This window comes from Hyaena hyaena, unplaced genomic scaffold, assembly GCF_003009895.1.
Source record: "Hyaena hyaena isolate Hyena2069 unplaced genomic scaffold, ASM300989v1 scaffold_441, whole genome shotgun sequence".
NCBI lineage: Eukaryota > Metazoa > Chordata > Mammalia > Carnivora > Hyaenidae > Hyaena > Hyaena hyaena.
Genome location: NW_024081074.1, coordinates 231,854 through 357,202, shown reverse-complemented (window position 1 = coordinate 357,202; position 125,349 = coordinate 231,854). Strand labels below are relative to the sequence as shown.

The following is a 125,349-nucleotide window of genomic DNA, read 5'->3' as shown; positions in this document are numbered from 1 at the left end:
CCGTGACTGCTCTGCAGCCAGTTCTCTGCCCTTGGCCCCTGGGAACCACTGATCACTATAGTCTTGCTTTCCTAGACTTTATTTCATTCATTCAATTATTTGAGAGAGAGAGAAAAAGAGACAGTGGGGGAGAGGGATGGGGAAGGAGGGAGAGGGAGAGAAAGAGAGATGGAGAGAGGGGGAAAGAGAGGGAGAAGGAGAGAGAGAATCTTAAGCAGTCTCCATGCTCAGCATGGAGACCGAGTCAGGGCTTGATCCCAGCACCCTGAGATCATGACCTGAGCCAAAATCAAGAGTCAGGTGCTCAACCAACCAGACAAGCAGGTGCCCCTCTTAGGCTTTCATTTACACAGAATAATAGAACGTGTAGTCCTTTGGTGAAAGTCTTCTTTCAGTGAGCCTTACACTTTTGAAATGTTACAATTGTTCTGTTCCTTACTCTGCTAATCAGTTAATGAGTATTTGGGCTGTTTCTATTTTGGAGCTATTATGAAAAAAGCAACAAGGAACATATATGTACAAGACTTTGTGTGGACATATGTTTTCATTTCTCTCAGAGTGATACTGCTGGTGAAAGATTGAACAGATGAAAGATTGAAGCTCAGAGAGTTTAAGAGACTTGCTTGAGCTCATGAACCTTGGAGAAACTCACAGCCAAGGGCGGGTGGTCACCCATAGGAAATAGGCTTTTTTTTTTTTTTTTTTTAAGTTAGTTGAAAGTACTTCTTTGGCCAGTAAGTACCATAGTAGTATGACCTTGGGCTTGATTCAGCCGTATTCAGGTCCTTGGCATAATTAGGCTGACACTGAGCACAAGTTGCTGAGTGCACAGGGGCATAGGACATTCTTTGAAGGCATTTCAGCAGGTGAATTCCAGAAGCCTAAGTGGCAGGGCTGCTGGGTTTTTGTTTTGTAAAGGTGTTTGCCAGGCTTCTCCACTGTAAATTTACTATTTTCTCTTTCTTTGTTTTTCCTTTTCCTTTTCTTTTTAATTTGTATTTAATTATTTTTTTAAAATTTACATCCACGTGAGTTAGCATATAGTGCAACAATGATTTCAGGAGTAGATTCCTATGTTCCTTACCCACTTAGCCCATCCCTCCCCACACCCCCTCCAGTAATCTTCTGTTTGTTCTCCATATTTAAGAGTCTCTTATGTTTTGTCCCCCTCCCTGTTTTTATATCATTTTTGTTTCCCTTCCCTATGTTCATCTGTTTTGTATCTTAAAGTCCTCATATGAGTGAAGTCATATATTTGTCTTTCTCTAATTTCACTTGGCAAAAATCCCTCTAGGTCCATCCATGTAGTTGCAAATGGCTAGATTTCATTCTTTTTGATTGCTGAGTAATGCTCCATTGTGTGTGTATATATATCACCACTTCTTTATACATTCACCTGTCAATAGACATTTGGGCTCATTCCATACTTTGGCTACTGTTGATAGTGCTGCTATAAACACTGGGGTGCACGTGCCCCTTCGAAACAGCATAACTGTATCCTTTGGATAGATACCTAGTAGAGCAATTGCTGGTTCATAGGGGTGTTCTATTTTTAATTCTTTTCTCTTCCGAATTAATTACTTGAGAGGGAAGACTCTGAGAGGAAGCATCCTGCTCCTCATCAAGCTTTCATCCATTGATTCCAACATTCATTATGAATTTCCTGACTCCTCCTTCCCATTTACATTTGTTAGTCATCGGCATTTTCCTGTTAGGGAGAGCCTTCCCTTCTTCCCCATGTATGTTTAGATCAGGATGCCTCATGGATTATTTTATGGGAGATAATCCATAATTATCATTGTTTTAATGTTTCACGTGTCCCAGGTTTGATCAAATTTAGCCCCTTGAAGCCGACTCCTGTGTCTCTTTAACACATGTACAGTGTCACAGGCTTTCATACTTCTGTGGCAGCCCCGGTCCCTTTGAGTGCAGAATGGCCTCAGAAACCAAGGATGGGCTGCTAGAGATACTCGTTCTTGCTGGGCTGTCCCCCTTACAGGCCTCCTCAGGCTACAGGGTTCAAGGCAGTAGGGCTGGGTCAAAGGCAGGGCCATGAGACTGGACTTGTAAGTGAGGGCTCAGCAAAATTGGACATCAGCCCAAAACGGAATCAACAGTAGGTGCCAGGCTCACTGGGTGGGGCAACCCAGCCAAACCAACTGGGGAGTACAGTTTCTCTGCTCAGAAATCTCTTGACAAAATTCATAAATTTAAAAACTCCTGGTGGGGAGCAGTAACACCTTTCAGCCTTTCTTCCTTTGGTGTGAATAACTTCCAGGGCAAAGGCCATGAGAAACTGGTGCTTAAGGAAGGTGGTGGAGGGCAGAGGAAATGAGAGCAAGGGGGAGGGTGGTCTCTGGGACTCCAGATGGCACACTGTGTCTCCAGTGGCGACAGAAAATGGCCCAAGTTCTCCTGCCATAGACCCTGTGCTGTGCCCAAGGCTGATGGACCGGCTGGCTCACGAAAGCCTGATCCTTGAAGGGTGGACCCTAGACTTAGAGGTGGGGACTCATAACGTGGGATGGCCATCTCAGAATCGGTCTCCCTGAAAATAGCTGCCCTCTGGTTGTGTTTGGCAGCCTCCACTTTGAAGGGGCTGCTGGCCCTGCTGTGGCGGGTGCTCTGCTAGGCCTCTCATGGTGAGCAGGTGGGGGCAAGATGGTCTGCTTGCAATGGCTGTTTTCTTTTTTAAATTTGAGACTGAGTGAGCACTCGCATGGGCACACATGCGAAGTGGGAGAGGGTCAGAGAGAGAGGGAGAGAGAGAATCCTGAACAAGCCCAACGTGGGAGTCGATCTCACAACTGTGAGATCATGCCCTGAGCCAAATCTAAGAGTCGGACTCCTAACCGACTCCAGTGGTTTTCACATGCCTCGTCCCACTGGTGTCCTTCATGGTCCTCGGGAAGGATGCTCTTTTCTGTCTTCCAGATGAGGACACTGAGCAAGCCAGGCGGAGGCGAGCAGGCACCAGTCCCTGCCAACTCTAGTGTTCGTAGTTTAGCCTGGCCAGAGCGGGGTGGCCCCTGTGTGAGGGCACAGGGAACCCCACTGAGGCGGGTCTGAGCAGCCTTAGCAGTCTGGAGGGACCGAGGGGTGAAGGGCACTGCTGCCTTTCAGAACACTGAACCTTCTCCAGTGTAGCTTCAGACAGGCTGGCCTGTGTGAAGAACCAGGCCTTCAGACGAAGGACGACAACACTTTGAGTAGACTTGCGGGAACAGCTGTGGAAGGAGCTATATCACACTGGATTGATGGGCGTGATGAGCCAGAAGGGTGAAGATGACTAATTCTTCCCTGGTATCTGCTGGCCTTAATACCACAATGAGGTACCTGGGGCGAGGGGCAGGGGAGGTCCCAAAGACCAGCTCTGAGAGGGACTGGAAGGCCTGCAGGGAAGGAAGCCTGTGGTTTCACCAGTCAGGCTGAACCTGGAGGGCAGAGCCCCAGGTGCTGGGAGGGGCAGCTGAGAGAAGGACAGGGAGTGGTGCCCTGTGGCATTAGGCAATCAGGGAGGGGCTCTGGGACCCGGCACCGGGAGGAACCCTGACACACCAGGCACTTGCAGGCGCTCGGCAGGGCTGGCTGGATGAACCGCACTCAGGGCTGCTCCATGAGGAGCCCCAGCAGCTTGGGGACCTGGGGATGGCAACCCCACCTTCCTCTGCTGCTTTTCCCTTACGTGCAAATGAGAATAATAATTCTGCTGACGAGTCTTTCTCGGGATGTTTGTGAAAAACACCTAATAAAACATGGTAAAGAGAGTGGGGAAGAGGCAGAGAGACAAGGAAAACAAGGAACAGGAAGGGAAGAAGACAATATAAATAGGAGAAAGGGAGGAAACAAGACACAAAGATGAGAAGCAAAGATGGGCCATTAGGGGTGTTGCGGGGGTAGAGGCCACCAGGAGGCCTCAAGCAAATGGCCGACTTCTAAAAAACTGATTATTGTTAATAATTTGCTGTTTTAAAGGCGGATCTTTTACTATAGTCTTAGAATGCATTAATGCAGAAAGCCCATGTGATTTAAGCATCTCTGGGTCTTTTTCCAAAACAGGAAGTTCTCCCCCAATGACAACCCATAATTTCCCTTTGCACTATATCATGAAAGTGAGTTGGGACAGGGGCTAAGGGATTGTGAAAGGAAGGAGCTTCGCTTCTCAGACTTCACTTAACCTCGGTTTCTCAAGTGGTCCCTCATCTTGCCATAAATACCAAGGGCAAACAGAGATCCGTGCTGTGTTCTTTTGCAGCCAAGAAGCTGTCCTTAGCTCTGTAGCCATTATGTGAACATCATTCCCTGAAGAAAAAAAAATTAGAAGGGCGTCTGGGTACCTCAATGCGTTGTGTCTGATTCTTGATTTCAGCTCAGGTCATGATCTCATGGTTTATGAGATCGAGCCCTGTGTTCAGCTCTGTGCTGACCACACAGAGCCTGCTTGGGATTCTTTCTCTCCCTGCCCCTCCCCTGGTCATGCTCTCTCTCTCTCTCAGAAATAAATAAACTTTAAAAAGTTAGAATAGGGGCACCTGGGTGGCTCAGTTGGTTGGGCGTCTAGCTTCGGCTCAGGTCACGATCTCGCAGTTCGTGGGTTCAAGCCCCACTTTGGGCTCTGTGCTGACAGCTAGCTCGGAGCCTGGAGTCTGCTTCGTATTCTGTGTCTCCCTCTCTCTCTGACCCTTTCCTGCTCATGCTGTCTCTCTCTCTCTCAGGAATAAAACATTAAAAAATTTAAAAAAATTAGAATAAGCAAGTTAAAATTCAGGTATACATAACAGCTATCAAATTTATGTTTGTAATTATAGCAGAAAATAAAGTAAAACGACTTAGGTTGTGTAAGTAAAAAAAGCAGTATGTAAACTTGCACCTATAGGATTGCAACTACCTAAAAACTATCTAAAAACGCACCTAAAAACAAAAAATACCAGCACAACAAAGATCTATGCAGGGAGGAAATACTGGAAACAGATATAGAAGGAAAGAGAGGGTTTTCTTCCTTGTGTTTTCCACATTTCCCATTAATATATGTAACATCATGAGAAAATCTATGACAAACATAATTTTAAAGAAATATACCCAATAGCAAATGGTAAAGGAAAGAATTAGGGATGACCAAATTCACAGAAAATTCAAGACCAACCTCTGTGGGAAATCTGGCCATAGGGCCTCTTTACGAGGCTGTTGGAAAGCTTGCTGGGCAATCCCAAACAGCAGAAATCCCAGAAATGACTTTTCTTTGCTCGCAGAAACACTGTGGATTTTCCTTCTGGAGATTTACTTTACTAATGTTACGTTTTGCTGTTTGGCACAGCAAAGTGAGGATCCACCCTCAACTGCCCTGGGGATAATGATGACAATAATAAAAATTTTTAAAAAATAATAGACTTACCGCGGATCATTTATATAGCACATGGTACAGCTATAGGGTCCTTCTCTGGCTCCCTAAGTCCCAAGTTTTCATGTGCTTCTCAGGGAAGACATGATTAGCTGCTATGCAACAGCCATCCATCCCTCAACTCCCTTGTAACCTCCAGCCTGGGTTTGTGGCCAGATATGGTGTGGCAGTGTGCCCAGCCTCCGGGCACACCTCACGTGGGCTGTACACATCATGATAAAGCTGACTCCTTTGCAGACACAGAAACGGGGCTGGCTCAGCTCTGGCCAGTGAGATGCTTTTACAAGGAGGTTCAGCTACCAGTGACAGTGCCTTACCCCTCTCTTATGTGAAAGTACAGGGTCCTGTGGTTCAGACTGGGATGGGGGTTCTGCTTCCATCACTCCTGGGCATGGCCCCCTTGTTTTCCTTCTGCAAGATGACCTGAAAGGTATTCCAGGATGGAGAAAGGGGATGAAGACAGAGGAGCAAAACATTGGCCTCTTGAGGAAGATTCTTGGAGGGGCGCCTGGATGGCTCAGTCGGTTAAGCGTCTGACTTCGGCTCAGGTCATGATCTCACGGTTTGTGGGTTCCAGCCCCGTGTCGGGTTCTGTGCTGACAGCTAGCTCAGAGCCTGGAGCCTGCTTCAGATTCTGTGTCTCCCTCTCTCTCTCTCACCCTTTCCTGCTCATGCTGTCTCTCTCTCTCTCTCTCAGAAATAAATAAAAACATTTAAAAAAAAAAAAAGAAGGTTCTTGGATGGACGTTTCCACTGGTTTCCCTTTTACTAGTACTTATTTATATGACCACATTTAGTTGCAAGGAAGGTTGGGAAATAAACGCTTTATTATGGGGGTGGTGTCTATTGCTCAGCTAAAATTCAATTGCCATGGGAAGAGGAGAATGAACTTGGGGGCACCATTAACAGATTTTTAGCAAGAACAAAAGGGCTGACGTGAGATTGTCCTTGATGAAGAGAATCCCAAACACACCTAGCCTCAGATTTTGATTTCTAATGTCATTCTCCAACAGAAGGAAAAAGGGCTCCTTGGAGAATGGCTGATTCTAGGACTCGGGCAAGAAACATTCAGGGTGAGTCTGGTACATCTGGTAATGCCAAAAAGTAAGGAAGTGCTCAAAAAGTAAGAAAAAAAAAAAGAAAGAAAAAACTCACAATGATGGAGGTATGTCAGAGGATCACAGAAACCAATGGAAAGAGCTCCTAATGGCCAAATCTGGAACAATTTGAGCAAAAAAATAAATAATGTTATATTGGATTACAACTTAAAGTATAAAATAAATATCTGTGAGACCATATTAATATAAATAAATGATCGCATAAGTAATATCTGAGGGAGAAGAGGCACATTTTCCATGGAGAATTCCAAGGAATTTACGCAGATATTGGGCACTCTAGGAAGTGAAGCATAACTCCCCACTCCTTAGGTGGGAGCACAGTGATTTCCTGTCAAAGAACACAACATGGAAAGGCTAGGGGGGAAGAATGGAGAAACTCAGCAAGTGAGGCTTCAAACAGTCAATCAAGGTCAAACTCAATGGTCATAAATCATGTCGATGATAGGCTGTGACGAGAAGGGCACTTTACTCCTGTGATCTTTATCCCCAAATTCATAACCTTACTTTAATCATCAGAAACACATTAGACAAGCCACCGTGGAGGAATATTCTACAAAATATCTAACCAGTACTTCTCAGAACTGTGAAGCTCATCAAAAACAAGGGACATGGTAGCCAAGTGGAGCCTAAAGAGGCAGGAGGACTACATGTAATGGGGGGTCCTGGATGGCATTCTGCCACAGAAAAGGACATTAGGTAAAAATTATGGAAACCTGAATAAAGTATGGACTTCAGTTAATGATAAGGTATTGATATTGGTTCCCTAATCTAACAAATGTATCAAATATTAATAATTGGGGAAACTGGGTGTGGCAGATCTGGGAGCTCTGTGTACTATCCACTCAATTTGTCTGTAAATCTAAACCTGTTCTAAAATTAAAAGCTGAGAGAGAGAAAGAGGGATAGGGAATATGAGTCCTTTCCCTTTCCTGTATAGGAAGCCAAAATATTTGGAGGTGAGGGAGTTATCTTCTGACTGTAGCAATGACAATTCACAGCCATAACTAATTCTGGACCACTCTGTTGGGTTTTTGTTATATAAGAAAATAAACTTCACTGTTGAAGCTGTTTTGGGCCAGGTGTCTTATTCCTTGCAGCTGAGTGCATCCCAATGGACACTCCTCAGGTCACTTTCACGGCCACTGCTGTGGTTTAGACCTTCATCTCCTTACTCAAGATCGTTAGCCTGCCTGAGCACTCTTCCTTCCTCATCTGGTTACTCTTCCTTCTCCGGATTTACCCCCTGGCTGCATCTCTCCCACACCAGAGGCCAGCATTTCTTGCCCTTTCCAGGACGGGGCTGTTCTCTTTATACTTCCAAGCTTGTGCAGACTTGACTCCTTCTGCCTGGAATGCCCATTCCTCCCTCCATTCCAGCAAATAGCTACCCCAATGCAAGTTTCAACTCACCGTGTGTGATGCGCAGGCTTCTCCTATGTCCCTGAAGATCTACCAGTAAACACGGGCTACATAGTAAGCATGGTCGGTGCTCTGACTATAACGAGCTGTACCCCTGTGATTAGGTTATATTGTACAACACAGTTGATTTTAAGAACAGATTATCTTGCAGGACCTGACTGAATCATATGAACTTTTAAAACAGAATGTTTTCTCTGGTTGGTAACAAAAGAGGAAGTCAGACAGAGATTCAGCATGTGAGGGGGATTTGATTTTCAAGAAATTCTCTGTTGCGGGCTTTGAGGCTGGAGTGGTCCCATGGCAAGGAACGCTGGTGGGCTCTAGAAGCTGACAGCAGGCCGTGGCTGAAAGTCTGGGAGGAAACGGGGGCCTCAGTCGCACAACCACAAGGAACTGAATTCTGACAACAAGAATGAAGATGGAAGTAGATCTTCCTGCAGAGCCTCCAGATAAGAGCTCAGCCCAGCTGATATCCTGATTTCAGCCTCGTGATACCGAACGGAGAACCAGCCATGACACCACGCAAACTCTGACCTGGAGAGCTGTGAACTAATAATAAATAGGTGCCACTAAGTCTGGGGCAGTTTGTTAGGCAAAAGTAGAAAACTACGGCACCACGCTTCCTCTCTGAAGTCCTTCCTCATACACACCTGTGACTTCTTCCCCTCTGCTGCTGGGGCACATCATACACGGCTCTGCTACAGGACAGATCACTAAGTATTGTACTGATCCACTTAGCAGTCTGCCCTCATGACAAGATTCCTGAGTTCCTGAGAAGTGGTGGAAAGTACCATTTGTCACTATAATCTCAGGCACAGAGCAGGAAGGCAAAAAAAAATACTGATAAAATAAGGGTTTCATCAAGAAACAAAACAAAACAACCCCAAGATCCCTAATTTGTAATCATATGCACTAAAATCACCAGAAGATTTAATGTTTAAGCAAGAGAAAGACTCACCAAAGTAAAGAGAGAATGGAGAAAAAAAGTTAATATTCCTGTAGGGTGTTTCTAAGGAACCAGATGTGAATGAAGTCCCCTGGTAAGTGGGTGAGGGAAGCAGTAAGCAGAGGTATGAGGAAAAATCTCTACATTACTTAGTAAACAGGTATTTATTGAATGTCTGCTATGTGGTCAGGCCAGGAACTGTGGAAAACAATACAGGATTTAAATCCTGCTCTCAAAAATACTGAGCCTTTCTGTGGCATACCACGCTTAGAATGTTAGAACCAAAATGATTTTTAAAGACCTTGATTTTATATGTACTTAAGATTAAGAATCTGCTTTTTTTTTTTTTAATGCTTATTTTTGAGACCAGGAGAGGGGCTCAGAGAGAGGGAGACACAGAATTGGAAGCAGGCTCTGGGCTCTGTGCTGACTGCGGGGCTCAAATCCACAAACTGTGAGATCATGACCTGAGCCGAAGTTGGGACGTTTAACTGATTGAGCCACCCAGGTGCCCCCAAATCCTCTACTTTTTAAGCAAGTGGGAGCAAACTGATTTTCTCTTGAGCTCTATATTTTTGAGGTCCTTTGGTATTGGTCCTTCTGGTGCTGGCTGCCTAGTTCTCTGCAGGGCAGCTGTTCATTCTCAGCTCAGCCTGATAAGGATTTAGGTTGTTCTGAGGCTTTCACTCTTACAAACACTTGTCAAATAGCAACTTCGCTCCACCGCCTTTTACATCTCTGTGTAAGGGATCTACAAGTTGAATTCCAGGCAGGGCACACAGACATTTTATGCCACCATACCCTCACCCACGGCCGCAGGCTCCCTTGAGCAGCTAGGGCCTCCTGAGTTGGGGCGGTTGCCTACCTCTGGGCCTGTCGGGTGCAGTTCCCAGCTCTCTCAATTCAATTGCTGGACTGGAAATATGGTCTGGAATACGCAGGAAGGGGGTAGGATCCATAATGTACCCAGAAATCAAGTAGATGCTGAGCGAGGTATATATATATAAAAGGCACAGGAAGTTAAGGGGTACTTGAGCAAAGAAAGGGGCGGAAAAGAGGCTTTCTGGGTCAGAGCGGCGTGGGCTAAAAACAGTCGGAATACAGGTCATTCACTTCGCGGAGGGCCTCCCACGGCAACGCGATTAATTTGTGTTTTCTCCTGTGGGCGATGGGGAGCGAAGGAAGGCTTCCGTGAAACAGATTCAGGTTTCAGATTCTGCCACTAGATCTAGGGGTGGGTGTCAATTCATCTCTCTGGGTTGTTTCCACATCTGTTAAGCTGGGAAAGTAGTATTTGCTGGGCCGACCTAGAATGGTGACAGGAACTAAACAGAGAGCAGCTGTAAAACTTAAAAGGCCGATCTCCGGGGTGGTGGTGGTGGTTTACAGTTCGCTGACAAGCCGACAGTAGTATCTACAGTCCTTCAGAAAACAATTCTGTAATGAAGTCCGAAAATTAAGAGACAGATAGCTTTTCGCCTGCAAACGACATGCCACAGACTCAGAGTCGGTCGCAGCGTCTCCTTGCTCTGCTGCTCCGCGCCTGGCTCAAAGCCCACGCAGGAAACCCTCTCCCCGGCGGGCTTGGAAGTCTCGGGCGCCGAGGACTCCCGAACGAGGACGACGACGAAGGCGCGCGTGCGCGTGCGCGGCGCACCCCTCTCGGAGAAGGCAGCCGCGAGCTGGGGGCGGGGCTGGCGCCGGGGCTGACCCGGACTGGGAATCCCCGCAATGCCTAACGGGTGGGGGCCGCGGAACGTGCGTGGGCGCAGCCGGCCAGTGCGCAGGCGCGGGCACGCTCCCCTTAGCCTCCGCGCGGCGCTGTAGGGTGGGCGCGCGCCCGCGGCTGGTTGTGCGCGCAGGAGCGAGCCGGCCGTGACGTGCGCCGCGCTACGCCGACGTCACGGGTCCGTGTGTAGTGGCGGCCCGGCTGCCCTCAACGGCGGCGCCTGACGAAGGTGGTGCGGTCGCTGGGTGCGGCGTTCAGGGGTCGCGCGGTGCGCGGCGACGACCACGACTAGGACGACGACCGGGAGGCCGGGCACCTCCAGCTGCGGAGTCGCCGCTCGCGCCCCTTCTCCGGCCTCCGGCGGAGCCCGGCCCACGGCTTCCTCCTTTCCTGCCCAGCTTCGCGCGGGCCTCGGGGCCGCGGCGGCGAGAAGTACCTAGGGGCGCCGAGAGGCCCCGGCCGGCCGCGACGTTCCACGCGCCCGCCATCCCGCCCGCCGCGGGCTCCATGTGAAGGAGAGACCCGGCCTGCGCCACACTCCTCGCGCGCCCCTCCGGCCCCCGGGGGCCCGCGGCCTCCCGGGACAGGGGGGCGCGGTGACAGGCCGCGCGGGGGCGGAGGGGCGGGCTCGGAGGCAGCGGCGGCCCCTACTCGGGCCTGCGGCTCCCTGCGTCCCCGCGGAGCGGCCGGTACGTGCCTGTGTCTGTGTGGGGCGGGGGTCGCGGGAAGGGGGCCGCGGCCCGCCTAAGCGCAGCTCCCCAGGCGGGGATTTCGCGAGGTGGTGGTCCCGCTCCAGTTGGGCCGGTCTCGGGGGTCCCTGTAATCCTGTCGCGAATCTCAGGTCTGGGCTGTGTAGCTGTCAGACGTGTACTCTGCAGGGATTTTAGGAGGATTGCAGCTGGTCCCTTGGGAGAATCAGATAGATGCAGTAAGCGAAGAAGTGCTTCTCTGTGCACTGTCACATTGTGGTCCTCTTTTGATTGGGCTTGATTCTTCCTTCTCGCTCTAGCTAGCACTTAACTGCGCCGGGCAGTTGTCTCGCATTGTCTTGACTTTATCTTAGCACAGTGAGGTTGGTAGTGCCTCCCCATTTTACAGATGGAAGAATGGAGTCCCGGGGAGCTAGGGAATTTGTCCAAGGTCATGCAACTGGTAATCTGGGAAGCCTTGATTCCATTATGATGTGTGTGCCATAGGAGTGTATTTTTGTATCTTGAAAAAAAAATAATGTGAGGAAAACGAGAAGAGCTGGAGAGTTTCTTCCTGGGAGTAAATCAGGTAGATGTAGTTTACTTGCCCCTAACGTAAGCTGTCGGATGGGTTTTGCTGCAGCCTAGCCAAATCATGTTACTGGCTTAAAAAAAAATTACTTTTAAAAAGTGGCGCCTGACACCTTTACCTTTTCTTTTCTTTTCTTTTCTTTTCTTTTCTTTCTTTCTTTCTTTTTTTTTTTTGCGATAGGATTGAACAGTAAACATTTCACTTTTCTTAAAAGAAGGAACATAATGAAGACTTTTTGATACATATTAAAAGATGATGATAATTTAAAAAAAGAAATGTAATTGGTAAAGCTGCATACTTCTTGAAAGGTTACAATGTTACTTGTGCAGTTTATGCTTGATAAATACGGGGAACTCGCAGTTGGGTTCTTAGCTTGAGATTTCCTTATTGCAAAACTTGTTGCTGAATTATGTGGCAATGGCTGAACATACTTAGCAATTTGTGCACTTATGCAATATTTCTGAGTTGAGTGTCAAAATTCAGTGTGTGGAATATCGTAGAAACTTACCTTTTAATGGCGTGATTCCCCCCCTTTCATTTGTAGGTGGTGACTATCGATGTTTATATAAACTAACTGAAAATTCTCACTTTAGCATTGGCCTGTATTATTTCTTTGATTATGGTTGGTGACTATGAAAAGAGCCTTTACGTTTCTCTTTACAGACCAAATATTGATAAATTCCTTTGAGTAGTTGAAGCTTCATGCACAGTTGCAAATGTTTGAGAAATGTGCTGATGCCCAATTACAGTACTCTATAATTTTATCCAGTGTATTATCAGGTTTGAGAAAATTTGTAGTTGAATGGTTTTGTATTGTCTGTAGAGAAAAGGTCAGGTTATAGAGTTAACAAGTGGTTGGTTCATAGATTGATTTGTTTTTTTGGTTAAAATGTAAACTATGCTGAGTCCTGTTGAAGTATGTGAGTGTGAAATCATTATAGAATCGCTATCTAGCTGTGATATCCCGGTGTCTCTTTTGAGAGACTGGTTATTAAAGGGTTACTTTTAAAAATTGGATTACATTATAGGCTCCATCTTTTTTTAGGTGGGTCTTTCATATTTTTAGTTCACCTTCGTGCTTCCAAAGTGGTAAAGTGTACTAAATAGATGCTGTATTAGACTGCAGTCATGTTTGGTTCTTGACAGTTGCCACAGCTTGGATTTGAGAGTTGGAGTTACCTGGCTCCTCCCCCAACTTTTTGTTATGAAAGTTTCAAGCATACGGGAAATTGCTAATCGTGAACATCCATATCATGACCCTCTAGATTCAACATTTGTTGACATTTTGTTGTATTTTGTGTATTATTTTTGGCTCAGCCATTTGAAACTAAGCTGTAAACATTATGGCACTTTGCCTCTAAACATGTCAGCATAAGTTTCCAAAGATGGACCTTTCCTTACATAGCCAAAATACTATTATTGTCACTTTTTTTAGTTCATATTTTGTAATCAATAGTTAGTTGATAGTTTCTCATTGGCTATTCCTTAATGTAATCTAACATCATCCATACTTAAATCTATTTATACTGACTGGTCTTTTATGTTTTTTCACACTTAGCCACACCAAATCAAGATCCTATCAAGGTTTATTCACTGCACTTGGTTGTTAAGTCTCTTTGATCTCTTCGAATCTAGAACAGCCTCACCTCTCCCTTTTAAAATGAGGTTGCTTTTTAAAAAGAGATCACGCCAGTTACCTTATAAAATGAGTCACATTTTCTTTGATTTTTTCTCCCTCTGATGGTGTCATTTAGTGTATTCTATTCCCCTGTATTAGTTAACTGTAAGCTAGGTTTAAAGGCTTGATTAGTTTAAAATTAAATATTTTGGGCAAGAGTAACCCGTTGGTGATGCTGTGTACTTCGTATTGCTTCCCATCAGGTCATATACTGTCAGGTCCCACTATCTGTGATGCTGAGTTTGATCACTTGCTTATGGGGGTTAAGGTAAGGCCTGTTTTCCCCACTGCAGTTAGCAGTCTGTGGCATGATCAATCAGCACTATAGTGCTGGCCTGTTCTCCAGTAATCTGTCACCTAATAGTTGCAGCATCTGTTGCTAACCCTCGTCAGGCTGACTTTTGAATTTCATTGTCAACAATCTTTTACTGGTATACAGACAGAAACAGAAATCACAGGATTTGTAAAATACCCTATGTACTATATTAATCAGATTCTAATTCTGTGGGTTTTAAAAATTTTTAATTACAAATTCAGAGTATCTTCTGTTATGAAAAAAAAAAAAACCTGGCTTGAGAAAAGTGGGACAAACTCAATGCTTGTCTTTTCCTGTACTTTCACTCGGGATGTGTTTTAGTTTTTCTCAGCCAATATTTGTTGCACAGAAGTAAGCAGAAATATAATAAAGGATGGATTTATTAAAAAAGCATTTTGAGAAAACGGTCTATTTTCTGACGTAATGCAAGGAGCACTGGATTGAGAGTCTTTTCTAAATTCTAGTCCTAATTTTACCACTATGTGAAATTCAAGAATTATAAGTTATGTGTTTTTTTTTAAAATTTCACTCAGTGTTCTCATTTCATAATCAAGTTGGTACATATTTATGAATTTCTTTTTTAATTGAAGTATAATTGACATATTAATTTCAAGTGTATACCATAGTTATTCGATATTTTTATTCATTACAGAAGGATCCCCACAATAAGTCTAGTTAGCATTTGTAACCTTACAAAGTTATTAGATTGTTGGCTGAACTCTGTGCTGTACATTACATTTCTATGACTTCTTTATCTTAGGGATACTATAATTTCTGATAATAAGGAGTGTTCATTTAGCGGCGAACCTTATTTTGATTAAGTCAGGTAGAAATAAATATGTGTAATATAAAATTGAATTTATTTCCCAAGTAATTAACTGACATTTAGTGGGTTTATTTATTTTTAGGCTGTTGTTTTAAAGGTTTCATAATAGGATTTACTTAAGTAACACATTTTCTCATTAAAAATATGGTTTAATTCGGGGCGCCTGGGTGGCTTAGTCGGTTAAGCGTCCAACTTTCGCTTAGGTCATGATCTCGCGATTCATGGGTTCGAGCCCCACATCGGGCTCTGTGCTGACTGCCAGCTCAGAGCCTGGAGCCTGCTTCAGTCTGTGACTCCCTCTCTCTCTGACCCTCCCCTGCTCACGCTGTCTCTCTCTCTCTCTCTCCTAGAAATAAATAAAACATTAAAAATTAAAAAAAATATATGGCTTAATTCATTAAACAGTTTATGTGAAGTTTTTCCACATGTCTCTTGTGAGTCAGGATGATATGGAAATAAAGAATCCTTTCCTTTATTCTCAGGATGTTGTGTGAGGTATATCGCTGTGTCTACACACACACATACTTTATGAGAAGTGTGCCTGGGGGCGCCTGGGTGGCTCAGTTGGTTGAGTGTCTGATTTCAGCTCAGGTCATGGTCTCAGAGTTTGTGGTTTCGAGCCCCATACAGGGCTTTGTGCTGACCACACAGAGCCTTCTTCAGATTCTGTGTCCCTCTCTCTCTGCCCCTCCCCTGCTCAGTCTCTCTCTCTCTCTCTCTCTCTCGGAAACAAATAAACATTAAAAAAATTTTTTTTAAATGTAGCTGTATAATTTTGTTTTTTTGCCTTGTATATCTCTGGGATTTATTGGGAACATTGGTTGACTGCATTTTTTTATAATGGTTAATCATGTATTTGTTTTGTAACTTATCTTGTCTTTATAGTTACTTAACTCTTAGATTATTGCTTATTTTGTTGTTGTTGTTGTTGTTACACTTTGTCTTCCCAACTAAAAGGTAGAATCTTTGGGAGTCTTTCCTCCAACTAGCACACTGCCTTTCTTAAAAGTGCTCAAGACTGTTTTGCTTGAGACCCATAGTATCATAAATTTTATAAGCAGTGTGGTTTATAAACTTTGGGAGTTTTTTCTAAAAGTAATTTTTCCCATTTGTGCAGTTAGTAATTTGTGTGGACTTTAATAATTAATAATGATAAATTAAAATAATTGTTTAAGATATGATTTTATCAGTATTCTTTGGAGGATAACACCCAAATTAGGCACCCTCATCACTACCTCAGAATGCTCCTCACGGCCCCCTGCATCTGCCTCTACTACCATACTCACCACATTGTGCTAGAATTCCCCCACTAGTAAGTTAGCTCTTCAAGGACAGAGGCAGAGTTTTGTTGATTTTGGTGCACCCAGTGCAATGCCTGGAGCCAAATGTTTATTGAATAGAGAATTGACAGACGGGACCTCCTTTTTCAATGTCCTAAGATTCTTAAAAGGCGGTGCCTACGAAATCACTGATCATATAATGAATGTTTCTTATTAATTTATTGGTTGAGTTTTCTTTGTTCTCTTTTGTGGTATTGTTTATTTATCAAAATTTAAGCCATTTCTATATTCTGTGCACTGATTTAGGTACTACTTTGAAGATACTTAATCCCTATTAACTATTAATGAAATAGTTACTCTTATTAGACCCATCTTACAGGTTAGGGAACTGAATCACAGAGATGATAAGTAACTTGCCCATGTTCACATTTTTTGTGCATGGTTGAGCTGGAACTTGAATGCAGGCAGTCTGACTCCACAGTCTGTGCTCTTAAGAATCGCACGATGCTGCCTCTCTGCTTTATCAGGGCAACCAGAAAATTGGATATGCTTTACCAGGGTACTGTCGTTACCATTCATGGAGTGCCTACTGTGTATCAGGATGGGGAAGGCACTTCAGAAAGCTTTGAAGAGGGGGTAGTACTTGAACTAAGTTAACAAAATTAGTATACTTTACAGATTAACTGATTGTGATTATAATGTTTATTGAAAAAATAGAAAAGATAAAAAAAATTAGTAATCAGTTATGTACTTGTGAGTCAGACCTGATTAGGGGCCCCAGGTATGCTGTTCATCCTCTCTGTAGCTTCACTTATCTGTAAAATAGTGGTAATAGTATGTAACTCATTGGTTTGTCATTAGGTTTAAATGAAATAATATGTTTAGTATAGTGCTTCGCATATAAAAAGTGTTCAGTAGGGGCGCCTGGGTGGCTCAGTCAGCTGAGTGTCTGACTTTGGCCCAGGTCATGATCTCGAGGTTCGTGGGTTCAGGCCCTGTTTCGAGCTCTGTATTGACAACTCAGAGCCTGGAACCTGCTTCAGATTCTGTGTCTGTCTCTCTCTCTGTCCCTCCCCCACTCACGCTCTCTTTCTGTCTCTCAAAAATGAATAAACGTTAAAAAAAATTAAAAAAAAGTTTTGAGTATTGCCAGGTGTTGTAAAAATTTCCCATAGTTCACTTAGATTATGCCTATTTTAATGTTATAGAAGCCTTTCTATTTAATGTGATTAAGACTGGTGGTGTTCAGTTTAATTTTTAAAATATTAATATAAGGGGAATTAAGAATGACACATTTTTACTTTAAATATTTTATGTTTTTAAAAAAACATAGAGATGTAAACCAGTCTGAGTTAATGTGATCAGTCTGGAGTTATAGGATTATTTCTCTGAGTCTTTTACAGCCTATTCACCTGTGCTGACTTTAAAACACTTTTTAAAGAAAAACATTTTTTTAAACATTTATTTATTTTTGAGAGACAGAGACAGAGCACAAGGTGGGGAGGGGCGGAGAGAGAACAAGACACAGAATCAAAAGCTGACTCCAGGCTCTGAGCCATCAGCACAGAGCCTGATGCTGGGCTGGAACTCACAAACTGTGAGATCATGACTTGAGCCGAAGTTGGATGCTTAACCTACTGAGCCACCCATGCGCCTCCCCTCCCCCATTTTTTTTTTAAACTAGGCTTTGAGTCTTTCTAAACACTCAACTTCATTATCGTAGAAACAGTTCTTTTTTCATACTTACAAGTTCATTGGTTTATAAAATATTTAAATTATATAAGTACATAGACATTTGATTCTTGGTAAATTGATGGGAGCAGAAATGTACTGGTTTGGTAAAAAATAAGCTTAATATTCCATGTTCAACATTTTATCTGAAGGCTTTATGTATTTATTTTTTGAGTGAGAGAAATCCCAAGCAGGTTCTGTGTTGTCAGCACAGAGCCCAACATGGAAGCTTGAACTCACACTGTGAGATCATGACCTGGGCTGAAACCAAGAGTTGGATGCTTAACCAATGGAGCCACCCAGGTGCCCCTTATCAAAAGGTTCTATAGGGAGAATGGAGAGTGTTGGTTAATTTGCCAAGTTGGTTTGTTAAGGAGGTTAGATAAGAGAAATTATTGATACCTTGTCTTCTGAGTTTATGGATGTATGTATTATGCAGATATTTAAACAAATAGCAAATGTAGATTGAAAGCTAATAGTCATAATACCTCACTTTTATTTCAGATCATTCTTTTTTTTCATCTGTCCTTTGGTTTTTCTTTGTATTATGGTTCCTTGGCAATGTGTATAGTTTTTAGATTTCCATTCTCCGTCTTATGTATTTGTCATCATCTCAATATTTTCATCTCTGTTATTTTACTTTGTGTTCTAGGAGAGCTTCTTGTGTTAGACCTCCATAGCCACATTGACAGTTCTGCTCTTTTGCTCTCCACTGTGTATTAAAAAATATTTTTCATTTCATGAATATTTTAATTCTGCAGTTGAATTTCTGTTATTTTGGTAATCCTTGGTCTCTCCCATTTATTTTTTTCTTCTTATCCTTGTTTCGCATTTCTGCTGGGTCTCCTTTAGTATTCTGTTTTTGTTTCTTAAAGGTGTATCTTCTTGCGTTGAGGATATCACACAATTACTGTATTTTGAAGGGAAGAAGTAATATTTGAATCTTTGTTACATGCTAGAAGCTTTACACACATTAATTTTACATAGACCATATTATCCTGATTTTGAGCCAGGAAATTGAGGCTTAGAGGTGTTAAGAGTCTTGCTCATACTCACATAGTAGAGTTGGGGATTTTAAATGGCTCTTCTAGAGCAAGAGTTCCTTAGCCTTCTCTCTGTCTCCACATTGTTTACGTGAAGCATTCTCTTTGGAAATATGTGCACTGGAATCTTCTGGGGGTAGGGCCAATATGATTTTTGGAAAATACACTCAAATATAGATATTTTTTTACATCTCATTCTTTGTAATTGCTAAGTCAGAGAGTTGATAAATATTTGGGTAAATCCGAAGGATTTCCGTGTTTGTAGTAAATACACTTTTCAGTGGAATGAGAATAACCTGGTCTATTTTAAGTAAATGGTGTGGGAAGAATGTTAATTTTTCTGATATCTAGGAGAAGTGATATGAGTGATTTTAATGTACTTGGTCAGAGAATGGATAAAATTTCTTGAAATGAGCAGAATGCACATGAGGAATTTTCAGGGTGATTTTTTAAATTAAATTTTAGACTATCTGAATAGGCTATGAACAGTAACCCTCAAACTCAGAGCCTTAAAACAACAAAGATTTAGTTTTTGTTCATGCTGTGTGTTCTTTGAGGGTCAGTTGGGGTGCTTCTGCTTAACATTGTCATCCTTACTTTGAATCCCACTTTTGGACCTTACTTGGGAGCAGCCATCATCTGGAACATTACTGGTTGTCACAGGTAAAAGAAAAAAACCACTCTAGGTTTTTCCTTTATATTGTGCTTTCTGGGAAGGAAAATTTTTTCTTTACCCTTCTTGGTTCTTTGGTAAAGTGACTTAAGATTGATAAACTGGAGAAAAACAAATTTAATTATATATGTATGGAAATCCCTTAAGGATAGAAGCTCCACAGGCAGTCTGGCCATTGGGGTTTATATGCCATCCTGAGCAGAGGAGAAGGGGTAGGGGTCTGGGACTTCAAAGGGAGGGGGGGAAGACAGTTTATGGGAAGATGGGAAGAATAAATGTTTGGTAAACAAATGTTTGCCATGTTTTGGGAGATGGTGGGACACTGAGGAATTTGATCTCCAGGCCCTGTTAGCTTCCCCCACCCAGTTTACTGTGCTTACCCCATATTCTTTGTAGTTATTTCTGGTGATAGTTCAGATAGACCACACCTATCTAAATTCTTTAAAAAAAATTTTTTTTAATGTTTATTTTTGAGAGATAGAACGCAAGTTGGGGAGGGCCAGAGAGAGAGGGAGACACCGAATCTGAAGCAGGCTCCAGGCTCTGAGGTGTCAGCAAAGAGCCCAACGTGGGGCTTGAACTCACAAGCTGTGAGATCATGACCTGAGCTGAAGATGGAGGCTTAACCAACTGAGCCACCCAGGAGCCCCAATTTTATTTTTTAATGTTTATTTTAAAACATTTAGAGAGACAGAGCAGAAGTGGGGGAGGAGCACAGAGAGAGGGAGACACAGTATCCAAAGCAGGCTCCAGGCTGTGAGCTGTCAGCACAGAGCAGGACACAGGGCTTTGAGATCTCAGGAGCCTTGAGATCATGACCTGAGCTGAAGTTGGATGCTTAAGCCACTGAGCTACCTAGGTGCCCCCCACTCCTCCATCTAAATTCTTTTAGGCAGTTAAAGGGGAGGTAAAAAGCTCTTCCTGAATCTTTTGGGCTTTGACTGACTTCAGTTCAAAGTAATCTACAAGCCAAAGTAGCATATTTGGAGGAAGCTCATTCTGAACCTCTTCATATTCAATACTTTTGACACTTCTCGTCACCAAATATGTATGTGTGGGAGGTGTTTCCATACCTTAAACAATTTTGTAATAGCAGCCAGAGATAAGGTCAGATCCCACAGGTTAAGGGCTCATTTTCATGGACTGTGAACCCTTCAGACTCAGTGGCACGGTTAGGTAGTCGCCTGTGCTTCAAACCAGTTGGCTGTAAATCTGAATTCTTCAGGAATTTTTGGATTCAATTAATTTGTTAGAGCAACTCAGAATTCTGGAAAACACTTTATTTACTAGATTGCCGGTTTGTTATAAAAGGACATAACCCAGGAACAGGCAGGCGGAAGAGCTGCATGGGGCAGGGTTTGGGGAGAGGAAGTGGCTGTGGAGTTTCCATGCTCTCCCAGTTTGCCACTCTCCCAACACCTCCAGGTGTCTGCCATCCCAGAAGCTCCCTGGAACCCATCTTCTTGGGTTTTAAATGGAGGTTTCTTACCTAGGTGCGACTGATTAGATGATTGGCCATTGAGGTTAATCTCCAGCCTTTCTCCCCACCCTAGAAGCTATGGGAAGGAGCTCAAAGTTCCAACCCTCAAATCACGTTGTTCCCCTGGCAACCAGCTTCCAGTTTGTAGGTACTTTTCAAAAGTCATCTCATTAATATAAACTGAGGTGTGGCTTAAAGAGATTTCTTAATGAATAACAAAAGACACCTACTTGTCCTTCTAGCTACACCTGTGATGAGCATATCATAAAGTATAAACTTGTTGAATCACTATATTGTACACCTGAAACCAAGGTAACATTCTGTGTCAACTATACTTCTATTAAAAAAAGAAAAAAGACACCTGGTTTTTCTAAGCTTTTTGCCAGAAATGAGGACAAAGACCAGACATGTATTTATTATAAATCATAATCTCACACCTGGATAGAAGGTAAATAGAATGTGTGAAAGTAAACTTGGGCTCTTAAAGCTTTTACTTGGAAGAAAAATTCACCACTTCCACATGTATTGGTCAGAGGAAATCTCATGGCTGTACCTAAATTGAACAGGGTGAGGAAGTTCAGTTTTTCCAAATACCCTGAAGGAGAACACCAAGTATTTGTGAAAAGCCCTATCACAGAAGCAATGCTCTGGAAGACTCTTTGAAAGTTAATTTTGAAAATTAATAGGAGCCAATGAGAAAAATGTGAATTGATACTTTATAAGCTGTTGGGAACAGATCTATAGCCTAAAGAAGTCAGTTTGTAATTGTTTTTGTGCTGTTACTTAATAATCTCTAAATGTTTTCGAGTCATATTTTAGATTTGACTTAAAGATGCTTCTCATTATTTGATAAGTTTGTGATTATTTTAATTAAGTTTGACTGACTTGCTACATTCTAATGGTATTTGTGGAGCTTTAATACAAAATGTTTTTGTTTTTTGTTTTAATACAGTAAGGTAATGAGAGTAATGTCTCTGATTTAACTTAAGGAGACATTAATACTATGATTTATGTGATGGCTTTAATGTATTTTAAATCAGTTTAGGCATTGTAAAATAGCCTGTTGATTCCTTTTTAAAATTACTAATGTATAATACGACTTGCTATAATGTATAAGAACAGTATGTCAAACTACATATAAAACTTCTGAGTTGCTTAGACACTATAAGGAAACAAAAGAAATAGAAGTAGCTCTGCCTTACTGTTGATGAAAATCTAGTTTGAGAGATGGTATGATGTTAACCATCCAGTCTGTACATGTACATGACTGCATTCTAACGACTTTGCCTCCAAACCACCATGTCTCTGCTTATATAATCTTGTCTCACGATTTTGGAAAGGGTAGATTAGTGGTTGGTCTGAGATCATGTAATGCATATTATTAATCAGCATTGCAGAGGGCGTCCTGTAGCCATGAACTGTTGCATACTTCTTACTGTTGAGAGGTTTACTTGGGGATGTGCCAGCGGGGTATCTTGCCTAGCGTTTTCCTGAAGAGAGTACCACAGACTATATTCCATTCTGTGTGTTGAATACTGGTGGTAGGTAGGCAAGTCTGAGTTCAGTCTTAAATCTGATATTAATTAGAAATAGACTGTGACAGAGGGACTTCAACATTTCTGAATTTGAAAAAGATGCCCTAGGTGATTTCTTAAGGACCTGTCTAGCCTGTGATTCTGTGAGATCCACAACATAATAGAAAATAGTAAAGACTCAAAAGAAATAGAAGTTTTCCTGCTTGGGAGGTTGAGATGACAATAGTCCAGGGAAGAGTTGTTATAGGGCATTTGGAAGATAAACAGCTCTGTTTAAGTGTGATTCATTTGTCAGAATGAGATCTCTTAAAGGTATTTCATAGCCAGATACCTTGCATTGGGCTTGACATATAGTAGGCTTTCAGTAAAGTGCTTGTCGAAAGAGTGAATGAATGAGTAACTTCAGAATTAATGTGATGGAAATCAGAATCATCTGTGGACAGTTTAGTGATAAAATTCAGGATAGTAAACATTGAGTCCTAGAAAATAACAACTGAATTATTCTCACGTTATGAATGGGGAACCAAGACTAGTGGAATGCATTTTTGGAAATACTTTCGCCAAAAAGAGAGGGAAGATCTTTTTGGAAAAGGGTGAAAAGTGTTGGAAAAACTGTACATGCAGTCTTTTGTGTCCACTAGAAATTTTTAAATAATTTAGGGATATATTTGGATAAGCCCAAAATGATTACATAAAAAAAATGAAGATTCTGGGACACCTGGGTGGCTCAGTAGGTTAAGCATCCAACTCTTGATTTCAGTGTGGGGTCATAATCTCGCAGTCATGAGATCGAGCCTCGCATCAGGTTCCACACTGAGCATGGCACCCGCTTGAGATTCTTTCTCTCCCCCTGTCTCTCCTTCCTCCATTCAGTCTCCCCCAACTCCCTCAAAATAAATAAACTTTAAAAAAATGAAGCTACTCTATTTCCCTTTGGGAAAAACATTTGGTACAAACCACACTTCAACAAATATTTTTCTTCTTAGAATCCTCTGTACCCTTGTTTTTTGTTTTTCCATCTTCACATCTCGAAACAGAACATAGAAGTACTCAAAGTGTTCTTAGCTCACTATGTTCTTAGTTAATAAATTAATATTGACATGTTAATCTGATGCCCACTGGAGTGTATTCTGCAGTCAAATGCTCTACCCCTGAGCTATACCCCCCACTCTAGTGTATTCTGTCATTTAAATTGTCTTTTTCTGGGAAATGGGAGGATCAAGTAGGGAGACACGGTTTCTTTAGAATAAGGGACACTTCAGCCTGTTTGAAAGCAAGGATAGCCTGTGCAGAACTATAAAAGAAGGCTTGATTGGAGGCTTTGAAAGGACCAAGTGGCCTAGATTTGGTTTTGGAGAAAGGTCTCAGAAGGAAGGTTTGCAGAGATTTATTGGTCATTAGATTGGGTGGAGGCTTGAGTAGTTACATTAGGTAGGGTTCAATCAGGGAAGGAGAAGTGCTGTGATATTATGGGATAAGGAATTTATGAAAAGTGTAAGAGCTTATACAATTGTGGGAGAAACTCAGAAATCAGAGTCTGTAAGGAGGAATTGGCAGATCAAAGTCAGTAATCAGCCTTCCTGAAACAGTGAACAGTGAGTCAGTCAAAGTTGGTAAATAAATGTGAGGAGTCTGGTATGCCCAGCTGCTGGAGTAGAACCACACAGTAGAGCTGGTAGAAGGTCTGTGGAAAGCTGTTGCCCCTGCATAGCCTCTGCTGTGGTTTTCAGTCAGGCTTTTGGTGGTAGACCTGAGGTTGCACCTGTTGCAAGGTGCAATCAGGAAAAGCTGTATGTGGAAGGAGAGAGCAGAGACCTGGAATTTGCTGGCAACTGCACTTGTTTATCTAACCCTGATCTTCAGAGTAATTTCCTCCTTTGGCCAACCCTAACCTGGAACCATATGGGAAGAGGAGTGTGGGAAATGTAGCTTAGACTTAAGTTGCCAATACAAACTGGCACAGTAGGTGAGTGTGGGGTGGGTGGGGAACAGCAGATGTGATCGTGGCGGGAATAATATTTTATACATCTAGGTTCATTCTGTGGGAGAGCAAGTCTTTAAATTCAGGGCTTTTCCCACCTCTCTGAAATGGGGAGATAATATCTTTCCTATGGGAGTGTTCTGAAAATTAAATGAAATGTTTATAAAGCATTTAGCAGAGTGTAAGCACAATGCAAGCTATTATAAATAGTAGCTTTATTTAGTAGTAATTAGTAGTAATGAGATGGGAAGAGTATGTATTTTGAAAGGGGAGGGGAGAAGTGCACGGAAGAGAGATGGATGAGAAGAACAAAGTAGAAGGCATGGTTCCTATATGGGAGAATGTTGTAGTCTACCTGCAGGGAACACATGTAAACATAGAATAGGAAGCTACCATAGGAGGTAATATCTTTTGAGAAAGATGATTCTTTGTCATGGGTAGTGGAGAGACGGCATGTGTAGTCATTCCCGTGTGGTTAAGGTTAAGTGGTAGTGTATGTGAGATGCCGAGCACACTGTCAGTGCACAGAGGATTCTGTCAAGTCCCCTCATGACCAGGTGAGGGGAATAGGGAAGGCTTAAGCCAAGTCCTTAAAAGATGGTTTGGACGAGTAAGAAAAAGAGAGGAAGCGTTTCAGACGTAGAGAAGAAATCAAAAGTAGGTATCAGCAAGACACATAGCACTTGATTAGCACAGCTCAGTACCTGTTGATTCCTACTCTTTGCTTTTAGTAATCTATTTGTAATTTCTAGAGATTGTCTGTGTTTGCTCCTATTCATCAGTATGGTGAGGGGAGTGTGACCACACTGTGGTAGCTTGATGATATTCAGTAATCAAGTGAGTGGTTGGAGGTGGGGATGGTCAAAGAGACATATTTCCAGAAGAAAGCCACTATGAGTGAATAGCTTCAATCACTCCCTTTGTTATAGTTGTTGAGTATTGTAATTCTCCCTTGTTCTTTTCAGTTCCTCGAATTAAGCATTTTAAAAAAAAAACATTTATTTTTGAGAGACAGAGACAGGGAACGAGCAGAGGAGGGGCAAGAGAGAGAGACACACACACACACAGAAACTGGCTCCATGCTCCGAGTTGTTGGCCCTGAGCCCGATGTGGGGCTCGAATCCATGAACCATGAGATCGTGACCTAAGCCGAAGTCAGATGCTTAACCAATTGAATCACCCAGGCGCCCCTCAAATTAAGCACTTTAATCTTATTTTATACAATTAATACTTGTTTAGGTTTATCATGCTTGCCAGGTTTTTGCTAACATTTGTTCTCCTGGAATCACTTTCTTTTTTCTCTTTTTTTGAGAGAGTTTGCAAGTAAGTGAGGGGCAGAGAGAGAGAGTGAATTCCACAAGGGGCAGGGGGGTGGTGGAGGAGGGGGACAGAGAACTGAGTTCACCTGATGCGAGTCTTGAACCCACAAACCGTGAGATCGTAACCTGAGCCAAGGAGAGATGTTTAACTGACTGAGCCATTCAGGAACCCCTCCCACTTTCCTTTTTCTTGAAGTATATCTTTTAGAAGTTCCTCAATTAAGGGTCTTTGGTGATAAATTATAATTTTTATTTGTTGGAAATCTTTAGTTCTTTTTATTTTTTTAAGTTTATTTAGAGAGAGAGGGAGAGACAGAGAATCCCAGGCAGACTTCTCACTGTCTCTGCAGAGCCTGACTTGGGTCTTTAACCCATAAACCTTGAGACCATGGCCTGAGCTGAAATCAAGAGTTGGACATTTAACCAACTGAGCTACCCAGGCACTTCGTTGTTTTTTTTTTTTGTTTTGTTTTTTTAAGTTTGTTTTGTTTTGAAAGAGAAAGAAAGCATGCCTGGGTGGCTCAGTTGGTTAAGTGTCTGCCTTTGGCTCAGGTCATGATCTCATGGTTCTTGAGCTTAAGCCCTGCATTGGGCTCTCTGCTGTCCATGCAGAACCCACTTCAGATCCTCTTCACCCTGTCTCTGCTTCTCCCACACTTGTGTGCACGCACGCTCTCTCTCAGTAAATAACTAAAAAAAACCTTGAAAGAGAGTGTGCACATGCTAGGGATGGGCAGAGAGAGAGAGAAAAAGAGAGAATATTCCAAGCAGGCTCCACATTGTCAGCACGGAACCTAACACAGGGCTCGAACTCATGAGCCATGTGCTCATACTTGAGCTGAAGTCAAGACTTGACACCTAACTGACTGAGCTATCCAGGCACTCCTAGCTCTTGTTCTTGAATGATATTTTAGTTGGGCATGAAAATCTACATTGACAGTTTTTTTTCCCTCAGCATTTTGAAGATATTATTCCATTCAGTTTTCTGTTGTATAATCAGACATAAAAGGCTATATGGATGTTTTATTAATGATAATGTATTTTGTTGTGCTGTTAATATATAATTAGCTTTTGAATGGAAATATTCATATTAGTTTTTCTTTTAATTTAAAAATTCACTGAATACTTATTGAAAATCTTGGGAATGTCAGAGGGAATGAGTAAAATAGGCCTTTAAAAAATCTGTAATACAGGGGCACCTGGGTGGCTTAGTCGGTTAAGTGTCCGACTTTCGCTTAGGTCATGATCTCGCGGTTCATGGGTTCGAGCCCCGCGTCGGGCTCTGTGCTGACTGCCAGCTCAGAGCCTGGAGCCTGTTTCGGAGTCTGTATCTCCCTCTCTCTCTGACCCTCCCCTGCTCACGCTGTCTCTCTCTCTCTCTCCTAGAAATAAATTAAAAAAAAACATTAAAAAAAAAAATCTGTAATACAGCTTTAGCTCCTCACATGCATAATATTTCTAAAATGTTTGACTACCTTCTCTGTTTTAGCACTGAAGATAAACAGATAAACTGGTCATTCTTTTTTTAAAGTGTATTTATTTTGAGAGAACTGGTGAGTGAGGGAGGGGCAGAGAGTGAGGCAGAGAGAATCACAGGCAGGCCCTGCACTACCAGGACAGAGCCCAGTGCAGGACTAGAACTCATGAACCGTGAGGCCATGCATGACCTGAGCCAAAATCAAAAGCTGGTTGGATGCTTAACCAACTGAGCCAGCCAGGCTCCCCAGATGGTCATTATTTCTGTAATTATAAAGCTTCATTCTGGTGAAAGGGAGACAGGCACATTAAGGTGACTGTATAATTTATTATCCAGAGTGAGTTACTTTGGAGAGTGGAAGGAGACTGTCTTAATTATCCTGGGGCATCAACAGTAAACTGGTACTGTGCTTAGTAAACTGGGACACATGGTTACCCTTCCTGTGTGCAAATGAGTATATTGCAGTGAAATATGTACAAAGTACCATGGGCACATTATAAGTAATATAATATTGACTGCAAAAGTGTAAGTAGTAGTATGTAAATATCCAAGTACTGAAGCTATATTTAATTAGTGATAGTAGTAATACTTTTGATATTCTAGGAATGAAACATACCTAGATGTTAGCTTAACCTAATGAAAATATGACAAAAACCACATTTGGCAAAAAAATCCTGTTTTCTTTTTACATAGTTTATTTATTTTTGAGACAGAGACAGAGCATGAGTGGGAGAGGGGCAGAGAGAGAGGGAGACACAGAATCCGAAACAGTCTCCGGGCTCTGAGCTAGCTGTCAGCACAGAGCCTGGTGCGAGGCTCAAACCCACAAACTGTGAGATCTGACCTGAGTTGAAGTCAGACGCTTAACTGACTGAGCCACCTAGGTGCCCCACATTTGGCCAAAAAATCTTAAGAAATCTACAACTTGGATACCCAGAAATAGAGGAAGTTGGTGCAAAGTGCTCATAGTGGCCATTAAGTTAACTGGAGAAGGTTTTCTGAATAAATTGTTCTGATATGGATGTTAAGAGTAAGAATTCCTAAAGAAGAAGGAGAGATGAGCATTCAAGGGATAGGCAGAAGCCAAGGAGGTGGGATCTGTTAAGTCCTTTGGGAAGGGCATGTGGGTTGGATTGACTAAAACATGTGTGCTGTATAATGTTGTGGTTGTAAGGAGATTCAGGTTTGAGATTTGTTTATTTTAAGGTATTTGTTAATTGGCTTGCCATGTACAATTGGGTGCTGTGGGATAAACTGTGGGTGCCTGTGTGGCTTAGTTGGTTGAGTGTCGGACTTTGGTTCAGGTCATGATCTTGCTGTTTGTGAGTTCAGGCCCCGCATCTGGCTCTGTGCTGACAGCGCTTGGGAGCCTGCTTGGGAGCCTCTCTCCCTTTCTCCCTGTCCCTCTCTCACTCCTATTCTCTCTCTCTCTCTCTCTCTCTCTCTCTCAAAAAAAAAATGAATATTAAAGGATATGTAAGTAATATTTCTCGTCCTCAAGGAGCTAACAATAATGAAGACATAGCCAGGTGCCCACATATAAGCTTTTTACAAAACATGAAATGAAAGGGATTATGGGAATTGGTTTGATGAAAATGGCCAGACTTGGGGTTTTATGTTGGAGTTTGAGATTCTGACAATGTATACTGACTTCGGAGTTCTGATGGAGAAGTACTGTGTTTAATATTATTTGGGAGTTTTGATTTATGTGATAAGCAGCAGAAAGTGTTCAGCTCCTACCAGAGAATGAGTATATTCAATGTAATCCTCTTTTGACCCTAAGCCTGGCCGTGATTTTATTATATCCGTATTAAAGTATAAGTATTTGCCTTTCTAAGCTTTGGAAAGACTTTAGACTTTTAAAAGACGTTATTAGTATTATATAATTTGGTATTTCATCATTTTCAAAATTCAGGTGATTAGTGAGGGGAATGTACACAGTAGGTATGTGTTAAATATTGATGGAACAAATAAATGAGAGACTGTATAATGTAGCATGGAAGAGTAGATGCTGAACAAGATTGTCCGGGATCCGATGCTGAACTTAGTAAATGTTAGGTGCTATTTTTTGAGTATTCACTATGCTCTGGTATTCTAATAAGCACTTTACAAATACTTGATTCAAATGTTACGTTATAATAATCATATGAAGTGGGTACTGTACCCATTTTACATTATAAGGAAATGAGCACTGAGAGCCATTATCTTGCAAATGTCAAGATTTCATTCTTTTTTTATGGCTGAGTAATATTCCGTGTGTGTGTATGCACGCACATCACATTTTCTTTATCCATTCATCTATGAGCACTTAGGTTGCTTCTGTATCTTGGCTATTACAAGTAAATAATGCTGCAATAAACGTAGGGATGCATGTATCTTTTCAAATTAGGGTTTTTATTTTCTTCAAGTTAATCCCCAGAAGCAGAATTACAGGATCACAAGATATTTCTATTTTTACATTTTTTTGAAGAAGTTTCATATAGTTTTCCATAGTGGCTACACCAGTTTTACGTTCCCATCAGCAGTACACCAGTGTTCCCTTTTCTCCACATACTTGCCCACACTTATTATTTATTGTCTTTTTATGTTTGTTTATTTTAAGAGAGGGAGAGAGAAAGAAAGTACTCTAGAGGGAGAGGGGCAGAGAAAGAGAGGGAGGGAGAGAACCCCAAGCAGGCTCTGTGCTGCCAGTGCAGAGCCCACCATGGGGCTCGAACCCACGAACTGCGAGATCATGACCTGAGCCCAAACCCAGAGCCAGACACTTAAAGTGACTAAGCCACCTAGGCACCCCTGTGTCTTGTCTTTTTGATGATAGCCATTGTAACAGGTGTGAGTTGATATCTCTCTGAGGTTTTGATTTGCATTTTCCTACTAATTAGTAATGTTGAACATCTTTTCATGTGTCAGTTGGTCATTTGTATTTATTTGGAAAAATGTCCACCGAGGTTTTGGATATTAATGCCTTATCAGTACATGATTTGCAGATATTTTCTCTCATTTGGCAGTTTGCCTTTTCATTTTGTTGGTTTCCTTTGCTGTTCATCTTTTCACTTACCTCGTGGTATCCATTGGAGCACAAAGGTTTTTACTTTTGATTTATTTATCTAGTTTTTCATTTGTTGCTTATACTTTTGGTGTCACATCTAAGAAACCATTACTCAGCCCAAGGTCACAAAGATTTATTGCTATGTCTTTTTATGAGAATTTTCCTGGTTTAGCTCTGATATTTATGTTCTTGATCCATTTTGGGTTAATTTTTGTGTATGGTAATGCAGGGACTCAACTTCATTTTTTTGTATGTGTCCAGTTGACCCAGCAACATGTGTTGAAAAGATTCTTCTTTCCTCATTGAGTCATTTAGGTGCCTTTGTCATTTGCCTTGTTTCTGATTTTGAAGAGAGGATTCAGTCTTTCGTTAGTGAAAAAAAATGTTGGCTGTTTTTCCTAGATGCTTTAGTCAAGTTGAGGAAGGTTACTTCTATTCTTTGCTAGGAATCTTTTTTTTTTTTTTTTTTTTAAATCAGGAATGGATGTTCAGTGTTGTGAAATGCATTTTTCTGTGTCTGTTGAGATGATTTTTTTCCTTAGTTTGCTAATATAATGAATTATTTTCCAGTGTAAACCAACTCTGCACTCCTGCAATAAATACTACTTGTCTTGATATATTATTATTTCCAAAAGTTCTTGGATCCAGTTTGCTAAAATTGACTTATGTATTTTTGCATCTAATGTGGCATATCAATATCAGGATTGTTTTGTTTCCTTGTTATGTCTTTGATTTTAGGTTAGATCAGATGCTGTCTTCAGAGAATGGGTTGGGAAATACTTCCTCCTCTTTAATATTCTGTAAAGGAGGTGTGCCTAGGTGGCTTAGTAAGGTAAGCATCTGACTTGATTTTGGCTTAGGTCATGAATGAACCCCATTTTGGGCTCTGCATTGATAGTGTAGAGCTGCTTGGGAGTCTCTATCTCTGTCTGTCGGTCTGTCTGTCTGTCTGTCTCTCTCTGAATAAATAAATTTAAAAGATTAAAAATTCTGCAAAGGCGCATGTAAAATTGGTATTATTTCTTCCTTATTTGTAGACTTCACCAGTGAAGCCTTGTTGACCTGAAGTTGTCTTTGCGAGAAGATTTGTAACTACAGATTAAGTTTCTTTAACAGATGTAGTACCACTCAGGTTATCTGTTTTTCAGTGAGTTTTGGTTGTTTGCTGCCTTTTTTTTAATGTTTATTTTTGAGAGAAAGATAGAGCGTGAGTGGAGGAAGGGCCGAGAGAGAGGGAGACAGAATCTGAAGCAGGCTCCAGGCTCTGAGCTGTCAGCACAGAGCCTGATGTGGGCCTTGAACTCACAAACCACGAGATCAGGACCTGAGCTGGAGTCAGATGCTCAACTGACTGAGCCACCTAGGTGCCCCCGTTGTTTGCTGCTTTTAAGAAATGTATCCATTTCATTTAAGTTGTTTTAATTTATTGATATAAACATCATGGTATTTTGTTACTCTTTTAATGTTTGTAGAATCTATAATTTAGTCATCTCTCTTCTGATAATTGGAATTATGTCTTCTGTCTTTTTTAAATGTTTATTTATTTTGAGAAAGAGATTAAGCATGTGCAAGCAGGGGAGGGGCAGAATGAGAGAGAGAGTGAGTAAGTGAGAGGGAGGGAGAGAGAGAGGAAAAGGAGAGGGAGGGAGGGAGAGAGAGAGAGAGAGAGAGAGAGAATATGAATGAATGAATGAATCCCAAGCAGGTTCCACACTGTCAGCACAGAGCCTGTTGCAGGACTTGATCTCACAAACTGGGAGATCATGACCTAAGCCGATATTAAGAGTTGGATGCTTAACCAACTGAGCCACACAGGTGTCCGTCTTCTGTCTTTTTTTTTAACTGATCATTCTGACCAGTAGTTAAAGAATTTTATTGATCTTTTCAAATAACCGGCTGTTCTATTTACTTTCCCTTATGTCTTTCTGTACGGTTTCATTTATTTGCATTCTAATTTTTATTCTTTTATTTTGGCTTTAATTTGCTATTCTTTTTAAAAAAATTTGCTACTCTTTACAAATCTATTTAGCTATAAACTGAGGTCATTCAGATCTTTCTTTTCTCTAATATAGGACATTTTTGTGCTAAACGTTTTCGTCTAAGAACTGCCTTAGGTGCACTCCCCAAGTTTTCACTTACAAAATTTTCTTTTAGAAGGTTCAAAATACTTTCTAATTTTCTTTTTTCTTTTTTCCCTGACCCATGGGTTAATTTGAATGTATGTTAGTGTCCAAATACTTGGGATTTTCCTGGTCTTTCTTTTGATTTATAATTTTATTTGTGGTCAGAGAACATACTTTGTGATATGTTAAAGACATTATTTCAAGATATTTAGTAAATTATAATATCTGTCATAATAAAATTATTTTATTAATATTTTAAAATATATTGAGACTTGTTTCATGGCCCAGAGATTGGTCTGTCTTGTTAAAGCTTCCATGTAAACTTGAAAAGAAATGTTCTAAAAATATCAAATTGGTTAATAGTGCTCTTCCGATCTTCGTAGCCTTATTAATTTTGTCTGTTCTATCAAATATTTAGAGAGAGATGTTAAAAATTTCCCACTATAATTATGGAATTTTCTGTTTTCCCATTTATTTCTATTGGATTTGAATTCATGTATTTTGAAGCTCTTTTAAATTCACAGTTGTGTAGTATTGTTATATTCTCTTGATAGATTGATTCCTTCATAATAGATGCCTTTATTCCTGCTAACATTGATTGCTGTAAGATCCATTTCGGTATTAACATAACCATTTTAGGTTTATTTTGTGTTTTTTCCCCTTCATTTCACTTCTAACCTACCTTCATCATTATATTTGAAGTCAGTCTCTTGTCATCAACAATTGAATCTTGCTTTCTTTAGAATCCATCTTGACAACCTCTGCCTTTTAAGTCTGGTGTTTAGACTACATTTAATGAGATTATCACTGTGGTTGAGATTTAATCCACTGTTTTGCAGCGTGTGTGTGTGTGTGTGTATGTGTGTGTGTGTGTGTGTACTATTGGTTCTTTTTTTCCTCGTTTTTTGAGTTGTTTTGGAATGAATATTTTTTGTTGCATTTTATCTTTTTTGTTGACAAATCAGCTTTAGCTTTTTAAAACATCTTTAGTGTTTGGCCTGGAGTTTATAGTATATATCTTTAAATGATCTAGTCTATCTTTAAGAAATATATATCATTTAATGTAGACTGTAAGAAACTTATAGTAGTATACTTCCATTGTCCACTCCCCTCCTTTTCTAGCTTTTGTACTATTGTTGTGATGCTTTTAATTTACCTTTTTGTTTTTTAAGTAGGATCCATGCCCAGTATGGGGCTTGAACTCACAACCCTGAGATTGAGAGTTGCTTGTACAGACCCGAGTGAGCTAGACACCCCGCGTGCTTATGTTTTTTTTTTTTTTTTTAAGTTTATTTACTTAGAGAGGGAGAGAGAGAGAATGAATAGGGGAGGGGCAGAGAGAGAGAGGGAGAGAGAATCCCAAGCAAGACTCCATGCTATCAGTGTAGAGGCTGATGTGGGGGCTTGATCTCACAAACTGTGGAATCATGACCTGAGGTGAAATCAAGAGTCAGACGCTTAACTGACTGAGCCACACAAGTGCTCCCACATTTACCTTTTTAAAGATAGAGGAAAAAAATTTGTGTATGTCTCCACATTTACCATTTCTTGTGATTTACCATTTCTTTGCAATCTTCACATTTGATGGCATTTTCCTTCTCCCTGAATGACTTCCTTTAATGTTTTTTGTCTTCTGGAGCAGGTCTTGTGATGATCTCCTTCAGATTTTTTTTTTTAATAATTGCAAAAGTCTTTTTTTCTTTTTTGTTTTTGGAAGATATGTTTTGGGTTCTAGAATTCTAGTTGACAGATTTCTTTCCTTTCAGTACAGATAGTCCCTAACTTAGATTATTTTGACATTATGGGTGGTTTGAAAATGGTACACATTCAGTAGAGACTGTACTTTGGTATTTGAATTCTTATGTTTTCCCAGGCTAGTGATATGTGGTACAATACTCTCTTGATAGCAGGCAGCGAGCCACGACTCCTGGTCAGCCACAGAACTATGAGAGAAAACAACTGAAACACTTACAGCCACTGTGTATGCATATAGCCATCTGGTTTTCACTTTCAGTACATTAGTTAATAAGTTGCCTGAGATATGGGACACTTTAATATAAAATAGGCTTTGTGTTAGATGATTTTATCCAGCTGTACAAGGTAAGTATTCTGAGCATATTTAAGGTACACTAGACTGAGCTGTGATGTTCAGTAGGTTAGGTATGTTAAATACATTTTTGACTTAGGATATTTGCAGCTTAACAATGGATTTATAGGAATGTAACCCTATTGTAAGTTTAGTATGATCTGTATTTTAAAGATGTCGTTCCCCTGCCTTCTGGCTTACATTGTTCTTGATAAGAAATCGGTCATCCTTCCTGTTCCCCTGTATATAATGTGTCTTTTCAGTAATTTGTGATTTACTTTGCTATAGTATTCTTCACATTTCTTGTGCTTGGAGTTCGTTGGGATTTTTGGATCTGTAGGTTTACAGTTTCTATCAAATTTGGAACAATTTTGGTATTTCTTCAAATATACTTTCTGTCTTGCTTTGTTCTCATCTGAGGATATCAGTTACATGTTCATTAGGCTGCTTCAGATTTCCTTAGCATTCACTGATGATCTGTTCACTTTTTTCCCCTACTCTATTTACTCTTTCATTATTTAAATCAGTTTTTGGTTATGTGTTTACCATTTTTTGATTTACTATTGTTAATCCTATCCAGTATATTTTTTGTCTTAGACATTGTACTTTTCATCTGTAAAAATTCCATTAAAAAAGAATCTTGCTTGTGTCTACTTAACATCTGTCTTCTGCTTCTTGGAACATATAGTATATAACTATGACAACTGTATTAATGAATTTATCATTGGTGTTTCTGTGTCTGTTTGTATTGATCAATTGAGTTATGTTTTTCTCCTTTTCATACTTGGTACTTTTGGGTTTGATACCACATATTATGAATTTTACATTCTTGGGCCCTGAATTTTTGTGTTTCTGCAAATATACTCTTTATTCTGGGATTTAGGTAAGTTACTTGGAAACAGATTCTTTTATGGTTTGTTTTTATTTTCAGCTTTGTTAGGTAGAACGAGAGCAGCAATTAGTCTGTCACCAAATTTTTTCCACTGCTGAGGTGAAACCCTTCAGAATAGTTTGTCTAGTGCCGTGTGAATTATGAACTTTTCCACTGTGACAGTTTTATGAGGGAATCCCATATGTAAAAACATAAAATCAAGGAATGAATGCTGAGAGCTTCATCTTCTCAGGATCTCACTATATCAGGAAATATATTTGATTTTGTATAATAAATACAAGGGGCCACCTAATTAATTTTTTCATGTAATCAGTCTAGAGACTGAAGGAAGTAATCATGTGTCCATTATGGCTTATTGTTTTGCCATCCTTAGCATGTGGCCCTGGATGGAAATTTGAGATTATTTTCTGTAATTTGAAATGTGAAGGTGAGCTATAGATTGAATGTATAGATTTGAAGGCTATCAGTTAGCTTACAGGTAGTGGTGGTTGTAATCATAGGAAAATTTGCTGTTGCTCCAAATGAGCCAACAGAATGACAAAAGCAGTAGTGTGAAAGTGGAACCTCAAAAAACACCAACTTTTTTAACATCCAGATAGTGGAGGAAGGGATTCTAAAGAAGACAGGCGAGTTGGGTGGGGTGGGGTAGGGGATGAGATCATGAGAGTGCATTACTGTGGATATTTATGTTTTCAGTTACCAGCATCTAAACAGCCTTCTTTTTGGAGAGGAATCATCCAGCAGTGCCATTTTCCCCCCAATATAACCTTTACTGTAATAGAAGATAATGTCAAGAAGTAGGGAAGACAGTTATATAAAATCAGGATAGGGAGGGGTGCAAATTAGGAAGACAAGATTATATATGGACATGTAAACCTTGCAAGGACTGTTGAGTTTATTCAAGGTTTAATGAAAAACTACCAAAAAGTTGTGAGCAAAGAAGGAATTAACATGGTCTAACTTTATTTTCCCCTCTCTGTTTTGTTTTTTACTTAAGGCTTTTTTTTTTAGAACGGTTTTAGCCTCACAGCCCAATTGAAGAGAAGGTACAGAGATTTCACACATACTTTCTGCCCCTATGCATGTTCTCCTCTATTATCAATATCTCCCACCAGTGTGGTGCATTTGTTATAATTGATGAACTTAGATGGATACATCATAATCACCCAAGTTCATACTTCACCTCAGGCTTCACTCATTGTACATCCCGTGGGTTCACACAAATGTACAATAATGTGTATCCATTATGATGGCTCCTCTTACACATCCCTATCCCTCTGCCCAGCTCCTGGCAACCACTCATTGTTTTTGTTTTTTCTTTTTCTGTTTTTACTACCACCTAATTAAAAATCTTTTTTAAAGTTTGTTTGTTTGTTTGTTTATTTAGAACACAAGCAGGGTAGGGGCAGAGAGAAGGAAAGATAGAATCCTAAGCAGGCTCCTGCACCATTAGCACAGAGCTGATGCAGGGCTCGAACCTATGAACCGTGAGATCATAACCTGAGCCAAGATCAAGAGTTTGACACTCAACCAACTGAGCCACCCAGCCGCCCCATGTTACCACTAATTTTTCTAATTCTTTTTTTTTTACTGTCTTCAGAGTTCTGCCTTTTTCAGAATATCATATAGTTGGACTCACACAGTAGTCTTTCAGATTGTATAAACTTAAGGTTCCTTCATGTTTTTTTCATGGCTTGATAGCTCATTTCTTTTAGCACTGAATAATATTCCATTGTCTGAATGTATTACACTGGGTTTTTTAAAAAGGTAACTCTCATTGTTGTATGGAAAATAAATTGTATGAATGATTTGAATGAAAACAGTCTGGTTTGATAGGAAGCTTTTGCAGTAGTTTCTGCAAGAGATGATCATGCCACTCCTTTGGAATGGGGTGGTAGTGACAGGGACATCTATTTTTAAGGAAAAGATAACAGGATTTGGAATGTAGAATGAGAGAATGAAAAGAATCAATGATATTCCAAAATTTTTGTCTCAATTGAGCAATTGGAAAAATAGTTTGGTTTTGTTTTTCCTGTTTTTAATGAGATGGAAAAGACTGGGAAGGAATAGGTAATGTTTATGTTTTTTCAGCTTTTTTCTCATTTTGATTTTTTTCTTTAAAAATAACCTTAAGCTCCAGAAATTACAAAAATGGTCCTAAAGAAGCTTCTTTTCTGATCAATTGAGAGTGTGTTGCCAACATGAGGCCCCATCACCTCAAAGTACTAATTTGTAATTGTTGCCAACAAGGACATTTTCTTACATATCCAGAATACAACCAACAAAATCAGATAGTTAACATTGTTAGAATAGTGTCATCTAATGCACAGAACCCATTCAAAATTGGGTGGTCTCAGTAATACTCTTTTTAGAAAATAATTCAATCTATAGTCATATTTGTATTTTCTTGTTGAAAATAGTGTTTTTCATCTGGAACAATTCCTCCATGATTCCTTGACTTTCATGATCTTGATAGTTTTGAAGTTTATAGAACAGTTAACTTTTAGAATATTTCTCAGTTGGAGTTTGTCTAGTGATGCTTCCTCATGTTTCAATTTAGGTTATTTTATTTTGGCAGAAACATCACAGAGGTGATGTGATATTCTTCTCAGTGCATCCTGTCAGGTGGTAAATGATTTTAGTTTTTCCATTACTGGTAATTGTAATATTGATTAGTTGACTAAGCTTTCTGCCAAGTTGCTATACTAGCTAATAAAAAAGGTAGGGTTTTTTTTTTTTCTTTATAGTTGATGAATATTTGGGGAAAGATATTTTGAGTCTATTTCATTCATTCTTCCATCACACTTTTACACATGAGTTTTAGCACTTACTGATTTTTCTTGGCTTGGATTATTACTATTATTATTGCCAAATGGTGATTTTATAATTTCATTACACTATTATAATTTATTAGTGTCAAAAAAGAGAAACTTCTTTTTCCATTTATTGATTTATTTTTAAAATAATGTGTCTGTGGACTCATAGACTCCTTTTTTATTCAGTGGTTGTAATGTGTCATGTATTTTGATGCTCAAACTGTCTCATATTTGGCTAGTGAGAGTCCCTTCAATCTGGTTCCTGTGTCCTTTTAACATGTCTCATCACTCTTTCTGTCCTTTCTTTCTGACGCAGTAAGATGTTCCAGGCTCATCTTGCAGTTACCTGATTCATACCTGCAAATAACTCATATTTTCAAGGAGACTTCATACCTCTTAATGGAGATTGGTATTTAGAAACCAACATCTAGAAGGTATACTCACTGTGAGTAGGTTGTCAGTGCTCCTGTATCACGGTAGACAAAGCTATAAAACAGGTACAACCATGTGTGTGTTCATGTGTGTGGATACATACACACAAACATGCATATGTATCTGTATTTATATTTGTTTCTTTATCTGTATTTATTTAGGAAAAAAAACATTATTTCATAATGAAGCTTCCTATCCCAGTGCAGTACCACAGGGTTCATTCCTGCTTTATCCGTTTGCATATTTGCACGAGCCTGAAGGACGTTAGGTAGGGCATCTGTTGGGAGAAGGGGGTGTGGTAGAGCAGCAGGGCAGCATGGTACTATAATTTTTCCTCATATCACTCCTTTATCTGTGTCTTATGTAGTTTTACACGTTTTAGTTCTATTTAATTCTATATATTAAAAAATTACTTGAGACTTTGTGTTTTAGCTGTTGATTATTTTGGAGTACGTTGTTTTATTTCCAGATGTTTGGAGATTTTCCTATTGTCTTTCTATTGTTTCTATATTGCTTGTATTTTGATCAGAAAACATAGTTTGTATAATTTCAGTTCTTTCAGATGTACTGAGACTTATTTTGTGGCCCAGGTCCATCTTGGTGAATGTTTTATGGGTGCTTTAAAAGAATATATATATTTTTTATTGGGTGGAATGGCATGTGGCTGTGTATGTGTGTGTTAGCTTTATACGGTCACGTTTTTTAAGAAGCTTAGAGAAGAAATAAAACCATGTTAATAATTTTTGAAATGTACTTCTTTATTTAGCATTTCTAGTGTTTTTCATTTTGTCTGCTGGATTTGACCTTACCCCATATGATGTCACTTCTCAGTGTAAAGAACTTTCCTTAATATTTCTTACAAGGCAGGTCTTACAACAAATTCTCGCAGCCTTTGTTTATCGAGGATTTGTTGTTGTTTTTGAGTTTCGAGAGGGGCGGGGGGGGGTGGGACAGAGAATCTGAAGTGGGCTCTGCATTCACAGCAGAGAGCCAGATGTGGAGCTTGAACTCATGAACCGTGAGGTCATGATCTGAGACGAAGTCAGATGCTTAACTGGCTGAGCCATCCAGGTGCACAGAATGTGTTTTTTTAAAACTTAAAAAAAATTTTTTTTTAAGTTTATTTATTTTGAGAGAGAGACAGAATGAGCGGGGAAGGGGCAGAGAGGGAGAGAGAGAATCCCAGGCAGGCTATATTCCATCAGCATGGAGCCTAACGTGTGGGGCTCGAACCCATGAGCTATAAGATCATGACCTGAGCTGAAACCAAGAGTTGGTCACTCACCACCCCCAAGAATATGTTTAATTCATCTTGCTATTTTGTAAAGCACAGTCTTGGTGAACATCTAATTCATCTAATTTTTTTTTTTTTTGTCATTTAATAAGTCATTCCGCCTCCTCCTTCTGCGTCTGTTATTTCTCTTAGAAGTCAGTTAATTGTATTGTTCCCCTATAGAAGACAGATCTTTTCTCTTTCTACTTTTAAATTTTTCTTTATTTTTGGCTTTCTGCAGTTTGAGTATGATGTGTCTATGTGTAGATCTCTTGTATTCATTGTGTTTAGGGATTATTGAGTTTCTTGGATCGTAGATTGATGTTTTTTTGGTGAAATTTGGGGAGCTTTTAACCATTGTTTTTTAAATATTTTACAGGCCCATTTTTCTTTTCCTCTCCGTTTGGGACACCCATTAAAAATTTTTAGCCTGCTTAATGCCTCACAGGCCTCTGAGACTTTTTCATTTTCTTTCAGTCTTTTTTTTCCTCTGTGTTCCTCAGATTGGATAATTTCTCTTGATCTTTTTGTTTAGTTCTTCTGCAGTCTCAGATTGAGTCCATCTAATACACTTTACATTTGGATATTGTGCTTTTCAAGTCTATAATTTCCACTTTAGTTCTTTTTTTTTTTTTTTTTGAGAGTTTCTGTTTTCTGTTGAGATTTCCTGTTTGTGGAATAATTTACATCAGATTTTCCTTTAATTCTTATAGAAGAATTTACAATTGCAATTACAATTGCTGCTTTGAAGTATTAGCTGTTTCAAACATCAGGGCCCACTCAGAGTCTGTTTCTATTTTTTTTAATGTTTATTTAATTTTGAGAGAGAGAGAGAGAGAAAATGATTGGGGAGGGGCAGAAAGAGAGGAGACATAATAATCTGAAGCAGACTCCAGGCTCCAAACTGTTGGCACAGAGCCTGATGCGGGGCTTGAACCCACAAACCAGAAGATCATGACCTGGAAGTTCAACCAACTGAGCCACCCAGGTGCCCCATGAGTCAGTTTCTATTGACTGTTCTTTATCTTGAGTATGGGTCACACTTCCATTTATTAAAAATTTGCTTCTACTTAATTGGTAGAATATATTATTCCCCATGTTTGTTTGGTTGCTGTTGTGTTTGCTTAGTTATTTTTCTTCATTTTTCTGTTCGTATTTTTTTTTTAATTTAATTTTTTTTATTTAGTTTTGTTTGAAAGACAGAGATAATGTGAGCAGGGGAGGGTTAGAGAGAGAGGGAGGTACAGAATCTGAAGACAGGCTCCAGGATCTGAGCTGGTTGTCAGCACAAAGCCCGATATGGGGCTCGAACCCATGAACCGTGAGATCATGACCTGAACCAAAGTTGGACACTTAACCGACTGAGCCACCCAGGCGCCACCCGTTTGTGTTTTAAAGCTAGAGTTCTTAGGGGTTGCCCTGCGACCACATAACGTAGTGGTCAGTTATTGGTTGAGTAGAGGTTACATCCAAATACCTCAAGGCTGTAAGGCTTTGACCATCTTCTGGTGGATGTATATGAGTGGGAGAGCACAAATCTAAGGCAATTTCCAGGTGTGGCTTAATTTTTACTTTGTACCTGGCCCTCTTGGGTCTCCTCTACACATGCCCATAGTTTTCTAGTCAGCCTGGGAATTTTAGAAAGTTCATCTAGCACTTTTATGGCTTTAATTTTCAAGATCTTCCCATTAAATTTCAGGCAGGCCTGCCTCTGTCCCATCTGAGACACTGTTCTCTTCCTAGCAGAGCCACTGGTTTTCCCCATTTGTTTTACCCTGTTTTTCTTTTTATTGACAATGTTATTCAGTGTAGGTTTTCATCTTTCATTCCAAATTAAGTCAGCCCCTCTAGCAACAGAGCTGCTGGATATCAAGCCCGTCCTGTTAAAAGTTCATCTGCAGACCGACCTGAGCTAGTGATGGGAGCATCTCCAAGTAGTAAGTCTATAGACTCCCACTGCCTTTCGTGAAGTTCTGCTAGTTTTCTATGAATAAATAATTCTCAATTTGTTGTTTACTTTTTGACAAATTCTGAATCCTTGAAATAGTTATTTTTGGCAATCTGTCCAGTTTAATTCTTATTTTTAAAGGAGAGGATTTGCTGACCTTTTTATTCTACAATAGCTGGAAATCTAACCAGCAAGTTCTTTTTATTCTGTCTTTCAAAATATACCTTGAATCCATTTTCGTCTTAGGTCTTCCATGCTACTATCTTATGACATTTTGGTACATCATTATCTCCTCTTGGACCTTAAGCAACTTTATAACTACCTTTTGCTTCTTTTGTTGCCCTCTTACAATTCATTCTTTTTAAAAAAATAAATGTTTTAGTTTAGAAAAGCTGTAGATTTACATAAAACTTCTACGTAGTACAGAGCTTTCTCAATTTCCTGAGAACTAGATTCCCTGTTAATAACATCTTATGTTATTGGGGCACCTGGGTGGTTCAATGTCCAACTCTTAATTTTGGTTCAGCTCATGATCCCCCAGGTTGTAGGACAGCCCCATGTTGGGCTGTGTGCTAAGCATGGAGCCTGCTTGAGATTTTCTCTCTCCCTTTCCCTCTTCCCCTTCCCTGTGCTAGTGCATGTATGTGCATGCTCTCTCTCAAAAATATTTTTGGAAAAAAATCTTACTTTATTATGATTGTCATAATTAATGAATCAATAGTGATACATCATTATTAACTAAACTCCAGATTTTATTTGGATTTTATTGTCCTTTCTGTGTTCCAGGATTCCATCCAGGATACTACATCACATTTAGTTTTCATATTCCTTTTATTCCTCGAAGTTCTGGCAGTTTCTCAAACATTCCTTGTTTTTAATGACCTTGACAGTTTCGAGGAATATTGATTGGGTATTTCATGTCTCAAGTTTTATTTTGGCAGATATTTTTCTTGTGTCACTTGGTTTATAAGTTTGGGGAGGAAGACCAATAGGGAAAGTGTCAGTGTGTATTAATCACATAATCCTTCCCCTATAGTCCCTGGAACATGCCAAGGTTTTTGGGCATTTGTAACTATCATTCTTAAACCTTGAGAGCTTTCCCTTGACTCTTCTTACGCCTGGTGCCTTCTCAGTTTACTTATTTACTCATTTACTGGGTTTGTTTTCTTCATTTGGTACTTTGTAGTTACTTGTACGTCTTTGTCATTAAAGTGTTAGCCCAAGAGTACAAAGACTTTGTTTTCTTTATTATTGTATACATGGCATATAGTAGGCACTTATTAAAGTTTTCTTTATAGAAATTACTAAGTGGCAGTCCTTTTTAGAAAAAAATTTAATGTTTATTTTTGAGGGAGAGAGAGAAAGTGTGTGCATGTGCACACAAATAGGGGAGCGGCAGAGAAAGAAGGAGAGAGAATCCCAAGTAGGCTCTGTGTTGAGAGCACAGAGCCCCACATGGGGCTCAAACTCAACCCGTGAGATCATGATCTGAACTGAAGTCAAGAGTTTGATGCTTAAATGACTAAGCCACCCAGGTGCCCCACTTAAGTGGTAGTCCTTAAAGCACATGAAGTGGAGGTATGTACAATGTAGATGTACAATGTGAGTTTGAACTATATGAGTCTACTTATAGGTGGATTTTTTCCATATGGTACTGTAGATGTATTTTCCTTATGATTTTCTTTTTTATTATTGTCATTTTAATTTGTTTGAGAGAGAGTGAGAGCACATGAACAGGGGAAGAGGGGGCAGAAGGAGAGAGAGAGAGGAGAGAGAGAGAGAATGAGAATCTCACACAGGCTCCACGCTTAGCATGGGACCTGACTCCAGGCTCAATCCCATGATCCTGGGATCATGACCTGAGCCAAAATCAAGAGTCAGACCCTCAACCAATGGAGCCACCCAGGCATCTCTTTTATGATTTTCTTAATAACATTTTCTTTTCTCTAGCTTACTTTGTTGTAAGAATATAATATATAGCATATGTAACATACAAAATCTGTGTTAATCGACCAAGCCCTATTGGTAGGGCTTCCCTCGTTTTTAGGGAGCCAAAAGTTATACACAGATTTTTGACTGGATGGGGAGGGGGTCAGTGCCCTTAGCCCTATGTTGTTCAAGGGTCAACTGTAGATCATGTAAAGGACAAAGTGAAGACCTACATTTTAAAAGTAAATGGTTACATATGAAGTAAAGCACAGTGTAGGTTCAATAAATTCTAGATTTGTCTTGTTGGCATTTTGCAAAAAAACCCATTTTTTGTATTTTTAGAATTTTTATAAAATTTACCATTTTAATTATTTTTAAGTGCACGGTTAAGTGACATTTGCATTGTTGTGCAACTATCACCATTATCCATCTCCTGACCACTTATATTGTAAAACTAAAACTGAATACCCATTAAACAACAACTCTTCCTTTTCCCCCATTCGCAGTCCCTGGGAACCACCTTCTACTTTGTCTCTAAGAATTTTACTCTTCTAGGTACCTCCTGTATGTAGATTTATACTTTTGGTTGACTAGATTATTCCGTTTAGCAAAATGTCCTTAAATTTCATCTAAGTTATAGCATATGTCAAAATCTTTTAAAAAAAAAAACAACTGATGAATCATATTCCTTGTATGTATATACCATGTTTTATTTATCCATTCATCTCTAGACACTTGAATTGCTTTCACTTTTTGCCTCATGTGAATATGTTCTTATGTGATTGTGGGTGTATAAATATTTGGTTGAGCCCCCAGTTTAAATTCTTTTGGGTATATACCCAGAAGTTAATTTCTGGATATTTGGGAGTAGAATAGCTAAATAATGTGTCTTCCTTAATGCCCCTCACACATTTAGCTCATTACCCCACCCACAATCCCTCCAGCAACCCTCAGTAAGTTCTCTGTATTTAAGAGTCTCTTATGTTTTGTTCCCCTCCTTGTTTTTATATTATTTTTGTTTCCCTTCCCTTATGTTCATCTGTTTTGTATCTTAAGTTCCTCATATGAGTGAAGTCATATATTTGTCTTTCTCTGACTAATTTCACTTAGCATAATACCCTCTAGTTCCAACCATGTAGTTGCAAATGGCAAGATTTCATTCTTTTCCATTGCTAAGTAATACTCCATTGTGTGTGTGTATATATATATATATATATATATATATATATATATATATAGCACATTTCTTTATCCATTCATCCATTGATGGACATTTGGGCTCTTTTCATACTTTGGCTATTGTTAGTAGTGCTGCTATAAACATTGGGGTGCATGTGCCCGTTTGAAACAGCACATCTGCATCCCTTGGATAAATAACCTACTAGTACGGTTGCTGGGTCATAGGGTAGTTCTAGTTTTAATTTTTTGAGGAACCTCCATACTGTTTTCCAGAGTGGCTGCAACAGTTTGCACTCCCAGCAGCAGTGCAAAAGAGATCCTCTTTCTCCACATCCTTGCCAATTTCTATTGTTGCCTGAATTGTTAATTTTAGCCATTCCGACTTGTGTGAGGTGATATCTCATTGTGGTTTTGATTTGCATTTCCCTGATGATGACTGATGTAAAGCATTTTTTCACGTGTCAGTTGGCCATCTGGATGTCTTCTCAGAGAAGTGTCTATTCATGTCTTTTGCCATTTCTTCACTGGATTATTTGTTTTTTGTGTGTTGAGATTGATAAGTTCTTTATAGATCTTGGGTACTAACCCTTTTTCTGATATGTCATTTGCCAATATCTTTTCCCATTCCATCAGTTACCTTTTAGTTTTGCTGTTTCCTTCACTGTGCAGAAGCTCTTTATTGTGATGAGGTTCCAATAGTTCATTTTTGCTTTTGTTTCCCTTGCCTCCAGAGACCTGTCAAGTAAGAAGTTGCTGCGGCCAAAGTCAAGAGGTTTTTGCCTGCTTTCTCCGCTAGGATTTTGATGGCTTCCTGTCTTAGGTTTAGGTCTTTTATCTATTTTGAGTTTATCTTTGTGTATGGTGTAAGAAAGTGGTCCAGGTTCATTTTTCTGTATGTCCGCTGTCCAGTTTTCCCAGCACCACTTGCTGAAGAGACTGTCTTTATTCCATTGGATATTCTTTCCTGCTTTGTCAAAGGTTAGTTGGCCATATGTTTGTGGGTCCATTTCTGGGTTCTCTATGCTGTTTCATTGATCTGAGTGTCTGTTTTTGTGCCAGTACCATACTGTCTTGATGATTACAGCTTTGTAATACATCTTTGTAAATCCTTGAGGTCCGGGATTGTGATGCCTCCAGCTTTGGTTTTCTGTTTCGGGATTGCTTTGGCTATTTGGGGTCTTTTCTGGTTCCATACAAAGTTTAGGATTGTTCTGGCTCTGTGAAGAATGCTGGTGTTATTTTGATAGGGAAGTTTATTTCTGAGAGAGGGAGGGAGGGAAGGTCAGGGAGGGGGGTAGGGGGGGAGAGAGAGAGAATCCCAAGCAGGATCTGCTTTATCAACACAGAGCCCAATACAGGGCTCAGTATCACAAACTGTGAGATCATGACCTGAGCCGAAATCCAGATTTGGATGCTGAACTGACTGAACCACCTAGGTGCCCCTAAACTTTTAATTTTTTGAGGAACTGCCATAATGGTTTTTTAGTGACTGCACCATTTTACATTCCTACCAGTAGTGCACAAGAGTTTCAGTTTCTTCATGTCTTTGCCAACTTTTATTATGTTTTTTTTTTAAGTTTATTTTGAGAGAGAATATGTGCACCACCTCCACATGTAAGCAGAGGAGGGACAGAGGGAGAGGGAGAGAGCAAATCCTAAGCAGGCTCTGCTCTGTCAGCCCAGAGCCAGATGTGGGGCTTGGCTTGATCCCATGGCCTTGTGACTGGGGGATCATGACCTGAGCCAAATCAAAAGTTGGACGCTTAACTAACTGAGCCACCCAGGTACCCCTTGATAGTTGTTCTCCTAATGGGTGTGATATGGTATTTCATTATGGTTTTAGTTTGAATTTATTTCCGTAATCATTAGTGATGGTGAGCCTCTTCATATTCTATTGGCCATTTGTATATCATCTTTGGAGAAATATCTATTCAAGTCTTGCACTGATTTTTTTAATCACATTATTTGTTTTTTGTTGTTGAATTGTGAGAGTGTATTTCCAGATCAGTGATTTTTAAATATTTTCTCCCATTCTGTGGATTGCCTTTTCATTGTTGACTGTGTCCTTTGGACAGAAGTTTTAAAAATTTTGACCGCTTTATTGAGATATAATTGATGTAACAAACTATCTATTTGGTGTTGTATAATTTTGTTAATTTGGACATATACAGCTTCCCATGATATTAACACCACAATCAAGGTGATAGACATATCCAACACTTCCCAAAGATGCCTATGTCTCTTTTTTCTTTGGTGGTGAAAGGAGTACTTAACAGTTATATCCACCTTCTTAATAAAAGTTTAGGTGCATAATATCATATCATTAATTATAGGCACTGTGTTGTACAACAGATCTCTAGGCATCTAGGATAACTGACACTTTATACCCATTAAATAACAACTTCCCATTTTCCCCACCTACCAGCCCTTGGAAACCACTATTTTTTTCTCTGATTCTGTGAATTTGACTATTTAGATACAAGTGGAATCATGTAGTATTTGAACTTCTATGACTGGATTATTTCACTTAACAGAATGCCTTCCAGGTTCATCCATGAAAAGTTTTAAATTTTGATGAACTCCAGTTTATCTATTTTTTTGTTGACAGTGCTTTTGGTGTCACATCTAAGACATTGTTGCAAAAATCCTATGTCACGAAGCTTCTCCTTTCTATTTTCTTTGAAGAGTTTTATAGTTTTCGCTGTTACATTTAGGTTTGTGATCTATTTTGAGGTAATTTTTGTGTTTGATGTAAGGTTCAGTCTAACTTCATTCTTTTTCTTTTTTTGGCATAAGGATATCTAGTTTTCCCATCACCATATATTTACAAAACTGTCCTTCTCTGTGAAGTAGTCATGTCACTCTTGTTGAAAATCATTTGACCATGTATATGCAAGGGATTAATTCTGGACTCTTTCTCATTGGTCTGTGTATCTGCCTTTTATACCAGTAACCACAGTTTTAATTACTGTAGGTTTGTAGTTAAGTTTTGAAATCAGAAAGTGTACATTCTCTGGTCTTGTTCTTTTTCAGGATTGCGTTGGTTATTTCAAGTCCCTTGAGATTCTGTATGAGCTTTTGGATGGATTTTTTTCCTACAAAAAATGTCATTGAGATTTTGATAAGGATTGCATTGAATCTGTAGGTCACTTTGGTAGTGTCGACGTATTAAGTGTTAAGTCCTCTAATCCATGAGCATGGGATATATTTCCATTTATGTATTTTAAATTTCTTTTAGCAGTTTTTTTTTTTTTTTTTTGGCAGCGTTTCATTGTATAGGTTTTTCACCTCTTTGGTTAATTCCTAGGTAACTTACTCTTTTTGATGATGTTGTAAGTGGAATTATTTTCTTTTTCATTTTTAGATTGTTCATTGTGTAATGAGATGTAACTGATTTTTGTGTGTTGATTTTGTATCCTGCAACTTTGGTTAATTTATTAACCCCAGTAGTTTGTATGTGTGTAATCTTTAGACATTTCTGTATATAAGATCATGTCCTCTAAAACAGATACTTTATTTCTTTCATTCCAATCTGGATGCTTATTATTTATTTTCTTGCCTAATTACTTCCATTGGAACTTCAGTATTGTGTTGAACTGAGAGGGCAAAATGGGCATTTATGTCTTGTTCCTAATCTGAAGAAGGAAAACCTTAGAGGAAAAGTCTTTCATCAGTAAGTATGTTAGGTGTAGGCTTTTCTTATGTGCTCTTTATTAAGTTTAAAAAGTTTCCTCCTATTGGTAGTTTGTTGAGTGTTTTTATCATGAAAGGGTGTTGAATTTTATCAGATGCTTTTTCTCCATCATTTGAGGGTATTTTGTGTTTTTTGCCCTCTTCATTATGTTAATATGACCTATTACATTGATTTTTTTTTCATATATTGAGCTTTCTTTGCCTTTCAGCAGTAAATCCCACTGGGTTATAGTGTATATTCCTTTTAATATTCTGCTGAATTTGGTCTGCTAATACTTTGTTGAGGAATTTTGCATCAATATTCATTAGAGATAATTGGTCAATAGTTTTCTTTTAAATGTCTTTGTCTGGCTTTAATATTAGGGTAATGTCCTCATCCAGTGAGTTAGGAAGTGCTCCTTTCTCTTCAATTTTTTTGGGAGGTTTCAGAATTTGGAAGAATTGTTTCAGAAGAAACCATGTATCAGTATTTGATAAAATGCATTAGTGCAACCATCTGGTCCTGAGCTTTTCTTGTTGGGAGCTTTATGATTACTGGTTCAATATCTTTACAAATTATAGGTCTGTTTAGATTTCCTATTCATTGTTCATTCTTGGTAGGTTTTATGTTTCTAGAAATTTATCCATTTCACCTATGTTATACAATTTTTCATGTATAGTTGTTCACGCAGCTCTGATATGATCCTTTTTATTTCTATAATCTCTTTCTGATTTTAATTTATTTGAATCCTTTCTGTTTTTCTTATTCTAACTAACAGTTTATCTTTCAAAGAGCCAGCTCTTGGTTTTATTGATTTTATTATTTTTCTCTTCTTTTTTTAGTTTATGTCTGGTCTAGCCTTTATTTCTTTCCTTCTGTAACCTTTTGGCTTAGTTTGTTTTTCTTTTACTAATTAAGATGTAGAGTCAGGTTGTTTTGAAATCCTTTTTGACATAAATATTTACAGCTCTAAATTTCTCTTAGTATTGCTTTTGCCGTATCCTATAATTTTTGGTATGTTGTGTTTTCATTTTCATCTTTTTCAAGATTTTTTCTAATTTCCCTTGTGATTTCTTCTTTGAAACATTGGTTAAGAATTTACTGTATAATTTCCACATCTTTATGAATTTTCCAGTTTTCCTTCTGTTAATTTCTAGTTTCATTCCACCGTGATTGGAAGAGATACTTTGTCTGATTTTAATTTTATTAAATTAAGGTTTTTTTGTGGCCTAACATGGTCTATTCAGAAAAATGTTCCATGTGGACTTGAGAAGAATATGTATTGTACTGTTTTGGGGTTGAGTATTCTGTATTGGTCTGGCAGGTCCACTTGGCCTATAGTGTTCAGGTCCTCTCTTTCCTTTTTGATCTGAGTGGTTGCTCAATTATTGAAAGTGGGGTATTGAGTTTTTGGTTGTTATTGTGTAGGTATGTATTTCTCTTTTTTAATTCTGTCCATGCTTGCTTCATATATTTTGGAACTCTGCTGTTTGGTGCATATATGTTTATAATTGTTATATCTTCTTGATGAATTGATCATTTTATCAATATTTAATGCCCTTTGTGTCTTTTTACAGCTTTGACTTACAGTCTATTTTGATATTAGTGTAGCCACTCTAGTTCTCTCCTGGTTACTATTTGCATGGAATATCTTTTTCTGTCCTTTCACTTTTAGCCTATCATGTCCTTAGATCTTATAGACACTGTATATTAGGATCGTGCTTTTTAAATTCATTCTGCCGTCTGAAATGGTATTCAACATCATTAATCATCAGTTAAGTGTAAATTAAAACTGTAGTGAGATATTATATAATCACCAGAATGACTAATAGGGTTGGTGAGGATGTGGAAGAACTGGAATGTTCTTATGTTGCTGGTGGAGGATATAGATTGTCAGCTACTCTGAAAAAGTGTTTGGCCATATATGCTAAAGTTAACTGTGTGTGTCTTAGTGACCTAGCAATTCCTTCTGAGTATATATCCAACAGAAATATGTGTTGATGTTCACCAAAAGGTATGTTCAAGGAGGTTTGTAGAACCTATGTTTGTAATAGTTAAAAAATGGGAACTTTTATGCCCATCAATAGTAGAATAGACAAATTAATTGAGGCATAGTCACATAATGGAGTATTATACAGCAATGAAAATGAACAAATACAGATAATGTGAAAGAATTTCAGAGCTGTAACAGATATTGAGTGAATATAAATACAAGAGAGTATGTGTTATGTGAATTAATTAATATGAAATTTAAAAGCTGGCAAAAACAGTCTATGGTAATAAATGTCAAAATGACAAAAATTAAAATAGGTTGTAGATAAGAATTTTCAGGTACAGATGTGATTCGCCTTTGTTTATTTTTTCCTACTAACTTATACACTTAATTTTACATATTTTTATGTTCTTGCCAGCTTCAGCCTCAGAATATTGGTAAAAGTACTGAGCTGTTTATTTATTGACTGTTTATTTGGGAGAGAGAGAGATTGTGAGCAGGGGTGGGGCAGAAAGAGAGAGAGAGGGAGAGAGAATACCAAGCAGGCTCCTTGCTGTCAGTGCAGAGCCTGAAGCAGGGCTTGAACCCACAAACCACGAGATCACGAGTTGAGGGTAAATTAAGAGTAGGATGCTTAAGACTGAGTCATCCAGGCACCCCCTAGCTGTTTGTGTAAATGTAGCCTTGAACTGGTTTCCATTAGATTGATGCCTTTTTGATTTAACTGTTGTGGTTTGGGGAATTACTGTTTTTCCTGAAAGAGATGTTACTGATTTAAATGGAAAAAAATTTATGTTAACAATATTTTATTTCTGAGGTTAGTCAAGATTTGACTTCAACATTTTAATTTAAAAATTGAAAAAGGCAGTTGAGAATTTAAATTTGTAGAAAGACAATATACTGAATAAATCCTCCTCAACCATTTTGTGACATTCTGTGTGTCTGTATGTATGGTAGGAGAATTTCCTATGGTAGCCATTTTCTTGAAAGATGAACTGGAATGATACACAGTATTCTGGAAAGTTCGAGTGAGAAATAAGTGGGTATTCAGGTCCTGACTTTGCTCAGCTTTATGACCTTGAGTAAATTATATTATCTTTTTGTCCTCAGAGTTCTCTTTTGTAAAATAGGGGGTTTTAGACTAGATCTTTGTTTCTTAACTATTTAGAATTTAGCCCTATACTTGCCTTAATTAAAATGCTCTAAAAACTGAGGTAGCATGGTGATTGCCCTTGGATAGAGTATTGGTAGCATGACATAAGGGGCATTTTTATGTTTTATGTTGTATTCCATGTATTAATATATTAAAATTTTTCTTTGACAATTCTTTAATGTTATTTGACATTTCAAAATAATATTATGACTAAAAATAAATTAAAACAGTTATAATGTTTAATTTGTTTTTTTCAAACTGGCCGCCACCCAGTAGAGAATTACTAAAATATGCCAGTGGTTGCAAAGTGGCAGCATAAAATGAAAATACACACACTATTTTTTTTTTAGTTTGAGTTAGTTGCTAATATTTGAAAATGACATCTCACAATAAAATTTGGAACTTTCTGAAAAATCAGCATATCTGATGATAACTGAGCTGGCATTCCTGTATACAGCTGTTGACTGGGGCTGAGAAGCTGTTGCTGTTCTAGATGAGCAAATGATCTCTAATTATTAACAGAATCTCCCATTTCTATTATCTCTTTTCTTCCTCTGCCCCCTTCTTCCTTCCTGTCTCCCTTTTTCCCTTCTGTTCTTCTAAGGTATAATTCATTTACCATGAAATTCACATTTTTAAAAGTACGAATACAACTCAGTAGTTTTTAGTATATTCACAAAGTTGTACAACCATAACCACTGTCTAATTCCAGAACATATCAGGACCTTTTTTTTGGTACCTGTTCTCAGTCATACTCCTGTCCTAGGAAATCACTAATCTTTCATTCTCTATAGATTTGCTTCTTCTGGATATTTCAGGTAAATGCAATCATACAATATGTGGCCTTTTGTATCTGACTTACTTCATTTAGCATAATGTTTTAAGGTTCAGCCATTTTGGAGCTTGTATCAGTCCTTCATTCCTTTTAATGACTTAATTAATATCCTGTTATTTGAATTTATACCACTTTTTTATTCATCAGTTGATGGACATTTGAGTTTTTGCTTTTTGTCTCTTCTAAGTAATGCTGCATTGAATATAGTGTACATGTTTTTGTGTGGTTTTATGTTTTTAGTATTCTTGGATGTATACCTAAGCACTGAAATAGTGATTCATGTGGTTCCAGTTTTTCCACATTTTCACCAACACTTGTCATTGTCTTGTCATTTTAGTTACAGCCATACTACTGGTGTAAAGTAGTAGGATGCCATTGTGGTTTTGATTTGCGTTTCCCTGATAACTGTGATATTAAGCATCTTCTCAAGTGCCTATTAGACATTTTTATATCTTCTTTGGAGAAATGTCTCTTGAAATCTGTTGTCCATTTTATAATTGGATTAGTTGTTTTATTATTGAATTGTGGTAGTTCTTTATATATTTTGTATCCTTGACCCTTAGTAAGTTTATGATTTGCCAATATTTTTTCCCAGTCTATGAGTTGTCTTGTCACTATCTTGAGAGTGTCCTGTGATGCACAAAAATGTTTAATTTTGAGGAAGTCCACTTGTTGCTTGTGCTTGTAGTATCACATTTAAAAAACTATTGCCTAATCCAAGGTCATGAAAATTTGTACCTTCGTTCCTTTCTGAGAGGTTTTTTTTGGATTTAGCTTTTGCATTTATGTCTTTGATCCATTCTGAATTGATTTTTTGCCTACTACATGAGGTGGGAGTCCAACTTCATCCTCTGGCATGTGGATATCCAGTTGTTCAGTGCCATTACTAAAGACTGTTCTTTTACTGTTATCTTGGCAACCTTGTCAAAGATCATTTGACCATAGATGTTTGGGTTTATTTCTGGACTCAATTCTATTCCACCAGTCTCTATCCTTATGTCACTATTCCCGTTGTTTTGATTGCTATAGCTTTGTAGTAAGCTTTGAAATCAGGGTGTGTGAATATTCTAAGTTTACTTTTCTTTTGCAGTATTGTTTTTAGCTTTTCAGAGCCTCTTGTACTTCCATATGAATTTAAGAATCAGCTTTTCCAGGGGCATCTGGGTGGCTCAGTTGGTTAAACGTCTGACTTCTGCTCAGATAATGATCGCGTGGTTCATGAGTTCGAGCCCCACATTGGGCTCTGTTGCTGACAGCTCAGAGCCTGAAGCCTGCTTTGGATTCTGTGTCTCCCTCTCTCTCTCTGCCCTTTCCCAGCTCATATTCTGTCTCCCTCTCTCAAAAATTAATAAACATTAAAAATAATTTAAAAAATAAAAATCAGCTTTTCTGTTTCTGAAAAAAAAAAAAAAGGCCAATGGAATTTTGATAGAGATTGCATTGAATCTGTAAATCACTTTGGAAATATTCCCATCTTAACAATATTGTCTGTTCATGTCCATGAACATGGGATGCCTTTCCATATATTTAATCATCAATTTTTTTCAATAACGTTTTATAGTTTTCAGTGTATACAAGACTTTTATTTCTTAAATATATTCATAAGTAATTTAGTCTTTTTGGTATTATAAACACAGTTTATTTTTATGTGACTTTTTAAAAAATCATATTTAAATTCCAGTATAGTTAACATGCAGTGTTAATTTAGTTTCAGGTGTACTACACTGTAATGATTCAACAATTCTTTATATTTCTCTGCTCATCAAGATAAGTGTACTCTTGGTGCCTCTGTGGCTCATTCACTTAAGCATCTGACTCTTGATTTTGGCTCAGATCATGATTTCACAGTTTGTGAGTTGAAGCCCTGCATTGGGCTCTGTGCTGATAGTGCAGAGCCTGCTGGGAATGCTCTCTCTCCCTCTCTCTCTGCCCCTCTCCCACTGGCACACTCTGTCTCAAAAAAAAAAAAAATTTTTTTTTTAAAGTTAAAGTGTACTCTTAATGCCCTTCGTCTATTTCATCCGTCCCCCTCCCACCTCCCCTCTGGTAACCATCTGTGTTAGTCTATTTTTTGGTTTGTCTCTCTTTTTTTTCCTTTGTTCATTTGTTTTGCTTATTAACTTCCACATACGAGTAAAATTATGTGGTATGAAAACAGGGGTGCTTTTAGTCCTATATCCAGTACAGTATTAAAAAGGAGTGATAAGACTGGCCATCCTTGTTTCATTTCTAGTCTTAAGGGGGCATGCACCTAGTCTTTTGCCATTAAGTATAATGTTAGCTGTGGGTTTTTTTATGGATGACCTTTATCACCCTGATGATGAAATTCTCTTATTTTCCTAGTCTTGCAAGTATTTAAGGTAGTTAGATTTTGGCAAATGCATTTTCTCTGTATATTGAGATGTTTTGGTCCTTTTTAAAAGTTATTTATTACATTGATTTTGTATGCTGAACCTACCTTTTGTGGATTATGTCCCACCTATTCGTAGTGTATAACTCCCCCCCCCCACTTTTTTTAATATTCTGGATTAGGTTTGCTAGTATTTTTTTGAGGATTTTTATATCTCTGTTCACTTGGGGATCTAGTTTTCTTGTGATGTTTTCATCTGGTTTATCAGTAATCAGTAATACTGGCTTCAGTTCTCTCTCTCTGTCTCTGTCTCTAGTTCTCTCTCTTAATAGTTAGTGGTAGTTTTTCCTTAAATGTTTGAAAGCATGTGGTTTGGACTTTTATTTCCAGAAAAACTTTTCATTTCTAATTCAATCTCATAAATTTTTATATTGAATTCAGATTTTTAATTCCTACTTGAGTTGGTTTAGGTAGTTTCTAGTAATTTGTGTCATCCAAGTGATCCAATTTATTGGAAATATAATTGTTCATAGTATTATCTTATTCTTTTTATTTCTGTAAGGTTGGTAGTAATGCTCTATCTTTAATACCTCAGTTTAGTTATTTGTGTCATTTTTTTTTCCTTGGGTAGTCTAGCTAACAGTTTGCTAATTTTCCTCTCCAATCCTTATTGTTTCCTTCTTTCTGCTTGCTTTGGGTTTCAAATGCTCTTCTTTTTCCAGTGTCTTAAGGTAGAGGTTTAGGTTACTAATTTGAGATACTTCTAATTTTTAATATGAACATTACAGTTAGAAATTTGTCTCTCAGTTGTACTTCAGGTGCATCTAGTAAGTGTCAGTATGTTTTCTTTTCACTTGCATTTATCTCAAAGTATTTTCTAATTTCCTTCATGACTTCTTTTTTGATCCCTTGGTTCTTAAGGAGTGTGTTGTTTAATTTTCATGCATTTGTGAATTTCCCAAGTTTCCTTCTGTTATATTTCTGATTTCATTGCATTGTTGATAGGGAAAATACTTCATATAACTTCAGTCCATTTATATTTACTGAGATTAGTTTTATTGACTAACATGTGGTGTGTTTTGGAAAATGTTCTGTGTGCATTTCCAAAGAATGTGTTTCCAAAGAATGAGTGTTCCACAGATGTCTATTAAGTGTAAAAGTGTTATAATATTATTCAGGTCTTCTGTTTTCTCACTGATTTTTCCATTTGTTTTATCTGTTCTTCAAAATTGGACATTGAAATCTGCAACAGTTACTTTTGTATTATCGATTTCTTCTTTCAGTTCTATAATTTTTTCTTCCTGTATTTTGAGAATATTGTTAGGTGCATACATGTTTATAATTACTATATCTAGTTGATGAGCTGGCTGTGCTTTCATTATAAATGTTCTCCTTTGTCGCTAATAACAATTTTTGTATTTTCTTTTGTCTTCTATTAGTATAGCACTGTAGATCTTTTCTGACTACTGCTTACATGGTATATCTTTTTTCATCTTTTTACTTTCAGTTTTGTCTTTGAATCTAAAGCGTGTCTGTTGTGGACAGCATATGGTTGGACCATATTTTGTCTTGTTTTGTTTTAAGTTTATATGTTAGACCATGCGAGTTGGGGAGGGGCAGAGAGAGAGAGAGGGAGAGAGAGAATCTCAGGCAAGTTCCACACTGCCAGCACAGATCCCGACACGGGGCTTGAACTCACAAAACCATGAGATCATGATGTGAGCTGAAACGAAGAGTTGACACTTAACTGACTGAGACACCCAGGCACCCTGATAATGTTTTTTCTTTTTAACTTTTTTTTTTTTTTTAAGAACAATTTTAGGGGCGCCTGGGTGGCTTAGTCGGTTAAGCGTCTGACTTTCGCTTAGGTCATGATCTTGTGGTTCATGGGTTCGAGCCCTGCGTCGGGCTCTGTGCTGACTGCCAGCTCAGAGCCTGGAGCCTGTTTCGATCTGTGACTCCCTCTCTCTGACCCTCCCCTGCTCACGCTCTCGCTCTCTCTCTCTCTCTCCTAGAAATAAATAAAACATTAAAAAAAATTAAAAAAAAAAAGAACAATTTTAAATGTTTGCTTATTTTAGAGAGAGAGAGGACAGAGTACAAGCTGGGGAGGGGCAGTGAGAAAGGGAGACACAGAATCTGAAGCAGGCTCCAGGCTCCGAGGTGTCAGCACCGAGCCCGTTGCAGGGTTCGAACTCACCAACTCTAAGATCATGACCTGAGCCCAAGTCAGATGCTCAACTGACTAAGCCACCCAGGCATCTCACCTGATTATGTTTTTTTAATCTACTGTGCTTATCTCTATCCTTTAAATGGTTTGTTCATTCCACTTATGTAATTACATATTAGTAGAATTACATTTGCTACTTTGTTTATATTTGTGTTTTATATGTTGTATCTTCTTTGTTGATCATTTTTCTATAACTGCTTTCTTTCGTGTTCGATATTTTCTAGGATGCTAATTTAATTTTTTTGTTTCTTTTGCCACTTTTAAAAAGTTTATTTTTACCAGCTGCCCAGGGTGTTAAAATCAATAACTTAAAACAGTGCAGTTTGGGGGCCTCTGGGTAGGTAGCTCAGTGGGTTAAGCGTCTGACTTTTGATCTCAGTTCAGGTCAGGATCTCATGGTTCATGGGATCGAGCCTTATATCAGGCTGTGGGGTGACAGTGTGGAGCCTGCTTGGGATTCTCTCTCCCCCTCTCTTTCTCTGCCCTCCCCTGCTTTTGCATGCCCTCTTTCTCTCCTTCTCTCTGTCAAAATAAATAAACTTTTAAAAAAGACAACAGGAGGGACGCCTGGGTGGCTTAGTCGGTTAGGCATCCGACTTTCGCTTGGGTCGTGATCTCGCGGTTCGTGGGTTCGAGCCCCGCATCGGGCTCTGTGCTGGCTGCCAGCTCAGAGCCTGGAGCCTGTTTCGGAGTCTGTGTCTCCCTCTCTCTCTGGCCCTCCCCTGCTCACGCTTTCTCTCTCTCCTAGAAATAAATAAAAATATTTAAAAAAATAATAATAAAAAAATAAAAAATAAAAAGACAACAGGAACCAGAATATCAATATAGTTTGGGTTGATGCCATCTTTTTTTTTTTTTTTTTTTATTTTATTTTATTTTTTTTTTATTTCTAGGAGAGAGAGAGAGACAGCGTGAGCAGGGGAGGGTCAGAGAGAGAGGGAGTCACAGACTGAAACAGGCTCCAGGCTCTGAGCTGGCAGTCAGCACAGAGCCCGACTCGGGGCTCGAACCCACGAACCGCGAGATCATGACCTAAGCGAAAGTCGGACGCTTAACCGACTAAGCCACCCAGGCGCCCCAAGGGTTGATGCCATCTTAATTACAGCAGCATGCACTTTTATATAACGCCATTCTTCCCCCTTTGTGCTGTTATTCTTATGCAAATTATATTGTTCTCATGTGCCCAACGAAATACTTCATATTGTTGCTTTATACAGTTTCTTTAAACCTGTGTAATTTTTGTTGTTGTAGAGAAAAGAGGTAACATAGGCTCACTGCATATCCTGAGAAAGAACTGCTTAAAAGATCCACCCTTGGCTAGCAACTGAGAACTTATCACTGTCCATGCCTGCCTCACTGATAAGAATGCTCACTGTGCATAAACTGCTTATACAGACAGTATCATTCGTGCTGAATAGCTGCTTTTCTTCTGGGAGTTAGGAATTTTGGTGTGTGCTAGACAGAGGGTACACATTGATCAGTCCCTAATAAAAACCCTCAGTGCAGAGTTTCCAGTCTTCCCTGGTGTTGTCATAACTAATTTCGGGGTGGGGGCGGCTGTGTGTGGGATTAAATGTGTTTTATGTGACTTTATTAACAAAAGATCCTTAGGAGCTAGCTCTGACCTTCCTGGACTTTGCCTTGGTTGCCCTTTCCCTTAGTGTCCTTTGCTGTAGTAAATTATAGCTGTCAGTGTGACTGTATCATGGAGCCTGTTGAGTTCTCTATCAAGTTCTTGAAACTGGGTATTTCACTACATACTGCTATAATAGATTACCGCAAATTTGGTGACTTAATATAAGTTTATCATTTTAAAGTTTTGAAAAGTCAAAAGTCTGAAGTGAGTCTCACTGAGCTAAAATCAAGGTGTCAGCATTGTTATGGTCATTCTGGAAGCTCTAGAGAAAAATGCATTTTTCTTGCCTTTCCCACACTCTAGCAGCTACCTGTATGCATTGGCTCACGGCTGTCCCATTCTGTCTTCAAAGTTACAGTCAGTGGTCGAGCCTTTCTTACGCAGTACCACTCTGACACTTTCCTATGGATTATAATGATCCCTGTGATTGTGTTAGGTCCAGCCAAATAATCCCGGATAATCCTTTTATCTTAAATATGTTAATGTATCATATCTGCAAAGTTCCTTTTGCCGTGTTTTTATCTTTTTTAATAATTTAATAATTTTATCTTTTTTTCTCCTCAGGCAGTAAAGAATGCTGATGGAAGAACCATTTTCCTAATTTTCAAATTGTTGAGCTGGTTGCCATGATGGGTGAGTTCAAACTAAAGACGGTATTCATCTATAATTAAATGATAAAATGGGGAAGAAAGATTTTTTTCTGTGTATGACCAAATTTTTTATTATTAAGAAGTTTTATGATGTAATAGGCCTCCATAATGTTTTATATTTATTAATAGATTTTCCCTTAAAGCACTTTTTGAGTTAACTTACAGATTTGGAATGACCATTTCATGCATAGTAGGGACATTCACAATAAACTGTTAAGATGGATTGAGGTTTACTTAGAGTCTGATGGCCAGAGAGAGTACTAGATAAGGAAACCTGACTTTTAAAGATTGAATAAATGCTGAGGAATTGCTGTAATTGCCCAACAATGAAATGTGGTATAATAATGTAAATGGCAAGGAAGGCTTTCCTAAAGTATGGGAGTGGGTTGTAGGTTATATCCTTTTTTTTCCCCTTTTCTCCTTGGAAGTTTCCAACATGAGGCAAGGATTAGACAGGGAAACACTAGAAATAAATGGACCAATGACCCCCACCCCATCCTAAATGGGAAAAAATGGACTGAGTAGGTGGAAGCTAAGTTTTTAAATCCAGACTGTCCCATTATCTTAATTCTGACATATACTTGTCTGTGTTTATCTTTGTCACATTTTTCCTATCACTTATTTAACAAATGTTATTATTCACTCTTATACACATATGTAGGATATGGTAGGCCAAAGAGCTTAAATTTGTCGATGTTCTTTAGTGGAGAGTCTGTACACTTTCATTGTATCTCCTCGTGGCAAGTGTGTAAGCCAAAGCTTCACCTTCCTGCTCTTTAAATTTCTCTTCCAGTTTCTCTTTTTGTAACCATGCATGCAGTGCCATCATGTGGCCCAAATTCTCCACCCAGTTCCACCTCCAGTTCCAACTGGGTATCTTTTACTGAACTCCTGTCAGCTTTTCATTGTGGTTGCTCTCACTTGCAATCCAACCTGTGTATGAATCCAATTCAGTTGTGCCGGCCTTCTCACATAATACTTCCCTATAGTAAGCAATAGCACAAGGAACAGTCATTGCTTAAAAGCTTATACACAGGTATTCATTCAGAGAAAACTGTGAATATTTAAAAGTATGAATCATAGGTATTTGAATTTTTGATTGAGGATGTTCTCCTGTAATTATTTTACAAGCGTAATAAATAAGCATAGAAGGCATCTATAATTAAGCCTTTCTGATAAAAGATTTTATTGAAATTATTTCCCAAATAATTTGTTTCTGTGTTCAAGTAAATAACATCCTTTCAATATGTGTCAGAAACCCACTGCTTCATCTATGTGCCTTTGGTCAGACTCTGGCCTCCCCTGGGCATTGTCATTGCCTCTTTGATCAATTCATGATCTTTAAGAAACCTGTCAAATCTGCCTAGTACCGATGACCATCACAGAGATTCTTACTAGATAAAGCAGTCTAAGAATTGTTACAAGAGTGCTTAGGGTGGACGTTCACCACTTTGCATGCTTTTGTGAATTTGTTAGTTTACATCTTGTCAGCCTCCTCAAGGTTAAGTTTCTTATTGGGTACTTAGGTATATCATGTGATTCTTCTTCAAACCAGAAAAAGAAGGAACTCAACTAAATTGCCCTTCATTTGTATGTCATCTCACTAAGAATTTTATTCATTTTGGTCATTTTATTCAAATGGTCCTTTTTTACATCTACAATAGGAAACCATATTTTTTTAATTTTTAATTTTTATGTATTAAAAAAGTTTTTTTTCTTAATGTTTATTCATTTTTTGAGAGACAGAGACCGTGCAAATGGGAGAGGTGGAGAGAGGGAAGTAGATACAATCCAAAGCAGGCTCCAGGATCTGAGCTGTCAGTGCAGAACCTGATGCTGGGCTCGAACTAAGGAACCGTGAGATCATGATCTGAGCTGAAGTCAGAGGTTTAACTGACTGAGCCGCTCAGGCGCCCCCATACTCATTTTTTTTTAAACAAGGAAATCAGTATATGTAAATGTGATAAGAAATTTAAGCTAGGCATTTGTTTATTTTGGTATTTTGATATTAAACATGGGAAAATATCTAAATTCAAGTGTTAAGTTTTCTCTAATGAAGAAAATAATTAGAACATACATATGTACCTTAAGTATTTGAGTTCTTTTCTCCCCAGTGTAGGACTAAAGATCTTACCTTTCTCAAGAAGTTTACTTGAAAAAATTTTATTACAGTTGAGATCATTCTCAGCTTATTTTTTTTCCTAAGAGCAGATTTATTTTTATCAGTAAATGATGTGTTCTGGCTTGGACCCGTGGACAGAATACACTTTGTGATTACACTGTACCTGGCTGGCTCAGTTGCTGTTTGGCTAAGCTGACATGATGAAATTTTATTTTACAAAGCATACTTTGTGAAGGATTATAAAATTTTCTCTAAACCTGGAATTTACTGATAAAACCTTTGGCACCGTTAATTTTAATTTTAATATGCAAGCATTTTCATTCTAGAGCAGAATATATTGAGTATTCTAAAAAATACATTTGGAAAGTCAGCTATTTGTGTGTTTGAAAGGCTGATGAAGCCATTGAATTGCCACATTCCTTTTAATGATTTCTCTTTACAGAGTAAAGCATGTTTTAATTATTACTAGTCTGAAACATAAATTACTGCTCACCAAAATGGTTACATCTTAAGATGTAATCCGTAAAAGTCCTTCAATTCCTTTATTGATTATTTGCTGATTATCATTAGCAGAAATGGTTTAATTCTAATGATTTACTAGTGAAAATCAATTAAATTATCCCCAAACTTTCCCAGAGAGCATATAATTGGTATTACCAGGAGACTCAGGCTTATAGTCTTAGAAAGAAATTTTTGATTTATTTGAAAGAAATTAATTTTTATGATCCTTTCACTCAGTTTTATGGATTCACCCATTTTTTTAAGGAATGCATTTTTCTTACATTGTTACATTTTAAGCTGTTATTGGCTAAGATCATTAAACAGTCTGCTAAATGTTTGTAGTTCTTGTTGAACTTTAGGGGGAGAAGTGCTTCCAAGTATTGGTAGGTCATTTATTATTCGCAGATAAAGCTTTGTGTTTCTGACTTGAAATACTGATGAAAAACTCTAAAAGGAATTCTGTACTTTGAACATAAATGCCAAATAATGATGAAAGCCATTTTTTCCCCTACTAGCTTTAATTAAAATTTTAGATGTTCTATTGGTGTTTTATTTAGGAATTACAGAAAAGTAATTTGTCATGGTGGGGCTGTTTTCGACCCATACACTAGGATGTTATGTTACTAGAAGAATCAGAGTGACTTTATCTTGCCTATAAATGTATCATGTGTAAACACCTAGTATGATGCTAGTGCTTGAGTCTAGTGCAGTTTTTATGTTACTTGTGCTCAGTTTTTAAATAATTAAAATTTTATTTCACCAAAATAACAAAAGTATAGGCAGTGTTCTAGATGCATTTTTTTGTGTTAAATTAATGCATTTTGCATTAAATTTCATGATCAAATTTGTGTTTGATGTCTGATAAATACATATTGAAATTATGATTTTTTTGCGTCTGTTATTTTAAAAACACCTAGATGATCAGCAAGCTTTGAACTCAATCATGCAAGATTTGGCTGTTCTTCATAAAGCCAGTCGACCAGCATTATCTTTACAGGAAACCAGAAAAACAAAATCTTCATCACCAAAAAAGCAGGTATTTTAATAATACATATTATTATTATATGAATTATTTGTCTTGAATATCCTGATCTTATAGTGGTTTGTTTAAAGTGTTTGTCTTTTACACTTTTGAATCAAATATTTGTTTGTCATACATTTTTCCTAATGGGTGTGCATTTTTAAAAATGGCAGAGTTTCATTTAATGTGGTAACTGCCCTCTAATACTGGTATTTTGTCCATTCTTAAAGTACTTAAGATAAGCAAGTTTTTATTTAAAATAGTCTATTCTGTTTACAAATGAGCATCATTTTGATTTTTGTAAGTAAAATTTGCTTGATCTGTCCAGCACAAAAAGTGAGAATATAATATTCTTTATTTCCCTCTAACAGGCTTAGCAAGGGTCTCATAGGCGTGATCACTGAGATCTCCGTGCTTTTTGCTTTCAGCCCAGATTCCACAACACAGTTCTCAGCTCAGCTCTTTGGCAGATACCATGAATTGATTGGAGTTCACACTGAAAATGAAACCTCCTTTCCCCCTGCTTTTTTTAAAATGAGTGACTAAGGGGAAAAAAAGGAGTCACTAAGAAAAAAGGTGATCTAGAAATTATAGAAATTTTTATCTGATCTCTGAAATGATTTATCATTTCATTACAGAATGATGTTCGAGTCAAATTTGAACACAGAGGGGAAAAAAGGTAAGTAAAGAAACATTAACATGTCAGTTTATTGATTTAATCAAACAAGTCTTAACTCTTTAAGGTTTTCTCTGGACTTTAGTGAAAGTTGATGGCATACAAATGGAATGGAATAGTCCTTGGTGATGTGTAACATGTACTTAGACTCACAATAGAGTCTGTCAAAATTTAGGGTAAATTTTAGTAATAATTTTTAATGTTTTTATTTTAGGAAATAAAAAAGATCATTGTATAATACAGCCTTTAAATATTACCATTTCCTTTTATTTTTACTCAGTGGAAATCAAATATATTTCTCCTTATCATATTTGTATCATCTCTTCAGATACTATATAAAACTCACATACATGGATTTAACATTCATAATTTTGATTATTCTCAAGAGACCTCAATCATATGACATATATTTGATTAGAAACATTGAGGAAGATGATTGGAATGGTGGCTGTAAATTAGCAAAGGGATCAGCCTACCCTTCCACTGGGTATCTGTATCTTAATGCAGTGGTAGAGGTGGTGGTGCTGGTGGTGGTGCTGGTTGGCAGCAAAATTGTTAACAAGGCCTAATAGAAGATAGAGAAGATGGAATTTCATTTCTGTTACTAATGTTTCATTAAATTCAGCTAGTGAAAAAGCTATCCATTCTAAGGACTTTAAAAAGGCTCATAAGTCATATAACCTGAAGATGTAAAAATGTTTTATACAGAGCTATCAACAAAAATTGGATATACCATCCACTTGTCCAATCTCCTTTTTTCTTACTGTTCTTTTATGGATATTTTCTCAATTTTTTCCCATTCAATGAGCATTATTTATTAAGTACTGTAAGTGCTGGACCATTAAGGAATAAAGTGAGCAGAAAGGACATAGTCCCTCCCCCAAGCAGAGCTTACAGGCTAATACAGTAATTTCCAAGCTTCGGTGCATGTTCCCCCAGGGCAGCACAGGCTAATCTTTTGAGACATAGAAAGAAAATACTAGAAATTAAAATTTTTTATTTTTAAAAAGTGTTTATTTTGGGGATATGCTTCCTTAGGATATATAGGGGCTCAAAAATGTTGAGTTGATAAGGGTACAGAAATCAAAATTTGAATCTCCAAAGAACAACTTTATTCTTTTAACAGTTTTGTTGCATTCCCTTATATAGATGTCACATAGTTAAGTTTAATTTTAATCCCTTTTTTCAATGAACAGTTACATCTGCTCTTTAATAATCTTAAAATTCTGTCTATAGAATCCTTCAGTTCCCCAGACCAGTTAAACTGGAAGATCTGAGATCTAAGGCTAAAACTGCCTTTGGACAGTCTATGGATCTCCATTATACCAATAATGAGGTAAACATGTACAATTTAACTTTTAATAGCTCTTAATTTGGAAAGTAGTATGTTCATTTAAGAGATTGTTTTAGGGATATTTATTTAGGAATTGCTAAGGATATAGTGTGTTAGAGAAAGAAAACAAGTAAGTTTTGACTAACTGAAGTATGTTTTTTTCCATTGTGGAAAGATTTAAGGACACTACTGAACAAAGAAGTGAATGAGAACATATTGAGGGAGGAAATATATGTATAACTTAGAAGTTTACTGCTTATTTATTTTCACTCTGTGTACTCTTTTGTTTTTATTCTCATGTTAACAAACAGTGTATCTTGGCTTCAGCAGTAGAACCCACTGATGCATCTCTTACATATGACACCACTCCTGAGGAGTGCCCTCCTTAATGCCCATCACCCATCTACCCCACCCCTACCAACTCTCAGTTTGTTCTCTGTATTTAAGAGTCTCTTATGGTTTGCCTCCCTCTCCTGTTTTTATCTTCTCTTCCCCTATGTTCATTGTTAAGTTTTCTTGAATTCCACAGTGAGTGAAATCATATGATATCTGTCTTTCTGTGACTGACTTATTACCTTCCAGTTCCATCCACATTGTTGCAAATGTCAAGAGTTCAGTTTTTCATCACCAAGTAGTATTCCATTGTATGTATGTGTGTGTGTGTGCGTGTGTGTGTACCACATCTTTACCCACTCATTAGTTGATAGACATTTGGACTCTCTCCATAATTTAGCTATTGTTGATAACGCTGCTATAAACATTGGGGTGCATGCGTCCCCTGAAATCAACATTTTTGTATCTTTTAGATACATTCCTAGTAGTGCAATTGCTGGGTGGTTGGTAGTTTTATTTTAAAATTTTTGAGAAACCTCCACACTTTTCCAGTGGCTGCACTAGTTAGCATTCCCACCAACAGTGCAATACGGTTCCCCTTTCTCCACATCCTTGCCAACATTTATTGTTTCCTGAGTTGTTCATTTTAGCCTTTCTGACAGATGTGAGGTGGAATCTCACTGTAATCTTGATTTGTATTTCCCTGATGATGAGTGATGTTGAACATCTTTTCATGTGTCTGTTTGCCATCTGGATGTCTTCTTTGGAAAATGTCTAAACTCTGTACCTTTTGGTGAATTGTCTGTTTTTCCTCATACTCTACACTTGTCTGTAGAGACAATACAGCTTTAGTAGTTTAGTTAAGCTTAGTTTAGTTAAGTTTAGTTTAGCTTAGTTAAAACTTTAAAGGATTATTTTCAAGTTGCTTAGGACATGGTTAGAGCATTATGTTTATGTTGTGAGTCAGTACATGTGATTTTAAGGGCTTTGTCTGGCACTGAGGAGCTCTGTGTTCTGGGAAACACCCTCCCCCCCGCTTTAATGTTTATTAATTTTTGAAAGAGAGAACAAGCAGGGGAGGACAGAGAGAGAGGGAGAGAGGCAAAGAATATGAAGCAGGCTTCAGGCTCTGAGCTGTCAGCACAGCCTGACACAGGGCTTGGACCCATGAACCATGAGATCATGACCTGAGCCAAGGTCGGATGCTTAACTGAACCACCCAGGCACCCCTGGAAAATCCCCTTTTGAACCTTCTGTAAAATTCAGTTTGGATTAGATAATCTCCAAGGTTTCTTTCAGGTCCTATGCAATCTCAAGATCTTGAATCTTAAACATTTCAGGGCAGTTTAGTTGGTTGGTTAATTTGTTGTTTTCCAAAGAACATACTTGTTGAATTTGCCAGGCATAATGCTATGATTTATGAATTGCAGCCCTTCATGGAGTTTATAGACTTGTGGTAGAAGCAGACAGCTCAATAATGAGTTGTTCAAATATATGAAGTTCTTTGAAAGACATGCATAAAATATCATGAAAAAAAATGACGGCAAGGGCAGTACCCGTTCTATTTAGATGGTACTAAGGAAGAACTGAGGTGGTAATATTTAATTATCTTCAAATGAGTCATTATTAATTTAAAGAAAAAATATGTTAATATAGTTTGTCTAAAGAAACCACTTACAACTGGAAGTGGAACATATTTTGAGAAAGTAAAAATCCATATCCAAACAAATAGTATCCCTGAACAAAGTGATGAGTATCATACTCCAGTAATACTTTCATATTTTATTTTTCAAATACTTTTTGGGTTTTCATTTAGCCATGAACACCTCTTGTTGCCTGCTCTGACTTGGCAAGAGGTGGATTTTCTGTTTGTTCTGGCCTGATTTTCCAATTGCCAGTCTGAGGGATTTTTAGAGGAACTTCATAGGGTCTAGGCAGAAGTACATACAGGGATGCCAGGGGTGCATGGGCGAATGAGACTCAAGGATAGTGTGGGAAGGTGGGGATAGGTAGGTTCCACTTAACCGTAGTGGTAACTTGCTGGATAACACACCCTTTATAGGCCCCTTTCCTGTCTTCCCCATTCTTCTGTACAGTGTTTCCTGGTATATTTTCCCACATAAACAGGCTTGAACTTGAGTGTTTATTTCATGGTATGACTTTAAGGGAATCTGGATATATCTTTGTTTTTGTTTGGTCTAAAATTGTATCATGGGAAGCTTTCAAATGCCAAAATATGTTAAGTCTACAATACTGTCTTGATCTACCAGTCTAGTAGGTCTATCAAAAATTAGGTTAGTGACATATAACTGTTTCTAGAGTTTTCTTGAGGATTGACACCAAACTAACTGACCTGTGGTTTCAGGAACCTTCTCCCTTTCTCTAAAAATTGGAAAAAATTTTCCATTTTCAGTTCCTTTTTCTTGTGCTTTCTGACGATTTCTTGGAGAGGTTCTGCCATTATATCTGGGTGGCCTCTTGGCAGGAATGTGGTAGAGGAGACATTAGGTAAGGTAAGATTACGATGTTTAAAATTTCTCACAACTAAGAGATTCTTTTGAGACTCTGATTCTGTTAGTCAGCCATGTCCTGATTCACATCATGACAAACCTAATGCATGCCCTTCAACACTGAGGGTACTAGGGAAAAGCTGTAAGGTCTGTTAGTTTTGTGGACCTATGGACAAGCAAAAAAACTCATTTATACTGCTTGTTATTCCAGTTCTATAGATTTTTTTTTCTAGTATAAATCCTTGTGTTTTAAAAGAACCATTATTCTGTAAACTTCTAGTTTGCCAGACTCAAAACAAGAAGGAGATTTAAGCTGGGATTGGTTGGATCTGTTAGTTGGGCTCCTCTTTAATAGTGTCGACCGTGTGTGTGGGGTGGGGGGAAGGTCATGGGAGCTGGATGTGAAGGTGTGCAGGCAAGGTAAGTGGATTTTCTGAGATCTTTCTCTCTCTCTCTCTCTCTCTCTCTCTCTCTTTAATGTTTATGAGAGAGTACGGTAGAAGGGCAGAAAGAGAGGGTAGAGAGAGAATCCCAAGCAGGCTCCGTGCTGCCAGTGCAGAGCCTGATGTGGGACTTAATCTCACAAAGAATGAGATCACGATCTAAGTTGAAATCAAGAATCAGAAGTTTAACCAACTGAGCCACCCATGTGCCCCAGATCTTTCCCATTTTAGATGGTTAGAGGAGGAAAACCTTTTGGTAAGGACTAGGACTATTATCATGTGTCACTGTGCTAAGTCAGGCAAAGAAGTCACTTCTTTCAAATTTAAGTTCTATTGCATGGGTTTTTGGACCTAATTTTGAGTTTGCAAGAAGGATTTATATTAACAACTAATGAATCAGTATTAAGGCAGAGGGAAATAGATTTCATGACTGAGGCTGAAATGAATTCACTAAGCAGGAAAACATTGTGTGATTTATTTAATATAATTTAGATAAGCTGGGATTTGTTCTTAACTCTTAGTCCTCGTTTTAAAATTGGTAGTAGGTGGCTTTAGAAGATACAAGGGATCATATGAGAACCATAGACAGTAGTCCAAGCTTCCAATCTATATACTCCTCCATAATGCCCAGATTTCACATTAGCAAACTGAAAAACAACAAAATAATTTATGTAAATGTTTTTGTGATTTAAACTAGTGGCTTTTCTCCCTCAAAGCAACAGTGTAAGCAATCCAGTTATCAATAAATGTGTAGTAAAAGTAAATATTCAGGTTTTCCCCTCAAATGAAAGACTGGAAAAAAATCATCTTTGCTTTAAGATGTTTTTTAATGCTTAAAATATAGTTAAAAAGAATATAGAAAGATAGGAGCAAGATGTACCAATATGGTTCATAATTGATAGGAAGATGAAAGGGTATTCTTTTTCAGTTATGCTTATTATGAAACCAAATAGTTAATATTCTTTTTTTACTAGAAAAAAAAATACTCATAGAGGAAAAAAAAAAAAAAAAAAAGGCCGGGTTAGTAGGTAAGTTGGAATAGTACAAAACTACTAAAGTAGCTACAAACAGGTTTGGGAATATAATTTCAAGTACATATTAAGTAAATTTAAGTGGATTGTATGATGGAATTCACATTAGTCTGGAATCCACATTATTTGTGTTTTGCAGCCTTTATTAAAACAATGGCTTTTTTTTTCCATAAAGAAATCTGCAGAAAATGCACACCATGTCAGCTTGTGGGTTTGGGTACAGATGACGCTTAAACAGTATTTACCAAGTAGTTGCCATGCATGCTCTGTGTCAGTTGTTAGTGCCCTTGTCCTCACGGAGTTTGTACTGTAGAGGACCCCAAACTAACTAGGCCTTTACATTTGAATGGCTTCTATACTGTACTTAATTAGAACAAGGTAACATATGTTTTTATTCTGTCCTTTCAGTCAGATGGAATATAATTTAAAGATTATTGAAAGTTGTCTTAGGCTATTAAGTTTACATTTTTTTAAAAAAGAGAAAGAAGTATTTTGATTTTCTTAAGTTGTGTGAATCATACTTTCTCATAAACCTCTCAGGGTCTTTTTGTCCTTTATAACGTCTGATCCATGAGAGAACTAATGAAAGCAGATTTGCACATTTAGAGGTTACTATGGACGGCTGACCCATTTAGCTGATTTATTGTTGGTTAAGTCACCAGAGCAGAGGGCGCCCCAGGTGGACGGTAGATTGCAGGTATGTTGCCAGTGGTCCCTCCATGTCAGCTGCTATAGAAGCTCGTCTTATTTGGGATGTTGATACGCACTCTAGGTGAGAATGTGGGTCCCTAGTAGTGTTACTATAGAGAAACCCTGAAGGTTTCTCAGTGCAGATGAAGGGTAGTACTTTTATTTTACATAGTTTTGTGTGTGCTCCTTAATGCTGTTTTGGGGTGAAGATACTATACCTTACATTTTGCAACATTGTGGAAATATCCTAGAAAATTAATCTTTAACCTTTAAAGGTGTTTTTTAGAAGAATTTAATGATTAAAGCAAAAAAATTCTTGTCCATATTCAGTGTGTGATTTTAGTGGTGGTAGGATGGGAAGAGTGAAACCATCTAGATATATCTATTCATTCAGAATTTCATTATACTGACAAAGAGCCAGGGTATTTTGAAATTTATAATTCCATAGTCATGGAGATGGTCCTGAAAGGACTTCACCTGTGAGATGGTTGCATGATTCATTGTGTTGCCTTCTGTTCAGTTGGTGATTCCATTAACTACCCAAGATGACTTGGACAAAGCTGTGGAGCTGCTGGATCGTAGTATTCATATGAAGAGCCTCAAGATATTACTTGTAATAAATGGAAGTACACAGGTATGCCTGGAGACTTCTTCCATAAGGATTATAGGATTTATGCCTGTGAAATAGGAAATATAGTTACAGTCTATAATCATTGGTATGTTTTCAGTATAATGAAAAGTAAATTTACATATTGTATTGTTATAGTTTAATATCCTTGCTCCTCAAAACCATGTAGCTAAAATTATAAATAAGTATAATATACATATGGAACTAATAGAAATACTGAGAACTTGGGAAAATTTTTACTGGAAATAAAGTTTCAAGGAGTAGATTTGATAAGACCTACTAACACTGTAGACTATCCTAGGTTGTATTTGCTTGGGGCGGGGGTAAGATTCTGTTTAAAGCCCCAAAAAGGGAAGAATAGTAAGTATTAATCATCTCCTTTGCTTATAGGCTACTAATTTAGAACCATTGGCATCACTAGAAGACTTGGATGACACAGTATTTGGAGCAGAGAGGAAAAAACGGCTTTCTGTAATAGGTGAGAATGCTAGTGTCCAAACCATAAAATGGGCAATTTCTCAGTTTCTTCTTCATCCTTTGATGCAGGATGCAATACCTCAACATAACCCTGATGAATAGCAGGCTGTCTCTGTACTCTGTGTAATTTTTCCCAGGTAACGGTGTTCTAGTTTCCTATGTCCCTTGAAAAGTTACATCAAGTGTTGTAAAATTATCAGTCTCCAACTTAAATATTTTTTCTTTATATACTTAGGATATTTTAATATTTAACAAATTTAAATTAAACCTCAAGGAGGTTTTAATTATAAAAATAACTAGAGGGAAGAAATTAAAAGAAGTAATTTCAATATATTAAAATTAATGGATGGACTAAGTTCATAAGCCTTTCTCTAAGTTTGTTATTGCAGTACTATCAAATGCATTGCTAAGAGTTTCCAGATTATTGCTTTTTTAGTATTCATTATTCATCATTAATAATAGATTATTAAAATTAAGCTTGTGGTACAAAGCAAAATGGATCCTGTGTGCTGTTTGAAGGAGGCCTGTTAGAGAGGCGTGGGTGAGGCAGATCTGAGCTCCCCAGTTCTATGGGTCTTCAGGTAGCGTAAAACATTAATGATCTGCATTTTTTTGTATGATAAAAGCATTACATTGTTCAAAAACCACTGGTATAAATATTTTTTAACAGATAGGGCAGTGAATGTGACAACAAAACATATGTGAGGGATGGACTTGGAAAAATAGAGGAGGAGGTGAAACAGATGAATGGAGAGGGAGGAAGCAGGAGAGTGGGACAACATGAGAGATGTGGTTGGGAATCCAAGACTGTAACAGAAAAGGATTGTTAATAACACAAGAGATTAAATTGGCATGTGAGCCAACCCCCCAAATATCTGTTATTCGTCTTTTGTTTTGCCAGCCCTCCCTTCCTCTCAGAGGAAGCTACTTTATGACTACTTCATCTAAGTATCTGTCTTACAGAAGTCCTACTTCTGGTTACGGAAGTGCTGGAAACGTGAGCAGCAGCGATGATTTACAAGCAAAATAAGAATTGCACTTCTTTATTCAGATATATTTTTATACAGTTTAGAATTTTGGTGAAGGAACATTAGGAATATGGAATTCACATTCCAGCTCTCTAATTAACTTGAGACCAGTAATGTTATTCTCATTTTAAATCATGGGACTCTTGTGGCAATAGATTTTGCTTTTCAAACTAGAAAACATGACTATTATTAAACCTATATTTCTTTCTTCATTCCCTTTCCTTATCACATTACAGTATGCATCATTTTAAAGTAAAACATTGCCAGTCACTGTAGTTGCATTAGAACAAGCTGAATGCTCTACTTAAATTGACATTTAAATTCATTTTGAATTAAAGCTCAAAAATACCTCAGTCTTGTCCTACTAGTAAATATTCTTATTTGAGTTCAGTGCTAGCACAGGAAGAAACTGGAAATCGCAATGTAAAAATTGTTGGTTTTTATTGGTACCTCTTTAAACCTAGAATGGCTTTGATAGATATGACCATCATCTTTCTTTCCTTATTTATTGACAATTATTCTCTTTAATTATCTTCATAAAAGATAGAAGAAAAATTACCTTTGGGATGAGTATATTCTGGTGTGGAAATCTCAACCAAGAGTGCATTGACATACCCATTACTAACAGAAGTTAAGAAAAAAGGGTTTTCTTTGGGTATAAATACCCAGTAGTGGAATTACTGGGTCATATGGTAGTTCTGTTTTTAATTTTTTTGCTGGACCTCCATGCCATTTTCCAAGGTGGTTCTACCAATTTACATTTCCACTGACAGTTTATGAGGGTTCCTTTTTCTCCATGTCTTCATTAACACCTCCTGTTTCTTATGTTGTTGTTTTAGCCATTCTGACAGGTGTAAGGTAGTATCTCATCATGGTTTGATTTGCATTTCCCTAGTGATGAGTGATGTTGAGTGTCTTTTCATGTGTGTGTTGGTGAAGAAAATGAAATTCAAAGAAATTTGAAGGAAATCTAATTCAAAAAGATAAATGCATCCCTATGTTTATTATAGTAGTATTTACAAAGCCAAGATATGGATGCAACCTAAATGTCCATGGATAGATGAAGGATAAAGAAGATAGGTATATGTACATACACAATGCTATATTTTTCAGCCACCAAAAAAGAGTGAGATCATGCCATTTGTGAGAATACAGTGGACCTAGAGGGTGTTATGTTAAGTGAAATAAGTTAAAGAAAGATACCATATGATTACATTTATATGTAGGATCTAAAAAATAGACCAAATGAATAAACAAACAAAAAAGCAGACCCTTAAATACAGAGAACAGACTGGTGATTGTCAGGGTATTGGAAGGATGGGCAAAATAGGTGAAGGGGATTAAGAGGCACAAACTTCCAGTTATAAAATAGATAAGTCACAGACCTGAAGAGCACAGTATGGAGAATATAGTCAATAAAATTGTAATAGTATGTGGTGACAGATGCTGACTACACTTAAGAGTGGTGAGCATTAGAATTATCAGATCACTGTGTTGTATACCTGAAACTGTTATAACATTGTGTGTCAACTAGACTTCACTAAAAATAAATAAATGAAAAGAAAAATGCTTATCTAGTTAGGAGATGAAGAAACTTTCATGGCATTTTTTTTTCTTCCCTATCTCCTTTTAGTAACGAATATTTTGATCTTTTATAAACAAGAATATATGGAAGCAATAAAAATATTAGGGATAATATCATCACACCTGTTACAAAGCCTAAGTAAACCCTTGGCTCAATGTTTAGTTCCTAGTTATTTTAGAGTCAAGCAGAAATTCATCTTTTTGTTCAAGTCTCATGGTATTATTCACTTTGTTCTTTTTCTCCCTATCTCTTCACTACCAAATGCTAGCATATACATACAACGACCCCTTTTTGTAAGGCAAAGCCTTTTTGCTTTAAATCTGACCAAAATTTAAATGCTCATGACTACCCCATATCTTTCTATAAAAATAGTTTAATTTCAAAATATTTGGAGGAAAAGGGAAAGCTGTGTTAATAAACATAGCATTATTTCTATAAAACCAGGTAAAAATAAAATGGATTGTTGTCGCATAGGAAATGATGTGATTAATTAGGTGAGCTATATTAGATTTTCTGATTTTCTGAACTATGAGGAAATTTAAATGCCAGGAATATGGCTTGTGATAAAACCTAATTTTAAAGTACCCAAGAATAAAATTCAGGATTCTAATTTGAAAACACTCTAATATGGCCTAAGTGACTTAAAAAGTAATCTCACTGTAGGTTTCTAAAGATTAAGGAGAGGGAATGGAAAGAACATACGGAACTAGATGTGCATAGCATATATTCAGTATGAATAATTTTATCATTACAACACCCTTGCAAAGGGGGGATTTGGTCTTTTTGTTTCTTTACCTTAAGTGCTGGCTTTATTTAGTTCTTTAATCTATTTTTTAAATTCAAGTATAATTAACATACAGTGTTAGGTTAGCTTCAGGTGTATGATAGAAATGATTCAGCAGTTCTCTATATTTCTCAGTGCTCCTGAAGATAAGTGTACTCTTAACCCCCTTCACCTATTTCACCCATCCCTCCGCCCACCTCCACTCTGGCAACCACCAGTTTGTTCCCTGAGAAGAGGGATTTAGTTTTATGTTGACAGATGAGGAACCAGGTTTGTGGGGATTGGATAATTTTACCAAAGACGATACAGTTGGTAAATAACTAGAACTGGGATTTTAAACTGAGGTATAAAGTCCACATTCTTTCCACGATATTATGATGCCTTCCCTAGGTTATGTTAAAGGGTAACATATATCTAGGAACAAATGCAATGGCATCTAAACATCGTTATCATCAGCTCCATACTGCAGTTGTCAACAATTACAAGAATCTAATAAGAATAAATGAATCTAATAAGAATAAATGAATATTTCAGTGAGGTTAATAATTATAATAGGGTGGGGGGTTAGAAAGGTATGAAAACACTTGAAGATTTATAGAAATGAATGTTCTGATAAGTTTTAAAAACTGGATTTCAGTAGTTAAAATTATTGGGACTGTAGTCCAGAAATCCTGTATTTATATTTAATTGAAACAAAAATTAGTTCCCAGTTGATATTTATAAACTCATGTAACTCTCTTCTTTTGAGGTCCCACTAGTAGAGATAGAAGCTCCCCTCCCCCAGGATACATTCCAGATGAATTACACCAGGTTGCCCGGAATGGGTCATTCACCAGTATCAACAGTGAAGGAGAGTTCATTCCAGAGAGCATGGACCAAGTAAGCAAAAGTTGGATGTGGTTTTTCATTTCATTTAAAGGGATGTTGTCAGGATTTGTGTGGTTTGGCAGGTATCCTGTGTGCGTGTGGGTGGATGTGGGTGTGTGAGAGAGAGAACAGAGACAGAGAGACAGGAAGAGAGAGGGAGACCTCTTCTCCTCCCGTATCTTCCTTAAGTGAACAAAATAGTGAAAGAATACAGGATAATGCCCCGTAACTTACACGTGCCTTGTGCATTCATGTCTACACAAAGCTGGTGTTCTTATTTTGCCCATCTATAGTAAGTGAATGCATTTGTTTATAATCCTGGGATTCACATTCACATTTTTACTTAACGTTTGAAAGATACAGTAAGGGGTCCCTGGATGGCTCTGTCAGTTAAGCGTCTGACTTCCAGCTCAGTCACAATCTCCCAGTTTGTGAGTTCAAGCCACATGTCAGGCTCTGTGCTGACAGCTCAGAGTCTAACCTGGAACCTGCTTCAGATTCTGTGTCTTCCTCCCTCTCTGCTCCTCCCCTGCTCATGCTCTACCTCTCTCAAAAATAAGCATAAGAAAATTAAAAAAGATGTAGTGAGAGTACAGATATTTAATTTTGTGAAGCTGAGGTTTGTCAACTTTGTAAGACGTTGTAAATGTTTTAACAATGTGGCAGTCACGATGTCCTTATTCTCAATTTGAGTGGGGCTCTTATTCAGTGTTCAGTAAGCAAAATTACTTGAAATCTTTTAGCTTTTAATTATTTGACTAATAATCTTATAGAGAAAATATTTTTCTCTTAGGAAATTTGAAATTGTAGCCTACCACAAGGGACCACTGCATTTAAAACATGAAACAATGCGTAACTCAGGGGAGAGGTGACTGCTATTGGATGTGGGGTCTTCTTTTGGGTTAAGTGTTCTGCAGTACTGGTGAGGATTGCACAGCTCTCAGTATACTGAAAACCATTAAACTGTACACTTTAAATGGGTGAAATTTTATGTTACATGAATTATATCTCAATAAAGCTGTTTAAAAAAACCTGGCTGTACTCACTGAATCATGGAGGAACTCTTTATTTTTCTAGATGCTGGACCCATTGTCGTTAAGCAGCCCTGAAAATTCTGGCTCGGGAAGTTGTCCATCACTTGATAGTCCTTTGGATGGGTAATACAGATTGTAGTTTTTATTTTTTAATGTATGTGGGTAAATATACATATATGTAGTATGTCAGAGGAATGTAATTGATAATACTCCTCTATACTTAAGGCAAATGAATTTTTTCACAGTTTGAACAAATCCCTTCACTTCATGGGGCTCAGTATCTTTGATGGGTAAAATGATACTTGATTATATTATTATTATCAGTATTTCTGCTTGCCAAAACTGTGTGTTTGAAGCTAAATGCAAACTTAGAATGTACATTTACTTTTAAAACTATGTTGGTGAAACTGCTGTCAAATTTTTCAATAATACATTTGGTTTTGGAGGTTTCTTGAATTGTTTTCACCTGTTCAGGATTATGTTCATTCTGGCACCACGTTATTGGTAATTGGTACTTTTTTGGTAATTAGGCTCAGAATGTTGGGTGTCATTTATAATTTAAGTAGTGTACATTTGTTTTGTGTGAGATGGCTGTTGAGAAAAATAAGCTAGGTGAAGTTGCAACTGTGAATTTTTTGTTATAAGAAAGTGCTTCTCTCCTGGTCTCAAGAAGACAGTGTTCGGGTGTAGCCCACAATCATCCTGCAGCACACAGGGTCTGTAAAGTCTTTACCTATTCGATCTCCTCTGGGATTTCTTTTTGGAAGCAAATTCTGAAAATACAATGAATACTGTACAGAAGTACACATTTAATTTTCTTTTACCTGTATAAGTAAAACCTTTGTGCCCATATCTTCCTCAAGACAGATATCTGAAACATTTAAGAAATTCAGGAAAATAGAAAATGTGAAAGCTATATATTGAACATTTAATATTTGAAAGACACTGTTCTGAGCACTATATATGCACACCATTGATGAGTTGGAAATTATCATCTCGTTTTTATAGGTGTGCAAAATCTCAGAAAGGTGATTTGCCAAGATTGCAATTGCCAGTTAAATGGTAGAGCTACAATTGAAACATAAGTGTTTGCCAACATCTATAATTCCAAAACTTACCACTTTTACTGAGATGCCCTATAGGGTAATTTTTAAAGCTAGGCTTTTGCCTCCCTGCACCAAGTAAGTGTTTAAAAAGAAGTGTCTCTTTTTCAGTTATGTTAACATTTCAGAATGAGCTCCTTTATTTATACATATATATACATATACATATACATAAATATATATACACACACATACCTCATATATGTATAATTTCTACACATACTTACAGATACTGATAGTGCATAAAGATATCTCAAATGTTTTATTTACATACTTTCTCTTTAACATGACATTTTCTATTTTTAGAGAGAGCTATCCAAAATCACGAATGCCTAGGGCACAGAGCTACCCAGATAATCATCAGGAATTTTCAGGTTAGACTCTCCGTATTCCAAATGTTTAAATACTTGTGTCATTAAACAATGCTTTGGTTGGGAGGAAGAGGGGAGTGTTTTTTTTAATGAATAAAAATGTGTAAATATTTTTTATTATTAGAGATATTTGATTTTTTAAATAAAACATAACTTTCTTGCATCTCAATAGACTATGACAACCCTATCTTTGAGAAATTTGGAAAAGGAGGCACATACCCAAGAAGGTATCATGTTTCATATCACCATCAAGACTATAATGATGGTAAGTTTCTTGTAATTAGATTATAAGAACAGCTCGTTTAAAATTTCAAAAGTAATCAAAATCAAAATAACATTTTTAAAATATGTATTTCAATAACCCATTAAAAATATTTTTTTTCCTGAATCACTTAATTTTTGTGCTTAAAACAATTTGTGAGGGGTGCCTGGGTGGGTCAGCCAGTTTATGATCCCATGGCTCATGAGTTTGGGCTCCACTTCAGGCTCTGTGCTGACAGCTCAGAGCCTGGAGCCTGCTTTGGATTCTGTGTTTTCCCTCTCTCTCTCCGCATCCTTGCTTGTTCGTTCTCTCTCTCTCTTTCTCTCTCTGTCTCTGTCTCAAATATTAAAAAAACAATTTTTGAAAGAAATTAGGTAGAACTAAAAAGATAACATCTTAGGTTTATGCCAGTTTACCTCATTGTACTTATCTTTCCCTTAAAAGAAAAAGTCTAATTAAAAAATTATTTTGGGGGTGCTTGGGTGGCCCAGTTGGTTAAGCATCTGACTCTCTTTGGTTTCGGCTCATGTCATGATCTCATGGTTTGTGGGATCAAGCCCTGCATTGGGCTGCATGCTGACACCACAGAGCCTGCTTGGGATTCTCTCTTTTCCTCCCTCTCTGCCCTTTCCCCACTCACACATGCACACACAGTCTGTCAAAATAAATAAACTTAAAAAAAATTGATATTAACTAGAAAATTGCTCCTTGATGATGAAATCCATACTTGCATTGTCTTTTTCAAAGAAAAAAAATACTATCTCTAAATTTTCCAGCTTTTGTTCTTATAATTGGAAATGAGAGTAAAGTGTATTTTTTTCTTTTTATCCAGAAATGAGAGAGTGCAATGATTTTATGAATGTGTGTGTGTGGGGGGGTGTTTTTTACAAAAGAGATTGAATTTATATTCATATCCTACTTTCCCCCCACTTTTCTCATTTCTGATTTTTTTTCCTTTTCTCTTGTATTTTCATTTTTGATTTAATGATTCATTGTTAAAAAGGGTATTTCCTTGAACTTAAAAAAAATATTACTCTTAAGTTTAAAACTTGTAATCAAGGGGCACCTGGGTGGCTCAGTCGGTTAAGTGTCAAACTTTAGCTCAGGTTGTGATCTCACGGTTCATGGGTTCAAGCCCTGCATTGGACTCTGTGCTGACAGCTCGGAGCCTGGAGCCTGCTTTGGATTCTGTGTCCCTCTCTCTCTGCTCCCCCCCTGCTTGTGCTCTGTCTCTCTCTCTCCCAAAAATAAATAAACATTAAAAAAAAAGTTTAAAAAATTTAATCAAATAATCATTGCTATTTTAGTTTCTTAGCCTACTCACAAGACAGACTTCTATTCCTCACGTTACAAATTTTAAATACTTTTAGTTACAACATATGAATAAAAGTTGTAAGGTAATTCTCTTTTGATTTTGTAGGTCGTAAGACTTTTCCAAGAGCTAGAAGAACCCAGGGGACCAGCTTCCGGTCTCCTGTTAGTTTCAGTCCTACTGATCACTCTTTAAGCACTAGTAGTGGAAGCAGTATCTTTACCCCAGAATATGATGATAGTCGAGTAAGAAGAAGGGGAAGTGACATAGACAATCCTACTTTGACTGTAATGGACATCAGCCCACCCAGCCGCTGTAAGTAATAGAAGTTGACACAGTGAATGTACTAGAACCTTTGCAGAACTTTATAGTATTAAAAGGAATAAATATCAAACCAGTCCTTCGGGTGAGACCCAACTTCTCAAAAAAGGTCAAAAGGTCTCACTATGCTCTGAGAATGGGGAATAGTTCATTTTTGGCTAAAGTAAAGACTATCTTACTAGTAACAGTGGGGAAAGGACTAGAATGTTAACTAAGGCCAGATCATGGAGTATTTGGACTTTATCACATAAGCAGTGCATACCGAGATTTGTGCTCAAAGGTATTTATTGCAGCAGTATTTGCATACTTTGCCTTCATCCCTTTTGTGCTAGTGTCATCATATTTTACTCTTACACCTGTGACTTCACACTACATTGTTGCTATTTGTCTTTAGACAGCTATTTTTTTGAATTGATAAAAAATAAGAATATCTTTCATATATCCATTATTTTATTTCTGTAGATCCAGGATTTTGTAGACTATAGATTACATAGACTCCAGATTCTGTTGGATATCAAATTCCTTCTGTGTTTGAAGAATCGCTTTAAACCTTTCTTGTAATGTAAGTCTGCTGGCAATGAATTCTTTCAGAGTTGTTTGAAAAAGGTCTTTTTTCTCCTTTATTTCTGAAAGATTTTTTTTTCCTGGATATAGAATGCTGGTCAGTTTTCTTTCTTTTAGCACTGAGAGCTATTTTTTCCATTGTCTTGTGGCTTATATACTTTTTCAGGAAAGGCCTGCATCTTTCTTTTCTTTAATCGTCTGTAGTAGTCCCACCCTTGCTCCTGCTCCAGCTGCTTGCTGCTCTCAGGATTTTCTCTTGTTAGGATGAGAGCAATATTCTCTCCAGCTTTTTACATTGTAGGCAGATGGAAAACTAATTGCAGATATTGCTGCAATAAAGATTAGGAATGGTGCATCTCATAATCAGTGGTATCTTAGATTGAGTGAAAGATACTATTACATTTTTAATCAGAGGGAAAAATAATCTCATTGGAAAACATAAGGCATGGGGATATATGAACCTTGTTTCGGTTTAGAATTCCTAGAAAATAGAGGAGAAAAAATTTTTAAAGATGATGATCATTAAGAATTTGGAAGATCATGATTTTCCCTTATATCCACGCATATTCAATTAAAGATATCACTAATGCAGTTTACTCATTTAGTCCTTAACCATTTGTGTGCCATTTGGCTATTCTGTTTTAAGAGAATATTCTTTTTTAGCACCTCGTGCTCCAACCAACTGGAGATTGGGCAAACTTCTTGGCCAGGGAGCATTTGGCAGGGTCTACCTCTGTTATGATGTCGATACAGGAAGAGAATTGGCTGTTAAGCAAGTTCAGTTTGACCCTGATAGCCCTGAGACCAGCAAGGTAAGAATTACTGCACAGGCTCTTTTGTCACATTTATAAGAAGCATTTTTACTAAATAAATATGACACAGCAGAATTTTTTGTTTTCCCTTAATACAAATTATTTGTGAAACAAATCAATCAATGAATAGATAAATCTTTATCTACTTTGTACTGTGAATTTTTTTTCTCTTTGAAACTTGGTTATATTCCTGATTGGATTTAGTGTTACTTTAGTATACCTTCAAGGTCTGTTACAAAAGTTACTATTTAGAGACTTTAAAATATTTATTCCTTGGGAAGTAAAAATTTCAGAATGAAATCACCTTGATGGTCCATGAAGTTCAAATGTTTTGCTTTTACTAGCAATGCTGTAAAGACTTAACAGTGAGTTCTGTCTTTCAGGAAGTAAATGCACTTGAGTGTGAAATTCAGTTGTTGAAAAACTTGCTGCATGAGCGAATTGTTCAGTATTATGGCTGTTTGAGGGATCCACAGGAAAAAACACTTTCCATATTTATGGAATATATGCCAGGGGTAAGTTAGTACATCTTCTAAAAATAGACATACTCTCTTTCAAGTTTTAGATGAGGAAAGAAAAACTAAAACTTTGATTATAATATGTTAAACTATAGAAAGTTTTGCAAGTTTTAAATTATTGCTGGGTAATGTAATTTTATCTTCTGTCTTCATTTATTAACTTATTTAGGCAATGCTAAGGTATACTAAAATAGGTTACAGGTACCATAGCAGTGCACACTCAGATTTCCCTAAATGCTCTTAAAATAACCATAATAGCTGGTTTATCCAAACCAGGATCCAGTCCAGGACCACACATTACATTTAACTGTTCTTCCCCTTACTTCTTTTTCAATCTAGAACATTTTTCCATGACATAAGTTTGACAAAGAGACTAGGTGCTCTGTTGACAGTCTCATTTCCTAAATTTCTCTATTTGCATCCCCATGGAGGTGTTTAATTTGTTCCTTTATCTTCTTATCCTGTAAGTTGGATTTAATATCTAAATTAAATTTAAGATGTGGCCTTTTTTTATTAGAATGCATTATAGATGATACTGTGCATTTCATTTTGCATACCATTAGGAGACCTACAATTTCTGGTTGTTGTTCCTCTGTTAATGATGCCAAGATTGAGTGTTAGATTAGGATGATCGACATCCAGATTCCTCTAGTCTAAGATTTTGTTTATTCCTGAAGATCAGAAAATAATCTGAGGTATGAGCAATGGCTCATATGAATATCCAGTTCATGGGGCACCCAGGTGGCTCAGTCAGTTGAGTGTCCAACTCTTGGATTCAGCTCAGATCATGATCTCACAGTTGGTGAGCTGAGGTGCCAGGTAGGACTCCTCACTGCCTGTGCAGAGCCTGTCTGGGGACTCTCTCTCTTTTTCTTTCTGTCTCTCTCTCTCTCTCTGTCTGTCCCTCCCCCACTCATGCTAGCATGCTCTCTCAAAATAAATAAATACTAAAATTTTTAGTATTTGTAGGGTACATTTTAATATTAATGTTTTTCAAGATGGTGGTACATTTACTCTTTAAGAATACATGCATTCAGGGCATCTGGGTGGCTCAAGTTAGTTGAGCGTCTGACTTTGGCTCAGGTCATCATCTCACAGTTTGTGGGTTCGAGCCCCATGTTGGGCTCTGGGCTGACACCTCAGAGCCTGTAGCCTCCTTTGGATTCTGTATCTCCCTCTCTCTCTGTCCCTCCCCTGCTTGTGTTTTGTCTCTCTGAAAAATGAATAAATGTTAAAAAAATATTTTTAAATACATGCATTTGTGTAATTTATATATTAGGAAAAAGATTTGACTTCTAGGTCTTTAAGTGGATGGTTTATTAGAAGTGTGTATATTTAATGTACAAAGTTGCAATTTGAGGTCATGGGTCAGTAAAACTGTGGGTCAGTATCTGGTAGTAATGGTTTTAATCATCCTGTTTCACAAGAGCAGCAATAAACTTTACTTTCTTATCATCATGAATAATTGTTTATAGAGAGACTATTGTTACTTATCATTGCTACTTTGTATTTTTTTTAATTTTTTAAAAATATTTATTTCTGAGAGGAAGAGAGACAGCTTGAACAGGGGAGGGTCAGAGAGAGAGACTCAGATTCCAAAACAGGCTCCAGGCTCTGAGCTGTCAGCACAGAGCCCGATGCAGGGCTTGAACCCACGACCCGTGAGATCATGACCTGAGCCAAAGTTGGACATTTAACCGACTGAGTCACCCAGGCGCTCCTCTACTTTGTATTTTCAGAGATTCTGTTGATAGTGTAAATTAGTTTTTGAAAAGAAACTTCTTTGGAAAACAAGTTGGTTGGATGTATTTAAATGCATAGAAATCTTGAAAGACTGAAGACTTTTGACCTGGTCATTTCACAGAAATTCATCCTGCAGAAGTAATACAAAAGAAAGAAAAAGTTGTGTATATATTTATTTTAGTATTGTCTGTGATGGAAAATGAGTGCCCACAGTGGAATTAAATTACAATGGCACTGTTCAAGAGACTATATTAAAATTGTGAAAGCTATGTTGTAAAGTTGGAGGACGCACTTACAGTAAGAGAGCAAAAAAGAATATAAAATACTTTTTAATAATGATCATGATATTCTTAAAGTACTTATATTTGGAGCATCTGGGTGGCTCAGTCAGCTGGGTGTCCAACTTTGGCTCAGGTCATGATCTCACAGTCTGTGGGTTTGAGCCCTGCATCAGGCTCTGTGCTGACAGCTCAGCTTCAGATTCTGTCTGTCTGTCTGTCTCTCTCTCTCTCTCTCTCTGCCCCTCCCCGGCTCGCTCTCTGTCTCTCAAAATAAAATAAAGACATAAAAATTAAAAAAAAAAAATAAAGTACCTATATCTGGACAAGGATGGGAGGAAAAAAAATGAAAATGTGTTATGTTAGGATTGTGATAGATTTTTCTCTTTTATTCAGATTTTGATTGCTGTTTGTGTAATAAATATTTAAATTGGAAATAGAAAATAATTCTGAATAAGTGTGAATAGAGACCCAGATGGTTGAAAATAAGATTAAACAGTTGGGTTGCTTGGGTAGCTCAACTGGTTGAGTGTCCGACTATTGATTTCGGCTTAGGTCATTGTCTCATGGTTCCTGACACTGAGCCCTGAGCCCTGGAGCCTGCTTGCGATTCTCTGTCTCTGCTCCTCTCCCGCATATGTGATTGTGAGCACTCTCTCTCTCTCAAAATCAATAAACTTTAAATTAAAAACAAAAAAGATTAAATGGTTAATTGGTTGGAACTGATTTATGTCACAAATGAAGATGGGTGATCTTTATATGTTTAGCCATCTTAAGCAGGACCATTCAGGAAGAGGTGTTAGATTATGTTTCTCATTAGCTTCACTTGGTTTTGTAAGGGTAGGTAGCTATCTCTTCAAAGTATTGTTGTCAGTAAAATCATATTACTAAATTAATAATAGTTCATCAACAATCTTAAATGAATTATACACATGCCAAGCGTCTGGCATGTAATGGGCTGGACGTATATGATCTTATTAGACTTTACTGAACCTCCAAGTTTGTGAAAGAGGCTATAAGTTTCTCTCATTAAATTTACCATGATGATCTCTTTTTGTTTTTGATTTATGCTTTGCCACAATTATCATCCCATTTTTCAGTTTTCCCAAAGATAGCCTCTATTTCTTAGTTGATCCAGAACTACTTTCAGAATAGAACCATAACCTTATTCTCAGTATCTGACTAATAGCTAGCAGTTGATTCAGTTGATTTCTATGTTACACACACACACACACACACACACACACACACACGCACGCACGCACTTTTTAGCTGTCACAGTACTTTGTAACCCATTCTACTCGCTCACATAGAAGAAGATAACTATTTTTTTGGTACACAGGAGTAAATTGACTACACTGATGGAGTTGTTCGTAGCTGTAGGCTACTGACCCAGCTGCCTAAGGCCCAGAAGAGCCTTAAGTCCATTGCTTGTCTGCAGCCTACATGTAATTTGAGGGCTTATTATTTGGACAGCTCAGTTCTATCTATGTTATTTTGTGTATTACTATAAGTAGAGGCACAATAAGTAGACTGAACAAGAAGCCATGGTGACTTGTAGGTATAGGTACTTGGCTGCCTAAGGCTTTCCACAAATATGTTTGCAAGTTTGGGTCAGCAGAATTGCATCTTGTGGTCCCTTCAGTTATTGTTCATGAATAGTGGAAACAAGTGAATGGTTAAACCTATAAAGCCAAAGGACCCAGTTTCCTATGGCAAAGTTTACTGTTGGCCAAAACTCAAGGAAAGGCAGAAACATTTGGATATAGAATAGATTTTTTTCCTTCAGGAAACATTTTATTCCCGTCTTTTAAAGTGGTGATTAGTCATCACATTTGCACATTGGAATCCATGTGCAAGTAGGGAAGCTTTTTGAGAATTCAAGTGCCAGTGTCTCACCTCAGAGTGATTCAGCATTCTCAGAAATGGCACCTCATCCTGCTTTAAAAAACATGTAAGAAAATTTGAAATTCTTCTTTAATATATTTTCAAATATTTTGAACTAGAATGTTGAGTATGTATACAGAGGAAAAAATTACCCGTTCTTTCTCTTGAGAAGTAAATTAGCAAGTATCAAACAAATAAGATTCAAGTAGAACATATAGAAAAGAGCAAGTAGGAAAAACAAAAATATATTCATGGCAAAGAGTGCAAGATTTTATTTTATTTATTCATTTTTAATTAATTAATTTAGAGAGAGCATGAGTGGGGGAGGGACAGAGAGGGAGAGAGAGAGAATCCCAAGCAGGCTCCACACAGTTAGTGCAGAGTTCAACACAGGGTTCAATCCACGGAACTGTGAGATCATGACCTGAGCTGAAATCAAGAGTCAGAAGCTTAACCAACTGAGTTAGCCAGATGCCCTGCCCCGCCAAAATAGCAAGATTTTAAAAAACACAATCGCAAGAACAGGAGATAGTTAGAACCAACATAGTCATGGAAACAAGGGCATCAGTCAAAAAATAGGTTTAGAAGACTTCTTTCAGCTATGACCATACTTTTCCAGGGTTCGAGTCAGGGATGTAGGAGAATTTATGTTAATTAGGTGGCATATAATGTCCTTAATGAGAATTCCTGTACTCTTTAACTAAAGCCTCCTAGTCATGAATTACAGAACCTTTTAAAAATATTTAATAGTGGTTTTCATTTCAAACCATACCATCGTTTTCTTTCTTTCTTTCTTCTTTTTTTTTTTTAGGGTTCAATTAAGGACCAATTAAAAGCATATGGAGCTCTTACTGAGAATGTGACTAGGAAATATACCCGTCAGATTCTGGAAGGCGTACATTATTTGCACAGTAATATGATTGTTCATAGAGATATCAAAGGTAAGTTATGAAGTATTTTTTAAATACACAGTTATTTTTTGTGTGAATCTGAATGAAACAAGTGATACGATTAGGAAATTTAACATTTAAATTACTATGTCTACCTTTAAAATATCTTAGGAAAGCTGTTCTGCCTTCTCACTGACTCAGTCAGTGTTCTGACTGATGCTCAGGTCTTCACAAGTGGGTAGCTCATCTCTCAGGGTTCCAGAATCAATAAAGTTCGTATGATCATACGGATGAGACCTTTCATGCATAGGAACATATATATATAGAATATAGACATTAGAGTATAGTGGTTGAGAGTAGGGGCTCTGACACCAGGTGGCCTGGTGCAAATTTGGACATCTCTGAGACCTTGATCAAGACACATAATCTCTCTGTGCCTTAGGTCCTCATTTTTAAGGAGTATAATAGTAGTGTCTAACTCCTAGGAATTTTGTAAGGATTAAATGAGTTAATTTATATAGCATGCTTAACACATAGTATTTAGGAAATACTCAAGTTAGCCATGATGATGACATGCTTTACATTGAGATCATATTTAAAGCCATGGGGAATGGATATCACTATCTAGGGAAAGAATAAGAAGAGGGAAGAAGAGAGCCCAAGACCTGAGCTTTGATAATCTGTAACTCAGTTAAAGTCACTTTTTCAAACTCAGAAACCCAACTGTTTTTAGGGAGCAGATACGTAAAGGAAGAGCATGACATGAGACAAAGGCAGTTGTCGGAGGAGTTTCACATTGTGAGAGTGCTTACAACGTTGTACTGCACAGCATACCCAGAGGCCTGACTCTGTAAACACTGGGATGTGGCCCACATGTAAAGATTATTTAAGCAGTCAGTAAGAAACACACACACACGTACCATTGACCCCTGAACTGTGTGGGTCTACCTATTTGTGGATTTTTTTTTTATAAACTGCTACAGTACTGTGAATATATTTTACTTAGGATTTTCTTAACATTTTCTTTTCTGTAGCTTTATTTTAAGAACATGCATATATAATACATATGCAGAATATGTGTTAACTGTTTTTGTTATCAGTAAGGTTTCCAGTCAACAGTTGGCTATTAGTAGTTAAATTTTGGAGGAGTCAAAAGTTATATGTGGATTTTCAACTGTGCCAGGGCCGGGGTGCCCTGAACCCTTGTGTTTGTTCAAAGGTCAACTGTAAATAATAAAAATACATTTTAAAAAAATGTTTTTTAAATGTTTTATTTATTTCTGAGAGTGAGAGAGACAGTGTGAGCAGGGGAGGGTCAGATAGAGAGGGAGACACAGAAACTGAAGTAGGCTCCAGGCTCTGAGCTGTCAGCACAGAGCCTGACGCGGGGCTCGAACTCATGAACTGTGAGATCATGACCTGAGCTGAAGTCAGATGCTTAACCGACTGACCCACCCAGGCGCCCCTAAAAACACATTTTTTATTGGTTTTTCAGGGGAGCTTTTTTGAGCATTTTTTTTCTGGTATGTCACATCATAAATATGGCCATATTCAGGTCAAAGGGAAGATTCCTAACCAGTTTCTAGTGATAGCATAGAATCTGCTTCAGACGGCCTGCGCTGGGTCGCTGGTATGGGATAGAAGTTGCTAGTGCGTCCGAGAGGACGAGGACGTGGCTGGTGATCTAACAACAAACAGAAGACTTTCGCATCCAGATATTTAAAAGCGTTACAGAGCAAATAGGTTTCTAAGAGAAGAGCAAGCTATAAAACTTGATATGCAATATGATCTCAAGTTTGCAAGATTAAAGTACAACCCAGGAGAAGAATTTCCATATTAATAACAGTGCTTATTTCAAAATGGGCAGGATGAATGATAGTTGTTACTTTTCATACTTTTTACTTTCTGTATTTCCCAAGTTTTTATACTGTGCAATTTTTATTTTTACTTTTTTTTGATTGTGCAGTTTTCAAATGATGAGGGAAAAGGAAAGTTGGTTGCTTTTAAAGTTTAAATACATGCGTTCATAATGAAACTTAGGATAAAAACTAATTGATCATTGTTGCTAGGAACCAACTTGTTATTTCATAATAGGGTTCCTTTATTCTGCTTCTCTGTTACAAACTGTGCTACAGAGGACCAAATAGTGGATGAAAGGAAACATCGTTATAGAAGTATGTTGGCTAACAAATGGAAAAATAATAATAGAATAGTACCATTTTACAACCACTAAGGAAATAATAGATGTAAGCACTAAATATGAACAGTTGCTGATGTCACTAAAACACACTCCAGCATCATATACTTCCTATTTGTAGAATAATACATCATCATCCAGGTAGGTAGTTTTGTCAAAAAAAACCCCTGAATCTGATCAAGCCCCTAGATTCAGCTACCAAATTATAGAACACATATAGCACAGATGAATATGTTAAATGACTCCTTGGGATGGAGTCAGCAAAATTTGGACCATAAGAAAGCTACAGGCAAACAACTTACATTGTTCTAAATTACAAACGAAAAAAAAGAGGTTGGAGGGAACTTCAGATTAGGAAAGACTTAAAAGATCAGTGAGTCTCAATGTATGGATCTTATTTGGATTCTGATTTTTTTATGTTAAAAATAGCTTATATTTAATAATATTAAGGAGTTATTGTCCATTCTCTTAGGTGTGATGAGAGTTTATATTTTAAAGATAGGTACTAAATTGTTGATCATGATGTGTTGAATTTGCTTCAGGTAATATGAGAGGGAGTAGGTAGCAGTATGTATCGTGGGGAAAGATTGTGGATACTGTATTATTCTGTATACTTTTGTGTGTTTGAAAAGTCTCTTTAAATGCTTACTTCTAATGTGAAAATTAGCTTTAAAAAATTAGAAAGGTTTGTTTTTTTTTAATGTTTTTTTATTTTTGAGACCGAGAGAGTGCTTGAGGTGGAGAGGGGCAGAGAGAGAGGGAGACACAGAATCTGAGCTGTCCTGAGCTGTCAGCTAAGAGCCCAACATGGGGCTCAACCCCACAAACCGTGAGATCGTGACCTAAGCCGAAGTCTGACGTTTAACCGACTGAGCCACCCAGGCACCCCTAGAAAGTTATTTTGATATTTGGCTACACATTTTCTCCTCAGCCATTCATATGAATGGGCATTGGTTCGCTGTTAGTGATGACTCCATGGCTCTCCCAGTCTGTGGCTTGCCCGTGACTGTTCCTTCCCATCTCATTGACTGTGAAAGCCGGCTTCTTTGTTGTCCTTCCTCTGGCTAATATTTTATAGGCAGTGGCTTTTTTGACAGAATCTTTCTGCGAGTTCTGGATGACGGGAGATGTTAAATATAAGGCAGGGTGCTGTTTTTGAGGATCACTGGTATCCTTATAGCACGCTTAGTCTCATGTCATGCAGAGAACGGATCCTGGACCCTTCCCTGGAGAGAGGCTTTGGGGAGCCATCGTTGACTAGGTTGGGATTTGCTGGGAGAGCAGAAACACAAGTACAGAAGTTCATGATGGGGGATGTACACTTTAATTCTCTCTCTTCTATAGTGCATATTTTTTTCACTATTCACCCTCCTTCTTAGAGGCCATTAAAAAAAAGGATAAAAGGACAAATAAGGAGGTTTTTTTAAATATAAAATATAGTTAAGGTAATGGAAGACTTAAAAATGAGAATTGAAGTAAAGCTTAAAACAGATATGTTATTACAACAAATTGCTTATTTAAGAACATGTTATAGGACACAGTTAGGTGGTTCAGTTGGTTAAGTATCCAGCTTTGGCTCAGGTCATGATCTGAGCCAGCTCAGGTCATGATCTCATTCAGATCAGATCATGATCTCCTGGTTTGTTAGTTTGAGCCCTGCATCAGGCTCTGTGCTGACAGCTAAGAGCCTGAAGCCTGCTTCAGATTCTGTGTCTCCCTCTCTCTCTGCCCCTTCCCTGCTTGTGCTCTGTCTCTCTTTCTCTCTCAAAAATAAACAGACATTTAAAAAAATTAACAACAAAAAACCATGTGTATTAAAGAAACTAAAAATGAGAATAGAAATAATTTATATAAGACAGAAACCAGATTTACAATCCCCGAAGAAAGATTGAATTTAAAAAATGATAAAGGGAAAAAGAATAAAAAATAAACATAGCACCTAGATCTTGATTGCTGATATCATTCTCCACTGAAAGGAACTTGGAGGAATGACTGATTCTAGGACTGGTGCAGGAAAAGACACGAGTTGAGCCGCGAGCACCTTTTAGTGCCAGAAAGTAAGAAAATGCTTTTAAAAAGCCACAAAACCCAAAACAAACAAGAACACAGTGATTCAGGGTATGGCCAAGGGACACAGGAGCCAATACAGAGAGCTTCCAATGGCCAGAGCTGGGATAACTTGAGCACAAAAATGGTACCCTATTTGATTATAACTCAGAGTATAAAATAAATATCCATGTGTTCATACTAATATAAATGAAGGGTTGAAGGAATAAATGGGAGAGAGGAGACAAATGCCCCATGCAGAATAATTACGAATAATTTATTGTAGCTGCTCCACCTTGAGCATAGATCCTTGCACCTTAATTGTGGGCTGTGCATAGTGGGCTTCTTCCGAAGAGTGCAGTATGGAAAGGGGGGGAGTAACTCTCAGTGTGGAACTCAGCAAACACTACCTCATGCCCCATGAGTAAGGTCAAGTTATAGTAAATACAACTAAAAGTTTATTATAAAAGGAAATGAAACTTTAGAACAGCTCAGAGCTAACTTAGAAGAGACTTAAAACATATAGAGAAATTGAGAAATAAAACTAGTATAAAACAAAACCCAGTAACTGCTAAGAAAAACTGTAAAATGTAAGATAACTTTAAACTATAACATTAAATTATGGTAGTGGGGAAAGTGCTAGAAGTTGTTGATTATGAATGCCCGCAGGAAGTCCTTGAGGAGAATCTGGCTTTGAGGGAAAGAAGCTGTAGCATGGGCTTCTCGCTTTGTTCCAGAGAAACTGGGGCCAAGAGCCTGCTGTAGCTTTCTGTATCCTTCTCTGAGCTTCACATTCTTAGCTCTTTTCCCCTTTTTCCTTGTCATCCCCGCCTCCCACACACTCCAGTCCTTGTCAGTGGGAGAACCTTCTTGGGTCCTGAAGCGCACACAGCTGACTCTAAGATTTCAGTGTTTGTGCGGTGAGTCCTTAACGAGCCCTGGCTGTGACAGGCGTTGTGCCTGGTACTGCTCGGAAGACGAAAAGCAGCCTAATCCTGGAGACAGATTGAAGAGTCTACTAAGTAATTCTCTACCATTGTTTTTTTTTTTTTTAATTCTAAACAGCCAATAAAGATAATGAATTGAGGATGTTTTTGTATTTTTAGGTGCAAATATTCTGCGAGATTCAACAGGCAACGTCAAACTGGGAGATTTTGGGGCCAGCAAACGCCTTCAAACCATCTGTCTTTCAGGGACAGGGATGAAGTCTGTCACAGGCACACCTTATTGGATGAGCCCTGAAGTCATTAGCGGAGAAGGCTATGGCAGAAAGGCAGACATCTGGTAGGTGTCCATGCCAGGTTTGCCTGAAAACACTTGCCTTCTTACATAATTCCACCTAAAATAGAAATTACTGAACCAGATTTAAATGATGTCTTGTACTTTTAAATTGGATGTCAGGTTTACAAGGATCACTGTCATTTTAATTTTGCCTCTTTGTGGCTTAATAAGTAAACAAAGGGGTTCTTGAACTTGTCTTCCTTTCTTTAGGAAGGATTTCATCTAAAGCAAATTTCAGCATTAGAAAACTCTCTTCATTTTATTATTAATCTTTTTTGCTACTATCTTATAATTCAGTTAATCTTTAACTTTTTAATAATTTTAAATTAGAACATAAAATGGTTATTTTCTATTTCTCACCCAGAAAAGTGTTTGAGTATTCATTTTAGGTACCTAAAAGCAAACAATTTCTTTCTTTTAAAAAAAATTTTTTTTTAATTTTTTAAATTTATTTCTGAAAGAGAGAAAGACACCATGAGCAGGGGAGGGTCAGAGAGAGAAGGAGATACAGAATCTGAAGCAGACTCCAGGCTCTGAGCTAGCTGTCAGCACAGAGCCCAACGTGGGGCTCAAACCCACAAACCATGTGATCATGACCTGAGCTGAAGTCGGACACTTAACCGACTGAGCCACCCAGGCGCCCCTCTTTTTTTAAAAAAATCTTTCAATTTCTATTAAAAATTTTTTAATGTTTATTTATTTTTGAGAGAGAGAAAGAAAGAGAGACAGAGCACAAGTGACGGAGGAGCAGAGAAAGTGAGAGAGGGAGGGGGGCATACAATCCAAAGCAGGCTCTAGGCTCTGAGCTGTCAGCACAGTCTGATGCAGGACTCAACCTCACAAACTGCGAGATCATAACCCGAACCAAAGTCCAACGCTTAACTGACTGAGCCACCCTTGTACCCCTTAAGGCAAACAGAATTTCTAGTGTTTATGTTCTTTGTAAGAGAAAAAATTATACCTAATATCAGGTTAGAGAATTATATAATATCAAGCAAAAATTATAAAATGAATAATGTTCTCTGTCTAACCATTTTGAATTAACCCTTAAATTGTGGTTTATTTTCATTGATGTTTAAATTTTAGTTTTATATAATTATAATCCTTCAGTGAAACTTTAAACTTGAAATCAAGTTGTATTTAAATGTATATAGACTTCAGTCCTGTTCCTCATGTAGTTAAGTGGCTTACCTTCATGATGATGCTGTTTGTATAATTTTTTTTCTAGGAGTGTGGGCTGTACTGTGGTGGAAATGCTAACTGAAAAGCCTCCTTGGGCAGAATTTGAAGCTATGGCTGCCATCTTTAAAATCGCCACTCAGCCAACAAACCCAAAACTGCCACCTCATGTCTCAGACTATACTCGAGATTTCCTCAAGCGGATCTTTATAGAGGCCAAACTGAGACCTTCAGCTGATGAACTGTTAAGGCACATGTTTGTGCATTATCACTAGCAGCCAGTGACCTCTACTGTGCCTCTACCCAGCTCCCATCAATTCATTCACCTTCTCTCTGACTGCACTTTTCTTTTTTATAAAAAAGAGAGATGGGGAGAAAAAAAGACAAGAGGGAAAGTATTTCTCTTGATTCTTGGTTAAATTTGTTTAATAATAATAGTAACCTAAATTTTTTATATTTAATCTTTTTTTTCCCCTTTTAAGAACTTGAAACTCCTTTTTTTTTTTTATTTTTTATAATGTACTGATGTGGTTCAGAGAGATAAAGCACTTTAGTACATAGTCGCTCTTTTTAGTACAAACAAATCATTTAGAATACCTAAAGATTGTAGAGTCTTTCCCTGTGTCACTGACAGATTGGTGGTGACAGGGAGACATGGAAAACAAGAAGAAAATGATGTATGATTTGTAGTTTTTAGTGATAGTATTTAAAATAGATCCTCATTTGTGAGGTTGAGCCCTAAACTTGAGTTTAGGGTAGGTACTCAACTTAAAGAATATAGGTTCCTTCCTATTATCTGTATTCTTTAGATCCTAACCTCTGTCTACCAAGCTTTTTGCTCAGTAGGAATCTTGATAGAAAATATGAATCTCTAAGAGGTATGTTTATTTGTTAATCCTAACCAGTATAATAAGCAAATACACTATAATAGATCCATGTTCCTGGAATCTTATAAACCTTGAAGGATAGCTTTCTGCCTAAAAAAAAAAAAAAGGTACTATTTTAGTTTAAAGCAGATATGGGAAGTCAGTGAGCAAATCCAAATTAAAAGGCAAAAAGAGATTGCTCTATATCAGCGTGTGAGCAGAAGAAACCGCATTTGCCAGTCAATAGAAATAATGAAAAAGAAGAAATAAATACTGTTTAGTATGTTTTCAACTATGTTCTTTACTGAAGGTAGATAGTCCTAATATTAAGGGAAAAGAGAAATGATCAAAATCATATATACTGTATCTCCTATTTCTAGCTCCTGATTCCCCATAGATAACATTCTTTGAAAACTAAGAGTTTAACTTGGAGTATCATGTGTTCAAGCTAGTGTCATGAGATAAGATCCTCGTTCTTGGGATCACAGAATACTAAAACACCAAAAAATAGTTACCATGTAAAATAGTGGTTCTCAAGTGTCAGATGGGGTTAATTTTTCTTTCCACTTGGCAGTGCCTGGAGATGACCTTTCCTGTCAAAACTAGAGGATGTTAATGGCATCTGGTGTCTCAAGGCTGAGGATGCTGCCAAAGTACACTGTGCAAGTGCAGCAGCCCCGTTCCCTAAGTAAGCATTATCCTGCCCAAAATGTCAAAAGTGCCGAAGGTGAGAACCCTGATGCAAAGACCAGCCCCAGTTATAAACTGAAAACAGCATTTACAGAGCAGGGTCCTTGCAAAAAGTAAATTTCAGAGTGGAAGTGATGCACAGTGCATACTGAGGGTTTTACAAGAGCAGATACCACTACTTTAAGTCAAGGGCGGACGATCTCAGCAAACATCAGATAGCAGTCCTTTCCTTCCCAGCTGCATGTTACACCAAAGTCAGTAACTTCTGTTGTAGAAACAAAATGAATTTAAACAGGGAGCCTGTGAAACCCAGCCACCTGTATATCTTCTTTCCTCAAAAGTCTGTTCATAATTGTGAGAAAAGAAAAGCATATCAAAAAAGGGTATTAACTACTTTATAGAAAGGTTTAAGGTATTTCAGTTGCAACATATCCACTAAAAGCAAGGGCGTCCAGTGGAAAGAGGCAGCTGGGAATCTCCCAGTAGCTCCAATGGACTTACGCCACTGAAAAATATCAGTAACATCAGTAATTCGGCGACTTGCATTTTTTTCGGCACATTAAAGCAAGTGCTAAGTACTTTATTTTTAAAGGTTAGAAAATAGTAGTCTTTCTGGAGGGCCTAAATGTGATTCCTGTCATAGGGTTTATAGGAGCTCTGATACTTTATTTTCTGCTTAAACATACGCTTTCGAGGGACTCTTGTAAAGTGCTTTGTTTCTGAAGATAGGTAGATCTTGGTCTCCTGTATCAAGGTCCTATCTGGCATTTTCCATAGGAATATTTGAAATATCACTAGCTAGTCTGAGAAAAAGTCAAAGCACAGATATGCTTGTCAAAGTTTCTCCTATACCCTCATAATCAAAGGAAGCAGCTTACAAGGAAGAATATGAATTAGTCGCCCCTCCCCCTGGAAAACCAACTGCCGAATCTTGTGCTATAGACAAAGTAACCAAGGATGTGGATCTATTATAATTTCTTTATCTTTTATGAGTGAAGGCATCTCTTCTGCTTGAGCAAGATGGTATCTGGACCAGTGGGCTTTTCCTTCATTCCTTTGTTTTGTGCGGTCTTGATTTCCTTTGGGCTCATTTTTGGTCTGTCAGGGTAACCAGCAGTGTAGAATATGAGACAGATGCTCTTTAGAGAGAAATCTTGGGGGACTGTGAAACCCATAGCAAAATCATTTGCTTTCTTCAGTCTCTTTTTTCTTCTCTAAGTGCCATAGAGAATAAATTCACCTGAAAAGAAATCATTGCTTTAACACTGCTGCAGAAGACCTTTGTTTTATAAGAAAAACATGGGAAAGTATTGTTCTTTATGTAAAGACTTTAAATAGACTAATAGTTTACAGAATTATTATATAAAATGTGATGTGAATTTATTTCAAACAAGTTGTAAAGGTACCAAAACCACAATAAAAGTTAATATATTATACAGAAACTACTAGAACAAAAAAGCTTGAATGGGATGAGGTGTGAAAGACCAAAAGTAAATTAAAAAAAAAAAAAAAACTTTGAAAAGAAACCCCCCCTCTATTAGGGGCAGTTAAATATAACACTCCAATTTTTTCTTTCTAATAATGGTATGGATCAACAAATGGAATTTGAACTTTTAAGGATGACTCAGTGTATTTTATTTTTTAAATGCACAACTGATTCTTCTATACTGTAATGTTTCTTTGCTGAGGCTGGAAAATGGCCAGACTGCTGACTTTGTGCCTTTAAAATGTGCTCTGCTTTGATCGCAGCAGACTTTTTGGTGCTGGAGAAGATTCACTAGCAGTCTTATATGTGCTTTTCAGGAAATATCTTTCTACGTAGGCCTTGAGAGATTCAAAATGGCATGACTTAGGCTTGGACCAAATATAAGATCTTTTACATTGCAAACAAACTGTACTGAATAAAAGGGTTGAAAAATATCACAACGACTAATGGAAATTTTGATGGTAATTCCTTAAAATGTATTTAAAAGTATACAGACTTTGAAATTTTCAGTATGAATATCTTGAAAATTTTTCAATTTTTCTCATTTACAAAACATGTTTCTAACTTGAAAATGCCTTAGAAAGTTCTCAAAGGCAGTCAACCTTACATAATTTATATGAGATTGGAATGTTAATGCATAGACTGAAATATGAAAGAACATGAAAACTTATTTCAGAGTAAATTGAATTGGCTTTCACTTGAGGGAGGCTTTATCTTATTCCCAGTAGAAAGTCCATGAAAAAGGTGGAATTATTTCATTAATAGCTCTCTGCTGCTTTAGCTCTTACATATGTTAGGTGTGGTCTGTAGTACTTCTGAGATGGAGTTGTTTTAAGATACATGAAGACACTAAGAAAATCAAATCTGGATAGTTATAGGGATGACCAAGCTTGGGTGCAGAAGCCGAGATGTTCGTCAGATGCAAAGTCTTTGACCCACAGCAGAGTTCTATGCCAGTGGTTTCATTTGGGGTCCAGAGACCACTAGCTTGATACACAGTCACCTGTGTCAAATACAGGAATCTATCAATTTCTTTTCTGGAGGGTGAGTCTTTTTCACCTGCTTATTCAATAATTGTGGTTTATTATGTCAGGTACTAGATTAACTTCTCTTTAAGTAGGTCACAGTCTAGGAGGAAACATGGGCAAACGGATTCTTATTTTATGGCATACCCTAACTCTGAAAATTTAGCATTGATTTTTTAAAATTCTTTTTTCTTTAAATATTTATTTATTTGTTTTGAGAGAGAGTGGGAGAGGGGCAGAGAGAGAAGAGAGCGAACATCCCAAGTGGGCTCTGCACTATCAGTACAGAGCCCATTGTGGGGCTGGAACTCACAAACCTTGAGATCGTGACCTAGGTTGAAATCAAGAATTGGAAATCAAGAGTTTGACGCTTAACCAACTAAGCCACCCAGGTGCCCCCAGCAGTGATGCTTTAAAATGGTATTGTTTTTTATGAAATGAGAGGGAAGCAATTTTGGGTAATCTGGCTGTTATAAATTAAAATGTCATTAACAGAAATTAAAAGTATCCCCAAATTGGAGGGACCCTCCTCCCCCAGGGTCAGGCAGCCTCTCTCTCAGGACTTCCTCTTAGATAAAAGTTCAGCCCCTACTCAATTCCAGTGATGAAGGGCATAAATTCCATACGTTCCCCCCCCCCACACTTTTTCTTTTAATGAGAAAATAATTTTTTTTAGTCTAAATTGTTAAAATGCCCAGAACTGAATTCTGCCAGCAGTGTTACATATGCTGGGATCGGGACAGTGGTTTGAGACATCATTGTTTTATATTAAGTTTGGCCTTTTTACAGATGTAATGTTCATATTTATTTGAATTTTAAGATTGACTAAGCATTAATGAAAAGCAATTTAATTGTTCATTTTTGGTAGTGCCTTTTTCTCTGTATGCCTTAATTTTATTTTATATCAATAATAATTCAAGTTACCCACCGAAATGAAGGTTTTTCCAAAATCAGTAGGCTTCAAGAGTTTATTTGGCCTTAGGGCTACATATTGACCCTTAAAACTTTCTTAATGCCTGCTTCCTCCTACCCTTTTCTACCTCTTTTTATTTTACATCTATATATGTACATATTTTACATCTATATATGTTAGAGAAACATTAGCGTTAGTCTGTGACAGAGTGCAGTTTCCAGTAGACGTGAATACCTACAAGAAGGATAGAGAGAGGTATTCTAATTCTAAAGAGACACGGTAAATGTTTCTGCAGGTTGGTAATTTGTCAGTCACATTGGCACTGTCCAAATTCTTTGTATATCGTCATGGTTCAGTGATGATTTTCATAGCAGGGCTAATATGGTTAATTTTGCCCTAAAGAGGTCATTTAAATGGTTTACAAATATTAAGGCAATGAGACTTAGGGCAATGCGCAAGGAATCCAGGGATAGCAGTTCTGATCCTTACTTTGTAATTAACATTTGGACTAAAAACTCTATCTTAACTTTTCTGTGAAGAGAGAGACTGTGTGTGTGTGTGTGTGTGTGTGTGTGTGTGTGTGTGTGTGTGTATGGGAGTTGGAGCAGGGCCAGGAAGGAAGGAAAGGTATGAATGTTCACCTAGATCAGTCTTTGTTCTTAGAAGAACAACTAAATGTGTAAGACCTACTGATGTGGATGAGAGTGATTGTCTTCAGGTAGGAACGCCAGCACGTTTTCCACAGGTAGCTAGTACAAGGGATTGTTTAATACAGATATTTATTGTAAATTGCCAAGCTCTTGGTTGGTAAAAGATTAAAATTGAATTTGTGTGTGTATAATAGTGAGCTTATGTAGAATTCTGAAATAGAAAATAATTGATTTTGCATAGTTCTTCATGAGCTCTTTGGAATAGAAATTCTTCCAGACATTATGAAAACAAGCTTCCTTAGTTTACCAAGTATTCAAAAGGAAATTGTCTTATACCTCTTTTTGGTTGGCTGGGAAAGCGTGCTGTGAAGCCACTGTTCCTATTTCATGGTTGCTTTAGCGTTGCTTTGACTTCTGCCGTGGTCTGGACAGGATGCCATAATAGGGACGGAAAGTATCAGGGCCAACCATCTCTCTGTACTCCCCTTTCAGAGCTGTAGATGATAATGCGCTCTCAGGGGAGTCCAGAGAATCTTCTCTTGGTGGTAGGGCAGACAGGGTTCCGTCCCAGAAAGTTGAGGGAGGAGTCATAGCTAAAAAAAAAAAAAAAGTGCATTTTTTATTTGTTACCTGTATACAGTCTCATATGTAATTCTTTGTAATTTTCATGATATGCGTTTTTAATTGATAGTGTGATATTTCTGTTAAGAACAGCAAAGGCATCAAGTCAGTGAGTACTGTTATTCCCTATGCCTGATGACTCCTTGTTTGTATTCACAACCTGTATTATCAGAATCACTTTAAACCAAAGCTTTTATATTCCCTGCACACATAGCCAAAATGATGATCACTGTTACTTCTGCCCACATGTAAGCTAATAGTGTAATCCTGATAAAGCAGGTACTTGTAGAATTTGTATCTCAATATATCCTTCAAGTAAAAAGACAGGTGCTCAGTATTTGCATTTAGACATACAGGACTTACTTCAACTATTATGGAACTATATAAACATTACAAACTTGAGCTTGTACATGTGCCAATCTTATTGTTATTTGACCATAGATGCATATACATATATGTTGACATATGATGCCTCAGGTTGGTGGCATACTTTCTTCCTAGTGTCTTAACATTTATGAACTTGTGTTTGACTTGAGGGGCATTTTAGGAAAGCTGTGAAGAAAAGTAGGTTATGGGGTGATGTCTGCTTTGTGCCATAGACATTTTGGAACGTAAGGAAGAGCCTGCTCTCCAGTATATGTGCAGAATTCATCCCCAAAGAAGGATTTCTGAGTCTCTCTATGCCAGTTGAGAACGGTAAAGTTTGTGACTATACTGAAAAGCACTTTTGTGTTCATTTACATTTTTTTAGAATTAAAAGACAAAACATGTAACTAGTGGTGATTTTAGCATATGTATTACTTGGAGGGGAGAGAGAAGTAACAGAGTCCCATCTTAAGCTCTATTAGATACTTAGGCTCCAAAATGGATTTGACATATTCTAATTTTTCCAAAGACTTTTCCACCTGGAATAAGAAGAGAGGACTAGTGGAAACATTTGAGCTGGAAAGGCTTATGGGCAAAGGAAAGTGGGCCAAACCCTTGCAATATACCCTGTTCAAGTGCAAGTACAGTGTCTACAGATAAGAATACTTCTTTAAAAACAAACAGTTGTTTGTAATACAATCTTAATTAGTAAGTAAAAGGTTTACATTTTTTCTATTGCTATTGGTTTTAAAATTTACTAGCCTGCATTCTAAAATATAAGAGTTAATACCAAAAATACTTTTAATGTCTGACATCTCTTACATTTCACATGGTTCTTTTTATTCAAATATCATTGTAAATAAAAGGAAACTTGGATAAATTTGAGAATAAACTTTTAATTGTTGCAAACTATGATCATCAATTTGTAAATTTACCCTTTGACCTAATGTACATTTTTTAATGTAGCCATTAAATTGTCTATATTTAATCTATTAGTTTCTCTCTGTAAACGTTTTTAATCTCAGTTGAATGCTGGGCAGTTTATAATTATGTACAAAGGTGTTTTTTTCCTATCAAAGTTGACTTTTGCACATTTTTGGAAATGTTTAATTTGTACACTGATTTACTACTCTGACCAATAATTGTTGCTGGGTGTATGAGTGTCATGAATGCGTGCATTGAACTACTGTCTGTGTCTTTATGTTCTAACTTCTTTCAAGATGTAGCCATCAGTAACTGCACTGCTCTTACTGACTTACATGGACTTTCTTGCTTTTACAAAGTATACTTATCTATGGTTCTATATTTGTTGGAGAACTCAGGAGTTCAACATCACTTTCTGATTTTATATGTATTCTAAAATCATGACTAAGTTGAAAGTGTGCTTGTAACTCTGCGTATCAGGGGATGTGTGTGGAGATGTCCTTTTCTGTCTGTAGGCACATGTATATATCCCAGTAATTTCTTATTTTCATTTTATTTCTACATTTTTATGAACTTGTTTTATAAGGGTACTGTTTAGTTAGGATAATTAAATATATATAAAAGCTTTCTGAGAGATTATTTACTATATGAATATATTTTCAGCTGGCTGATCAAAAATATTTTTTTAATTTTGTTTTTAACCATTTAAAATGTATTTGTATTTCCAGAATTGGATGCAAATTTACTTAGCTATCAATTAAAATACTCTTGCAAGGAAGGGCATTGAATTCTCTTTTGAGAATTCTGTGAAATGCAAATTAAGAGGAAAAAGAGGTTTTAAGGCAGTAGCAAGAACACACTGCCCACTAAAATGGCCTTTGAATTCTCAAAGCTATGAAAAAATGTGAGAAACTAAATTGTCTTGAAGAGATGTCAAGATTTTTTATAGCTCCAATTGCTGTTGGCCTGTCCCGTTGTTTTTGAATATTTCCTATATTCTACCCTAAAGATTTAAACTTTTAGTTTTTCTCTTACTGGGCAAAGTCAGACCACATTTATAAAACAGTACATTGACATATTGTGATCCTCTGTAATTGACTATAAATTGGTTTAGAAAAGTTCGAACATACATCGTTGTGGTTTTTAGACTGTACTGTGTATTTTAAGTAACTGGCAGAAAAAGAATTGGAAGTTAAATTTCCAATCTGACAATGTTATTGTACTTAAGGAAAGCCTTGTTTTTAATATGCGGTACCACGTAAAAATTATTTGTATTAGGAATAAAGTCCACTGTTGAAGTTGAATGTCACTAAGCGTATTATGTTACAAGGAGCCGGTATGATTAGAAACCCTACCAGAAGCCAGATATAGTGTGGTGTGTGCCACATTTCATGCACATTTTGACTTTGTGTTGTTCATTTGAAATTGTGCTTGTAAAAATGTATAAAATTTCTGAGTTTTACAATTTTTATGTACTTATTTTTTCTTGCTGGTAAATAGCTTTTTTTTTAAATCTAATGTGAAAGAGACCATGTTTATATTTTGTTAGTGATCAATGACTTTGTTTATATGGAAATTTGTATATTGTTGGCTCACATCTTTGTTTAGATTTCTCGTGCATGAAGGCCTGCAATAATTAGCACAATGAAAATTGCTTTTTCTTACATGTTAGTTCATTTCTTGAAAGATTGTGGTGCAAAGGCTTACTCTGAGTAACCTTCTGGACTTTGGAATGAATATAAATGAATGGCACTTTGAGTGTTAATAAAGCTGATATTTATTTCCACTGTGATTGATTTGTCCAGATCTGTTCTTGGACACAGTGTGTTCTCAGTTGTCCCTCCTTTGCCTGAGCGATCGCTTTCCAGGACACCAGCCACAGACTAACTTGGAAAACACTGCAATAAATCTTTCCTGGATATATCTGTAATGTCCTACCCAACATGCTCTGGCATGCCTTTTAATGGACACTTCAGTTATTGAAATCAGAAATTAACAGTGATTAAAAACAAAAACAAAGCTTACTACCAGAGTGCAAGGAATGGACACTCCCGCAGTATTGGGATCGTTTACATTAATACCTTCATATAGAGGCAACTTAGTGATGCAAGTCAAAAACCTCAGAATCTTGAATATCCTCTCGCTCAGCAATTCTCTAAGAATGAATCCTGTGGAAATGGTTGCAGATGGACTAAGATTTGTCTATAAAAGCTCCTAATTGAGCTTCTACATGTCCCAACATAGGGGCTATTGTAACAAACTATCACAGAGTGGGTGACAGATGTGTGGTGTCTGCTCTGGAGGCTAGAAGTCTGGAATCGGTGTGAGCAGCGCCAGTCTGCCTCTGAAACCTGTAGGAGAAGCTTTCCTTGCCTCTCCCTAGCTTCTGGTAGCCCCAGGCATTCCTTGGCTTCTATCTTCCTGTGATGTCCTCCCTCAGTGCGTGCTTCCCTCTTTTGGAAGGGCACTGGTCCTACTGGATTAGGGTCCACCCTAATGCCCTTGTTTTAACTTGACTCCCTTTTGTAAAGATCCTGTTTCTGTACAAGGTCACATTGTGAAGTACTGGAGATTAGGACTTCAAAAAAAATTTTTTTTCAATTATTTTTGAGACAGAGCAAGAGTGGGGGAGGGGCAGAGAGAAAGGGAAACACAGAATCTGAAACAGGCTCCAGGCTCTGAGCTGTCAGCACAGAACCCGATGTGGGGCTCGAACCCACAAACCGTGTGATCATGACCTGAGCTAAAGTCGGATGCTTAACCAACTGAGCCACCCAGGCGCCCCAAGGACTTCAAACTATCTTTTTGTGGGGGGTTGGGTGGGAGTGGACACAAACCCATTACAGTCTGCCCAGTGGCCCCTAAAAATGTGTATCCTCCCCACATGCAAAATCCATCCAGCCAATCCCAGCATCCCCCAAAGTCTTCATCATTCTAGCATCACGTCTAAGCACAGTATTTCATCTAAACCCCACCAACTCAAATCTCATCATCTAAATCACCCAAATCAGTCATGGGGAAGACCCGGGGTACGATTCATGCTGGAGCAAGATTCCTTTGCATGTGGGAACCTCCAAAGCCAGACTAGTGATCTGCTTTCCAGAGCACAATGGGACAGGCAGAGGATGGACATTGCCATTCCAGAAGAGAGACGTCAGAAGGGAAAAGGGGACGTTGGTCCCAAGCAAGTATGAAACCTAGCAGAGCAAGTTCCACTAGATTTTAAGACTTGAGAATAATGGTCACTGTCTCCACGCTCTGTCCTGAGGAGCCCAGTGGGTGGTGACACTGACCTCTCACTACCAACAAGGTGAGGTGGTCCATAGACTCAGATTTGCACCCTGGGCCTGTCCCTTCTGGGGGCCCTCTGAGCTGCCCTCAAGTAATTCTTCCCTCTTCCTTTTTGCTTCACAATTCCTTCTTCAATTTATCTTTTTCCTCTCATGTTTTAACAGCAGCAAGGAGAAGCCAGGCCACACCTTCAACCTTTGCTAAATATCCAACTTCATTGCTTCCAAGTTCTATTTTCCACCCAAACAGAACAATTCAGCCAAATCCTCTGCCACTTTATAGCAGGGATCACCTTTCCTATAGTTTCTGATAACATCATCCTCATTTCCCTCTGAGCCTCACCACAATCACATTTAATGTCTATGTTTCTATCAACAGACTCTTCAGGACATTCTAGGCTTTTCCTATCCTGCATCTCAGAATTCCCCCATCCTCTACCCATTCCCTAATTCTAAAGCTATTCCCATATTTTTGTTAAAATTTTTTAAATTGAAGTATAGTTGACATAAAAAAATATTTTTTTAATTAAAAAATGTTTAAAGTAGGCTCCATGCCCAATGTGGGGCTTGAACTCACAGCTCTGAGATAAAGGGTCACATGCTCTACCAACTGAGCCATCCAGGCACCCCAACATATTATATTAGTTTCAGGTGTACAACATGGTGATTGAACAATTCTTTTTTTTAATATATATTTTTTTATTCTTAAGAGAGACAGAGACCGGGCATGAGTGGGGGAGGGCCACAGAGAGAGGGAGACACAGAATCAGAAGCAGGCTCCAGGCTCTGAGCTGTCAGCACAGAGCCCGACGTGGGGCTCGAACCCAGGAACCGTGAGATCATGACCTGAGCCAAAGTCGGGTGCTTAACCGACTGAGCCACCCAGGCACCCCTGAACAATTCTATACATTACAAAATGCTCACCATAGTAAGTGTAGTTACCATCCGTCAACATACAAAGTTATTACAATGTTGGTTATATTCCTTATTGATTTTTCGTCCCCGTGGCTTACTTTATAACTGGAAATGTGTACATCTTAATGCCTTTCACTACGTTGCCCATCCCCCACCCACTCTGCTTTGGCGATCACTAGTTTGTTCTTTGTAATTTAGGAGTCTGTTTCTGTTTTGGTTGGTTGGTTTTGTTTTTTAGACTTTGCATATAAGTAATATAAGGGATTGTCTTTTTCTGTCGGACTTATTTCACTTAGCATGACACCCTCCAGGTCCCATATTTAGGTTATTTGTTACAGCAGAACCGCACTTCCCTTTACCAAAATCTGTATTAGGGTTCTCCAGAGAGATGAAACTGTTGCTGTTCAGAGGCAGAATCCCTTTTTCCTTGGGAAAAAAGTTGGAGTCTTCAACTGAATGGATGCCACCCACCCACGTTATTGAGGATATTCTGCTTTAAGTCAACTGTTGGTATATGTTAATTATATCTAAAAAATACCTTAGTAGCAACAACTAGGCTGGTGTTTCATCAAACAACTGGACACTATAACGTAGCCAAGTTGACACACAAAATGAACCATCACAGGCATAGAGCAAATTAACTAGTATATCCATACAATGGAGCTCTTTACCATGTATTACTGACTGAAAGAAAGCAAGTTACATGAAAGGTATAGTATGATCCCATTTGTTGCTTAAAAACAAAAAACATCGGGAGGATATAGATGCTACTTAAGTGGTGGGAGAGTTATGAGTGGTTATTATTTTTGCTTCCATATAATTTTAAAACTTTTATGATAAATGTATGTGTTTTTGTCTGTTACAAATATTTTCCCCCAGCTTTATTGAGATATAATTAACATGTAACATTGTGTAAGTTTGACGTTTACAGTCTGTTGACCTGATACACTTATATATTGCAATAAGATTACCACCACAGCATTATCTATCGTGTCACATGACTTCCATTTCTTTTTTTGTGGTGTGAACATTAAGATCTACTGTCTTAGCAACTTTTAAGCATCTAATACAGTATTATCAACTATAATTACTATCTTATACATTAACTCCCTAGAACTTATTTATCTCTAGCTGGAAATTTTACTTCTTGACCAACATCTCCCCATTTCCTCCAGCCCTCAGACCCTGGTAACTACCACTCTACTCTCTGTTTCTATGAGTTCAGATTTTTTTTAGATTTCACTTATAAGTATAATATTTATACAGTATTTGTCTTTCTCTGTCTGACTTACTTCACTTAGCATAATGCCCTCAAAGTCCATCCATCTTATTGCAAATGTCAGGATTTCCCTTTTTCTCATGCCTGAATATTTTGTTGTGTATATATACACACCACATCTTCTTTATTCATACATTGACAGACACCTATCATATCTAGATTTTTCATATCTTGGGTATTGTGAATAATGCTGCAATAAATATGGGGGTGCAGATATTTCTCTGAGACCCTGTTTTCCTTTCCTAAGGATATATACCCAGAAGTGAGATTGCTGGATCATATGGGGATTCTATTTTTAACTTTTGAGGAACCTCCATACTATTTTACATACTGGCTGTACTGATTTATATTCCCACCAACAGTACACCAGGGTTCCCTTTTCTCCACATCCTTGCCAACATCTGTTATATCTTTTTTTAAATAAGTTTATTTATTTTGAGAGGGGGGAGGGGCAGCGAGAGAGGAAGAGAGAGAATTCCCAAGCAGGCTCCACGCTGTCAGTGCTGAGCCTGATGCAGGGCTCCATCTCATGAACCATGAGATCATGACCTGAGCCAAAATCGAGTCAGATGCTTAACCAATTGAGCCACCCAGATGCCCTAACATCTGTTATATCTTATGGTCATTTGAACAGGTGTGGAGGTGATAACTCATTGTAGTTTTGATTTGTATTTCCCTGATGATTAGTGATGTTGAGCATCTTTTCATGTGTCTGTTGGCCATTTGTATGTCTTCTTTGGAAAAATGTTCAGTTCATCTGCTCATTTTTATTTATTTTTTAATGTATATTTCTGAGAGAGAGAGAAGGAGACAGAATATGAGCAGGGGAGGGGTAGAGAGAGAGGGAGACACAGAATCCAAGGCAGGCTCCAGGCTCTGAGTTGTCAGCACAGAGCCCAACGTAGGGCTTGAACTCACGAAGCACAAGATCATGACCTGAGCTGAAGTCGGATGCTTAACCAACTGAGCCACCCAGGTGCCCCTCAACTGCCCATTTTTAAGTTGGAGTATTTATTTTTGAGCTATTGAGCTCTTTATATATTTGGGGATATTAACCCTTTATCAGGTAAATAGTTGAAAAGTATTTTCTCCCATTTCATAAGTTGTCTTTTCATTTGGTTATTTCTTTTGCCATGCAGAAATCTTTTGGTATATTGTAATATGACTTACTTATTTTTGCTTTTGTTGTTTGTGCTTTTGGTGTCACATCCAAAAAATTGTTGCCAAAAGCAATGTCAAGTTTTCCCCGTTTTCTTTTAGGAGTGATATGGACTCAGATCTTACCTTTAGGTCTTTAATTCGCTTAGAATTGATTTTTGTGAGTAGTGTAAGATAGGAGTCCAATTTCATTCCTCTGCATGTGGTTATCTAGTTTCCCCAACACCATTTCTTGGAGAGATTATGCTTTCCCCATTGAATATTTTTGCCAAATATTAGTTCACAAAATATTTTCTTAATTATGAAAATGTTAGCTTAGCCATTCTTCCTCACCACCTCCTTCAGCAAAATTAAGCAGGCTTGGCAGTAAGAGCTTTTAAAGAGGCCATATGTTTAACCTGATATTTCTATTTCTCAGAATTTGACTTAGGAAAACAATCCAAGATAGAGTTAAAGATTTATATCTGATGATGTTCAATTCAGGACTCTTTGTATAATAGGATAAATTGTAACTACTCTAATGCTCCCAAATTAGGGGTTAGCTAAATAAATCATGCTGTTGTAATACCATGGAAAATTAAATTGTTGTTAAACATTCATTCTAACAAAGGGTGAGAAGGCTAAGTTTAGGAGGATATACAGTCACATGTATATCATCATGGTGTAAAAACATCTACTCACAGAAAAAAAAAAAAAAAAGCCTGGAAAAAAGAAGCCAAAATGTAAATAGCTACGCTACGAGTGGCATTACATATGATTTAAATAGCCTTCGCTATGCTTTTCTGTTTTCCAAGATTTTTACATGGCATATACTACTTTAATGGGATGAAAAATAGAGAAGCAGAAAATCCAGCTTAGGGTGTGGTTTCTCCACTTCCTGAGTGAAACTCCCTTAGAGCAGGGACCAAAACAATCTTCAATTTACTGAAAGCCATTTAACTGAGAACTGATCACTACATCACAAATCCAGTGGCTGAATCTCAGTCTTCAACTTGCTCAGCTGATTGGCAGCATTTAACACAGCTGATCACTTCCTCCACCTTGGAATGCCATGAAATGAAGGGAGGACTTCTAGGGCTCCTCATTTCCCCCCCCTCTCTGAGCACTCCTCCACTGGTGTTGCCCTAGTTCTCCACCTTCCAGCCTCTTCACTGTGAAATGTTCCTAGAACTTTTCTTTACCTGCATCCATTCCCTAGGCAGCCTCAATCAGGTCTAAGCTTCATGACCCTATGTTGACAACTCCCAAACTTCTATTTCTAGGTCCCTAAACTTCAGGCTTACATCCAACTGCCTTCGATTGTCTGTTAGAACACTGCTATGGACTGAATTGTGTTCTCGCCAAAATCTGTATGTCAAAGCCCTAACTGCTAATGTGAACTGTATTCAGAGATAGAACGTGTAAGGAAGTGATAAAATTAAATGAAGTCATACAGGTGGGGGCTGTACTCTGGAAGTAGACTGAAGAGAAAGAGGCATCAGAGTTTTTGCCCTTGCCTCAACCCCATGATGAGATCACAGTGAGAGAGAAAGAAGGTGGTAATCTGCAAGCCAGGAAGAGAGCAGAACTTTGATCTTGGACTTCTATCCTCCAGAATTGTGAGAAAACTCTCAAGCAGACTAATACAGCCACTCACATTCAATATGTCCAGAACCACCCTTCAAACCTGTACCTTCTTTCCGGAGGCAGAAGGGCCCCAGAGAATCCTAAGCAGGCTACATGCTCAGTGCAGAGCCCCACTGGGCTGGAGCCCATGACCCTGGGACCACGACCTGAGCTGAAATCAAGAGTTGCTCAATTGACTGAGCCACCCAGGCGCTCCAAACCTGTACCTTCTTTAAGGCACATCAGTTTTGAAGTTGCTGAAGCCAAAAATCTTGGAGTTATCCTTAACTCCTCTCTCACTTTCAATACCCAGCCTATCGGCAAATCCTGCTCTGTCTTCAAAATACATTCAAACTGGAACCACTGTTGATCATCTTTACCCCTACCACCCTGGTGAGGCCAGCAATTTCTCAACGAGAGTGCTGCAGTCGCTGCCCTTGACCTTGTAAAGGATATCTTCAACACAGCAGCTAGTGCAGACTGACGTTTTAATATTATATCAGATGGTCATTTCTCTGCTCAAAACTCACCAGTAGTTTCCTATTTTATAATAAAACAGGAAAGTTTTTGCAATGGCCTACAGGGCTCAACGTCAGTGGTTCTCAAACTTGAGCATCAGGATCTTGTGGAGGACAAGACTGCTGTGCCCCTAGAGTTTTATGATTCAACGGGTCTGGGGTGGGGCTGGATACTTTGCATTTGTGCCTCTGTCGGAAGTTTGATCCAACTTCCGTCCAATGCGGATGCAGCCAGGGGCCCTCACCGTGAGAACCGCTGTCTGCAGGTACATACAGTACTGGGTCCTCCCCCGCCTCCCAGCCACACTACTCCCCTCTTGTCTTCCTGTTAGACGCCAGACTTGTGTGGCCGACTCTAGGCTCACACTGCTCCTTTTAGGGGAAGCGTGTCTCGCTTTTCCAGATCTTTTGCTCGAGTATGGCCACCTCAGAGAGGCTTTCTGGGGTCACTCTATTTAGAATGTCCCTGTCACTTTGGGCCCTGTTTTATTTCTTCTTACAGTACATAACTCCTTATTTATGGCGCACGATTCTATCAGAATATAGGTTCCAAGCGGCCAGGGCCTTTCCTTTGTTCACTGTCCTACCCCAGAGACTAAAACAGTTTGTTCTATGTTTTATGCTTGGATGGTCATAAAGATCCTCAATAAATATTTCATTGACTGACTACAGGAAAGAACAGGAGTGGAAATGGACCTGCAACACGGGAACACAGCAGACGCTGCTCAGTCGCCCGGAGAGCCCGCCCACCCCACGACCCGGCGCCCAGAGGCGGGACTTCCTGTGGGCTTGCCGAAAGAGCTTCCGGCGTGAACCGGAAGTCCCGTTGAGAGCAGCCGCCGCGGAGACCCGGGGGCACCGGCTTTGTGCTGTTGTTGCTGCCATGGGCAAAAGAGACCGGGGCGACCGCGGTGAGACGTGGCGCGGGCGCGCTGGGGCCTGCCTGTGCTCGCCGTCCCCATCGTCCTGTGTCGTAGTTGCTCCGGGCTTCTCGGCGGCTGCCGACCCCTTAGGGTCTCGCGGCCTGTACACGCTGTCGCGACGGGCTGCTGGGCAGCGGGCGATCCTGACCCATGGGCCGCCCTGCGTCGTGGGCCGGGTGGGAAGCATTTCAGGGAGAGGACGCCAACGGCACGCGTGTGACTCTTGGCTAGGAGTGCGTGGCGTTGGTGAAATACGGCCGCTGCCGGCCTCCCTCGAGATGCCGCTAAACGGCGCGGAGGGAACCTTGGGCTCCTGCGGGGCTCACTTCTGTGTCCGTATCTGCAGATAAGAAGAAATCCAAGAAGCGGCACTACGAGGATGAAGAAGAAGATGAAGACGACGTCCCCGGGAACGACTCTCAGGAAGCGGTCCCCTCGGCGGCCGGGAAGCAGGTGGATGAGTCCGGTACCAAAGTTGATGAATATGGAGCCAAGGACTACAGGCTGCAGATGCCCCTGAAGGACGACCACACCTCGAGGCCTCTCTGGGTGGTGAGTGCCCTAAGGGCCAAGCTGGGTTGGTTCTGGGACCCAAAATGGAGATGCAGGGTACTGGCCTCCGGAGCTGGCTGGGGGAGAGCTCTGTGCATGCTGTGAGCAGCCTGAGATAGGACTGAGCAGGGACCGCACACACGTGCCGGCTGGCGCCCGGCTTCCTTCGTCTCTAACCCTCCTTCTCCCCTTCCTTTCAGGTCTACCACATGCCTGGAAATACTTTTTTACTTCCTGAACAAATGCCATTTATTGTGTAACATTTTAACTGCCCATTTAAAAAATTGATGGAAGTTGGGGCGCCTGGGTGGCTTAGTCGGTTAAGCGTCCGACTTTCGCTTAGGTCATGATCTCGCGGTTTGTGGGTTCGAGCCCCGCGTTGGGCTCTGTGCTGACTGCCAGCTCAGAGCCTGGAGCCTGTTTCGGAGTCTGTGTCTCCCTCTCTCTCTGACCCTCCCCTGCTCACGCTGTCTCTCTCTCTCTCCTAGAAATAAAACATTAAAAAAAAAAAAATTGATGGAAGCTATGTATTTGCTAGGCCGCTCTTTTGCTCAGTTCGACCTAGTTAATACTCTACCTTCATTTGAAACCTGGCCAAAAGGTACCTTGAAGATAGGCCATAAAGTGGGCTTTCCCTGTGAAGAGTAGTGGAAACCGACTTCGGAAACCTGTTCCTCTACTCTCTCTATTCCTTGTGTCTGATTAAAGTCAGGCCCCACAGTTGGCTGAAGGGGTGCTTACAAAGATATTCCTGGTGTTAAAAGATCCCTTCTTGGACAGCTTTTCTGGATAATGGTGTGAGTTAGAGTCTAATAGTCTCTACACTTCATTTATTTTTTTGTTTGTTTTGTCTGTTGTGTTCCTTTGGTGTTTCTTAGGCTCCTGATGGCCACATCTTCTTAGAAGCCTTCTCACCAGTTTACAAATATGCTCAAGACTTCCTGGTGGCTATTGCCGAGCCCGTGTGCCGACCAACCCACGTGCATGAGTACAAATTAACCGCCTACTCCCTGTATGCAGCTGTCAGCGTTGGGCTACAAACCAGTGACATCACTGAGTACCTCCGGAAGCTCAGCAAGACGGGAGTCCCTGATGGAATTATTCAGTTTATTAAGGCAAGTGGGGGCCAAGGCCAGCTCTTTTGCCTTCCTTGTGAATACATTGATAGTGGGGACAGGTGCTGTCCATTGTCAGCCTGTGGCCATCATGAAAATGCCATTCAGATCTCGTGTGGGGAGACATAACTGGTTCCCGCAGCTGCTTTTCTTCTGGATCCAGCACGGTGTTCTTGCTGAGGCCACACTTCCCGTGAGCTGCTCTGATACAGTGGGTACTAACACATTGGGGATACTAATTCAGGCCCATTCTGGCCAGGGTTATTTGGGAATGCAGCCAGAAGTGAATGGTGTTTTGGACTGAATTGTGTCCTCTCCAAAATTCACATGAAGCCGTAACCCTTAATGTGTTTGTATTTGGAATGAGGGAGTAATTAAGGTTAAATGAGGTTAAAAGAGTGGGGCCCAGATCCGATAGGATGAGCATCCTTTTAAGAATAGTCCAGCCCAGGAGCCCTCTCTCTTTGCACGTGCACAAGGAAGAGGTCATGCGGGCACATAGTGAGAAGGTAGCCAGGAAGAGAGCCTTAACTAGAGACTAATCACTGTCACCTTGACGGAGTACTTCTAGAAATGTTTCTTTTGTCAAATCATCCAGTCTGTGGTGTTCTGAACAGCAGCTGAGCAGACTCCTATAAATGGTAAACCCTGTCTAAGGCTGAATACCTGCACAGGACCAATAGTCAACAGTTTTCATGAGGGAAAGTCAAAAAGAACTTCCAAGTGTTGAAGTGGATAGGGTTCCATATGCAGAGCATTAAACATGCTTGGGCTTGTTCTGAGAGACAGGTGAATGCCATCCAGAATAGCTGCACAGTGCCTTTTGTTACCCTTGCTGATCTAAAGGGAATTGGATTAAGCCCCCCAGATCTGGAGAGGGGGCATGCAGTGCAGTAATGCATCCAGTCTCTGAGCAGCTAGCAGGAGCCCTGGTGAGAGTTCTGTCTTGTGACGTGGAAAGGTGCCCAGGGAGAAGGGCCTGCACCTTGCTGGAATGAGCCCCACATTAGCACGCTGGCTGTGCTCAGTCTTGGCGGGAGCTGCCTGCATGAATGTAGGTGTTGGTATGCTGCAGTAGTAGACCCAGAAGGGCAGCAGCAGGGGCAGGTCACAGCCCAGGATCCGAGTGGCGAATTTCCATGGCTGCCACACAACCTCTGCTGCTTTCCATCCTAAAGATTGTTGGGAACCTGGAAGATTTCAGCTGTAGTCTCTTCCATCAAGAAGCTTCCATTCATTTTTTTATTTTTATTTTTCTTAAGTAGGCTTCATGGCTAACACAGAGCCCAGTGCGGGGCTTGAACTCATGACCATGAGATCAAGACCTGACCTGAGATCAAGAGTCGCACACTTAACCTACTGAGCCATCCAGGTGCTCCGAAACTTACATTGTAGTTGGGAGAAATAGGAACATTGGTGAGGAGGCCAGGAGATTTTGCATGTAGTTTATGCAACAATGACTAAATACATGCTTTGTGCCAGTTTTGTGCTAGGAGCTGTAATAATGCCGGTGTGGCTGGATGAACCATTGGCTTATGATGGGGCCTGCAGGGATGGAGAAGAAAAGGGAAGGGAAAATAAAAAAGATTTTACATAGCATTTTATGAATTAAGGGACATGCATCAGAAAAGAGCCAGGCAAGAGCAAGGTTTTACTCTCAAAAGCAGAGGTTAATAAGAAAAAGCTCAACTTGGGCACACCTAACCTCTTTAGGATTGCACATTGGGCTCTCCCCGAAGTCAAATGAACTCTTCACTCGGTAGAATGAATGTGTCCTGAGTGAGCCGCGCATTGCTAATTGTGCCTGTTGAATGTTGTCACTCCTTGCAGCTGTGTACTGTCAGCTATGGAAAAGTCAAGCTGGTCCTGAAGCACAACAGGTAAGGGATCCTGTGACAGCAGCCCCCCCCCCCCCGCCCCCGCAAGGCACTTTCGCCCTGTGTGGAGCAGGCAGCAAGGGGCTGCTGCCTGTGGACTGTCTGCACCAGCACCGGCTCCCCTGAGGAAGGGGATAAAAGGCGTAAGCGAAGGGAAGTGACCAAAACCGGGAATTTGTTTCCTGGCCACTGTGTTCCCCTGCCCCAAGCAGCAGAGCTGAGGCTCAAGCTGCTCCTTATTTGACTTCAAAGCCGCGTTTTGTCCACACCCTCGTTTGTTATGTCTTGGCCAGTGGCTCATAGCTTGGATTTGGCTAAGGCTTTGGGAGAATAAGAGATTGAGAGAAGCACAGAGCCACTGTTTCCAGACCATGTGATCACATGAGCCACAACGTTCTGGAAATGGTGTACTGCTCAGTAGTCCCCTCCCTCCCCTCTTGCAGATACTTCGTGGAAAGCTCCCACCCTGATGTCATCCAGCACCTTCTCCAGGATCCGGTGATCCGGGAGTGCCGCCTGCGGAACTCTGACGGGGAGGCCACGGAGCTCATCACAGAGACGTTCACGAGCAAGTCGGCCGTAAGTGGGCTCCCGGGTCACCCTTGGCAGTGGGAGCGTGGGGATGTCGGCTCTCCCAGAGGCGTTCGGTCCAGCATTCGCAGCTTTGGGAGCCCACAGTCTTCTTACAGCTGCAGTTGCTTGTTCAACTCTGGCTCTTGCTTGGAAGCCTGAGGTTTCATTGTCGCACAGAGGTTCAGGTGCTGCCTCTCTTACAGATTGCCAAGACTGCTGAAGGCAGTGGTGGGCCTTCCACTTCCCGGGTGACGGACCCACAGGGTAAATCTGACATCCCCACGGACCTGTTTGACTTCTATGAACAAATGGACAAGGATGAGGAAGAAGAAGAAGAGACACAGACTGTATCTTTTGAAGTCAAGCAGGTTAATGCGGGTACCCCTCTCCAAGCTGGCCTCGCCCTGTGTGGACTCCGCAGTCTGTGTGAGAGGAAGGGATCCCCATCTCCTCCTGACATTGCTTTCTGCCTTATGGTACCTGGGCTGTGGCATCATTCCTCCTAATGGGGTTGGATCTGAGTGTCCTGCTACTCTGGCTGGTGGCTCAGTCTTCACAAGTTCCCGGGAGATGTAGGAAGCAGTGTCTGAGGGGCATTTTGGTGGTTTGGGGGGATGTTTTGGTGATTGGATTTAATTTTTTCTGTGTCATTAATTTGGATTGCTTTTCTGTGCTTTAACCCAGCTGTTACCAAGCAAGATCTGAAATTGCAAAAGCCTACATAAAACGCTGTCTTCTTGACCATCAGGCTCCTTCTGGATTGTGTATAGCTTTGGATTTAACAGCTTTGGTATTTAACAAGATTATAAAACGTCTTTCATGCTCACTCCCCAGGAAATGATTGAAGAACTCCAGAAACGTTGCATCCACCTGGAGTACCCTCTGTTGGCAGAGTATGACTTCCGGAATGATTCTGTTAACCCTGATATCAACATTGACCTGAAACCCACAGCTGTCCTTAGACCTTATCAGGAAAAGAGCTTACGGAAGATGTTTGGGAATGGACGTGCCCGCTCAGGGGTCATTGTTCTTCCTTGTGGTAGGTGACACCTGAATGAAGAAGGTGGCCAGGCTCTTCGGTCACAATCTGCCAGCTTCCTCTCGCTCTCCTTTGTGCGCCTTTCTCTAAGTCACACCTGGCCAGGGAGCAGCCAAGGTCTGATGACCCCCTGATCCATGACCTAACCAGTATTTGAGTGCCTGCTGTGTGCTGGGCTTTGACCTCAGCAAAGGTGGATACTGGAGATACAGTCGTGCATAGAACAACACTTCCGACCTCGGGGAGCTCATATTGGTGGTAGAGAGACAGCTGGTAAACCCATCAACTAAGCAGTGTGTAAGATCTTGGGCAGTGACAGTGATGTGGGGCAGGTGCTCTTTTTTATGCTGGGTTAGGGTCTCCTCCTTCGCAATCGATCTCGAGAGTTGTGTATATTTGGAGACTTCCTACCAGAGAAGCCTTGCTCATTCCTTGATGGCTTATTACAATGTGTGCATCCAAGAAAGGGCAGTATGGCCCCCTTGGCGCCTCTCTGGTATCATTTGTCCCAAGTCATGTCAGGTCCTGGCTGAGGTTCTTGGCCAGGGGTCACAACACATTCACCGGGGGGCCCTACCGCAGACTTGAGGAGGTTAGAATCTTCAGGGGAGAGGCCTGTACCTTCAGGTTCTTTTTTCTTTTTCTTTTTTTTAAAATCTCCCTGGGTGGTTTTGATGCACATGCCTGGTAAACGAGGAATTGCCGTTTGAAGGCTTAGCTTGATTTTTATCTCAATCTTCAAATGGTGGAAGATAGTGACCTTGGAAGCCCTGGAATTTCGCCTGTGTCTTTGCCAGTAGAGTACACATTTCCCATGCACTTGAGTTCTCAGCCCAGCAAGTGGTGCTAAGAGCTGCCTTGTGCTGGTCCTCTGTGCGGTCTGTGTACCTGGTGCGCTGTCCCCCAGCAGCACCACCTTCCCGTGGCATGAGCAGGGTGTGCTGAGCTTCCCTTTTCTCTTGTTTAAAATGGCAACAATAAGAGTATCTCGTATCTCTGGTGAGTTTTCAGATTTCAACATTAGAACAGAATTCAGGGAAAATGCTACAGGAGGGCCTGGTGCCTGTCTCTCTAAATTGTCATGTTTATGCTAGGCCATGTCTCCGTTTTATAGAGAAGGAAACAGGCCCCTGGAGCAAGAAGTGCCTCATGATATATGAGGATGATTACACATAATTCGTCCAGATTCATGTGTCGAGTCATTCTGTCTGTATTCTTCAAAAAAAAATTTTTTTGAATGTTTATTTTTGAGAGAGAGACCAACATGAATAGGGGAGGGGCAGAGAGGGAGAACAGAATCCGAAGCAGGCTCACTGAGGCGTCAGCACAGAGCCTGATGTGGAGCTTGAACTCTCGAACCACGAGATCATAACCTGAGCCGAAGTTGGATGCTTCACTGACTGAGCCACCCAGGGCGTCCCTGTCTGTGTCTTTCATTGCAACCGGGCCTTGGGTGACTTTGCCCTTTGGTTTCACATAGGTGCCGGCAAGTCCCTGGTTGGTGTGACAGCTGCCTGCACCGTGAGAAAGCGCTGTCTGGTGCTGGGCAACTCAGCTGTGTCTGTGGAGCAGTGGAAAGCCCAGTTCAAGATGTGGTCCATCATCGACGACAGCCAGATCTGCCGCTTCACCTCCGACGCCAAAGACAAGCCCATAGGCTGCTCCATTGCCATTAGCACCTACTCCATGCTGGGCCACACCACCAAAAGATCCTGGGAGGCCGAGCGAGTCATGGAGTGGCTCAAAACTCAAGAGTGGGGCCTCATGATCCTGGATGAAGTACACACCATACCAGGTAAGCAGGCTGAGAGCTGAGCTGCCTGTCCGTTGCAGAAGCAGAAATTGGTTTCTGTTTGTTGGGTTGAGGGAAAGCTGCTGTGTAGTACATTTGTTTTGCTAGAAAGGCTTGCTGGGTAAAGTTTTAAAATAAGTCCTAAGCAGGCTGGGCTGAGGGTGGGTGGTGGATGGGTGTACACCTTCAGAGCTTCGTTAATCATGGGCCCGGCATAGTCATTCAGAAAATGGTTTTTGCCTTCTTCATCTTACTATTGCTGCTCAGTTTACTCTTAACCACTTGGCTTATGGGGCTGTGAAAACTGGACCAGGAGCACGGAAGTCCTTGCCATAGTGGTATCTGTTTTATCTGAAGGCTGAATTGAAGTATTGATCCTTGATATATTACAGAAGCCCTACTTCTCCAAGTGTTGCAGGCAGTCTTTTTTATTTTTTTTTAAGTAGCTATATTGATAAAATATCCACCAATAAAATCTACCTATTATAGGTATGCAATTCAAGATTTTTCGTACAGTCATGGAATTGTGCGGCCATGACCATGATCCAGTTTTAGAACCTCAGCCTCGTAGTCACTCACAGTCCGTGCTTTCAGCCCCAGCCCCAGGGGACCATGGACGTGCTTCCTGTCTCTAGAAACCTGCCTTTTCTGGAGATGTCATCATTATTACAAAGCATAGAACATGTATTTCATATATATTTTAAAGAACATGTGTATAATACATATTTTACATCTTATAAGATCACATAATATGTATTTTCTTATATGTGGCGGCTTTTACTTTGCATGACGGTTAACCCACATTACATTGTATTGATAGTATCTGCCCTTTTATTGCTGCATAGTATTCCAGTATTCATTGATAAAGCAAATGAAGGGGAAGCCCTGATAAATTAAGAAATGTAAATTAGAGATTTCTCCGAATGAATGAAATCAGAGGCATTTGACATAGAGTGTTCAAAATACTGCCCAAGTGGAGAAGAGAGCAGTCAAAACCAAGGTTAAAGAGGGCCAGGCAGGGTAGAGTGTGGGCCAAATCCTATAGGACCTCATAGGTCTCTGTAGGGTGTTGGGCTTGTACTGTGAGTAGGTGGGAAGTCATTTGAGGTATTTGAGCAGAGGATGACACCATCTGATCAATGGCTATAAAAGTACCACCCTGGGTACTGTCCTGGGAATAAGATTCCACCCCCTGGGAGGCAGGGGTGGAAGCAGCTGGGTGGGTCCAATCAGGAGGCTTGAATTAGTGAGAATGAAGGTCATCTAATTCTGGATGTGCTGTGAGGGTGAAGCGGACAGGCTGACTGCGGTATCTGAGAGAGAAATCAAGGGTGACTGTAAGGTTTTTGGCCTGAGCAACTGGAAGGAAAGCTATAGAACTGGGCAAAGCTGTAAAAGGAACAGGTTTGCAGAGTGCTGATTGGGTTAGGCTGTAGACATGTACACTGGATTATCAGGTAGACATTCTGGCAGTGGCAAAGATGTTAGAAAGTGGGCAAAAGACCAGAGTAGACATTTCACTGAGGAGAATATACAGATGCTTAGCAACCCTTGAAAAGATACTCCACATTATTAGCCCTGAGGGGAGCTCGGCTTAGTACCATGTGATGTGATGCTGCTATACAGCCATCACAGTGGCCACACTGGGAAATGCCAACAATACCTGATGGGAGCACAGAGTGCCTCGTGGAAGCACAGAGCAGCTGCCGGGAGCACGGAGCGGCTGACGGGAGCACGGAGCAGCTGACGGGAGCATAGAGCACCTGATGGGAGCACAGAGCAGCTGACATGCATCACCAGAGGAATCACAAAATGTACAGTCACGTGGAGAAGTTGGGCAGTTTCTTAAAAGATTGCCATGTGACTCAGGCCACCCCTGGGCATCCATCCTAAAGAGTGGAAACTCAGGTTCACACGAAAACCTGTACATGAATGTTTGTAGGGGCTCTGTTCAGAGTCTCCAAAGCCTGGAAACAACCACAGTGCCCAACAGTGGGTGACTGGATATACAAATGGGGATATTCCTCCCCCGAAACACTACTCAGCCATGAAATAACACACTGTTGCTGCGTGCAACAACTTGGGTAAACCTCAGAGGCACAAATCAACCCATCTTGGAAAGCTATACAATGTATAGTGCCTTTGAAAGGACCAGACCAGTGATGGAGAGCATGTCAGTGGGTGCCAGGTGTGACTGTAGAGGGAGAACACGAGGAAGAGTTTTGGGGTGATGGGTTTGTCTGTATCCTGACTATGGCAGTGGTTACACAAGTCTTCACGTGTTAAAGTTAGTAGAACCAATCCCACCCACCCACCCCCAGGAAGAAGTCAGTTTTTACTATGTGCTAATTTAAAAACTAAAAAAAAAAAGTTAAGGAGCAGGGGGGCATTGAGTCTGATTGGACTGGAAATCGATAACCTAGAGAATCACTTGCTACAGAGGATTTTCGAATTGCTGTGTGGCGGTTCAGCTGGAGGCTGTGCTTGAAGCTTGGGAAACCTGAGTGTGTACTTAGTTTATGTCAATGTTCCTTTCTAGCCCAGGTCCCGGGTTTCAGAGGGCGGCAGCCAGGCTTGGGATTGCTTGTCTGAGGATGAGGATACAGGGGTGTACCCCAAAAAATTTCATGCTCCCCGTCTGTGTGTCTCTCCTTCCTGACTCACTGGGTCACTTTGTCTCTGGTTGGGTAGGAGAGTCAAATAGAATTCTGAGTTCAGTCGTGTTCTTGTGAGCTCCATGGGCCTGGCCATGCTCACTGGGCCAGAGAGCCATTGTTCAATAAGAATTCTAGCAAATCACAGCAAGATTCTTGATAAACCTTTATGCCATGTTAGACGAGGTAGAATGATACGTCTTCCAAAGAGAGTCTTATTGGGTCACTATATTATTAAAATTTTGGTAACTGCAGGACTGCAAGGCACTGTGCCACTTTCACTTCAGGAAGTATTTATTAAGAACCCACTAAGTATCAGGCGCTGTGCATGGACTGGAGACACAGCGGGAGACAAGTGACAACTGTAACGTAATGTACAGTGAAACAAGTCACACCCACAAAACATGCATTGTGATTCTGTTAATACAAAGTGTGGATGGTGAGTGAGATCGCGGTTCCCCTGAGGGGGGCGTGTTGGTACTGATAGGCGGTGGCAGAGGAGAGACTTGTGGGCACGAGGAACACTTACCTTGACCTGGTTGCTTTCACGGGGACAAGGCTGTGTAGAAACTTCTCATTCCTGCGGTATGTGGGTGACTCCTGGCAGCCAGCCCCACAGTGTTGGAGCCTGTGGGAGCAGCATGTGGCCGGTCTGCGGGGCAGGCCCCCCACGGAGGGCTTCTTGCTGGCTGCAGACTCAGGTTGGTATCGCCTGGGCTGTCCCCAGTGCTGCCTCCCTGGTGCCCGCATAGGTTGGCGTCTCCATTGCCTCGGCTGCCATGCCCTTCTGATGCGAGGAGCCTACTCTGGGGTCCTCGGCTGCCCTTTTTCTGGAGCGGCAGGGTCCTTGGAGGTCACCGTGCTGCCGTTCTTTGTCTTCCAAGTATATGTGCAAACCGCCTTAGGCTTGGAAGACCTGGACACTGATGGGGGCCCAGACAGTCCTCTGCTGTCTCACTGTTATAAAATTTCTGGTTTGTATCCTGGTGCAGTCTGACCCTTCCTCAGATCGTTAACCTCTATTTCTGCAGTGCCACTCCCCTCACTTTTAGATGTATTACAAGATAAGCGTAACTCAAACACTGTAACCTTTCAGAGTATTAGTATTTTTATTTAAAAAAAAATTTTAATGCTTTATTATTTATTTTTGAGAGAGAGACAGAGCACAAGTAGGGGAGGAGCAGAGAGAGAGGGAGACAGAGAATCTGAAACAGGCTCCAGGCTCTGAGCTGTCGGCACAGAGCCCGACGTGGGCCTTGAGCTCACAGACTGTGAGATCACAACCTGAGCTGAAGTCGGACGCTTAACCGACTGAGCCACCCAGGCGCCCTCGGAGTATTAGTATTTTTAAAGGACGAGCCCATGGAAACCCATCAATTGGCTTTTTTGAAATTGGTATCTTAATCCCACTTATGTGTGTATTAACTTGAAAAACCAGAATCAGAGCACTGCACAGAGACAGAGACGTTGCTGGTTGACCAGATGAGTCTCATGGAAAAGCTCAGAGCAGGGGGTTTCCCAGGGCGGGTCAGCTGGCCTGGGCTTTCAGGGCTCCCTGTGGACTCCTCGGTTTCTGGGAAGATGGTGGGAAGCCCAGCAGACCCAGCTCCTTTCACTTCTTGGATCCCACTCGGATCCCACAGTCACCCAGCCACCTTCCTGGTAACCTGGATACAAGTTTCAGGGCGAATAAATTCCTTGCCTCATTTAGAGCTCACTGGTATTTTAGCATTAGATCGTGTTTCAGATTGCCGTTTGCGCTCGTGCTGGTAGCTTAGCTGTTACAAGGGAGGATCGCGGGGCTCACTGATTGGAGCTTCCCTACATCCCTTTCTCCCTTTTGTTCTCTTGCTCCTCCTCCTTTTGGACAGGTCTGAAAGTAATGATTAAGCGTTCTTGCCTTCTCATTCTGCTCTAGAGCCTGGTTCCTGGGACTCAGAGACCTGGGGGTGACCCCGCATAGTGCCACAGGCCAGCGTGAAGTCACAAGGCTGTGTGCGGTACTGAGCGTTTGAAAACGTGACCAGTGTTGAGGCACATGGGTGGCTCAGCCAGTTAAGCGTCTGGCTCTTGGTTTTGGCCCAGGTCATGGTCTCTCAGTTTGTGAGATGGAGCCCCATGTTGGGCTCTGTGCTGACAGTGCAGATCCTGCTTGGGTTTCTCTCTCTCTACCCCTCCCCTGCTTGTGCTGTTTTTTAAAATAAATAAATAAATAAATAAGCACTTTAAAAAAGTTAAAAAAAAAAAAGTGACAGTGTGAACGCGCTGATTGTTTCCCTAGCCAAGATGTTCCGACGGGTGCTTACCATCGTGCAGGCCCACTGCAAGCTGGGATTGACCGCGACCCTTGTCCGAGAAGATGACAAAATTGTGGACTTAAATTTTCTGATTGGGCCCAAGCTCTACGAAGCTAACTGGATGGAGCTGCAGAACAGTGGCTACATCGCCAAAGTCCAGTGTGCTGAGGTAGCTGTCCCCTTCCTGGTATGGTGTTGGGAGAGGGGGTCCGCCCATGGTTAAGGGGAAGGGGATTGGGTCACCGTCCCATGGACAGACACACAGCAGAACTTGAGCAGAGGTGCTCAACTCATACTGTTCCCTCAGTCCCCCTGTGAGGTGGGCAGTGTTCCACACACTGCAAAGACTTGTGAAACAAAAGCCCTTTCCAGAGGCACATGGTCAGTAAGTGCCCAAGTGGGGACGGTAATGCAGGCTGGTTTGACCTCCAGATCCACTCCTCCTCCCTCTCCCTGGGGCTGAGCACCTCCGATGGTCCTGCCCACCATCTCCCTTGGATTCTGGGTGGCTCTGTGGGCAACCCTCCATGCCAGCCCGGTGCCAAAGCCTCTCAATTTTGGTGCCCCCAGACGGCACCTGTGGCCGAGATCATTTTATTTTTAAACACATTGGGAAACATTGTCCCAGTCTTGTTCCGCGGTGACTACCTGCACAGGTAAATGTTGAAAATACATGTTCGAAGGTAAGCCTTATCAGAAGGAACAACAAAAATCCTTCCTGGCAACTTGAAATGACTGTTACTCACTGGCTAGGGTTGGGCAGCCTCTGTCCCGGAAGGGGGCCTCAGGTAGAGGTGAGTGCGAGGAGCCTGTGCAGGTAGACTTGCTCTGCTGTGGACTTCCTTACCCTGTAGCTGCCTCTTTGTAATCAACCCGCGTCTCATGAAACAGAGCATTGCCAGAACCTCTGAGGGCCTGTTCTTTCCAGTTGCCTGGGAATCCACTGTCCCCCACAGAACTTGTCCTTCTCTTCCTTTTTTTTATTATTTCACCTCTTGTGTATATTTCTCTCACCCATTTTGTTTAGCGTTGTCTTCAGAAAAAGTCTTCCTGTGTACATAAAGAGAACCCAGTTATGTATTTCTTGTATGGCTTCTGTCTCTTGCTCCGTACTTTTACCCCTTGCATGATGTATCGCTTGTTTGATGATGTAGGTAGCTGTGCTCTGTAGTATTCCACCGTACAAGTACACCACAATTTGATGTATAATGAAATACGACACAGCACTAAAAATCTCTAATGTTGGCAGACACTCGGGTTGCTAAGTTTGTCTTTTTAGCAGCTTTATTGAGGTGTAAGCCGATGTTTCATAACACCCACCCTGTTGTAAGGAAGTACTGTGATTCAGAGATTCCGGGATTTTAGTCAGTGTAGAGAGCTGTGAAGCTGGCCTCGCCCTCCAGTTTAGAATCAGATTCCCGCCCCATCACCATTCCAGAAATTCCCCTTAGGCCTATTTGCCGTGAATCCCTGCTTCAGCTCCCAGCCCTAGCAAGCCACTGATTTATTCTTCGTGCATTTGGACCTTAGCGTTTTGTTTTTGGTTTTTTGCCGTCATGACAGTGTTGCTGCAAATATTTTTGTACCTGTTTTCTGGGGCCATGGGTCATTTTTTTCTAAAACAGTGTTCGCACTATGGACTGTGGTCACATAGTAGGCGATGACCTTACTTTATTGGGTCATGATCAGGGAAGAAGAGAATCTGCCAGAATGCCTAAGTACACATTAAGGGTCTACATTGTTTTTTGTTTTTGTTGTTGAGTAAATGTTGTTTAATACAACTGTGTTTGCGTGTGTGGATGTTTACCTGAAGTGATTCCATGTGAAGGCCACTGCTCCGGCAGGCATACCTAGAAGTGACATATCTGGGTCAAGGGCTGTGCAACTGCTCCCTTCACTAGCTGTGCTGGGAAGCCCAGTTGGACTGGTTGAACACTCATCCAGGGTGAGTGAGAGGATTCCACATCTCCAGGATGTAATACTGAGTTTTATTTTCTTTTAATTGTTTGCCGATGTGCTCAGTATGAAAATGGTGTACCTTACGGTCTTAAGTTATATTTTCCTGTTTACTGATGACCTTGAGTATCGCTTCCTGTGTTTGTGGACTATTCATGTTCAGTGAAATGCACGATTTTAAAGATTTTACTGCGGAAGAAGAATTGCTTTGGCTATAAAGAACTAGAAAGCTGAATGGAATCTTAACAGGCCACGGCCCAGGGGAACCAGAAAACAGTGGCAAAACCTGTGAATTTGCATTCAGGCCAGTGGTGGCATGGAGTGATGGCAGCTAACTGCGCAGTGGCCACAGCATGAAGGAATGGTCTGTGGTGATCACACAGAAGTGGCACCGGTCACACGCCGGAACCCAGAGCCTGTCATATAGGCTTTGTGGCCTCTTCAGGACGAAGTGTCCAGAGGGTCCCTTTTGTGTGTTCGTGGTCTTGAGACCTTTAAAGCCCATGGCACTGCAGTATATTTGGCTGAGTTTGCTTTAGCTTGCCAGCAGCACGTGCACAAGGGACCAGCACAGAGGAAGCCCTGGGGAGTGTCCCTGTCATTTGTATTTGAAGGATCAAATTGTCTCAGGTTTGACCAATGGGACCCCCTTCAACCTGGCTCCTCTGTCTGTTTGACATGTCCCCATCATTCTTTGAACACTTCCTACTTTCTGGCATAGCAAGATATTTTAGGTTTATCTGGTACTTTCCCTACCTATCCTGGCCCTGAGATCAGCCATTTCTCTAGGGTGCCCTGTTAGCAGAGAACGGAATGTACAAATCAAGCGCTAGATGCTAGGTGTGTTCATTACTCCTCAATGTCCTTGCTAGGCTAATTCAGCAGACAGAGCTAGGAAGTGTGTGTGCTTCTCCATAGCAGTGCTGTGTGGAGACTTGTGTGTGGGGGTGTGGGCCCAACG

General features: G+C 39.4%; 2 protein-coding genes across 2 annotated transcripts in view; both read left to right on the top strand.

Moving 5' to 3' along the window:
* The first annotated feature begins 11,218 nt into the window (after positions 1-11,218).
* On the top strand, positions 11,219-93,691 carry MAP3K2 (mitogen-activated protein kinase kinase kinase 2). The gene is made up of 17 exons (XM_039253172.1): positions 11,219-11,299; positions 59,392-59,460; positions 63,018-63,136; positions 63,760-63,800; positions 65,034-65,133; positions 70,658-70,771; positions 71,156-71,243; positions 75,388-75,518; positions 76,584-76,663; positions 77,950-78,017; positions 78,187-78,279; positions 79,697-79,903; positions 81,137-81,285; positions 81,669-81,800; positions 86,523-86,652; positions 91,951-92,128; positions 93,354-93,691. Exons 2-17 carry the CDS (start codon positions 59,454-59,456, stop codon positions 93,577-93,579), a joined length of 1,863 nt encoding a protein of 620 aa, XP_039109103.1. The 5' UTR covers positions 11,219-11,299; positions 59,392-59,453; the 3' UTR covers positions 93,580-93,691.
* Positions 93,692-110,431: 16,740 nt separating this feature from the next.
* ERCC3 (ERCC excision repair 3, TFIIH core complex helicase subunit) overlaps positions 110,432-125,349 on the top strand; it is a 24,625-nt gene continuing 9,707 nt past the window's right edge. The window contains exons 1-9 of the mRNA XM_039253205.1: positions 110,432-110,521; positions 110,880-111,085; positions 111,964-112,200; positions 114,031-114,080; positions 114,521-114,656; positions 114,854-115,018; positions 115,485-115,689; positions 117,170-117,484; positions 122,417-122,601. Coding sequence (XP_039109136.1) covers positions 110,494-110,521; positions 110,880-111,085; positions 111,964-112,200; positions 114,031-114,080; positions 114,521-114,656; positions 114,854-115,018; positions 115,485-115,689; positions 117,170-117,484; positions 122,417-122,601 — 1,527 coding nt within the window. The 5' untranslated portion in view covers positions 110,432-110,493. The remainder of the gene's footprint in view (positions 110,522-110,879; positions 111,086-111,963; positions 112,201-114,030; positions 114,081-114,520; positions 114,657-114,853; positions 115,019-115,484; positions 115,690-117,169; positions 117,485-122,416; positions 122,602-125,349) is intronic.

What these genes read in the sequence shown, in the direction of transcription:
- MAP3K2 (XM_039253172.1), top strand. An exon ending in TCCATTATACCAATAATGAG is followed by an intron (nt 65,134 to 70,657) that starts GTAAACATGTAC and finishes CCTTCTGTTCAG; the next exon opens with TTGGTGATTCCATTAACTAC. An exon ending in TGTTCATAGAGATATCAAAG is followed by an intron (nt 86,653 to 91,950) that starts GTAAGTTATGAA and finishes TTGTATTTTTAG; the next exon opens with GTGCAAATATTCTGCGAGAT.